This window comes from Stegastes partitus, unplaced genomic scaffold, assembly GCF_000690725.1.
Source record: "Stegastes partitus isolate 25-593 unplaced genomic scaffold, Stegastes_partitus-1.0.2 Scaffold123, whole genome shotgun sequence".
NCBI classification, from domain to species: Eukaryota; Metazoa; Chordata; class Actinopteri; family Pomacentridae; genus Stegastes; species Stegastes partitus.
Window position 1 is genome coordinate 597,636 of NW_007577854.1, and position 138,664 is coordinate 736,299.

At 40.5% G+C, this 138,664-nt stretch overlaps 13 protein-coding genes across 23 annotated transcripts in view; 7 read left to right on the forward strand and 6 right to left on the reverse strand.

Moving 5' to 3' along the window:
* The window catches only part of pax5 (paired box 5), a 63,086-nt gene extending 59,193 nt beyond the window's left edge, over positions 1–3,893 (forward strand). For both annotated transcript variants that reach the window (XM_008278427.1, XM_008278431.1), the window contains exon 11: positions 1–3,893. This exon is cut by the window's left edge and continues 3,342 nt beyond it. The gene's annotated coding sequence lies outside the window, so the exon portion shown is untranslated.
* Positions 3,894–13,837: 9,944 nt separating this feature from the next.
* melk (maternal embryonic leucine zipper kinase) lies at positions 13,838–23,468 on the reverse strand. Its single transcript, XM_008278432.1, has 18 exons — positions 23,388–23,468; positions 23,052–23,164; positions 22,875–22,960; positions 21,146–21,262; positions 20,908–21,051; positions 20,747–20,815; positions 20,349–20,441; positions 20,000–20,098; positions 19,739–19,807; positions 19,391–19,489; positions 19,025–19,111; positions 18,720–18,851; positions 18,415–18,576; positions 17,265–17,532; positions 15,665–15,761; positions 15,288–15,444; positions 14,834–14,937; positions 13,838–14,746 (listed from the first exon to the last, which is right to left on the reverse strand). Exons 2-18 carry the CDS (start codon positions 23,128–23,130, stop codon positions 14,569–14,571), a joined length of 2,040 nt encoding a protein of 679 aa, XP_008276654.1. The 5' UTR covers positions 23,131–23,164; positions 23,388–23,468; the 3' UTR covers positions 13,838–14,568.
* Positions 23,469–32,149: 8,681 nt separating this feature from the next.
* On the forward strand, positions 32,150–42,371 carry adamtsl7 (ADAMTS-like 7). Its single transcript, XM_008278463.1, has 12 exons — positions 32,150–32,266; positions 32,486–32,615; positions 32,718–32,893; positions 33,008–33,113; positions 34,153–34,332; positions 35,579–35,708; positions 36,353–36,575; positions 37,477–37,650; positions 37,875–38,048; positions 38,137–38,316; positions 39,961–40,105; positions 41,620–42,371. Exons 1-12 carry the CDS (start codon positions 32,150–32,152, stop codon positions 41,769–41,771), a joined length of 1,887 nt encoding a protein of 628 aa, XP_008276685.1. The 3' UTR covers positions 41,772–42,371.
* Positions 42,372–43,409: 1,038 nt separating this feature from the next.
* Positions 43,410–55,238, reverse strand: ptpn9b (protein tyrosine phosphatase non-receptor type 9b). Its single transcript, XM_008278433.1, has 13 exons — positions 55,192–55,238; positions 52,919–53,062; positions 52,244–52,333; positions 51,892–52,016; positions 51,117–51,222; positions 50,902–51,012; positions 49,877–50,787; positions 49,660–49,756; positions 49,057–49,126; positions 48,592–48,670; positions 48,303–48,453; positions 47,872–48,079; positions 43,410–46,118 (listed from the first exon to the last, which is right to left on the reverse strand). Exons 1-13 carry the CDS (start codon positions 55,222–55,224, stop codon positions 45,895–45,897), a joined length of 2,349 nt encoding a protein of 782 aa, XP_008276655.1. The 5' UTR covers positions 55,225–55,238; the 3' UTR covers positions 43,410–45,894.
* Positions 55,239–56,701: 1,463 nt separating this feature from the next.
* On the forward strand, positions 56,702–76,529 carry polq (polymerase (DNA directed), theta). Its single transcript, XM_008278435.1, has 35 exons — positions 56,702–56,769; positions 56,932–57,040; positions 57,123–57,628; positions 57,717–57,958; positions 58,810–58,986; positions 59,069–59,199; positions 59,285–59,441; positions 59,779–59,890; positions 59,989–60,190; positions 60,301–60,442; positions 60,634–60,771; positions 60,873–61,085; positions 61,228–61,370; positions 61,566–61,755; positions 62,039–62,181; positions 62,378–62,571; positions 63,422–63,546; positions 64,049–64,292; positions 65,266–66,865; positions 66,971–68,618; positions 68,838–68,972; positions 69,060–69,262; positions 70,736–70,943; positions 71,023–71,216; positions 71,344–71,472; positions 71,987–72,161; positions 72,326–72,449; positions 73,079–73,179; positions 73,285–73,367; positions 73,462–73,563; positions 73,649–73,760; positions 74,778–74,902; positions 75,024–75,159; positions 75,259–75,365; positions 75,521–76,529. Exons 1-35 carry the CDS (start codon positions 56,702–56,704, stop codon positions 75,632–75,634), a joined length of 8,532 nt encoding a protein of 2,843 aa, XP_008276657.1. The 3' UTR covers positions 75,635–76,529.
* On the reverse strand, positions 76,183–89,199 carry uba6 (ubiquitin like modifier activating enzyme 6). Its single transcript, XM_008278434.1, has 32 exons — positions 89,165–89,199; positions 88,562–88,653; positions 88,286–88,380; positions 87,009–87,037; positions 86,779–86,873; positions 86,493–86,604; positions 85,760–85,840; positions 85,514–85,636; positions 85,178–85,301; positions 84,685–84,788; positions 84,493–84,555; positions 84,027–84,103; positions 83,873–83,939; positions 83,567–83,710; positions 83,219–83,365; positions 83,045–83,125; positions 82,853–82,930; positions 82,531–82,712; positions 82,295–82,400; positions 82,089–82,178; positions 81,907–81,987; positions 81,646–81,774; positions 81,493–81,544; positions 81,311–81,374; positions 81,152–81,221; positions 80,999–81,070; positions 80,789–80,912; positions 79,383–79,576; positions 78,718–78,845; positions 78,427–78,514; positions 78,197–78,291; positions 76,183–77,880 (listed from the first exon to the last, which is right to left on the reverse strand). Exons 2-32 carry the CDS (start codon positions 88,600–88,602, stop codon positions 77,739–77,741), a joined length of 3,078 nt encoding a protein of 1,025 aa, XP_008276656.1. The 5' UTR covers positions 88,603–88,653; positions 89,165–89,199; the 3' UTR covers positions 76,183–77,738.
* Positions 89,200–91,034: 1,835 nt separating this feature from the next.
* grhprb (glyoxylate reductase/hydroxypyruvate reductase b) lies at positions 91,035–94,060 on the forward strand. Its single transcript, XM_008278437.1, has 9 exons — positions 91,035–91,207; positions 91,735–91,868; positions 91,953–92,025; positions 92,141–92,257; positions 92,392–92,480; positions 92,794–92,898; positions 93,191–93,326; positions 93,455–93,585; positions 93,705–94,060. Exons 1-9 carry the CDS (start codon positions 91,035–91,037, stop codon positions 93,824–93,826), a joined length of 1,080 nt encoding a protein of 359 aa, XP_008276659.1. The 3' UTR covers positions 93,827–94,060.
* Positions 94,057–101,957, reverse strand: zbtb5 (zinc finger and BTB domain containing 5). The gene is made up of 4 exons (XM_008278436.1): positions 101,902–101,957; positions 100,489–100,702; positions 99,568–100,410; positions 94,057–98,600 (listed from the first exon to the last, which is right to left on the reverse strand). Exons 1-4 carry the CDS (start codon positions 101,925–101,927, stop codon positions 97,431–97,433), a joined length of 2,253 nt encoding a protein of 750 aa, XP_008276658.1. The 5' UTR covers positions 101,928–101,957; the 3' UTR covers positions 94,057–97,430.
* Positions 101,958–103,216: 1,259 nt separating this feature from the next.
* Positions 103,217–106,920, forward strand: polr1e (RNA polymerase I subunit E). Its single transcript, XM_008278439.1, has 12 exons — positions 103,217–103,304; positions 103,603–103,706; positions 103,808–103,884; positions 103,971–104,056; positions 104,744–104,796; positions 104,901–105,045; positions 105,237–105,347; positions 105,472–105,568; positions 105,654–105,784; positions 105,887–105,968; positions 106,286–106,417; positions 106,639–106,920. Exons 1-12 carry the CDS (start codon positions 103,241–103,243, stop codon positions 106,802–106,804), a joined length of 1,248 nt encoding a protein of 415 aa, XP_008276661.1. The 5' UTR covers positions 103,217–103,240; the 3' UTR covers positions 106,805–106,920.
* Positions 106,863–116,207, reverse strand: fbxo10 (F-box protein 10). Its single transcript, XM_008278438.1, has 11 exons — positions 116,171–116,207; positions 115,262–115,879; positions 112,311–113,138; positions 111,991–112,140; positions 111,555–111,691; positions 110,415–110,485; positions 110,102–110,254; positions 109,636–109,986; positions 109,239–109,549; positions 108,944–109,131; positions 106,863–108,028 (listed from the first exon to the last, which is right to left on the reverse strand). Exons 2-11 carry the CDS (start codon positions 115,844–115,846, stop codon positions 107,848–107,850), a joined length of 2,955 nt encoding a protein of 984 aa, XP_008276660.1. The 5' UTR covers positions 115,847–115,879; positions 116,171–116,207; the 3' UTR covers positions 106,863–107,847.
* Positions 116,208–119,687: 3,480 nt separating this feature from the next.
* Positions 119,688–121,623, reverse strand: LOC103354874 (interleukin-8-like). Its single transcript, XM_008278452.1, has 4 exons — positions 121,458–121,623; positions 121,161–121,293; positions 120,931–121,017; positions 119,688–120,330 (listed from the first exon to the last, which is right to left on the reverse strand). Exons 1-4 carry the CDS (start codon positions 121,507–121,509, stop codon positions 120,318–120,320), a joined length of 285 nt encoding a protein of 94 aa, XP_008276674.1. The 5' UTR covers positions 121,510–121,623; the 3' UTR covers positions 119,688–120,317.
* Positions 121,624–126,497: 4,874 nt separating this feature from the next.
* Positions 126,498–127,839, forward strand: cxcl8a (chemokine (C-X-C motif) ligand 8a). Its single transcript, XM_008278451.1, has 4 exons — positions 126,498–126,759; positions 126,904–127,045; positions 127,180–127,266; positions 127,411–127,839. Exons 1-4 carry the CDS (start codon positions 126,693–126,695, stop codon positions 127,424–127,426), a joined length of 312 nt encoding a protein of 103 aa, XP_008276673.1. The 5' UTR covers positions 126,498–126,692; the 3' UTR covers positions 127,427–127,839.
* A 5,943-nt stretch (positions 127,840–133,782) lies between these two features.
* The window catches only part of LOC103354871 (calcium/calmodulin-dependent protein kinase type II delta 2 chain), a 44,366-nt gene continuing 39,484 nt past the window's right edge, over positions 133,783–138,664 (forward strand). For all 10 annotated transcript variants that reach the window (XM_008278441.1, XM_008278443.1, XM_008278446.1 and 7 more), the window contains exons 1-2: positions 133,783–134,211; positions 137,929–138,023. In XM_008278441.1, the coding sequence (XP_008276663.1) occupies positions 134,150–134,211; positions 137,929–138,023 (157 nt within the window). In that variant the 5' untranslated portion in view covers positions 133,783–134,149. The remainder of the gene's footprint in view (positions 134,212–137,928; positions 138,024–138,664) is intronic.

A 138,664-nucleotide genomic window follows, 5' to 3' on the forward strand; every position in this document is an offset into this window, starting at 1 on the left:
GTTTTTACTAGCTAACAGATTGGAGGCACCAAATCTGCAGTGTGAGACATAAAATATAGCTATATAAACATACTATAACTATGAACACTGAACAAAGCTGTTAGTTTCTCAATCTTTGTTGTTTCTGGATTTTTTGAAATAGTAATAGAGTGGATCCTTTTACATTTGTAGACCTTAAAAGTTGTGCATACACAACTCTAAAGAAGATTCTTATGACGGCTCACCTGCTGTGCTGCCAGTGTGCACCGCAGCGGGAGCCCTTCCTTATTTCTGTCTTTTTCTCTTGATCCTTCTGAGGCATTATTGAACCTGAACCACACCAGCTGAAAACAAGGACAGTGCCTTTAGTTTTATATGTCAACATCCCCCTGACTGACCACGAGTCACTAAAACGAGATTCAGCAACCCTCCCTGCAACTCCTTTAATAAAACTCTGATTATATGCCCATGCAAACACAGGGTTGTAGATTATATAAAACCTTTCACAAAAAAGTAACAAACAGTAATTTTAGTACCAATATCAGATTTCCTTCGATGCATCGACAGTAACACTGCAGCTCTGATAACAGAACACCGATCTAACGCCATCATAGTCCTGAAATCTCCCAGAACTTGAATTTTTCGGTCACAGATCTGCCGTAAGAAAAGCAAACACATGAGCAGGTAAAAACATCTTATCAGCAGTCTGCGAGTTTAGCAGATAGCTACAGCAACAAAAACAGAATATATTTCAAGAAAGGTCTGTTTTTATAGAGTTAATATAAGACTTCTTCAGTCGTGATGCCCAGTAGGAGAACACTCAGTACAGCAACTAGTATTGTTATTGTTCTGCTAACTACTATAATCTAAAAATTGCACAGCTGGACCTTTTGGACCAATCATCATTCTGCTATACAGAAAAAAAAAACTTTAAATATTACTCTTGGGCCGTACTAAGCCCAGGATGCAGCAACAGTGCCCTTGCAAAATAGTGTCAAAGGGAGCTCTTCTGTGCAAAATACTTTTTTTCCCCCATAATTGTAGGGCAAGCATGCAAGCACATCCCTGTTAGATGGTAAATGTTGTAAAGACATTGTTTCTAGATCTTCAGAACCATTCACTAAAACAACCAAGAAGGCCTATGTCCAACTTAAAATGGACAGTTCAAGTTAATGGATTAACAATGAAACACAAGATACGTAGTTAGAAAACAGAAACTCAGTATTTCACTGTTTCTTTATTTAACATCTATGTGACATTTTCCAGTTTTAAGACTAAAAAGATCCAACTATCCAACGAGTGCATATTTTCTCCTCATAACAATTGTTAGGAGCACCTCTGTGACTGAAATGTCTAAATTCAGGGAGACATCCATGCATGGTCATAATACATGCATCAGGGTTAAACAGGACCAACCGGCTTGAAAAGGAGTGAACACTGAAAAAAGGCACAAAATACAGAAAAAATAGCCAAGTGAGTGACAGACATCTGTAGAGTCTGTTCATTAATACTGTTTTCTTTTTTTTTCAACAACCAAGCAACTTATTAATGAATCACCCCCTTTGTTCCAGAAACCAACACACACACACACACACACTACTATAAGCATGACAAAATATTGATTGAAAGTCGTTCTCCTTGAGGAGGTAAATCCAGTCGTGCCTCCTGTGTCCACTCACATGAAGCAGCGACATCAAACAGGCCAAACTCGACGCCCGTTACCGGGTGTAGCCAAGAATTCAGTGATACATTAACAAGATTATTTGTTAACTATGCATCACATAGTGACACAGCTTGCCTTGCCATTGCTTTGACCTGACTGGTTCGCATGGGGAGAGAATGAATCTCAATGGCCTGCAGCCGTTTCGATTGGCAGCTGTGACATTGACGGCGGTGATGAGGGGGGGCTTGTCATTGTGGGTGGTACTGTAGAAAGCGACGGCGGGCAGAGGCCACACACATAAATATAAGTACACACACTCACTTCCCTCCCTTTGTCCTTTGCGAAGTGGTGATCGCCCCTCCTCTTATGCCCCTGCGTTCCCCAGGGGAGGCCAAACCTGCTGTGCCATCAGAAGCTCATCCCGTCTCTTCTCTCCCCCTCCCTCGGCCCTAATCTCATCATATCTCATGCACTCGTCTTCCCCCGTCTCTCTTCTCCTTCTCCTCCTGTAGCACTGCCACACGGCCAGGATTAGGAATATTAAAACTATTCTGTTGATTTCAGGCCTGTGACCTTCCTCAAAAAGTCCTCCGTCTTTCTTCAGACGGCCCCATTAATCCTTTTTTTTTCTCTCCTTTCTTACTTTTCTCTCTGACTATTCAGACGTGATGCTCGCTGTCCTGTCAGAAATTCTGCATAGGAATGAAACAGGGTGTTTTGTGCCAAAGCGAGGTCATTTCAATGGCAATATTGCTGTCGGTATCTTCATTTGGTCAAGAACATTCTGTGAGATCGCATCTCATATTCTGTTTTCTTGCATTCTCTTTTTTCAAGTAGCTATAGAGCATTTAAAAACACAAAGAAACACTAGTTTCAGACAAAGACATTTCATTTCCAGCACTTCTGCAGTTTACTGTCCATGAAAATAAATTGCATCCTGAATTTTGATCCCAGCTCCAAGTCAAATAGGAATCTGAAATAAATGCAAATGAGTTTTTTTTTCTTTATTATGATTTCTCACCGAGTGTGCACTGCCTGACTGTATCTCAATATGAATCCATGAAGATGGCTACTGCCTTCCTAAAACCTGAGGGGAATTCAGCATCACATCTTGACAGCAATTAGTGGCACAATCTGTTTCATGCTTGCTGATATAACTAGGCTCTGGACAGATCTCATACTGAAGTGTTACAATGTTCTGTACATCTTAATATTATTCAACTGTGGAAGAGGAGTAATACACACGACTCAGCCTACAAAAATCGACTGTGCTTTTTAAGCAGATGTTTCAATCAAAAAAAACTGAAAAAAATAGATACATGATTTTTCACCTTACTGTGGCCTTTCGTGTAACAATCTGGAGTTTTTTTTGTGTCCATGGCTTCCTATCTGGGGTGTTAAAGAGATATTTATATCTGTGACGTTTTGGTAAAAAAAAAATAATGAAAAAACGAACAGACAAATGACAGAAATACACCAGAATGCAAAGAATAAATTCGATTCAAACAATTCTGCTTGTTCTATTCTTCAAAATCAAAACGCGACGAAAAGAAGACATATCTGTAACATTCACCAAAGCCTGTGATGCCTGTTTTAAATGATAGATTCTTGTACAAAAAAAAAACATATAAAATAGCAGAAAAGACTTACAGATACAAACACAAAATGAAGATAAGAAATGCCTTCAAATATTCTGGAGGGGAGGATTTTAAAAAAAAAAGTAAAAGAAATGCTTCTTTAAGAAAATGTGTATGTTTTTTATTCAATTTTCTAGTAGTTGCAAACAAAACTTGGTGTTTTTTCTCTTTGTGTGTTGTGTGTTGTCTTAATATTTGAATGTATTTTACTGCAGTGCGAATTTGCCAAAGATATCATATCACTTGATTTTTCCTCTTTTATCTTTTTTTTTCTTTGTTCAGTTGTTCCTGAATTGTGATCGGTTTTGTTCAGAAAAACTGGAAATAAATGGTGAATTTGATATTATGCTTATTTTTTATATTTCTATTGTTAATATTATTGTTATTTTATTTCCTGGCTTTGATTTTACTGTGAAATATTAAATTGCAGTTTGCTTGATGCATCTCTTCATACTCAGTCTGTGTACCTGTCCATCTGTCCACCTGAGTGACTGTTGTTGGTGAATTATTCCATTTATGTACCTGTAATGTGAAACTAAGAAGTAATTATTTGTAAATATTTGCCATAATTTTATTGGTCCTTCAGAATAAAAAATAATTTTTTGGAAGTTAAAGCTTCTGTGTGAGTGCCTAGCTGCACATTTACAAGTTTTTCAGGACACACATACACACACACACACTCCTTTCTTGTGCGAATGCCACATTCCTGTAGATCCAGCCTCAGTCTGGACAGTCGGGGTTGTTGCTGACAGAGCTGCTGGTTATTTGTGTCTCTGTGTGACCCCGCAGCGCTGCTTTCATCCCGCGAACACACATCTCATCTCACCCCTCCTCCTTCTTCTCACCCCACCACTCTGAATGGAGAGTCCCAGTGCTGCAGTCTTGGCTGCTGGCCGAGTCCAGGAGGGGGCAGAGGTGTGTGTGTGTGTGTGTGTATGTGTGTGTGTAGGTGTGTAGGTGTGTGTGTGTGTGTGTGGAGGTGGGGAGGAAGAAGGGGGAGAGGGGTGATAATAGGACACAAGCCATGACATGGCGACAACACGCCACACACACAGAAAACAGCACATACCCAGCTTGAGACACAGGCCAGGCTGTCCGCAGATTGGGTGCCTGCCCAGGACACCAGAGCAGCAAACAGCACTTTTGTGTGTGTGTGTGAATGTGTGTATCTGTACTTGTTTTGGGTTCAGGCCAAATAAACGCAGCCCTGTAAGGTTGTGTAAGAATGCATCATATGGTGAAAGCGAACAATCAGTGTTTTATTGCAGCCATCAGGGCTCCACTAACCTGCTGGGGAGCTCCAGGGCAGAAGTGAGCCGTGGACCCAGAGGACAACCAGGATTTATAAAGCACCTGATGGAACAATGTGGGTTTTTCTTTCATATCTGCTTTTAGGTTTCTTTACTTGTTACTTCACATAAACTTTTGTGTTCCCTCACAATATCTTTTGCATCTAAAAACACTTGGTGGCATTGACTTTAAAAGATTTCAGCATTTAGCAAGATGCTAAATTGGAGGATCTGATATTACTGGAGCTTGACTTGTACCAGGGATGAAATATGTCTTGGCCTCCGCTGCTCCAGGTTTTACAATTGTTTACCATAAAACAATGTCTTAAGTATGTGAGGGATTAAAACTATAATTTCATGAAGTAAAGGATAGATGGGCTTTTGCCGTTTTAGTTTCATTGTACTTTATCACTAAAAATGTACATTTAATGAAGTGATCAAAAACTGGTCGCCCTGCATCTACAATAACAATAAATAAACCGAGAGAGAAAAAGTAAATTGAATAGGCACCATTCACATAGCAATATATTTAAGCTGATTTAGTTAGAAATAGGATTCTGAAAGATCTATTTACCTCTTAAATCCAACTTCGATTTACCTGGCAGAGGAGCCCAAGACGTTTTGCCAGACTTCATAAAATAAATTGTCTTCAAAGTAGCAGCAGACTGGTGGATGTGAAGCTTTCATTTTGCATCCCCTGAAAAGCTATGCCGGTGGACTACAAAAAATTTGGCCAAATGTTGACTGTCAACAATGGTAGTCTGACAGATGCAGCGCTGATGTGTGATCTGTCAGATCAACGTCTGCTTGAAAACCAAAGGTTTGACAGTGCTTGGTTAGTTAGAAAGCAGTGCGACACCCTCTGCCCTCTTTACTCTCCTCCTATTGCTTCAGATTACATAACATGACTAACTACTGACATGTTCTACCTCTCTTTCTCCTCCTCTCCTCTGGCTTCCTATACAACGGCAGAAGACAGACAACAGTGGTACTTATGGAGGCCAAGAAGTCATGCAAATTAACGTCAGTCAGCATCCTTACATTTTGGCCCTCCAGAGCCCCTGTTGGGAGGAGGCGTGGGGCCAACTGAGTATAATTGGGCCTCAGATGATTAGTGAAGAGGGGCTCATGCAGGAGAGAGAGAGGAGGGGAGGAGGAGAAGAGATGCTGAAGAGGTATTAGGATTGAGAGAGCAGGGGATTGGAATCAAACAGGAGGAGAAGAAAGAGAGAATCTGACAAAACATACAAAGGAAAAGGATGGAGCAGGGCTGAGCTAGTACACATGCTGCATATTCATGATTTCTGCTGTGTTGGCATCCTCATCTCTGTGCCGTCTTTACTTTCTTTTCTGTTCTTTACTGTTCGTCTTCAAGTGCATTTGTCGTGTACAGATGCAGAAACATTACTGAGGATGGGCAACAGGCTAGTTAATGCCATGCATTACTCCTATGTATACATTCATTTGGAGGATTTGTTGGTTTGTTTCAACTTACTTGTGATAGATGGTGCCATTTCTTCTCTTTCTTCTACAATGGCTTTAAGATGATTGGAATTGGTCAATATTACAAAACAAATGTGAGTAGTCACATGACCATATAGTTTTGATCTATCATCAGCCTGGAAAGTCAGTAATGCAAGATTCTGTAAAATGCTGGATTACATATATTGTGGCTTAACAATACTTTACCCATCGCCCAAGTTGTAAGAAACCACAATTGAAGAGTTCATTTGTAAAAACAGATAACTCAATTTTTGTAGATTTTTAGAAAACATTTTTTGTTGTTGTTGTTTGCTTGAGATAATATCAATCAAACTGAAGTTAAATGGATTTGACTGAGTAGAAATGACAAGACAAAAATAGAGATAACTTAAGCTTGATTGATATTGTCTCAGGTAGACGATGGAAAAGTGGGTTTTCTGAAGGTTTGTGAAGATGGAGTTATCTGTTTTTGCAAATGAACTCTTCAATTGTATTTTAATATCATGGGCCCCTATTAGTAACTGAAGTTTCTCATTGCTTTGAGATCAAATGTAATTGCATCTTAAAGCAGTTTTTCCCAACAAGAGGATGACTTCTGATTCTTTTTTGTTTCTTTTTTTTGCTGTTGTTTGCATCATTAGATCCTGATCGATTGTGTCTCTATGTCAGGGATCATTTGTAAATACAAGTAAAATACTGAGTTTCCCACTGCGCTGCAAGTATTTAACAAACTCAGAGGAAAGACTCCTACAAGCAGCTGGAACCAACAAGTTAAACTTCCACGGCTGTTAAAGCTCTGAGGTCTGTGTGTGCACCTCCATTAAATAAACTGGGACTTTTGTGCTTTCTGTAATGTTTGTGACAACTGAGCATCATGTAGCTGTGCTTTCACTTGAGCTGCAGTTGCATTCATGGAAACTTTATAAGCCACCGTACGTCGCTAAAAATATTGAGAACTGCTGGAGAAAACCAACCTTGAAAGTTTCTATCTCACTTTAGCTTGTTATAGCACAGCAGCCGTTTCCACACACACCTTGAATCATTTAGGTTTTTATCACCGTGCAGCTCAAGCAAATGGAGTCGGTCCTCTGCTGGTCCGACTGTTGGCTCATCATATGAAGACAAACTCTCTGACACATTCACAGTGGGGGAAAAAAATCTGGTTTGACCTTATCACGGAAGACATTTGGACCTCACACAATGAACCTCTACATGCTTCTCATTGGCCTTTACAGCAGTGTCCATTTTCTCTCACACACACACACACTCAGGAGTCACAGAGATGCATTTGCACAGTGACAATGGTATAAATGTACAGACTTGTACAAGGTGCTTATGCGCTGTGTCTCACTCATTAAAGTTCCGGACACCAGACACGTAGTTCCATGTAAAGTTTTTTTCCCCTCACTCGGCCTGTCACTCATGATCACTCTCTCACACAGATACTACATGTAACAAATGTCAGACGTCAGCACAGTGTGTGTGTGTGTGTGTGTGTGTGTGTGTGCTCGGATGTCGGACCATTGACAGGCATGGAAGCAGCTTGTTGAACTAATAGCCTAACTAATGTGTCTACATTCCCTCCCTCCTTACCTCCCTCACCCCCCTTTCTGCAAAACTGACATCCGTGCACCGAGCGGAGAGACGAGGGGAGGGAGGAGAGGAGGAAAAAGAGGGAAAAAAGAGGAGAGAAGTGGGTTGACAAGCGGCAGACCCTATCGCCCTCCCGTCTGACTCCGTCTATCTCCCTCCCATTGCTCCCTGAGGGTTTGTCTCTGAGGATTGTGCTATGATGAATAGGCCTGTCTAAGCTAACCTAGCGGAGACCAATTAGAGAGGGAGAGAGAGAAGTAAAAGAAGAAAGATAGAACCAAAAAAACAATGAGAGAAACTCAAGCAAAAGGAGAGACAGAGAGGGAAAAGAGGGGAAAGAGAGGAAGGGCAGATACATTAAAAAAAAATAGGAGGTGGGAGGACTGGGGTAAAGTGGAAAGTTTAAGACAGTGCATGTTGGGAGTATTGTTGTCTACATGTATGTGTGAGTGTGTGAGCGAGCTGTCAGTGCTGAGGGAGACGCAGTGTGAGAGGCTGGCCTCCCAAGTCTTAACCTCGTCTGCTGCTGCAGGAGAGGCTTTGACAGCAGAGAGGCACAAACAGGACTGACCCTCGCAAAAAACATTTCCTCCTCCTACTCCTTCAGGGAAACCTTTCACCGCTGCCCTCCTTGTTCTACGTGCTTCACCTCCCTCCCTCTTCCGGCTGATTATCTTGTTAGTCCTTAATACTTTGAGCAGCTTAACTATTTTTCCTCATCTTACGCTAACAGATTAAGTTTCACTGACATTTTTATTTGACTGAATGTAACAGTAATGGTATCCCTGATTGCTCTTTTTTATCTGGCTCTCAACTTTTTTTGTTCTTCTTTTTTTTGTGATTCATCTAGACATCTGATGACTGATGAAACCACTTCTTATTTGCTGCTAAGTGCACCACAATTTGCTTTAGGACAAGAATTCTCAGCGAGAAATGTATAAACTGCCGATCATGGTCTTTAAGAAACGCAACAATGAAGGCTACAACATGTGACAAGAGCTAAACACTTTGCACCAGTGTTTTCAAATGGAGGATCCAGTTCAGAAACCTTGCACATACCAAGTTGTAAGGAAACAACATGGCATTTTGGCGTGCTGGATGACAACTGCACATGTGTCTTGCTGGTTGTTTGTGTGGTACAGCCCATCAGTTCAACAGGTTTCTTTAACACTCCCTGCAATGTTCACAACTATCCACGTGTCCACAACTACAGAATACGGGTGATATGGGGAAAAAAAGATTTAGTAAAACCAACCGATAAGTGGTACCATTGACGAGACTCTGCAGCTTCATCTTCAGGACAAGGGGATAGTAATGTTAGACTTAGACTTAGATAAACTTTATTGATCCACAAGGGAAATTGTTTAATTGTTTGTTCACATTCTGGACAGACAAGACAGCTGTTCTGAAGAATGAAGGAAGTCATCTAAGTGAAACTGCAAGTGGCATCTCTAAACCAAGGAGAAAGTCTCCAATGGCACTAATCAGGTACTTATAATGCGGTCTTGAGATGTCGCCTAGAAAGCTTCACAATCACTGACAACCTGAGTCTTCCCCAGCAGTTTCACAACCATTCACATCCCAAGGTACGTGAGTCTTTGGTCATTAATGAACCATTAACAGTGGGCATTGGGAGTGACCACATATGTCTGGAATTCCCCATCAGTTTCTTCTTGAAGAACCAGAAAGTGAAGCCCAGTTGCATTCTAATGAAGCTCTTAGCACACCATGACCTGGATGACTGAGAATCTACGGACATCTAAACTAGTGGATTACACGTTTTTATCTTTCCTGGCCTCCTCCTTAACTTGCTGACATTCCTAATCATCATATTCCTGTCATTTCAGAGTCACTGTATTAGTTTCAGTTAAATAGTGTTCATGCTAGAATATACAATTGTGAGTAGACAGTTGGAGTTTTTTTTTTTTGGAAAGCTTTAATATATCCAACTTGGAAAACCAGCCTGGAAATTAAACAACTCAAACAACAAATGTGTCACTGCAGATTTAATGGATAAAGTGCTACTGATATACTATCCAACCCTCACACGCCCAATTATGCATGAGAAGCATAATTCAAGTCATAAACACTGGAACCTTTGCCATCTTTGTGGTGTAAACACAATATTACACTGGAAAACTCTGCAGCTCCAGTCTGGCCTCAAATCTGACTAACACTTCCTCGCCTGTGTCTGCCAAGCTAATTTTCCTGCTTCAAACAAACATTTGATAAATGGCCTCCCCGCTCTCCTCTTACGAAATAGGACAACTCTCCCCCGTCCTCTTCCTCGCCCTCCTCCAGACGAACTCTGTCGTCCTTTTCCCATCTCTGAGACAATTACAAACATCCTGCTTCCCATTTATCACAAACAATTAAACAGCATGGACGCAGGCTACTTCATAAGCAGAGAGGAGAGGGCGAGGAGACGAATGCGAGTGGAATGAAGTAGAGTCAACAGTGAGAAAGAGAGAGGAAGGCTGACAGCACAATTAAGGTTTTTAATTCTCTGCTTGAGTGGGCCAGTCCAGTCTTTATGCTAATTAGGATGCCACGGCCATGTAATAAATCTCTATGATCCAGCCTCATTTCCCCTCTGTCTCTCTGTCTCTTTCACACACACTTCCAACAGCGCAGAAAGTTCACCCATTACTTTTAACGGCTACACCCTTCGCCTGAAGTGTTAATAGTTTTGATAAAATTGTTGTTTTTTTGTGTGCAATTTTAATGCCTCACTGAGATCAGAGAGCCATAGTTTGTCTGCACATGCTGTTTACTGGTTGGGCAAGCATTCGCCGCCTTGGCTCAACGCCTCCACCACATGTAGTTTCTCTCCCTGTTAACTCCCTTTATTAGTGTTTTTCAGGAATATGGTTTGCATGCGCTGCACTGTTGGACTGCACCGTATAAACACACACACATTAAAAGCACTGACGCAATGAATGTAAAAAATTTTCTCTTATTCCTCTCTCTACTTCTCTTATCCTCTCATCTCCATTTGACAGACATGTCTAATGATAACATCTGCAGATGGGAAGCAAACAGCACAACAATCCGCAGATAATTGGGGGGCCACATTAAAAGACAGCAAGAGAGAAAATGAGAGAGATAGATAAGTGGACGACTGCAGGCTGTTTGTTAAAGCAGCAACTAGCAGATATATTTTCACCCTCATTTAGATCACGAGGACTCACACTCCTCCTCCTCCTCCTCCCTGTCTTCACTTCCTTATAAAGTGTCTCAAAGCCAATTTAAACACAAAATCTGTGGAAAGAAATCAACTACAGTTTCACATTCTTTACATAAATGAAGGTAAAAGCAGGTCCAAATGAACTGAGGTGTATTTTCACTGAAAGAAACACACAATAACATCATCATGCAACAGAAATCAGCCTTGCTGCGCGACTCTGCGGCCAAACATTCTGAGCCTGGTTTTGGTTTGACACTCTTCCACTTTCCTCTGCTGGTATGGCCCTTCCTCACTGGGGGCACTGTCAGCCAGCTTCTGCTGGGTCAAAATGGCCAACACCCCGACCACCAAGGCCAGGTGAAGCAGGTACAGGGCGACATGGAGGCAAGTCAGCAGCATGGAGATGCATAATGTGGCAACGCACCAAGGCAGAGCCAGGAGCAGCAGCAGGGAGTGGTAGGCAGAGCTGAGGACGAGAGCTGGGACGGACAGGACGAACCTGAGCAGCGTGGAGGCCAGCCAGGAGTACAGAGACAAAGGAGATAAGAGGACAGAGACTGCTACCTCGCTCACGGATGCTGCCTGAAAGAGAAAAATGAGGGTGAGTGACGACGTTGATAAATAGTCATTCATGTCTGTCTGTTTTAGCTCCAATTTTGGTCTCCTCCACCCCTTAAATCCTCCACTGTATTCACCAGCTAGTGTTAACTGTGTCTGTCTGCTGTTTGGACTGGGCAGGTAGTGTGCAGTCAGCTGCTGTGTGCTGGATGACAGTGAGATTGAACCAAACCAGTAATATTGTAAGCTCGACACCTCAACAATGAGCTTGAGGACATTGAAATGCTCCATGGAGCTGAGTGGAACTGCAGGGTCAGATTTTAATGATTCATTTCAATCACTATGAGCTTTCACATACAGACTATATTGTCATCTAGTCTTCATAAAAAAACAAAAACAATTAATGATTACAGCCATTTAAAATGAAGTTGTTCTCAATATTTTAGGGAAAATGTTAGATAAGAAAGGGTCCAAAAATGCTCCCATCTGCACTGAGTTGCAGACATTGCAGTTATGTGGCAGACACTGTAACCAGTGTTCTGCAACTTATTTGATGTGATTGGCTTTTTGAGATGTGAAGAAGTGTTAAAAGTTTTTAAAAGCAAGCGGAATTTTGTGTGACAATATCCTTTTTAAACATATCTGATGTTTCATTCCAAACTCCCAGATGTATATCGGAGGAAGTTGCAGCACATTTGATTCCTTATATTTTTATCCACTTACCTCACAAGCACTTCCATGTAAGCTGCCACTAGACGTCTGAGCCTTATGAAGCCCTGAAAAATTATCAATGAATAGTTTTACTGACAGGAGAATAAAAAGAAAAAAACAGATGTGACACAGCCTACAAAAAAATAAAACCAGCAAGCAAAATTGTTGTACCCTTTCAGTATAATAGTAATCTTCAATCAACTTACAGAGGAACAGAACAATGAGAGTGACTGCAAGCAAAAGCCTCATTTTTCTTACAAACTTCCACAAACCTGAAAACAACAAGCAGAAACAATTAAACACAAAGCCGCTCTAATCTTGAAAAGTCTCTGCACATTTTTATTTACCAAAGAATTCTACTCACCCAGAGAATCAGCTCACTCCTGCTCCTTTCACACTGGCCTATAGTCTGCAAAGTTTTTCAGCTTTACTGAAGTAATCCTCTTGTGTTTAAGGGGCAACACGCAGGCTTTCTTGTACCAGTGGTCAAACCAGCATGGACTGAACCACTCTTAGGCATTTCAGCGCCACCTGTTTTTGCGGAGGGACAATGACAAGAGCATTTAATGCACATTTGTCCAAATGAAACAAATTCATCCTACAGATCCAAAACATTTAATAGAAAAATCACAGGAATACATGCGAAAAGATAAGATGAATCTGTCCGATGTAGCTTCTACTGATCACTATCTCGTGAGAGCCAGAATAAAAGAGATGGGTAAAAATGTATTTAAAAAAAAAAAAAGAAGTAGGTGAAAGTGATAAACGTGACAGCAGCTGCAGTCCAGCTGTTGTCCAAACTACACACTAGAACACAACTCTGATCCTCCAACCTCAGCCCAGCAGGAGGCTTTACCAACACTAGAATGATAAGGTTTTTTCTTTCTTTGTTTTTTTTTACTTCTCCAACTCCAACCTTCACCTCTGTCTTAAATGATCATTCCACCCCCCCACCCTCTCGCTCCATTAAGGTTAAACCCCCCTTATCATTAACTCAACCCACCATTACCCTTCTCCTCCCCCGCTGAGACACCAAGGAGAGCCTGCCACAAATAAATACTGATCAGCTGCAACACTGTCAAGACTAAGTGGCGTATTGTTTTGCAATAGGGAAGGAGGAGATTTATTTTTTAATTAAAGCCCCATGTACAATATTTAACTCACTGTTACCGTTTAATGTATGGTACCAAGGTTAGTTTAAAGCCAGATCTTAGACTATTTACTCCGTTCAAATGTTGCAGATAATGATCATCATTATTTAGTCATTCAGTCAGTCATAATGATCATGCTCTGACAGACATTTCAGCCATAACAATGATTATCCACCATTTTGAGCATCGAAGCTAATTCATTATCCTTAATTGGACTTTTTCAGAACAAGATAATCCAAAATTGTGCCACACTTACTATTACTCCATATAAATCCATTACTATGACATAAAAACACCAAAAACACGTCTGTATTTAAGAGTTTCACGATCAAAACCATCAGTCTATTTAACATGCAAGCAACGTGCTTGAAAACTCAAAGTATCTGAGGTGAGAAACACTGTGACACCTTTCACTACTCATTTTATTGGAGGTAAATGCTCAGAAACACTGTCACTAAACTAAACCATCACCATCAATCTCAAAGTGAAGCGATGCCTAGAAGATGAACAGAAGGACGGTGACAGAGTGTAGAACACGCCAATGCTCCATCGACTGCTGAATGAATGAGAAAAGAAAAGTAACTAAATTCATCTCCATCATCTGTCTCCGTAAACAGAATTCATTTATTGTGCTTCTTTTACATCGTCAATAAAAATCTTACGGACACAATGTGACACTGAAAACCAGAAAAAAAAAAAAACACACATAAGAAATACAAAACAGACACTTCATACTGCCATGTAAAACATAATGATGAGAGCACCGTAAACACATGTACATAAAAAAACAATAACAGTAAATTAGTAATGCTCTGTTTCTTTATTTTATTCAATCAAGTTTTGCACCTACAGGGTAGAATAACAACATCAAGACATAAATATGGTAACAAGCAGCTGGAAGGTGTGGTGTAAATAGTTGTGTTACATTTCATCCACTCACACATTCATCTCAAGAGGACTGACGGCAATTATATTTAGCTTAAGAATGATGAAATAGGGAAGTAAAAATTATTCTACATAAAAAACGATACTGTACAGAATCCCAGCACGTAATGCTCATAAATTTAATGTAAGATTCTAAGATCTGTAAGCTGGCCTAAGGACAGTTTAAATATTCTACAGGAATAATGAAAGACCGATCATTAAAGTGCAAAGACTCCTACCTACGTTTAGATTCCTGCATTACTCACTGATCAGTCATTCTTAATTCCTAGATGTGGAAAGAGACATCATGTTGCTGAGAAAAAAGAAAAAAAAAAAAAAGCCAGTTCCTACTGACTTAAGAACAGATAGTGCTACTGCCAAGAAAATGCCTTGTTTAGATACTGGACGTGGAGAGGATGTCCTCCACCAGATGTTTGTAGACCCAAGCGTCTCCTTTCAGCCTCTGCCGTCGCACACCAACAACCTCCGGCCTCTGAAGCAAGCAAACCTCCAGCTCAAACGCCATGGTCACCTTCCCAAAGTCATCCCAGGTCCGACACTTCAGAGAATACCTAAATGAAGAGGAGGGAAACAGCTTAGAAATTTGATCAAAAGGTGAGTCCGGTCCGCCGGTGAGGAGGAAACACGTGTCTTCTTACCCTTTCTGTGTGAAGTCAACGTTTTTCTCTGGGAGGATGGAGAGGATCTGGTTGAGGACCTGGTCTGGGTTGGTCTGACTGGTCAGAGTCACGTTATACTGGACCTGGAGGAAAATACACACACTGATCACAAACTCTGTGATTTTACTTTGACGGTAAATTAAATATATTTGTGTTTTGTATCACTGGTTGGACAAAACCAGCAGCTTAAAGATTTTTTTTGACAAAACAATGAGCCGACCAATTAAAAAAGACTCAAAAGACTGATAAAGGTTTGCTCTGTTGATAAAACATGTGAAGGAACTTTGATATTTTAAACATGGGGAGTCGACAATCATCCAACTGCATTGTATTGTTTGTATTTTTCAGTTTGATGCTGCTGTTGTACTGTAAACACCATTTTGTTTAACTGGGAAAAAAATATTAAATAAATTGGGTCTGTTATGTCTTATACCTTAATCTTGCGTGGGCCGTCGCGCAGGGCCCGTCTCTTACTCGGGGTCAGCATGGTAATCATCTTATCCAGGCCTCTCTCCAGTGAGCCAAACACCTTCCCAGTTCGCTTCTTCTTCCCGCTGTCTCCTGTTACAGCCATGTCCAGAGACCGAGACCTGCAGAGTGAACAGAGTCTCACTTGACCATACTATGAACATTAAAACCCCCTTCAGCCTCAGTAGGCTGTGTGTAACTCTAACTTCTTCAGCACTCTTAGATATTCACAACTTTAGACTTAGCATAGTGTTAGTGTTTAGCCTTCTCAGCTGCCTACACAGCCCCTTCTCCTACTTCTGAATCCCCACAGAGCCTCCATTCATTCTGTCGTTCGCTCACCTTCGCTCTGGACTGAAGGCCAGTATTTCAATGTTTGTAGAGTCCTTGTTTTCTTCTGCTCTCTTCTTATTGTGCTCCTTGGATGCACTGTCACCACCTACCACACGCACACAGCACAACAAAAAAAAGTGAATTATTCCAGCTTTAGTCACAATAAACCACACGGACAATTAGCAAAATTGTTTACACCATCAGAATTTAATTTCAAACACAACTTAAAATCAAAAGTTTCTAAGCGTGCCAAATGTGTTGAGCTGAACAATTACTGGATTAATCACTTTAGTCATTTTCAATCTTGTCAAATCTAAGAAGCTAAAATTATCACATTTTGCTTTTCTTAAAACTTGGGGAGTTTTCTAGTGTTTTAATGTAGCAATAATTTTCTTCAGTTTCCCATATGTCAATGGTGCAGCAAAATTCTGAGTATACACCAGTGTATGAAATGGACACAAGACGTCGACGATGTATTTGTATTTGACGGAATGGTGCAACTGCAGAAAAAAAATAATTTGGCGTTTGAATATTTCTCTTATTGTCGCTCAGCAAACATATAACAACACAAAAACATGTTCTTCAGATAATATGGAGTTACTTTTTTTTCAACCTCAAAGCGGCTCAAAGGAGGAAAACTGCCTGGAATGGGATTAAATGTGAAACAGTTTCAGTAACAGCCCTTTGCTCTTCTGCATTGGAACTGCCTGGCTTTGACATTGGAGTTGTGAACAAAAAAGGCAAAATACACACTGATACATACACACAAAAGCGAGTTAGGCTTTAGCGGCATGAGAACACATGTCACTACAGCCCACGTGGGACGGCGAGCAAAAGAAAGAGACAGCTACACCTGTCACAGCACACGCCTAGGGACAGACACACACAGACCACAGTGTGAGTGTGAGTGTGTCACAGGTAGCATGTCTGCACTGCACAGCAGCTTACAGAGCAGGAGGCTGTAAAAAGGAGCAGGGCCGAGCCAGATTCCGAGGATTTTACATGAACTAGGTCAGCTGCGGCAAGTTAGCCGGCTGGTGGCCAAATTTATAGAGGAAAGCTAATGAGGCTGGACATCTGAGCAGAGAAGTCACTATGACAAATAATTAAGACTTTAATGATTCTCCATTCATATTAGTGTCCTTCATTTATAGATAAGTGAATAGAATTAGCTTCCTGATAATAACCTCACCTTTGAGTTGACAGCGATAAGTGTGTGTGCGAGTGAATCCAAGTGTGTGTCCATTTTCAGAAGCGTAATGACAGCTAAATCATAGAAATATGAGTGGCTTTGGGATAAAAACAGGCCGAATAAATGAGTTTATTACCAGAAGACAATTTACTTGCAAATGTGTGGCATGTGGATGTGGCACTTGTGATTATGAGAGCTGCATGAGACAGACAGAGAGGAATAGATAAATGAAAGGGGGGAATGTGGAGAGGGCCAGTTAGTTAATGCAAATCTAATCTAATGGGGATTGGACTTCAAGCCCTTGTTTGGAATAACAAACAATTACAGTATACAAATAAACTGTATGATGCCCTGAAGGTTTGTAGTCTCTGAACTCCATTACTGCCATTGGTTGAGTAACCAAGAAAATCTTCTTACCTTTCGGCGTGACCACATTGGGTTTGGTTCCATTAGCATTTTGATTGGGTGTGGTCAACACATTCTTGTTGGGGCGTGCGTTCTTCTTGCTGGATACAGGAGTTCGAGGGGGAGGCAATGCGAAAATGTCAGCAGTGTTCTCCTTGTTCTCACTGGCTCGTTCTTGGTCTCGCTCCCTCCTCTCCTGGCGCTGTGGCGTCGCCGTTCGGCCCCTCTCTGGGGTCGTGCTGTGAGCAGATTTTTTTTCCACTGACGGTGACAGCAACCTCTTCAAGAATGCAAGGACATAAAGTGGAATGAGTGCATTTCTCCTAGAGAATCAAGCTTTTTTTTTTAACAGTCTGTCTGAACTTCATGTGAGATGCTCAAAAAGCTTCTCAAACCTTCTCCCTGGAGAATGGACAGAGAGTGCTCATAGCCCCATCAACACTAGCATGATTTCATTTTAAAATGCTGTTTATAACACCATTTTAAAATTACAACATATTAGTGAGGATGTAGCCTCACTACAAGTAATTTTTTTAAAGTTATTTTTTGGGCCTCTTTGTCTTCACTATATAGGACAGTTGAAAGAGAGACAGGAAAGTGGGGGAGAAGAATGGGGGAAGGAATTGCAGCAAAGGGCCATGAGCGGGATTGGAACCCATGGCCGCTGCTTCGGACTGTAGTCCCTGTACATGGGTCGCCAGCTCAAGCAGGTGAGCTATAGCAGTGGCCCATTACAAGTAACTTTAAACAGAGGATGCAACACAAACACCTACTTTCCACTTTGTGGAGGTGATAGAGAAGCCAGCCACTACTTTTTCCATCACTTTTTTTCATTTGTTACTCAACTATTCGTGTACTTTTCAAGTGTACATCCCAAAGAAACACTGTCAGTGTCCCTCTAGGGAGACTGTCTGAAAATCTGCACGTTATCTGCATTTTGAAACAACATCTCCCAACCTTCCTCCTCTTCTTCATGATTACTGGCTTGTCACTCCGCCTTCTTGTCAGGCTGTCCAAAACAACTAAACACATTTGATTTCTGATGTGTTTGGACAGCACGTCTAAAAAGAAAGTGTTTAATCCATTTATCCCATTTTCTGATTCTGCTCCTTTACGCACACGGAAGAAAGGAAAGCCTACTCTTGAACCGCCTTCCACATACCATGTCTTTGTTTGTGGTTCCATCTGGCTGACCTCTGACCCGCTGGGGTGTGTACTGTGGGACTGAAACCCACGGACAATCGTCAATGTAGTCCGAGCAAAAGTCCAGAGAACCCACAATCACAGCGTCTTCATCCTCACTAAAGTGGAGGACTTCCCTTGACTGAAGCAAAAAAAAACGAGACAAAAATATCCATAACAACACTTGGTACATATGTTAGGCACGCAGAATCAGTGCAACAACATCTAGCTGTCGGTAGCCCTAAAAGAGCAGAACATCAAAGAAGTTGTGGTTTTGTGTCTGACCTGTAGTCCCTGGTGCAGAGGAGAACAGGAGTCCTCGCAGACAGCTGGTTCAGGGCGCAGGCGGACAGGCTTTCCCCTCTGCTTCTTTGACAGCAGCAGCAGGTAAGTAGCTGTTGTGTGGTCATACCGCCACTGTGGGAGTTAAGACTCATTTAACTGCGTATTTAATAGAAGTTATATATAATATTGCTTTTACAAATAATGGGGAACTGAAAATGTATATATAAACATATATACAACCAACACGATAAATACGAGACAAAACGAGACATTATGCTGTAATATGTGCATACACAGACACAAACCTTCTTCACCAGCGCTGTGGTGCTCTCTCTTGATCGCTTCATGTTGACTGCCATCTCAGTGATACAGTCTTCATCTATGTGGCCAAGCTACAAAAACAAAATCAAGACTGTTTCACACAAAACCCAAAGACGATACTTCTCTCTTTTTTTTTGTATGTTTGGTTTTATGGTATTGTTTTATGGAAATTCCTTAGCTGACTGGAAAAAAATAGAAAAATCTCACAGAATGGATGAAATTTCCAGTTTGAGGCAGGCTGATTACTACCCATCTATGGTAAAAGCCACTCGTGAGTTTGTCTTTATACGGTTGCTTATATGTGCACTTATAAAAGCTTTATTTTTTTTCTGGGGGGGGGGGGTTCGTACCGGCTGCCTGCTGTACCACTCGACTGGGCTGTTGTAGTCTTTCGTCACCCAGGGATGGTCCAGCAGCTGCTTGACAGTCACACGTCGCTTGGGGTCCACCTGCAGGACACATGCAGAAACTACAGCTCAATACGCAGATGTATATGCTACACACTACATAGTCAAAATATTATGATGCTGTACAATCAGAAACTAGTCAAAACGGCTTTAGCTTTATTATAAGTCAGAAATACATTTTTTGTAGTTCTACTGAACTTCAATGAGAACAGAAGAGAAATAACTACAGTCAGAAAGGGTCAGAATCAGATAAACAAAAATAAAAAGCACACAAAGTAACTGCATACATACCTGCATCATCTGGTTGAGAAGGAGGATGCTACCTGGAGAGAGCCACCGTGGGTTATCATATTTACCTCTCTGAAAATATTAAAGACATGAAATCAACATGAAAGAAAACCAAACATATTAGCAGCCCTTTTTAAAAAAAAAATTTGCCTTAGTGGTGATATTCAAGCAGGGAATCTGACTGTAAATGCACAAACAGCTGTTGGGAGTGGCCACAAAACATGTAGGAGCTGGGAAATGTTACAAGCACAACAATGCACTCACTGCAATCTTCCTGTAGAGAACCATGCAGTTGTCGTCATCAAACGGCAGGTATCCACAGAGCAGAGCGAACAGCAGCACTCCCATACTCCATACATCTGCCTGGAGGTTACACATCACGCAGCAGTATTTCAGCTTCAACAGTTACAGATAGCATTTCACAGCTCAGTTGCACTGAGTCGTGCACCAGTGAATATGATCAGGGCACCGTGAAAAAGCAGATTTGCGGAACAGACAGGTAACAATTAAGCTTTCTGAAAAGCAAATCTACATTTTGTAGGTTTGTGTCATCTTAAAATCAAACCTTAATGTTTCTAAACATTGTAAATATTAAATAGCACACATTTCTTACCTCTGAACCAATATATGCTTTTCCTTGGATGAGTTCAGGAGCAGCATATGCAGGGCTTCCACAACACGTCATCAGCTCATAACCCAAACCTCCCTGGGATGGAAGCAACCACATGATATTCAGACCATGATTATATGCAGTGTTTACTACAATGTGTATACACTTGACTTTGGATGTCACCTTCTGTTTACCCATTAGCTTTATTTTAGGACAAGAAAACATACTGTGAAGACTAGGTGGCCAAATACAGTGTTTGAAAATGCAATATATATTTGTGGGATGAAACAAATAGATCTGTGTCCACCCTAAAAAATGCAAGTAATTTTACACTTGTAATTACATTTCTTTCTTTCATTTCAAATTACTGAGGCAAATAGCCAAAATAAAATGCGATATACCTTAGGTTTGGCACACAAGCCAAAGTCTATCAGCTTCAAGTTATGGTCTCCGTCAATCAATAGATTTTCCTAAAGTTAAGAGAGACAAACATTGCAGTCACAAGATAGATTTTACTATACGCTCGCTTACTCCTACACATGTAAGTAATGGCTGTTTTTACCGGTTTTAAGTCTCTATGCGCGTATCCTTGACTGTGGACGTAGGCCATTGCAGACACAATCTGCCTGAAAAACACCCTGGTCTCCTCCTCTGAGAGGCGATCCTTTGCTATGATATAGTCAAACAACTCCCCACCTGGGCAATACTGACAGAAGTGACAGGAAAGAGAAAGAAACAAAGTGAATACATGTTACATTCCTCTACTGAATCTTACCCATGCTCAATGCATGTTCCCTTACCTCGAGCACAATGAATATCTGGGTGGACGTCTCTATGACCTGGTAGAGTCGACACACATGCTGATGACTCAGATTCTTCATTGCTTCGATCTCCACCTTCACACGCGGCAAGTCATCCTGAGGAGAAAGATGGTAATTTGCTTTTTGTTTATGTATGCATGTAACCATTAGTTTTCACTATACTGGGTGTATCATTTGTTCAATATTTATCTTATTGTGTTCATGTTTTGTCCGTCTATTAGCAAGTGGCCAAACTGTGCCAAAAATCAAGCATACTGAGACATACGTTGGTTTTCAAGGCAACTGTGCTCACAATTAAGTGTTTTGAGAAACTGTTAACTGCTGTGTGAACATTCTAGACATTCCCCAGTTTGCCTATTGAACAAAAAAAGGCTGGTGAGGATGCAACGGCAACTTTACTAAACACAGTCCTGAAATACTTGGAAAGCAGCAAGACACATTTATTGATCATTATCTGCTTTCAATGTCATTCAGCCTCCTATTGTAGCAGAAAAATGAATTACTAACATTCACCCTTATTATATATAATACAAATAAAAGCTTGAGCAAACATTAAACCAGACATTTTTGGAGGTACAGTTTTTTAAAAAATATTGCAGCATGCCACAGATGACTGGTGATCGTAAAAAATGGTGCGATGATGCTATTTTGCAGCTTACTGTGTCTCAAACAAAAGACACATTTAATGACGTTACAATGGACACTCATATCTCCCAGCTCACAACACATTAGGGACCAGACGGGAGTGTGTGTGAGTACTTAGGAGCTACCATTTGTGTGCTTCATTTTTAATGTCCTTTAATGTAAATATGTAACTGCTGCTGTGCAAAATGTGACATCAGTGACGATGCTGTTTAGAAAATTAAGATTGTTTAAAAGACCAAAGTAGGATTTAAGAGAATCTATAAGGAGAAATGGAACATGGTATTAATAATTACAGTTTTATTAGCATATAATCACCAGCAACTATTAATCAGGGAATGTTTCTAGAGTAACCCAGAATGGAAAGTATGGCCACTTGGAAAGGGAGAATTGGTTTCAGGAATTGGTTTCAATGTGCAACCTCACTGCTCGACCCCACAAAATTCTACATACTAGCCCTTTAATGTAGATAATGCTCTGATTGAATTATTTTATAAATCAATAATCAGCTGGTTTGATAACCATAATGCAAAATGAGAAAAGAATGCATTCAAGTCTTGTGAGCAACGGTGGAAAAATCATAGGGGAAGAAAAACAAAGATGCCTAATCTGTTTGAAACTGTTTCCCGTTTTCTGTCTTGTCTTCAGGTTCACACTGAAGCTTAGGAGTAATTGTCACAAATATGAATGTATTTGTTTTATATACTGTTATGTGCTGTTTCCAAAAATTGTTTTTGGAAGAAGGTTATCTGTCTTGCTGTTATGTTATCAAACTGCCAGTAAGGGATTTGAATAAAGACTGAAGTGAACTAAAGTCAAAATAAAATAAAATAAGTGAACTAAAGTCAAAATAATAGCAGATAATCCCAATAATAATAGGCTGACTCACTTTAGGATGTGGTGAACTCTAATGATAATTTTAGACATTTTATACACTACAGACATTGTAATCTTTGACATATAGCAGACGTTTAATGTACTTTAGTGACAAATGTTCATTATAGCTTGATGTTAAAGCTCTTGTGATTTTGCCATAGTGTTTCAGTGTCCTTAGTTTTAGACTCACCCCAAGATCTTTCTTATTCATGATTTTAATAGCAACCTTCTCTCCTGTCAGGATGTGTCGACCCAGCTTGACTTTTGCAAAGCCTCCTGAAAAACACACACACACAGGGTCCATGACACACACCGGTGAAGACATAGCAGACAAATGTGTTTTACTCAGGACTGTCGCTGACATTACCTGAGCCGATCGTCTCATAGACTTCATAATATTTGTGGAGTTCTTCGGCTCCGCGGGGCTCCGTCCTTTCCACAGGCATCCTCCCTGCTCCAGCACAATGACGATAAACCTCCCTGCGGTAAGAGAAAACGTTAGAACTTTACTATTATACGCTTAGTTAAACTTGAAAACCCTCTTTTATTTCAATTTTTACTTCAGCACCCGGTCGCTAACATTTTACTGGCAGCTAGCTTAACGTTAACGAACTAATAGCTGCAGCTAACAGCGGAGTAATAGAAGTAACGTAAGCAAAAGCTAAAGCTATACGAGCGACGCTGCTCGATATTACGAATTTACCTGAAACTGTGCGAAAACAGAAGAAGACGGCGGAGTCAGTTAACAACCATAAGGCAGACGGGAAGTCCTCCAGCAGAGATGTTTTGTTACACAAGTTTGAATTTCGCTCGTCGACGTTGACTTCATTTCCTGCTTCCTGTGAGCGCTTCATCCTCACCTAGAGGCCAGAAACAGAACTGCAGCCACAACACACAACAGCTGAAACTGAACTTTTTTGAATGTTTTAATCATACATTTAAATCAAAATCTCTTTATAGAAATATAAACAAAAAACCTTGATAATCCTGATCAAAGACTTCTTCAATTATAGCCTAAGGTGCCCAAGAAACTAGCTCCTGAGTCTACAGTCACACACAGAGACTGTGACAAATAAAGAGGAAAATGCGATATGATTATCTGTCGAAAAGGCAAATTAGCACAGAAGATGGTGTTTAAAAATCCAAAATAATTTCTGTATGTGTAACATTAAAATTTGAAAGTAGAGTTAATCTACTCTATAATTTACCTAAAGTATATACCTCATTTGCACCTGTGTACATCTGTATTTGCTCTGGTATGTTACTAAGTAAGTCTTTCCTTCTTTTTTTGTTTCATACTATCTTACTTGTCCTACATACATACATACATATATATATATATATGTGTGTGTGTGTGTGTGTGTGTGTGTATATATATATACATAACCGTGGTTGTTTTGAAAGTGCTTTACAAATAAAGTTGGATTGGATTGGATTGGATATATTTTTTTTATTTTTTGTTTGCTTGAGGTAGCATCAATCAAACTGAAGTTGAGTGGATTTGGCTCAGTAGAAATGACTTGACAAAACTAGAGATGACTTAAGATTATTGATATTGTCTCAGGTAGACGATGGAAAAGTGAGTTTTCTGAAAGTTTGTGAAGATGGAGTTACCTGTTTTTGCAAATTAACTCTTCATATATATATTTATGTTACTTAACTTATTTTTTATGTCATTGTTGCACTGCCTGCTCTTCATGCCTTTTTAATTGCCCCCTGGGGACCAATAAAGTTTTCTAAATGTAGTGCATGTGGATCAATACAGTAATATGATTCTTTTATGATGCATTTTATAACTATAGCTTTAATATAGACCTTTTTTGTATTTTCTAAAAAAATTTCAACGGGGGCTGCAGGGTGGCGCAGTTGGTAGCACTGTTGCCTCGCAGCCGGTTCGCGTTGGGGTGCACCGGGATCTTTCTACGTGGAGTTTGCATGTTCACCCCGTGCAGCGTGGGTTCTCTCCGGGTTCTCTGGCTTCCTCCCACACAGTCCAGAAACATGTTGAGGTTAATTGGTGATTCTAAATTGTCTGTAGGTGTGAATGTGAGTGTGCTTGGTTGTCTGTCTCTAAGTGTAGCCCTGTGATAGACTGGTGACCTGTCCAGGTGAACCTGCCTTCACCCTGAGTCAGCTGGGATAGGCTCCAGCCCCATGACCCAAGTGAGGATTAAGCAGTGTATAGATAATGGATGGATGGATTTACAACTGGGGGCACCTGGCAATGTATTTTAGCTACATTTATTACTGAATTTCTACAGCATTAAGTCACTTTCTTCATGCACTTTTTTTTTTGCATGAAGTGATGTCTGGTTCTTTAATGGTACATGTTCTGTCTAAATGATATGTGTATTACGTCTTGTTCTTATTCCCGTCTTGTATAGGTCTTGGGAGGAATGCAGTTTCATTGCGCTGTATAACTTGTGTGTAGAGTTCGGATGACAATATAGTTGACTCAAGAACTTGAGAACTTCAGATTTGCCCCTGGAGGACTTCCTCCCATGGTTGTGGAGGGAATATGCCTCTCTTCAAGATTTTACAATTAATTTTCTATTAAGAGGTTTTATATGTTGCAGCCTGTTATGATTTAATAATCCTCTCAATGTGCTCACTTTGGCGTCCTTCTTGTGTACATAGTATACTGATATTTAGAATATATATGTTAATGTTGTTAAAATATTTATTATTCTTAAGGGGGGTGCTTACTCTCGTTTGCTCTAATGTAGATTATAATATATTATTTGAATATTATATTTGATATCTTAATGTGAAAGGAACATTTTCATTATTGATAGTGATCAACTATTTGGTTTAAGTACTTATGTACAGCTTAGCATCTTTAATTCACTCTAATAGTAAATATATAGCACATTCAGAAAAATATTTTTTCCCATTTTAATGTGTAGTATTTAGTAGTATTTATTGCCAAATAAATGTAACAGAGTAAAATGCACATTTACTCCTGGCATAGAGAAGCAGAAGTTTCAAGTTTAACACAAGTAAAGCACAAGTTGCTCAGAATTAAGTGCAGCAGTTGAGTTAAAAAGATGAGCTAAAAACACAACAGTTAATGATTAAAGAACATGAACAAGAAACCACTGGTGCAGCTCTAATGACAGACACCAAGAAAACAGACAACATGGATGCTGGGCCTTTTACAGTCAGAAGGTTTGGCGACTCTTTTATGCTGTTGGAGCTTTTTCTTTATACAGTGTAGCAAGAGGGATCCATGGTGTCAGGAGTGTGAAACAATGTGCATCAGTCACCAGATCTAAACCCTGTTGAACATCCCTGAGAGATTCTGGACATACTGAACAGTGCTCCTTACCACCAATATGAAACAAACACATGAAGGAATATCTTTTGGAAGGACAGTGATCATCCCTCCAGTAGAGTCGAATTTATGGTGTAGCTGTTTTGGAGGCTTGTGGCAGAAAATATTTTATTTTATGTTGTTTAGCTTTAATACATCTGTACGGGTGAGGAATACTATCTGACAAGTTCCTATCACAGTCATAGAATATACAAACGATACAAACCCGGTGTTTTCCAGTGTAAAGCATTGCTACAACACAGAAGTTCTATAAGACTAAAACTATTAGAAGTTGATTAATGCATGTGGTTAATTTAAATCGGTTACTTTATAGTTGATTTTATTAGCCTTACATTTGAACAGTCATGAAATACAGTTATTCCCCCAAACTCAGAATTTCTATTTCTCCTCTTCTCAGCATTATTTGATTTGGACCAACGAAGTGACTCAAATATGATACTCATTAGAAATTACATGCGCCTGGTTGTCATCGAGAAGGTATTTATCCTTCAGTCAGTTGTTGTTGTTGGTAGTCATGCAAATACCTAAAGTTCCAAACGCTTTAGCTGAGGCTGAGATGTTGCTGTCTAAACCTAGAGTTTAATTCTGGTCTGTTATTTTAAAACAGCAAACAAACCCCTAATTCACATTTGGTCAGGCAAACAATTCGGTTATTGACAGTTAATTCCTATCTCCCAACCAATCGGAACCCACCATTTATGGTATAAATATGCATTTACTTCATGTATCCACCTATTTTCTTTTGCAGGCTCACAAAGGGCTGGAGACTGTCCAGGCTCATAGTAGGCAAAAGGCTGGATCCCCTCTCTATACATCGCCAGTCTAGCACAGAACTGACAACAAAACAAACATTTCCAAACACTAATATATACAATAGATGGTAACACTTTATTGAAAGGTGGTGGTTACCTAAAAAGTGTACCTGTAGACACACTTTCATGTGCATTCATAGGCGGCCTGTTGGATGAAAAGCATCCTTTGGTGTTGCAATGTGTCAACTGTTGTGCTTGACCCGGTAGGTATGTGGTTGCAGTAACTGACCAGAGAGGTGTATTTATGGTGTCAGAAGGTCTGCGTGTCTTCAGCTGCACCAGTCTCTGGCCTGTAATTAGAAAAAGGTGAGAGGTGAGCTGAGGAACTAGTGAATGCATTTTAACAGACCCCTGTCTTCCATTTGCCATCTGTAATACAACCACTCTCACTGGTGGTTAGTTTTCTTGTTGTTCTCTAAATGTCACAGTAACGACACTGTAAAAAATCTAGCAGCAAGGGTGAAATAATGAAAAATTTTACTGGTTAAAATACAAATAAACAATGTAATGTTTTTGGTCACACATTGTAAAGGAACAAATTACTTTTTGTAAAAATGCAGATTTCTGATGTGGCCATTATTTGTTTTGTCCTCTAAGTAATGACGTTTTTATTTATTTTTTAAACTAGATTGTGATGGGGCTGCAAGGTGGCGCAGTTGGTTAGTGCTGTTGTCTCGCAGCAAGAAGGTCGCCGGTTTGCGTCCCGGTGGGGGCACCGGAATCTTTCTGCGTAGTTTGCATGTTCACCCCGTGGGTTCTCTCTGGGTTCTCCGGCTTCCTCCCACACAGTCCAAAAACATGTTGAGGTTGATTGGTGATTCTAAATTGTCCGTAAGTGTGTTTGGTAGCCCTGCGATAGACTGGGGACCTATCCAGGGTGTCCCCTGCCTTCGGTTGGGATAGGCTCCAGCCCCCGCCCCCCCCATGACCCTAGTGAGGATTAAGCGGTGTTTAGATGATGGATAGATTGTGATGATTTGTAATTTGACAAACAGGGAAGATCTGTAAAATAAAACCACAAAAAATATTTTATGCCATTTTTCAATCCCTAATATGGATAATTTCTCTTTCAAATAATGGCTAACAACTGTAAAATGTGTTTTTTAATTCTTATTTTTTGCTGATTTTAATACGGTAGAGACGTGTTATTTTATGGTCACACACTGTAAAAGAATAAATTACTATTTGTAAAAAAATACAGATGTGGACACTATGTTAAGTTTTGGCCAGTTCTCTTTCTTTTACTGCCAACATCTAAATTAATGCTTTTTTTCTGTGATTTTATTAGATTGTACCTGTAATTTCACAAAACAGGGGGAAACTGTAAAATAACAGTGAAAAAATAACCCTGAAATTATTTATTAATTTCCAGTCCCTAGTATACATATTTTTTCTTTCAAATAATGGCAAACATCTGTGAAATAACTATAAATACATATTTTATTGCTGTTTTAAATACAGTAGATATAGTGTAGTTTTATGATCATATGTTTTGTGTCCAGATTTTTGTTGTGGACATTTTTTACAGTTTTGGCTTGTTTTTGTGCGTGTGTGTGTGTGCGCGCGCGTGTGTGTGTGTGTGTGTGTGTGTGTGTGTGTTTTTGTTTTGTTTTGTTTTCTGACTATCATGTAAAATTAATGTGGGTCCAAAAAAAAGTTATTTTAGTAGTTTTTAGTTAGTTATTATCTGTAATTTAACAAAACAAGGACAATCAGGAAAATACTAGTTAATTTTAAAAAAGAAATAAAATAGACAAATTAAAACATACAATTTTTAGAGTGTAGTTCATCTTAATTGCATTGGAAAGAAACAACTTACTACATCTGCCATTGTCAATCTGAGACAGCAGCTCCAAACTTTGGAACATCATATTCGTAGCAGGACAACATGCTTTTAAGGTAACAGTCTGTAAGTAAGACTCATTTATCAGGTGAAAATATATCATCCTGACACTCGGCCAACATGAACAGACAGCTGCAAAGGAATTCCAGTGATTGATCGACGGTCGTCCTGCATTTCTCATGGTTGTTAGGGAAGGAGTTGGTCGTTAGGGAGGTAACCGGTGGTTAAGGGATGTCCAGGTGTCAGCAGGATGACAGAACCCCTCATTTTGTTTCTGAGGCATCTGGCCAGGACAGGACAGAGGGACATCAAACAACCCACAGTTGAAGGATAAAAAAAAGAGGAAAGCAAGTGTGAGGATAATGGAGAATGGCAAAGAGAAGGGAAGGGACATGGATGAGAGAGAAAAATGGAGACTAGTACTGGGTTGCAAAAGAGGAAAATCTTTATTTGATCTTTATTTAAATTTCAGAGTTGAGCTAAACTTCTGTTGACTGAATTATTCATTCTCACTGTCTTTTACCATTTTGTCTTGTGTGTTTCTTTGTTTTTTTTTGCTGTCAACATGGCCAGCAAGGACACACACGCACACACAGACACACGCTGACTTACTGACACTACAGAGGAAAAACGACTAAATTATATTTTAAATAGTTACATATGGTTGATTCTCAGGAAAGCAATAGAAAAAAAATCACTGTTACAGGCCTCACTTTATACAAATCTATTGGTAAGGGCTCCTTCACTCCCAAATCTGCATGAGCTCACAGTTTTCCTGCACATTAAAACATATTTTTAATGTACTGTAACATACTGTAAGGCGCTGGGTGTTTCCCCTTCTGGGTCCTTTTATAAGATGCGACTCAAGAGAATTTTTTTTTTCTCTTCCGAACAAAAACTATAACCGGTTATAATGTGTTTGAGAGCAAACTCTGTTACAGTAAATGGTTTTAGCAGACAACCTTGGCCTTCCATGGTCACGGCCGGCCTGCCTATGCGTGACTGTTTGCCAGTTAGACTTCACATATAATATACAAGCTTTAGTACTGAATCACAGCAGACAGGCATACTAAACGGCATTACCTAAATCCCAGTGCAATGACACCAAAACTTCCAAAAAACAATAATCACATCACCCTGCCTTTACGGCCATATGTCTCAGTGTGATATTGTTTGAGCAGTTTGTTAAGGAGCTGCTGTGATGCCTCCTGCCGCAGGGACTCACTGTTTGTGCATGTATGTAATCAGACATGGCAGCTATTAAGCTGTCACAGTGAAAAACAGACACCATAGCACTAACAGACAGAGTTCCTTGACAGGCTTTTGGAGGCTCCCAGAATGTCTGTGTCATAACTCCGTGGCTACTGGGTATCACTGCATGGGGCCGGCGTCTTAGATATGGCTGGGTGCCAGAGATGAGGGAGAAAGAAACAAAGTGCGTTGATGTACAGCGTATGTGTGTAGGTCTGTTCTTTCACAGTGCTTCGTGTTGCAGGACAGCTGAGTCCTTCTGTGTTTCAGGTCAAAGGCCAAATGCTGAACAGTCTCCACAAAGCTTTAAAGCATCACGTTCGGCTCATTTTTCTCACTCATGCTCTTTTTATGTTGACTCGATTGATTCACCATGTAATACAGATGTTGCATCAGACCACTTTATCCACACATATGTGACCCATATATCTTTAGTCCACACACAAACATATGCACCTACACAGAGGCACATAAAAAAAAAAAATCACAGAGCAAACCGAGTATCTTCGAGAAGTTACGAAATTCTCAGTCCTGGCAATTTCACACCCATGTTGTGAACAGCTGCGATGCGGATCAGTTGGCAGTCTAAGAGAAAAATGCATTATTAGTCGTGAAATGATGTAGTTTCTGCCACTCCAGACGAGAACAAAACAGGTAGGAAAAGCACATTATCTCTGCTTCCTCTCAATAAATGTCTCCGCACTGAGACATTAACTCGCAGTCAAGTAGTTTCTGATATTATACCTCATCTATCTCTTCGCTACCTAACGTAAAACAGTGGAAAGTTTTTTTGTTTTTTTTTAAACTGAGGCAAGCCATGCTGCACTGTGTGTTTACAGGGATAAAACAGGCCTCTTCCCAGAACTACAACATTCAGCCAAGGTAATAAATGGCACCCATATGTGTTTGATCTCCTCCAAATCATTTGTGTCCATGCAAAATATTGCCTTAAACTCTGTAAATAAAGACTTTGGTAATGTGTCATTGTGGGGCTTTGATTCCTTTCCAGTGAATTTACAGTAAATTGTGTTGTGATTGTTCCCCGATATGGTATGGTAGCAAACTGAGTCATTATAAATAGCCGTCTTTTTTAGTGTGAATCACTGATGAGGGGAATTGAATCACCATAGAGAGCAAAAGGTACTGGACATGATTGGACTCATTACTCACACACACAGAAAGTGATAGGTTCTGGATATAATTAACAGATTTTTTCTGTTATCCTCGATCCACTGCACAGTCTTGCAAGTGTTTTTTATTTCGACTTTTCATCATTCATTTTGTTCCATTATCTGTAATGCGAAAAAAAAGGACTAGCTCAGAAAAAGACAAGCCTTATAAAGAGAAAAACAAAGAGTGGGTGGAGAAGCAGGATCAGGGATGTGTGTCCAAAGATTTACAATCTTGCATGAAAATTCACAGAGAGAGATTTTGGTTTTGTGATATACTACAGGAGCCTCACACACTCACCACCAGCTGTCACTACATTCATACTGAAGTGTAAAATGTGTGTGATCTCAACTTGAAAAGCAACTTTTAAGAAATAAAAATGCACCTAAAATTTTTCACTTTCTCTTCAACATTTCTCCTTATATCCCTCCCAAACTTTCCCTCCCACCCCTCAAGCTAACCCCACCTCGAAAATACACACTACCCCGTTAAACATGTGTGTGTATCTGTGTCTGTGTGTGTGTCTGTGTCTGTGTGTGTGTTTGTGTGTGTGGTTGTCCTCCTTCCTTCAGTCTCTCCATGGCTGGATTGTGGCAGCAGCTCTGCTCTCTGTGGCAGGGTCGAGCTCTGGCTCTCCTCCACTTTATCTGCTTTCTCTGCCCGGCCTTAGGTGCTCTTCCTTGGGATACCAAATCCGGCTCATCCCCTCTGGAGGTAAGACATCTACACTGTCATTGGACAAAAAGTATAAATGCAACTCGTATGCAGTTATGTGCAATAGACCTTGCTTGATTGAGTTATACCCTTATTTTGTAATTTGGATAGAATTTGCTGTTCTGCACGTGACAGCTAAGATTCTTTTGAAATCAGGGAAGGAATTACTGCACAGCAACCAGAAGTTTGTTTTAGATTAACCCTGTCTTTGTTACTCCGGTTGAGTAATCACTAACAGATTAAGCTATATCAGACTGTTAATGAAGCATCAAAAGAGAAGAACCAGGGAGGCCTGTTAGGAGAGACATGACATGAACAGAAGAAGTAAACTCATTTGCAAAATGGAGATCTGTGCAGAGGAGGAATGGAGAAGGAACACCAGAAAGGTTCCCCAACTCAAACCAACTGTTGGACTGAGCGAGCTGTGGGATTTCCAGCAAAAGAGGGAAGGAGAGAGAGTCGGAGAGCAGAATGGATGAGTGAAAATGAGAGAAAAAGAGCAGCAATGTAATCCAGCGGAATTTATGATTATACTGTTGAAACACATGCCTGCGATGCTGAAACCAGGGTAAGGAGAGTCAGCAGAGGGTGCCTGTACAAGTACACAAGTGGGCACGTACAGAGCTTGCACTTGTGGCTTTGTGTATATAAAAGTGTGTGGATGTGTGTGTTGGCAGGGGTTGGAGGTGGTGAAGGGGAATTTCTCTCGGACTTTCCTCAGGGTTGGCTACCATAAGATTGCAGAGATTCCTGCTGGAGCAGGCAACATCAGCATTCAGGAGACAATAAAGAGCCGAAATTATTTGGGTATACACATACAGACACACACACCCAACCATATCAAATGGCAGAAATATTTCCAGAATGACACTAATACTAGAGTGATAGACAACCATGGGAATTTTCCAGCTCTGCAAACCCAAAGTGGCGTCTCCATCATCAATGGAAACTGGGTGATCGACAGGCCTGGCGTCTACACTGCTCTGGGAACACAGCTGACATACCGACGACCAAATGAGATCCGTTCTCGCAACGGAGAGTCCATCACCGCACCAGGACCGCTGACTGAGGACCTGCATGTTTATGTTAGATGCAAAGTGACACACCCACTGGCATTTGCATTGATATCACATCCCTCCCATGTGTCAAACAACTTGCCTGGATACCGTTCATCTCTCTTTTTTCTCTTTTTCCCACAGTTGATCTACCAGCAACCAGGACCCGGTGTATACTATGAGTACAGTCTGCCTGTAAAAACACTCCCCACTGCTGAGTCAGATACACCTTCTGATATTCTGCCACTGGGTGTGTGCTCTCACTCATATACATAAACACACAAACTGTTTGCGAGTGACCCTAAATGGCCAGTGTCATCTCCTCATACTGAATATTCTGGTTATGCCCTCAGGGAGCATAACGCATAACAGATGCTCCTGTTTGTGTCTCCAGAACAGCACTTGTGTGTGTGTGTTTTTGGTTCAGATCTCACTGCAGGGTAACAGTAACGCCAATATGTATCATTTTCAGCCTTTTGAAAATTTGATTTGGATTTCGATAATATTTGATACAGGCAGGCAGCCAAACTTTGTTCTGGCATGGAGCAGTTCATCGCACCCTGAGACAATAATCGGTCACTTGGGCAGATTTTATTTCATTACCTAATATTTAACATTCATTAAAGAAACAGCTTGATGTGTGTCTGCAAACACTGGCAAATAATTGTTTAATTTTAGGAGATCTATTGAACTTTGTCCCACCCAAAGTAAAAATATACAAGTACTGTATGTATTACGTTCATTATCATAACAGTAACTATTTTCTCAAGAAAGCTCCATCTTTAACCATTTTTTACAGGCATAACATGAGACAATGCATGTGCCAATGGATGTCGTCGAACTGCCTCTTTTAAATGCCACTGTCAATTAAACTTGACGAACAGACAGTAAAATGTCTTTCCAAAAATGTAGAAGTTATTTTTCGGTCTCTGTGGTGTAGCTGGAGCAGTTTCGCCACCATCCACAACTGATTTTAGATTTTTTCTCTGTGAAAACTATTAAATATTCTTTGTGTACTGCAGAAGCATAGCATACATTTAAAGCACACTTAGGGTTTTTCTAGTATTTAAGCTAACTGAATAATGATTTTGGTAAGTCTCCAGTGCAAACACACTCAAAACCTGCTTGTAAATAGTATATGTAAGCATGTGATCAGCCAGAGTAAGTAAAAGCATCTGTGTGCAGGGCATTCAATTCTAATTACATTTAAAGCTACCTCACTTCTTTCCTTACACCTGAAACCGTTTAGCTCCACCTCACAAACTTCATGTTCCTTGTTGCTGAGACAGCAGGTCCATCCTATGCAGATGAGAGTTTGGACCAAGATGACATCAGCAACAATGACATCATCAAGGACAGCCTCCATCCCAACCAGGTTTCCTCTGATTCCAGTGAGAACTCTGAACCTCAGCCCACCTACACCTGGACAAAGAGTGGACACACAGAGTGCAGCACAACCTGCGGCACTGGTGAGGAGCAGCATGTAGTTCAAATACAGGATGGCCACAAAGTGAATTTATGCTGTCCAAATCTGTATTTAGATCAACAGGATGTGAACCTGAGACCACTGGGATCAGCATTATCTACACTCCAGAAAAAGAAAAGTATATAACTAATCATTAGATGTTATAAAATCAAAAGATGGCACAATGTAACAGAGAGCTGTAACTAGTAACAGTCAGTGGTGGATTCAGAAAACTTTGTCAAAGAGGAGGCAAGAATTTTAGCTTGGTGGCCTGAAAGGCAGAATACGAACGTTCCCACATAAAAATACAATTCTACTTCTCTCCTGATCCCTATTTCCTTTTGTCTTCTACATTTCTATTTGTCTCTATATCTCCCAGTCTGCAGCATTTTCTATGAAAAAAAAAAACTCTAAACATTTCTAAATTCCTTTCATTTTTGGTTTGTCCTGCAGGCCAGTCCTACAGTAATCAAGATGTAAAAGGATGTGGTTAAAATCCATGAATTACATTTAACTGTAAGCAGGGATGTCATACGTTAAATTTAGTTATTTATATTTTTCTTGCATGGACATAGTTTCACAATGACAGGGCATTGTCATAAAAAGCTGATATTTATCAAAGATCAGATTGAACATAGATTAAGTCCAGCATGCAATAATTTGTTCTCTAGTTTAAACCAAATCTGGTATCCTGTTGATCTGCACAGAAGAGACAAAGGCCAGAGATTTACATAGGGTGCATTTCTTGTTGCTATTACATTTAATAGCAACGTAGAAAAATAAAATGTTGGTGTTTCATTTACTATTACTGTTTTTACTTACACTATTTAACACTTGAGGTTTTTTTTTTTTTTTTTGGAAATTAATAACAAATGTGGACAAAAACAAGAACTTTGTTGCTAATAATGGGAAAAGACAACACATAACACTAATGTTAATTACTTGTGAGTTAAAAACTACTGCTTCAGTGATTTTAATAGCTAATGGAAATAGTGGTGATATTTTTGTTTTACAGCTACAGTTTTGTAAACAGAAAACTTGGGGGAGCAAAACCAGCTTCCCTGACCTCGTCCCTTTCTCTCCCTATAAATTCGCCTCTTTTCCCAGTCCTCTTAAACCCATTTATTGACTCCGACAAAACAGACTAAACAGCTTTTTTTCCTATCAAATATCTATAAACACGGTTATATTTCTGCAGATAAACACACGCTCACTTGCTTAGTCTTTTCTTGTGTCTGCACACTCACCAGGTAAGCGTCAGGTGTTCTGGGAGTGTACTGAGCAGGATTCTCAGGCGACTGTTCCTGCTGACCTTTGCGACCCCGCCACTGAACCAACACTCCGGGAAGAGGACTGCAACATCCAGTCCTGCCCTGCATAGTAAGCAACATACATTCACACACACCTGATGTCGCCATGCTGTTAGATGTTGCGCAGAATGACACACACATACATGTTTTACACTGTATGAGTTCCACACAGAAATCATTCATCAGTCACAGCCAATCCCACTGACTGACTTTGGTATATCTTTGTCTTGTTGTCAATACCGCAAGATATTACAGTCCCCGAGATGTAGCAGGACATTCGTGCATTAACTGTATGTTTGGTTGTTGGTCTGTCAGACATATTGCCTGCTGTGTCAATGATTTGTAATCACTGACATCCTGAAATGTATTCTGTATAAGTTCCCACTGGAGATGCAGCAGAGGGTTGCAAAACTAAAACTTTAGTAGTAATACCAGAAAAGACATCTCAGCTTGTGCGGCACAAATTGGCCTACATTGTAAGCCTGTTTTTTGTTTTTTAATGATCTGGCTTTATAATACCCCTTAAGACCTGGGAAAGCTGACCACACACAATAGCTGTGGTCAAAATGAAGACAGAAAGCTAGGACACACTCTGCTTGGGGGAGGTCATTTATGAACTCATGCGTCACCGTGAAACCACATCTGCTGTGACGTACTGCGAACTGTGCTTCACTTCCTCCAACCTTCTCTCTGTCCTCCGTGGTTGGCTGACAGCTGGGACGTGGGGGAGTGGTCCGAGTGCAGCAGGAGGTGTGGGCCTGGCACTCAGCATCGCCAGGCCATCTGCCGCCAGGTCACCCACGTCCATGTCAACGGGACGGAGCCTGCGGTTACCGTGGCACCGGAGCTGTGTGGGTCGACCGGTAGACCGGTGACCAAGTCTACATGCCAGCTGAAGATCTGTAGTCAGTGGGAGATTCGATCTGAGTGGAGCCCTGTGAGAAAAAAAAACACACACATTTCATTATTACGAGTGCACGACTGCATTGTTATACTTTTTTTATTGATAAGAAGTCTTCAGATCTTTCACTAAAGTATGAGCAATACCACAGTTTAGGAATGTTTTGTTGCAAGTAAAAGTCCTGATTTCTACAGAAGCTGTAACTGGAAAATACCTAAAAGTACAATTGCTCATTGTACACATTGCCTCTATTATTATATATTTTACAGGATTATCAAAGTTGTAATAAAATGTTTGGGCACCTGTGAAAGTGAATAATAATAATTAAAAAAATAATTCACTTCCACAGCCTCCAGATGTTTTAGTCTTTTAAATCTTGATTTTGGATTTTTTTTTTTACCCGCTCTTCCATGCAGATCACTGCAAGTTTTTAGATATTTCTAGCTGTCTTGTACAGAAAGAATTTTTAAGATCTGCTCACAGGCTTCAGATTTTCCATCAAGTCAGGGGAATGCAAGGCCTGTTCCAAAATCTTGTGTTTATAGAAGAAGTTAATGGTGAATTTTGATGTATTCTTTATATGATAGTCATGTTGTGAAAGCCAACTTTCACTTGACTTACCACAAGGCATTTGCATCCAGAATTTGATGACATTTAGTGGATCCTAATCTGTGCAATGTTTCTTCTACCAGGGGCTGCCAAACAAACCCAAAGGCAGAATATTTCCATGCCAGTATAGCTAGCTAACATCATTATGAGCAATGTGTACGTCACACATTTTAGAACCAGGCAGATAGAAAGACATGCACACACACATAACAGACAAGTTAGCTCCAGGAAAACATGGTTGCATTGTTTCCAAACCTAAATTACATGAAATATTGCTTTTATTTCTCCCTTCCCATCACCTTCCCGTGTTTCCCCTGTTCCCATCCAGTGCTCGGTACCATGCGGAGTGGGCCAGCGCAGCAGGGAGGTGGTGTGTGTGAGCAACCTGGGTGATATAGACGATGATCAGGAGTGTAACATGAACCTAAGGCCAGACACTCTACAAAACTGTGACATGGGAGCCTGTGCACGAAGCTGGTTCACCTCCCTCTGGAGCCAGCGGGTAACACTGAAACTGTTAGTCTGTGTGTGAAGCCGTGAGAGTGTGTGTTTCTGTGTGTGTGCAGGAGGAGAATGTGACACAAAAGTGGGGATTCAAGTGAAATCATGTTAAAGTCTTGAATTGCCTCCAGTTAAAAGTACATGTGGGTGTATGTGTGTGTGTGTGTGTGTGTGTGTGTGTGTGTGTGTGTGTGTGTGTGTGTGTGTGTGTGTGATATTCCTCAGTGTTCTGCAGCGTGTGGTAAAGGCAATCAAACCAGGATGGTAGTTTGCTTGATGGATCATGTGACTGATCTCCCACTGGACAGTTGTGAGGGGGAACGCCCACCAGAGGTGACATTATGTGACTCAGGCCCCTGCCAAAACCGACTGGAGTGGTATACAGGACCTTGGGGCCAGGTAACTCACATACACACATGCAGTACGAATGCATGCGACTAAAACAACACCCAGTTGAAGCCTCACTTATGTGTGTGGGTAATTTAAGTGTTCGACAGAGTGCGGGAATGGCACACAGACCCGAAGTTTGGCTTGCATTTTCATCAACAATGGTCAAATGGAAGTTGTGGACCAGTTAAAATGTTCCAGTGTGTCTCAGCCAATCACAGCTCAGCCGTGCACACTGAAGCCGTGCGGCGTCCAGTGGTACGTCACAGAGTGGAGTGCGGTAAGTGTTGTACAGACTGGGTCAGTTCACACAAATCACAAGTGGGATGGAACCTTATAGTTGTGGTTTATGAACCTAAGTGCTGAGATGTCAATAGTTGAGATTGTCTTCACCCCAATAATAAATACATATATTCTCCGCTGCAAGACTAGGAACTTTACATTTAAAGGTCCTATATTGTGCCCCTCTTCAGAAAATTCTCCCATGTCTGCGGACAGTGTCTTTCAATTTTTCAACTTAGAATACCAAAAAGACAATTCATTTTATTAGGACTGTATAGCGCCTGGTTTTTCCCTGTTCTGAAAGTGTTGTTTCAGTGATTGTGGCTGGCCACGGCCCTTCCTGAAAAAATCTCTCTTTGCATCTGTGATTAACAGTGAAGAGAAAACCACAGCACCTGACACCAACGTCAACAAGTGTGGAAGACCAGGACTTTGTATCTTGTCTAACTTTCTCTCTAAAAAATCCTTTTACATGAAAATATCCCCAAATTCACACCACAGCTGTTTGTGTGTGTGTTTTTTATTTATTTATTTATTGTAGCTCGTGTACTATGAGTTTGTCAAACACTGCAGTTGTAAGATGCAGAGCAGCAGCTTGGAAATGTGTCTGAAGTGACTGCTGGTTAACATGTTGTTTCAGTCACTGTTTTCTCACTCGTTCTATTGTCTGACAACAGAAACAAACAAATATGTCAATTAGAAGAGTTTTATTGGGAAATCTGCTTTATTAAAATACAGTATTTGTGAGCATAGAGAGCTGGAAAGAAGCAAAAAGATGTAAACACTGGCAGAGTTTAGGGTGTGCTGATGAACAACAGGCAACATACTGTAAATATAAAAATCCACCCAGTCCTTGTGCATTGGTTTCAAATGAGGATTTCAAATAAAAAAGACAAAGGATTTTCCTATTGTTGTGGGGACACTGCCATCAAAAATAAAAGTAATCCACTGAATCAGAAGCTCCTCAGATGCTTGGAGTGCATGTGTTCACTCTTGCAGCCAACAGCAGAACATTTGGTGTATTTGTTCTCATATCCTAACAGCTTTTACTTGACACCAACAACCAGAAAACACAATAAAATGGATTTTCACAATATGGGACCGTTAAAAAAACACTAAAGACACATGTCTTTCAAAAAAACAGCATCCTCTTCGATTTAATATAATATAGGAACACACTATCACCACTTTTCATTCAGACTTTTTCTCATTGAAAGTTGTTCACAACAGGATCTGCAAGGTAACCAAAGGACAATGTTTTTTAAAGAACAAGTTTTCTTTATGTGTCATTTTGCATTGCACTGAACACCAAAATGACATCTTTTGCCTTCATGTAATGAGTTAAAACCTTCAGGTGGACATTTGAAAGTCTCAGGACATAAAACTTAAACTATTTGTATGACCAGGTACATCTACAAGCATGTCAGAATACTGACATGTTTTATAATTTGTAATTTAAATAAACTGAACCTTTAAGAGTGATGTTGGGCAAATCAGTGTAAACTATTTCTGTTATGTTATTTGCAGGATGCTACAACATTTGCATTTTAAAAAACAGAGATATGACAACATGGTGTCAGTCCTCAGATTAGTTTGTGTGTGTACAATCCACCATCTCTGCCTCTGCTCTCTGTCACATCAGTGTTCACGCTCCTGCAGCGGTGGCTACCGTGTGCGTGAGGTACGTTGTCTAACTGACAACATTGTCCCAAGCGACCACTGTGACCCCAATTCGATGCCAGAGAGTCGAGAAGAATGCAACAAACAGCCCTGTCTACCAGAAATAGGTAGGTCTGCCAAGCAGTGTGTAGAACTGCACACCGTGTGGTTAATATAGGAGCAGCTGGGTCGCAGCAAGATCAGACATGACCTGTTAGGACTGAGATTTCTCTGCGATGCTGTCAAGGTGGATAATGTTACGATGGTGAAGATGTTGACCTGGAGCCCCCTGTCTGCACCAGGAGGAACTGTGAGACTGTAAGAAAACAGGAAGAAAATATCACAAGTTGTTGATGATTGAGGTGGAAAAGAAATGTTCTACGGAAATATATATATATATATGTTTATGAATCAGTAATACATATAGAAATAAGTGGCAAGAGGATTTACTTTTATGCTGAAAACACTTCTGAAGTTCATTCTTCTGGGGCAGTTACATGGTCATGAAGAATGAGCTGTGTTTGTATGAAATCACATACTGGCAAATCCTTCCTCACATATGTCAATATTCTTTTGATTCAGGGAAGCGACTGAAAAACTCCTGGAAGTCTGCATTGACATAATCAGCACTATAACAAAAATCACAATACAGACCCATTCTATGTTTAAAGGAGAAACACTGTTGTTTTGCAGACTATTACTAGATTATTGAGATAAAACAGCTTCAATAAATTGACAGATTCAAAAGTTGTGCAGTAAAACTGATTTATTTTACAGATTTAGCCTAAACTATTAAGATCACACTCCTTCAATATTGTGTTAATTAACAATCTTAACAAAAAGGATTGTTAATTAACATATCACATGGAAACACACAATTCTAGATTCCTGTCAATTGATTTAACTCCTAAAAACTCATCTCCAAGTATTGAAATGACATATTTTTAAGTTTATTTTTCAACAATGTACAGATTTGTGAAGTCCCTGCCTCTCTCTCCTCCCACACCTCTAATGCTGCAACTCAAACACACCAGCTCACCTTTCATGTAATTCATTCTAAACTAATTTCTTTGATTTTCACTCTGCCTCAAGTTCTGAGGCTCCATGACTGATTCAGTTTAGTTTATGTAATATGGACTTGTAGGATGCAAGAATTAGCATCAACACTTCCACCATGGGGGCTGCAGAGTGGCGCAGTTGGTTAGCACTGTTGCCTCGCAGCAAGAAGGGGGCACTGGGACGCGAACCGGCAACCAGTTTGCATGTTCTCCCTGTGCAGCGTGGGTTCTCTCCGGGTTCTCCGGCTTCCTCCCACAAGGTCCAAAAACATGTTGAGGTTAATTGGTGATTCTAAATTGTCCGTAGGTGTGAATGTGAGTGTGTGAGGGTGTCTGTCTCTAAGTGTAGCCCTGTGATAGACTGGCGACCTGTCCAGGTGTCCCCTGCCTTCGCCCTAAGTCAACTGGGATAGGCTCCAGCCCCCCCGTGACCCTCGTGAGGATTAAGCGGTGTATAGATAATGGATGGATGGATGGACTTCCACCGTGATGTAATCAGCCTACTATTTACTCCAAGTAGAAGTGTGAGATGAAATGTAAATAATTCAAATTTCTCTTACCTTATGTGTTCTTTCCCCTCACAGACCCATCATGCAGCGACCAGTATCATAACTGTGTGGTGGTGGTTCAAGCCCGACTCTGCATCTACCCCTACTACAGAAGTGTCTGTTGCGCCTCCTGCTCTCGTGCCCAGAAAACATATCCCAACTTTCAGAAAAACTACATCCGCAGGTGATATTGTCCCAGGAAGGTTAAATTCACTTGGGAGGGAAACAACACTGTGATGACAACAGCTAGTGTTGTTTGGAGGTTGCCTCAGTGTGAGAATGTAGACTGTGATTTCTTATTTAGTCACCCAGCCTGCCAATGATAAATGAACCGGGTAATCAGCTATCTGTTTACTGTTATTCAAGTAAGATGTTGGTGTATGTGACACCAAACTGGATAAAAACATGCACCCGCACAAACTTTCATGGGAATTTCACTATGTTCAAATCTGCATTTTCATTAATACTGTACCTTTAAACTGGACTGATCACGCCTGGTGATGTACCTCAATATTTATTCTTAATAATGGCTGTATAACTTCTGGTATTCTGCTGCATTTTGTTGTATTACTACAGAGGTTACAGAAAGCATTTCACTGTTTGATGTTTGCATGTTGCTTATTAAAATCATCATCTAATAAGTTAGATTTTCTATAAATAATGATAATGATTTATCCAAAAACATCTCTTTTCTTTCAAATGTGTTCAAATAAAAAAGTTGTACCTGCTGCAGTCTGCAGTGGAGCAGCTTCACCAGTGATTCTCAATAAATCAGGATCCGATGGTTTCATGATCTGTAATTAAATGAAAAACCACTTTAGTGACAGTCTTACTGGCAAAGTACACGATCAAATAGAACATTATGGTTGTGATTGTGGTATTGTTTAATCATACCATCTTAATCACCTTTAGGCACAGTTTCAAAGAGGAATAAATGTTTGCTTTATAAATGTGTCAAAAGTCTACAACTGCACTTACTACTATACGATGCTGTCACGTCATGTACAGATTTATCCATGTGGCCAGTCTTATTGGTTTAGCAGCTGTAAGTAGGCTTTGGTTAGTATTTGAAGCTCCCAACCACTCTCTCTCCTTTACATTGTTGTCTTTACAAAAAACAACCTGTTTAAAATCTGAATACAACAGGTAGTGATCAAGGAAATATTCAAATCCTTGACTTCAAAGTTATAGAATACTGCAAAATGACTGGGTTACCAAGGGAAATAATAGCACAAGGTATTTAAAAAAAAAAAAAAAAAAAAAAAAGTATTTGATACAAAAAGAAGAAAGTCCCACTGTTAATGTTACACTTTAACAAGTTTGTAATTTGTTATTACTGATGTATTGTTATGTAAGCTAAGTATCTGGAACAATTACATCTGTATATATTGTTTATCAATGTAATGTATAAAAATATTTATGATTTATATGCAAATTTGCAAAATAACAGCTATCTGTACCATTTAATAGCTGGTAAATGAAAAGTATTCTGAAAAGCAGCATCACGAGAAACACTCAAGCAACTGCATCAAATTTGTACTTGAGTAAATAAAATTGTTTATCTTTCTGAACAGGCGCCAAGAACTGACCATCGTCTATAGAAACAGTATCTGCGAGCCTCTGGCTGCTTTCGTTTATTCTCCATAAGTGGAAAAAAAACAGTTAAACCTACTTGTACACCAAAAATCGATTCAACTGATTGTTCAAGAATAGTCATACTCAACCTATGTGTAAAAGGAATCCCATAACTCCCAAAGCACTGAAAGGTTTCTGCACATTTACTCTACACACTACACCAGCCAAGAAGAGATCACACTGGCTTCGTATTCTTTCAAGATAGTAAGACCATTGCTTTAATGGGACAGCTGGGCTGACAGCATGTAAAAGGCCATAATTCAATCACATGAACTTAAAGCACAGAAAGAAACATTAAATGAACACCAATGACAAAAGCACATTGCATTCTGTTTCTTATAAAACAAATCAAAAGTAGCACGGGGACCGAAACTCTCTTACATACACACTCTCCCATTTTGTAGCTATACATATTCATTAGTAATGTTCCCGAGGTGCTCTGGAGTCTTTCTGTGTCCGTGGATGCAAGGCTGCACTGGTAGGTCCATGCTAGTAGGCTGCTGAGGATGTGATAGGACAAAAAAAAAATCTTTAGGGTGAGCCTGGGCCTTTGGCATTGAGGGATGCAGGGTCCACATTCACCAAAAAATATCCATCTACGTCTTGACTAAATCGGTCGGACACCGTTACCCCAAACACATTCAAGGCTCTCTTTCCATGCTGATAAACTTAAACCCATTTTATCTTCATATGTATAGTAACAGAAATGGCAGCAACTTGTATTTTTTGCTTCTTGTTTTTTTTTTTTTTTCACTTGATAGCTCTTTTTTTTTTTTTTGCTTTGTCCTTGGCATAGGGGACTAGACAGTCGGATGTTAATGTCATCGTTACTGAGTTTAACAATAAGCTCTCTAAAAACACAATTGTTAGCTCGGCCCTCCCTTTCCATAACCCCCCCTCCCCTTATTGTCCTAAAATTGAACAATCACCAAGTCAGCTCTGAAAATACTATGGCAAGTGACATTTCTCCACTTCAGTTTCAACAAAAAATATATTCACTCCCCATCCGATTTGTTCAGCTTATTAAATGCAATAACTGGTCTGTTTTCTTTGTAGCATCGTACCAACATTCACTGATTTCAATATTGTAGAAGTTGTACAAAGACATAAATACAGTAGAATACAATACAGTAAAAAATACAAAATAAAGTTGATATAGTTTTTTTTTTTTTTTTCTTAAATGATAATTTACCAGAGGCAAACCCAGAAACGGATCTTTGACACTAGGCAAAAAACACTAGAATTACCCCCTGAGGTCAAATGATAAACGAATAGCCATGTCTCAGACCAGAGCTTACTCCCAGATAACTCACTACTTTCTTGTTATTTGCAAGTAGTGTGCTATGTACAGGACAATAGGCAAAATGTGGGTGTCCTGTGTGACACATAGTTAATGTGTACTATGCAAGTGCACTAGTTTGGGTGTTATTATACTAGTGAGACATTAAGCTACGGAAAACGTGAAGGCACAATTATCAGAGGCAGAATATACCTCAAGAATCTAACACAACAGTTGTGGTACCAAGGGAGTAAGATTCAAAAGGGGGAAGGAACGACAGGGGAAATAAAAGTGTACAGCTTAAGGTATGGTTCAGGTCTGAGAACGACGAGGCAGTGAATTAAGTTAAGGCCAAATAACTTAAGATCGTCCAATCTGAACGCTCCAACAGTAAAGATGATGTTAGACCTGACAAATCAGAGATTTGCAATACAATATCAGTTTAAAACCAGAACTCCTTTTCTATAGTTTGTAATAGCCTGGCTCGCTACATAGGATTTTTTCTCATGGTTAAGTCAATTATATTAAACAAGGCTTTTTTGCTCTTATTTCAGAGGTTGTTATTATGCACAATAATGTATAAATGTATGTTACAAGAATATACATGGGCTTCAGTCTATAATATCTCAGTAAGGAGTACATCCAAGCATTCAGGGTGAGGACTTTGGCTTTGAAAAGTTAGTCTACATATGCACAAGTATGAAACACACATAGAAAATACACCATAGAAAAAAAATTAACATGAAAACTAAAGAAAAAATGGAAATGGACTAAATGGCTCACACACTGATCTATCACTTACAACCATTCTCTCACAGAGAACCATTTCCCCTAAAACAAATAAAAATCACAAAACAAAAAAAGAAATGTTTTCAAGTTTCACCCTTTCATACCCCTCACATTTGATCTGCGATCACAGACTTGTTCAGAGTTGAAAAGAAACGAGAAATACAAAAAGGAACAAAGACTGGGGTTTGGAGGGCTTCAAGGGGTAAAGTTCAAGTTTGTCATTCCTCATGTGCAAGTCAATATAAAAATGCTACAACTCGTACAACGCTTTTGTCAACAAGACCGGTTCGGGGCAGGCCAAGCCCCCCCCACCCCCGTAGTTTGCTAAATAAAAAGGGGCTCGGAAATTGGCAGGCCAGCTTGCTCATCGATGATGCACAGTTTTCGCTGCACTGTATTTTCTTCTGCAGCTCTTTACCTCCTCTGTCTCTTCATTCACGGGAAGGAAGAGCAACTGTGGGAGTCTACCATCTTTTGTCTCTTCTCTCTTGTGGCAGAAGAGTCATCTCCCTCCTCTACTCTGAAACACCACTCCTCACTCTTTCATTCCTATGACTTTTGCTTAGGTTGACCATCCCATTCGTCAGGTTAATCCCTCCTTGTGTCTCTCACTCGCTATCAGTCTCCAGGTCCGAGTCAGACCACTGCACTGGGGTCAGTTTTCCATTCCGCTGGGCATACTCCATGACTGCTGTGTAGCAGAAGTAGTACTGGTCCCAGGTCTGGATGCTGAAAGCCCTCTGCGTACGCATCCGCCGCACCGTCTGACGGACATCTACTGTGCCGATGTCCTCCAGCCGGGACAGGCAGATGTCCAGTGTACAGAATGTGCCTTAAAGAAAAGCAAGACAAAGAAGTTACATGAAAAAGAATGACCAAATTACAAACAGTAGGTCACAGTAAAGAATCAACGAAGGGAAAACCTGAAACTGAATCCAGAAGCTACTCAGTGACCACATGATCAGACATACCTTACTATGCCTTTACTGTGGCCTGAATTCTCAGCCGCATGATTCAAGACTATGTTGAGATTTATTAGTGATTTGGAATATTGCATAAGTTGGCTAATAAGCTGAACTGGAAATCATACTTCCACTTTCTAAAATCAAAATCTTTCTGCTGAAATCTGGCTCCTACATACTTGTTTCAGGATCACACAAGTTTTTGTATTTGGAAGAGGTTCTGATTTAAAATGACAATTTCAGACACTGGGCTATATATTACCCATGTTCGTACGACGACAAGTGCAAAGAGGCCTTGGGCGCATGAACTATGAGGGGGTCTCCAACTGCACCTGCTATTTTGGTGCATGTCAGTGAAGCAGCTTGATGTGCTGAAAGGCTGTGTGAAGTTGAACATAAACCAGAGGGTGTGGTGGACACATCACTGGTCTCATCGCTCTGAAATAGCTGTGCCAGTCATAGTGACGCAGGAGGACAACAGCTCAACAAATAAAAAGAGGTTGCTCAAGGAAATGTTATTACTTTATGGATGGTGCAGACTGACATGACCTGAACACACACCACCTAAAATCTGTAGGCAGGGGAAGAACGTGAGATTTCCTTTATTTTGTACAAGGAAAAAGAAGTGGGGAAAAAAAAATCGAAAATATGAATCATTTTGCTACGCTTAAATCAGAGGCTAAAGATTTATCAAATTGTGTCTTCCTGCCTTCAGATGGCTGCCAGCGACAAAATTAACTCAAAATGAGGCATTTCACGCGGTACAAAGCAGCTGTGGTCGACAGGTACTGTGAATCATTTGTACTTATCTACAGATCAGTGCAAACTGTCTTTATTAATATTCCAGCTTTAAACTAAGTAAATTATAATTTTTTATGGCAAGTTAAAAAGCATCTACTAGTTGGTTTATTTTCATTTTATGCATTATTTTTTCATTGTTACATATTTGTTCTGAGTACTTAGTTTGCTCTTGACTGAAATCACCAAAGGAGCAGCAGACTGACAGTGTGCCAGAAACAGAAGTAATTCTGAGACTTTTCTTAGCCTGAAGTCTAAGACAGATTTTCCATCAAAACACCAACAACTGACTTTGCACTGCTTCAATTCAACCTGTCTGCAGCTCTCCTCCCACCTGTGCACTGGGCACTCTACATTTGGCACCAAAAAAAAAACACCCTCACAGCCGGGTAAAACAAGTTTTAGGGTCAGGAAACTATCAGTCAGAACACTGCTTGCACTACTTGTTGTGCTGGCATTAAAATTGGGCCCTGTATCTAATTTAGGCAAAATTCTTGTACAACTGCTTGTGTTTAAAAAACACTTAACATTTTGGAACATTGTTTTAGTTAAAAGAAAAAAAAAGTTTTGCAGCAAAAAAGTCATGTGCAAAATGTTGGATAAAGCAAGGTCTGTGTTGGTGCAGAAACTCTGCACAGCCCTACTAAAGCTATCATCTTTATTAGGGCCATCTGACTCAACTGTTTAACATCAGCACCAGCTCAGGATTCTGCCTGCGGTGAGCCACACAATTCAGAGAAGTTTTTGCTTGAAGAGGTGTTCCTGATTAAATGGCCAATAAATCACTAGTAAAACTAAATTTAACCCCATAAGGTAAGTGTTTACCTGTGCGGCCAATGCCAGCACTGCAGTGCACGACCACAGGGGGGCCCCCTGGAGACCCCCTCCAGCTGGATCCCAGGTTCTGGACTGCAGCCTCCCTCCTTTGAAGTACATGCTCACGGAAGTCCAACATAGCTGAAGCACTCTTCGGCACCCCAAAGTCTGGCCAGCTGACATAGAGGTAGTGGCACACTTCCCGTCTCTCTCCAGACTAAGAGAAGGTCAGGCAAGTTCATGTTGGAATATAGTGAGATAAATAATATAAGACATTAAGATATTACTCATGAGTAAGCCTGTCACAATATGTCAAATGGTGATATCTTACAAACAGACTATACTGACAAAGGCAACCTGACAATCTCGAGTAATCTGTGTCATATCTCTCATCTTTTCCGAGAATTATAAATAACTTTAAATTCAGAGGTGTGACTTACCTGCGTGTTGTAAAGCTCAAGATGGGAGAGTTTGAAGTCCTGAAACACCTGGATGTGTGTATTCCTGACCAAGAAGTATCCATGCTGTTCAGTTCTGCCCTCCTCAAGAGGCCAGTACTGACCACATTTGACACGCCCACGCTCCACCACCCTGAGACACACAGAGTTTAATATTTTATATCTCATTCTCAGCCCATCAATGATGCTTACTTAGTCTACTTCGTTGTTCAAACAAGTTGCATTAAACTTGGTGACAACGTTTACATAAAAATCTAAAGTGGGGTCTCACCTGGTGGTCATGACAATTATAAGTACCATTTGTTCCCAAACCATCCGCCAGAAGTCACCAAAGGTTTTTGGCAAAGGACCTGGAGAACACAAAAGTCTGTCAGATCATTGTAACACCAGACTGTACCCAACAAATGACTGAGGGTAAAGACTAGGCCTAGAGAAGAAACCAAATGTAAAAATACAGCAATGTGCAAAAGGTTTAAGTACATCAGATGTTTAGACTCCTATCCAACAATGATCATCACAATGATCTGAAATAAAATCCTTGAAAAACTGTGTACAAAAGAGAACTGGTGCCGTTTAAGGGATTGAAGTTGTTTTTTCCCCCCCGTTTAAAGCAAGTTAATTAATAAATACTATTTATGTAAGAAATACAATTCTTAGAAAGTGGAAAACATCTCCAGAATGCAATATACAAGGATAATAAAGAGTAGGGCATGAGTTTATGTGAACAGCTGCTCACCCTGAGTAGCAATGTAGGCGTTGCTCCTCTTGTACCCATCCATGAAACTGGCATTAATGTAATCTGATGTCTGTAAAACACACAGCAGAGGAGGTGTGGGGTTCACAGCTTGGACTTAACATCTACTGCCTCCTATAGAAGAACACACTGTACACATACAACTAATAATAGAATAGAGTACAGAATTTACTTGCAGTAAATGGGAATACATTTGGACTCGAGTCAGGTAGTACATTAATACATGCAACACATGCAGTCAATCTTTAGATTCTCCTTTAGCTGCCAATTCTAACACGTATCTCATCCAAAGCAACTGTTGATAGAACATCAATGTTCCGCATGTTGTATTTGCAAGGAGTCCTTTATTGATCATCTCACAGTGCCAAGCAGACTTTACAGAACTAAATCCAGCCAACGCTATTGTTTCCAAAAAGTAACCAATGTTGTTAAAAGATAAACCATGGTCATAAACTGAAGACGATGTTGACAGCAAAGTCAGTAGCAGGAAACAGTTACAAACTTTCATTCATCCACAAAACAATAACGTGAATGCAATTTATCCAGACGCCACAAAAACAAGGAAATAAATTAATTAATCATTACCTCATCCTCATCATCACAGAGCTGGCAAAGTCGCACTCGTGACTGGTCCAGGCAGAGAACATCGCTGTACCTGTTCTTGATCTGATTGGATAATTTCCTGCAAGGGCAGAAGTGAGTTGTGAATCATGGGCTCGTGACATTTTCTCACAGTTTTCCTCCACCATTGGAGACAGAAGCACACAGAAGCACACAGAACAACGAGCATGAGTCATCTTACTTGGAGTAGTCGAAGGTGCCTGCTGGTGGCTCCTTGCGGATCTCCTCATACTCCTGATAGATCCCCTTCTTCTTCTTCCTCTTCACATGCTCCACCAGCTCATGCACCGTCATACCTCCCTGCTCTGGCATGTGAACAGACACTTCCAAGCAGCGGTTCTCATCCTCAGGATCCCATGATGAGGACAGGGGCGGAGACTGTGAGGAAGGCTGGTGGGGTGGACGAGGCAGAGATTTCTGAGGCAACGGAGGCACCCCTTCCTCCTCCTCTTCACCCTCCTCATCTTCTGCCTTTACACCCTCTCTCTGAGCCCTATTGGCAGAGTCTGTTGCCTTGCCATCCACTGCTTCCCCGTCGCCTTTCTGTGAAAGCGGTGTGTCGGGGGGTGTGTCTGACTGGGGAGGAGCTTGGCAACCACGGCCATTCATGTTAGCATTGGGGCTGGAGCCACCAACAGCCATGTTGGTTCCGCTGACTGCTGAGCCGTTCCAGTGTTGGTGGTTCCCCTGCGGCCTGTCTGCAGCAGAATTTGGGCTCTGTTGGTACTGGCCAAGGCCTCGAGTCCTGCCCTCCATTACTCCGCAGTGGTTGTGTGGGTTGGCATTGCTATCATCGTAACAGTTAGAGTTAGCCATGGCTAGCTCAGTACCTAACTGTGTATTTATGTGGGTGTGGGACAGTGTGGCACCGACGCTTGTGTTGCTGTTCTCTAAGCTGTAAGAGCGCAACAGGCTTCCCACACAGTCGTGAGTGTCGTGCTCTTGTGTGTCACCCTGAACAGTGTTTGTGTGCACGTTAACACACGACTGGATCCAAGCCACGTGGCTGTACTGGGATGTCCCACCCAGATGCTCGGGGAGGGAGGAGACTGGGATGTGACTGGCCAACTCATGAGCTTTCACCGTGCATACCTGGGAAATGGAGCACAGAGAAAACACATTTTAAAAAATAAAAAATAAAAATAAAAAAAAAATAGCATCTTAGACATTAAAATGTAAATGTTCGATATAAATAGACAGTCCTACCCTTTCTCTCAGCTTCTCGCGCACAAAGAGGCGGAGAACCGCGAAAGGTGCTCGAAACCAAAGAGGGGATGACACAATGAAGACACATTTTAGACGAGCTGGAAAGGCCCCCTGCAAAATACAAACATCAGGCAGAAGTTATTAATTTTAAAAAAACACCAAAAAATAAAGGCAAGGCACATGAGAAAGCAACAGAGAATGTTTATTATATTTACCTTGAGCAAATTAAGAATCTTGACACAGAGCTCATAGTCAAAATTTCCATAACTGGAGTTGGTCATGTCGTAAATAAATATGAGTCCGTCTCTTTGAGTTTGCAAACTGGAAAGAAATGAGCAAGACTTTCAGATTAAAATACCTTAACATCACACTTTAAGCATAATTTAACAGATTTCAAAAAAAATGTATGTTTCATTTAATAGTTTATGCATACTTCTTTAACTATGAATTAAAATCAAAGCATAATAAGTGAACTTTTGTCTCTTTGTATGAAAGAGGAATTATTTTTCATTTTATTATCTGGTTCCTTTTGTTTCATTAAACTTACAAAGACTAATGAGATGATTTTCTCATTTTAATCAGTCTGTGCTGTTAAATTCAGGTTTCTGTTGATGTGTTCATGTTTTCAGTTATCAGTTTTAATTTCCTTTGAAAATTAAACTTAATTTACAAAAAAAGATTATTGCAATATCAAATACATACATTTTCACAAAAGACAGCCAAGGAAAATTTAGGAATAAAGCAATGTATTAAGTAAGTGTGAATTTGTTCCATTTTCATTTGGGTAGTTTTAGGAAAATTAAAATAAAAGTGTGAGAATGTTGACAGCACTGTCTATTAGAGAGACAAATTTAAATCTAAACTAGTAGACAGACTAAAGTAAAAACTGGGAACAGGAAAGGGGAAAAAAATCTAATATGACAGAATTAACAAGAAGGTGAAATGTTCGAAGAAAACACGAGCTGCATGTATACATGATTAAAGCTTCACCTCTCTATGGCTTTGTCCAGCTGATAGATGATGGCCTGCAGCACAGCTTTGTGGGTGGTGACGTCTGGCCGATGGAGGCGGGCAGTAAACAGCGCCAGAGCAGCACCCTTTGCATCACGGCCAGGCTAGTGAGAACATCAACAGGTCATCACACACACACCAATATATACCCCACTTGTATTCATAACAAGGCACAATTATAGCATGCACGTGTACAGCGACATGAACACACACACAAAATTTCTTAATGACCACCATGTGCACCATTTTTTCTGTATTTAATATGGTAACAGCAAAATAATACACTGGAGTCCCTTTCTGTTAAGTGGCTCATAATTGCTTCATTACTCACCAGGACTGTAAATTTGCCACTCAGCAGCTCAGAGCGTAGCGGCTCCTCGTCAGGGTTGATATTGATGATGCCCTCTTTGATTCTTGTGTTCTAATTTGGATACAGAATGACACAGAAAGGACAGAAAGGGGACAGTCATTAGCATGCAGGAAAAATTGCACCTAAGCAATTATTTAACAGCATCAGAAAAACTTTAATATCCTGCATTTTTAGTTGCTAGTTGCTTTACTATTAATTTATGAACAATAGCAAGTTCAAGCATTGTACTTTTAATGTTAGTGGCAAGTTCAATGTTTTGTTTAAATCACAGATTATGCCTTTAAGGTTTGTGCCAACAACAAAGAAGGTAAACAAGGGCTGGAACCAAATATCTGACTATTCGTTCGCTGTGCTGGAATCAGGATATCAATTTTAATCCCCCCCCCCCCGGCGCCACTGACGGCGGATACAGTACAGTGAACTCTGATGGCACCATCTCCCATCTTCGCTCACTCCTGCCCCATCGGACCGAATGCTCAGTAGCACAACGAATACCCACCCGCCACCACCGCACGGCACCCCCAAATATTTGGGATATTCGTCATTAATTGGGGCCAAATATCCAGAGAACACAAATTGCTATTCGGACCAGCCCTAGTAAACAGATGTTTTACTTCAGTCAAAACAATGCTGTACCTTGTACGCTTGGAAAAGATCGATGGCTCTGGAGACGTCAAACTTGCGGGCCATAAGAAACTTAACAGCTGTAGGTTGGGAGACGAGCCCAGCACTGTGAGGCTGCTCCCTGCTACGCACCTCACTCAGGAACTCCTCCACAGCCTAGATGGACACGGGAGATTAGATGGAAGGGAAAAGGTGAGCTTGTGGGTGTGTGGTAAGAATATCAGCAGAAAAAGAAAAAACATTAAAGCTTGTCATTTAGGGAGCAGAGCAATACAAAGACAGGCAGACAAGTGATCAGAATGATAACTGACATGAGAAGGAAAATGCACAAATCCATCAACACCCTCAGCTTTACAGCTTCTTCCTTGCCAAAGTTACTAAAACGTGTGATACAGATGGTAGCAGCCGGCTGTGCCACTGGAAGATGCCGTGGATGAGAGCACTCGTATGCCATGAGACAACAGTTTACTTGTTGTACCCCAATCAGGTTGCTTCTGCCCTCCAAACTTGAAACTTTGTGAGTACAAGATTGGGTACAACAGAGTACCTATTCAGCTATTAAAGAAAAAAATATACTCTCTTATATGTAAGGACAAAGACATGGATATCAAATATCAACATTAAAGCAAAATCAAGGTTTCCCTATTAATTTTTTGGCAGATGTGGTAAGCCAAGATTTTGAAGCATTTTTCTTGTGATGCAGTTTATCTGCTCAACGCTTCAACAAGAGACAGACTCATGAAACATGAGGCATTTGATCAGTAAAAATCTGCATTTGCTGCTCCATTTCTTTTCCTGGCTATGTATACTTAGTGCGTAACTGACATGCACTAGCAATGTATTACCCACAATTCATTACTTTTTTTATTGTTATTATAAAATAGCAATACCTGGACTTTAAAAAATCTGTGGCATTGTGACATACCCTGAACTAAACGCTAAGTAATGCTGCGATTGGAGGTACTACATAATGACATACAAAATATACACAGCATTTTAATTGAGACAGAAGAAGCAGGGTATTAAATAAGATCTATGTAATTACAAGAAAGGTACACGGCCTATTTTAGCGCTCTTGATACCCCTCGTGTTGGCCTACAAGTAATAGTACACATATTCATAGGTTAACATTTTATATACCGCAAGGATGCGAGTTGTTTTTTTTCAGATTTGGGGTACAATAACTTTTTAATCGGATATACATATGAGAAACTGACTGTATGTCAGTAACAATAACTGATCATCAACACCAGGATGATCAAAACCGGCAACAAGTCGCTGAATTCAGGAGCGACCTAAAGCTACAAATGTTTCGTACTGCAAGTAGTTAACGGATTGACGTTACTGGACGCGAGAAAGGGATGTTAGCTATCATGATAGAAATATGTAAATCTGGGGAGCAGTCCTGTAATTTAACTCAGTGATCAATTAACCTTGTCAATGTTAGATTAAGATTAAACAAGTAACTGTAAATTAATATTGTCATCACAGTCGCTGAGTGACATTTGTTACGAGCTATCAAAGTCAGGCCCACCCCTTTTACTAGAAAGTGATGGCAACAACAATGCTAGGAACCGGAGGATCACTTCTGTGAATTCTCGATCGTAAATCCGACAGACAGGACGCTGCTAGTTAGTAGGTTCATAGCAAACACTCCCGTTGTACGACGAGAGTCCTGATCTTGCTCTTTATTTACCGTGTCATTGTGTATAAGCACAAGCAATAATTTAGGCAATCACCCGTTGTTCATTTTTAACCTTCACAAGTTGTCCACTACCACTTTTAACGTCTAGCAAGACAGCTGTCGAGGAAATTCCCTGCAAGTCAACAATAGCTATCGGCTAGCGGCTAGGTTACATGTGGTAGCTGGATGGCTAACGATACCGTTAAAGACACAAGAAACCACATGTATGGGGCTAATCATAGGTAATGAAGTGACGCTAGTCAGCATTAGCAATATGAACATTTCTGCGTGTTCCATGTAAATCTGGACTATCAGGGGAGCCAATATTTGAGAAGCACAGCCGGTTAAATGATCCCTTCTACTACTAGCAAACGCCATCATGCTAACACACATGCTAACTACTGTCATTCACACCGGAGTCAGTCGACACCGGAGGGTGCGAACGGGCCAGGGCTGTTTACTACTCCACAGCGCTCCTCGGAACAACCATGTGACGAAATATACGGAAAAAATCGCCGGTGATAGACGAAACTGCAGATGATATGTGTACACACTGAACATGGTGGGAAGATGAGGGAAAAAATCGTCAAGAAACCCTTACCAGCTGCTCCTGAGTTGTCAGGGCTTCCGCCATCTTGAAGCCTCCGCAACGTCGCAGCGGGCGCGCCCACCAGCCGCTCGCTCACGCCATACAGCGCGAGACAGACAGCGAGGCCCTGCCCATCCAGAGCCACTAATGAACTACACACAGGAAGTACCGACGGTCCTGCATGGGTCCATCCAGCCCGCTACTCACTGTTTAAAACTCCACTGACAAAACCCAGTTCATCAAAACAGTCTACCAGAGACAGCATCCTATTTATTAATATTAGTCAACACACTGACAACCTTTTCCACACAGTTCACTTTCCATAGTTCAGAAACTACATTTTGCTGTGGATAGCCTATGAATGTGGAATGCCGTTTTATTCAATAATAATAAATAAATGCACAACACACAATTCTCGCGAGAGAAAAGTCACCTGAAATAAATAAGAAGGAAAAAGGTTATTTCAAAAATGTAAATGCATGCATTTATTTATTTATTACCTCTTTTATGTATTTAATTGTTTATTTAATGCCGACGTTAATGTATATAAGAGGAATATTTCTATTAGTGTGTAAATATGGCATTATGACATGAAGTCCCCTGAAATAAATAAGAGTTGTTCTTTGAAAAAAATCTCATTTTCAGAAGAAAAATGTATGTATGTATGTATGTATGTATGTATGTATGTGTGTATGTATGTATGTATGTATGTATGTATGTATGTATGTATGTATGTATGTATGTATGTATGTATGTATGTGTGTATGTATGTATGTATGTATGTATGTATGTATGTATGGATTTTTTTTCAGGATTTATTTCATGGCTACATTTATGTATTTTAGAGGTATATTTATATTCAATGATGAATATTTCATTATGACATAGAAGTTCCCTGAAATCAATACGAGTAGTCCTTTAAACATTTTCCTTTTTAAATTAAAATTGTATTTCATATTTATCTTTGTATTTGTTTGATTAATAAAATGGCATTTTATACATCAACAGTGGCGCACTTTTTAAAGCTGACTATGTTGTGGTTATAATGGTTATGAACGAAACAGTAGCTTTTTCTTTGACAGTTGGTAAAAACATAACTCATCCAGTAAGGTCTCACACAGTCACGTGTTTATTTTACCAATAACATGTAATCAAAACAATAATAGATAAATAATCACAATTTAGTATTGATAAAACTAGTATGACCATTACTATTAGTGAAAGGGGCAGCAGCAGCAGCAGCAGTGGTGGTACATGGGAACTTTGAAGACGCAGCGCTGATTCCGACGGACTGTTTCAGTGAAACACCGGAGTGGCGCTCCGGCGGCCTTTTTGATTTGTTTCACACTGCCGAACAAAAATATTATATGTAGTAACCAAAATAACCAATTTAACGGCGACGCCCGTTTTCGCTTGTCTTGATAAACATTTCTGAAGACTCGTGTCAACAGTTCATTTTATGTCATGGTAATTTTTATCCTCTGACTCAGACGTTTGTCAAAACCTGTACAACTTCTTCAGCATGAGCACCTCGGGTCCTCTGAAAAAGAAAAGCTACATGGGACAGCACCAGATCAAAAAGAAAATAAGGTAAGATTAGGGAACAGTTCTACTTTGTTTATGTTGCTACCTGATTTAGATGAATTAGGACCTGGTTCTTTCTGTTGCCTGGATACATCTTCCAGTTTTTTTAAAATCAGGTTTCTAAATATGAACGTTAGTCGTAATAAATGTACATATTCCCGAGCACAGTTTCCAGACGAGCGATGCGCCACCAGACGGAGACGGGCTGTTGCACAAACCCTGCGACCTGTCAGACAAAACAAGCAAATCAGACAACTTTTTTAAAGACAGCCGCATGGTGAGTGTGACAACTTTAGAGAGAGCTTTTTCTTTTCTTCTCTCTGGAGAGGACAAATTACACGTGTGATTTTCTGTCTAAGGGTGGAGGAGCTGTGTCTCTACTGGGGGAATCCACTTTCGCTCTTGATGAAGAGATGCTGCAGGTGCTGGACGCTGTCAACCCTGTAAAGCCCGCAATTAACAAGGCTTGTTCAACAGCAGTAAACAGGCTTGCTCGGGAGGAGCCATCAGCATCAGCTGCTTCTGCGGCTTCACGACCTCCTGCATCAATGGTACACAATAAAAAAAAGAGTGACTTGGCGAAGATCAGAGAAGAGGCGCCTGTTCAACCCACAGACCGAGGAACCAGTGGAGCCTCTAGCCCTCAGGAGGGAGTCTGTGAGCAGGGTGAGGATGGTAAGAGACTGGGATGGCGAGCTGACTGCAAAGACCTCGCTAAGAAGCTTCTCTTCAGTGAGGACTCTGAAGAAGTGGAGCATGCTCAGAAGGGTCCAGAAAACAACCTTTCAAAACCTGCTTCTTCCTGTGTCAACAATCTACCTTGTAAAGAAATACAGAAGAGTCAGCAGGCAAGCAGTTCCAGCAAGTAAGTCTAAACTTAAACATTACTGTATAGTTTCATTTTGATTTTCTGTTTAAATGTGAACATTTCCCATTTTCCTGCTTTTTTGAAGGCAGGGGCTTATACCCAGAAGGAAGCACTCTCCTCCCAGCAAAGACAAAAGTGTGTCACGTAGTAATGCTGATCCATCTCTGGATATATCGAGGGACTACATCTTGTTCAGCCCCACTCGTCTGGCAGCAGCAATGAAGAAGGCCAAACTCCAGCGGTCATTACAGAATCAGTCTGCCTCTGTCCTCACAGTCCCCAGTGGCTTAGAGCTCAGCACTCTTAGCGACACGCTACTTCAGCCAGGTGAAGTATTTTAAGCACAGTCGTAAAAACTTCATCTATGTTGACATTTGTGTCTTTGTATTTATTTATTTCTTTTACAGCATGCCAGGCTAGATGAGGGGGTTAATCCTACCCAGACATACAAATACTGTGTGGTATTTTGTTATATACTTATAAAATAAGTGAAAAATAGTGAAAGTCTTGAAATTAGATTTGATATGCAGATCCTCCTCATGACATAGATTCAAGTTCAGAAAATAAAGGGAGACTCATTTTCACGCTCTTATTATTTCCATTCATGCTGTTCTTTAGTGGTGTTTTCAAATTTTAAAAAAAAGAAAATCAATTAAATGAGCCCAAGGAAAGGCGAGTGTATTTGAATAGAGCCCGCCCATAACGACCAGGCAACTCAAAGTGCTTAACATAGACAGAAAAAAAGGCATTATGATTGTATATATGTATAATAAACATAAGACAGATAAAAAGGTTTAGATAAAATAACAAAAACAAAAAAACAAAGCTGTGCAAGATGTAAATGACAAATTTGAAGTTGAAAAAAAAGGGGGCAAAATCCTGTGAACACAGTAAGCCTGGAGTTTTTACGATCCAGGAGCAGTTGCCTATTTGTGCTTACGCTTACAAATGCAGCCTTTTGGTTTGTATGAATGACTTTCTTGTCCAAGTGTCTCCAGACTGTATACTTACACTGAACTACAGTTATATTTCACATTACACTGTGTCTCTGGTAGACACCCTGGAATTAGATTTTCCCTTTTCCATATAAAATCTGCTTTCTCACTTGTGCCTAAGACTCCTGTCAATATTGTGATTTAATACCATGTGTAAAGGGATTACATTGTGCTCCACCGTAGGCATTGCTTTGTGTGCTCCTGCGGAACAAGCTGAAAAGCTGCTGTTATCCAGCTGGGGCTTACCGAAACCTGTCCTGGAGCGCTACCAGAAACACGGAGTGACTCAGATGTTTGAGTGGCAGGCTCAGTGCCTCACTGTTGGACAGGTGCTGCAGGGAGGTAACCTGGTATACTCTGGTAAGAAACTGAGCATCTCTCTACAAATTTGCAGAGCCAGTCACTGTTGGCTCATTTTCACCATTTATCACTGAATTTTCAGCACCCACCAGCGCTGGGAAAACACTCGTGTCAGAGCTGCTGATGTTGAAACGGGTTTTGGAGACCAAAAGAAAAGCTCTCTTTATTTTGCCATTTGTCTCTGTGGCCAAAGAGAAGATGCACTACCTTCAGGTGAGGAAGGGGTGGACAGAAAAGTACATTAATTTAGTTTTTGTCTATGTTGTATTTCAATTTAACTGTATCTCTTACCTTGTAGACAGTATTTGAAGAGGCAGGAGTACGCGTGGAGGGATATATGGGCAGCACATCGGCTGCTGGAGGCTTCACTGCACTGGATGTGGCTGTTTGCACCATAGAAAAAGCCAACTCTCTGATTAATAGACTCATTGAAGAGGATAGAATGGATCTTCTAGGTAATACCTATGTTATAAGAGCTGAAACAACTAATCGATTTTATCAGTTTGTGAATTGACAGAAAATTAATGCCAAACATTTGCTAATTGCAGCTTCTAAAGTGTGAGAATGTTTTTCTTTCTCCATTTGATATCACTGTAAATAATTGCAAAACCAGTAATTTAAAGATTTTACCCTTGGCCTTCTATTTTTTTTTTTTTTTTAACTATTTTCTGTCATTTTAGAGACTAAAGGCCTAGTTAATAAATTGAACAAAGCAATGGATTAAACTGTAATAGAAAAGTTGCAGCACCATTAGTGCGTATTCATGCTCATAGATCATTTATGTGCTGCTAGGTATGGTGGTCGTCGATGAGTTACATATGGTTGGAGATTCTGGAAGAGGATACCTGCTAGAGTTGCTCTTAACCAAAATCCGCTACATTGCACAGCGGCAGAACACCACAGGGTCTGTGTCCATTAGTTCCTCTATATTTTTTCATGATTAACAGTATTTAAAAACAATGTTCCTCCCCCACACCCAATTATTAGTCTATCTTTCTTTAGGTCTCTCTCTGACGGTGTACAGATAATAGGTATGAGCGCCACTTTGCCAAACCTCTCCCTCCTGGCTAAATGGTTAGCTGCAGAGCTTTACCAGACAGACTACAGACCTGTGCCCCTGAAGGAGCATGTCAAGGTGGGCTGCGACATCTATGACAAGAGCCTCACTGTGATCCGGCAGTTCACCCCTGCTCTCCACGTTAAGGTAATTTGAGACTGAGTAGTCCAGAAATGATCCAGTATGTGTGTTATTGTGATGGATGCATACTTTCTCACGAACAGTAATAAGACTGTGTACTCTTTTACTGTTTGAAGGGTGATGATGACCACATAGTGAGCTTGTGCTATGAAACGGTGAGAGAGGGCCACTCTGTGCTGCTGTTCTGCCCTTCAAAGAACTGGTGTGAGAAGCTGGCAGACAGCATTGCTAGAGAGTTCTATAACCTCAGGCATGCTGGTATGTGAAATTGTAATAAATATGTAAATACAGTTCAGATTTAATTGAAGTCAAACTGAAGCTTATTTAAAGGATGATTTGTGTTGCATTTTGTGTTATTTTTCATGTTGATGATTATTACTATTTTTTTTTAAGAGTGCTGCTGCGTATAAAATTTTGGATTCTGGTGTCTTTTTTTGCTGATCGTCCAGGTGAAGCTGAGCCTCAGCCAGTGTGTCTGGACCGAGACGGACTAGTGGATGTAACAGCCCAACTGAGACGCACTCCGGCTGGCTTAGACCCCATCCTGCAGCGCACTGTGCCATGGGGAGTGGCTTTTCATCACGCTGGTAAATGCATTTACCCAGCCCTTGAATCACAAAAACAATTTGCATCTAACTTTTTTTCCTGAGTATGTAAATAAGATTTTCCACAACATTTGACTGTGCAGGTTTGACATTTGATGAGCGTGACGTGTTGGAGGGAGCTTTTCGTCAGGGCACGGTCCGAGTCCTGGCTGCCACGTCCACCCTTTCCTCAGGGGTTAATCTGCCAGCTCGCAGGGTTATCATTAGAACGCCTACTTTCAATGGGCACTTGTTGGACCCGCTCACATACAAACAGATGGCCGGGCGAGCAGGGAGGAAAGGGGTGGACACTACAGGTTAGAGACAAATAAAATGTGAATTGTTATTTTGGTGTCTGTCAGTGTTTTTTTTTTAGAATAATTGAGATTGTCTTGCTTAAAAAGTTGATAAAAACTCATCTTTTCTTCAGAATGACGTCATTTTATTCTTCCCTTCTAGGTGAAAGTGTGCTGGTGTGTAAGCAGGCAGAGCATCAGAAAGGTATCAGCCTCCTTAAAGGTGCTCTTCAGCCAATCAGCAGCTGCCTTGTGAGAAGAGAAGGAGAAGGTGTTACCACCAGCATGCTGAGGGCCATCCTGGAGGTATGATTAGTACCTCCAAGAACTTAAACTGGCAAAAATGAAAATGACTTATGCTGTTAATGGTTTAGATTAATTTGTCTTTATATATAGTTACTGCACCATTTTAGTCAAAGGCACTTTAACTCACAGTCACAAAACAATCAGCTACATAAAGATGCGTGTAATTGTTCTTCTTTACATCATTCTGAATCACAGATCATTGTTGGAGGCGTAGCCTGCACTCCACAGGATGTGAGATTGTATGCTTCGTGCTCACTTCTGGCTGCCAGCATGAAACGTGAAAGCAAAAAAGAATCAAATGAGGAGACCAACAAAGGAGCTATTGAGGCCTGTGTTGAATGGCTGATGGAGAATGAATTCATTAGTATCCAGAAAGAGGGACATGGTAATGCCACAATTGTCACAGTGTTATCTTATGATCTGCCATATTCATCCTTTACTTGATATCACTGCTACATGATGAATAGACCTCCAGTAATGTCATGACTCTCTGGTAACTGAGATTTAGCAAAATTGTTCTCACAGTTAAGCAATAGATTGCTCATAAATTTCATTTATTATTTTTCTTTGATTATTGCTTTTATACAACTTGAGCACAAGTATGAATTGTTCTCACATTTTCCATGACATTTATGGCTGTTTATCCTCTGTTGTCTCTACATGTTCAGATGAGCGCTACTGTCCAACCCAGCTCGGTGCTGCCACCCTTTCTTCCTCCCTCTCACCTCCAGAGGCTCTGGGAATATTTGCTGATCTCCAGCGGGCCATGAAGGGCTTTGTACTTGAAAATGATTTGCACATCCTATATCTGGTACACACATTATAACTTGTTGAAAGAATTTCTGCTGGATATATGCTCCCCCTTAATGTTACTAATAGATGCCTCATTGTACATAAATCCTAATCATCCTGTAAACTAGCAAAAGCATCCTCTCATGAAACTTACAAAATCCACACCAGTTCTCCAAAGCAAAGTATTTAAAATTCTGTGTCTGAATTCTTCTCAGATCACGCCGCTCTACGCCGAGTGGACCACCATAGATTGGTATCAGTTCTTCTGTTTGTGGGAGCAGCTGTCGTCATCGATGAAGAGAGTAGCAGAGCTGGTTGGCGTCCAGGAAGGCTTTCTTGCACGATCTGTCAGCGGCAAACTTGTTGCCAAGACAGAAAAGCAGCATAGACAGATGGCTATTCATAAAAGGTAATGCACTTATTTATTTTAATTACATAAGTTATATGTACATCCATCTATAAACAGTCCTTCTGATTTAGTTTTCTGTGTTTTAACTTTTTAAAAATATGACTGAAAGTAGCAGCAAGCCAAAGTATGTGGATTATAATAATAAAACTTAAAAACAGCATGTGACTTGGAAGCATTTACATTTGTAAAGTTTGTAATGGTCTGTTTTGGATGACATCCTGCCATCATGTCAGAATTAGGCTGCTAGTCATGACAAGAGTTATTGGGTAGGGTGTATGTGCATTGTTATGTAGTGACAAAAAACTGCTTCTCACAAGGCCACATTTTAGGGTTACAGCTGCAGTATGCAGGAATCTGGAAAAGCAGAGCAAAAGCCTCAAATGGGCAAAACTAGTCCAGCTAAAGATTAACATAGTCTTGTGACTTCACATGTGATTTGAAGGTTCTAGGGTTGGTGACAGTTAAGTGTTATGGTCATGGGGCTCGGTGTTGCATTATGTAAATGAGAGTCCATGTAGGTTTGCATTGGGCCTCATAAGAACCACTCACCAGCAAAATTCATTTTTGTAATTAAAATGTCTGTCAGAGTATAGTCTAGCTCTGATTTTGTAATATAGTATAGTGCAGTGCAGTGCCGTGTGTTCATTATGTTCATTATATTCATCATTCAAAAATGTGGCCATTATTTGCACAATGATTTCCAACATTGTGGCTCTTGGACATAAGCTGACACAAAAAACAAACCCATTGAAAGATGTACCTCCTGAAAGTTCTATTCATTTTTTTAATTAGGTGGGATCCTTTGTCATTTGCATCCTCTTTTTTTTTTTTTTTTTTAATCTCTCCTCAGGTTTTTCACTACTCTTGTACTGCAGGATCTGGTGAATGAGGTCCCTTTGGGAACTGTTGCATCTAAATACAACTGCAATCGTGGGCAGTTACAGTCTCTCCAGCAATCTGCATCCACATATGCAGGTACATTCTTAGGACTGTTGGCAAGTTGCTATTGTGAATTTGAATTGATGAAGTACAACATTTTGTGGCTTGTAGCACAGCACATTACAACGTGGCATTCTACTCTGAAGGATATAATGCCTTTGAATTCTAACCAAGACTTTGTATTAAACAGGGAAAGCAGTAACAAGTATAATAACTTAATGCAAAAAGCAGGAAAGCTTTTGAGTGATAGTTATGCAGGGCAGAACCAAATCCATTAGCTGATATTTCTGAATATTTTATTTAGAATCAGGTATCCATCATTTATAAGTGCTCATTCCTTCTTGCATCATGTTACTGTGAGATGGTTTATGAAGTCCCAGTGTTGTTCCATATCAGATGTTGTTTATTTTCCATGATATATGTAAACACACAAAGAAACCTAAGGAAAATACTGAACTAAAAAGCAACACATTGGTGATTCCAAATCACATACATGGCTGTGCAGCTGAAAGAAATTCTTCTGTGCTATTCCCATCAGGTATGGTAACTGTGTTCTGCAAGCGTCTGGGATGGCACAACATGGAGCTGCTGCTGTCTCAGTACCAGACCAGACTCAGCTTTGGAGTCCAGAGGGAGCTGGTCGATCTGGTCAGGGTTTCTCTTCTGAATGCAACACGAGCCAGAGCGCTGTATGCCCAAGGCCTCTGTACTGTTGCAGAACTAGCCCGTGCTACTGTAGCTGACGTGGAGAAAGCCTTGCGGAATGCAGTCCCGTTTAAGAGGTAGGTGTGTATTTGTATATATGTCTTCTATTAAGATATACATTTGTGTTAGGAAAACAAGTATATTAGTCCTTAGGGGACACATAGGCTAATAGCACAGCATTTAGTTGTGCAAAAAGTGAATGTTTCATTTATTGAGCCATTATAACATAATTGAACACAAACAGAATTTAATAAAAGGTAGCAAAACTAGATAAGAATAAAGAAAATATATAAGTAAATAAAATAAAAAAATTACATTTGATTTTAGAACACAACTTAAACCCTAAGTAACAGCACTTTATTTGTGCTTGTACAACATGTAAGAGACAGAAGAGCTGTCATGCAAAATTAATCAACTTAACTGACCCTAACCTTTTAAGTCGATGCAACTGATGATGCCGGATGCACTCAGGTTTGCACTGCTACCACAGCTTGACCACAATTATATGCACATCACACTACAAGGCCATTGGAAATTAGCATTAATTAAAACAGTAGAAACTGCACACTGATTTGAAACCACAAATTTGTTTAAATCAAAAACATTTTGTTTTCAGTCAGCTCTTTGCAAGACTGGAATGTTTGAGTAACGTCTTATATACATACCATAGCCTGACAACTCTGTAAAGTCAGGTGTAGTTAACCATCTGAGTGAAAAACATCTTAAAACAGTTACTAGTTCAAAAAATACACAATGAAAACTCAGTCAAAAGTCAGTAAGTATTAGTGCACTTTGAATTAGGTTTTTATTTAAATAAAGTTGTGCTCAGAAGTGTGCAGGCATATAAAATGCTGCAATCAACATGCATTAACCTCTTTTATTTTTAAAAAGTGAAGGCAATAGAAGCAAGTACAGTCCTTTAAACACTCATTAAATCCTAATCTCATATAGAATGTTTAACTGTAGCACCAGCACTGCACTTCAAGTTACAATCTTCTGAAAACTTGACTACAGATCTAAAGCCAATGTTGTACTGTTTGTTCTCATCAGCTCTAAGCGTGCGGTGGATGAGAGTGAGATGGAGGCAGCTGAGAGACGAAGCCTCCGCTGCGTCTGGGTCATCGGTGGACGAGCTCTGACAGAACAGGAAGCAGCGGAAGAAATAGTTTCTGAGGCAAGGCTCCTTCTTCAAGAAGACCTGGCCCAGTTAGGAGTTCAGTGGGACCCGACAACGCTTCCTGCTGGTGCTCCTGCTGTAAACAGCCCTGATGACGCTCACAGCAGGGACTCGGACACATCATCTGACTCACATCTCAGCTCACATGAGACACAGACAGACAGCGCTGAAGAGGATCAAAAGCGAAAGCAGATCAAGAGGAGAGTTACTGAGAAAAATAGAGAGGAGAGGAAGGAAATTGTTCAAATTGAGAAAAGGTTGGCTGAAGGGACAAGAAAAGGTGGGCAAGAAGGAGAAGCCAGAAGAGAGCAGTGGAACTGCAAACCTGAAGTGAGGGAATTAAAGAGAATATTGGAGGAGCCTAGAAAGAAAGACAGGGCTGCATCAGAAATCAGACAAACAACCAATGAAGTTCCAGTGGAAAGAAGTGAAGAAACAATAAAAACAGGGGCAAATACATTAAAGGCAAATATAACAGAAAATCCAGATAAGGTGAAAAAAAGAAAACAGAAGAACATAGGGTCAGTACAAGAAGGAGAAGAGTGCAAAAAAGCAACACCAAAAGAAAGAGAGACAAGTAAAGGGTCTGTCTCAATCAGACCAGAGAATCATCAAACCATTTGTCTTGTTCCTGAAAGGAGTCTAACACAGGAGTTGTCTGAGATTGTAGCCAGCCCCCTGTCTCAACTGTTGCCACAGCCAGAGCCCTTATGTTCTCCAATGCTGCTCCCACGCTTTAGAGCCCCAATATCCCGGCAAGAACAACAACAAAGTGTTTCAACAAGGACAGCAAAAGGAAACTGCACCACAGGGCTTACTGCCTCACCTGTGCAGTCAGGTATACTGAAGCATTCAAAAGCATTAAGCAAGGTCCTCCAGTCCATACAAACTGACAAAAGCCTACAAGATAATGTAGAGACTGCACAGGCATCACACTCAAAACCCACAATGGATTCTTCAGTCCAAAACTCAGTGCCTTCAGGTACCGCTACAGCTGTTCCTGCTCCTGTTGAAGAAACACTTCCTAGTGTTTCTGCACCTACAAATGCTGATGTGTTAGACTCTCCTTTGTCTGTCTCTCCTGAGGCCAAGCGAAGAAAGATAGATGGCAAAGAAGCAGATAAGTTTTCATCTCCTGAACTCTACGCAGCAGACAAGACAAATGAAGAGGCTGAAGGAGATGTTAAAATGGGAGAGGAGAGTTTTGGTGACAGCTTTGAACTGGACACTCAGACAGAAAGAATCATTGTTCAACAGACAGACCAACACAGAGAAGACAATGGCAGACGTATGGATGAGTTGGTAGAAACTCAAAAGACAAGAGAAGAGGAAATGGTAGAAACAGCAGTCGAGCATGCTGAGAACAAAGATGAGAGAAGAAATGAGCTTGAAGGGCCTAATAAAGCATCTCCCAGATTCAATATTTCTCTCACAGATAGCCAGATGGAACTCATCCTTAACACCAGCCACCAGGTAAGTGACTAGAATCACCTAATATGTAATGATCGCCTATAGGAAACACCGTCTAATCCAATATTCAACCTCTTTAAAAATTAAAAGCTTTGGTGTTGTTTTCAGATTTCCGTTGGTCCAGGTGGTGGCCTTAACGCAGATAACAATGAAGGTGCACGAGATGATCAGAGCCCTGATGCTAATCAGGCTGCTTCTGAGAATTTTAACAAAAGCAGCAGCTTCCTGTTCGACAGCCTGTATGACAGTCCCCTCCTGGCAGGTCTGAGTCCTGACCAATCAGACGAAGACGAATCTATCAGCCAGGAGGTCAGAGACAAGTGTCCTCCTCCATCCACCCAGGACAGACGACGCAGCGAGCTTCTAGCCAACCAGGAGGCAGAAAAGCAGGAGGCAGTCCAATGGGGCGAGTCCTCCTTTAACCTGTCAGAGTGGGGCGACTCGCTGTTGGTCGGTGAACATTTTCTGGAGCGGCAGACTTTGTTGAAACCCACAGAAAGAACTGAAACAGTGCAAGAGACAAGCTACCATCAAGTGAAGCCACCAAACACTGACAATGTTCTGTGTGAAGAACAGCAGTCAAAGCCACAATCTGAACCATGTGGGATACAGCCACAGCATACGACTACAGCTCAAAATGAGTTTAACAAGGAAAAAGCTATTAATAATCATGACCATAGAAATGAAATTAAACAGCATAATAATGCACCAAAAAACGTTAAACAAGGTGGGAGACAGGGACTGATGAATGAAGACAGTGGAACTGGGAATCAGGGAGAGAAGAAAAGAACTGAGGAAAAAGACAAGGAAGAAAAAATGGATGCTTTATTATCAGATAATGCAGTTTTTAAACACCCACCTGTCCAAAACGCACCTTTTTATTGCAGCCCTGGTATACAAGACATCTTTGACCGCTGGCCAAGTATGTCTGACCAGCAAAACAAAACAGGAGGCCTCACAGTCACTCAAACACCCACCACTGCTTCAGTGATACCTCAGACCTTGACAGAAGCTGGCAGAACAAGGGGAAAGTTAAAGCAGGCTGTTTCTGGTGACAGTGACTCTGAAAAAGGACAAACCTCGAAACATGACGGTGAGAATGTAACAGAGCGGCCAGGCTCTGCTGGTGACCTTATTCCCCCAACTCAGGAAACACCACCTGTCACACCAAGAGTAAAACTAACAACCTCATCTGTTCAGTCGCCTCTCACTGCTCAACTACGTAACCAGTCAACTCCCTCAAGCCTTTTCCAAGGAAAATCGGCAAAATGTCTTAAATCTCACTCAGGAAACAGTAATCATCTGTCAGGAGTTGTTTCTTACAATAAACAGCTGAAAACTGTCCCTGAACATCAACACAAATGTCGTAGACTGGAATCAAAGATGCTACCTAAACCTGATCTGGAGTCTGTACCACCCTCAAGTTTGAAAACCAAACCCTCCCCACATACCAACCAGAAACTCTCTCCTCCCAGAGACTCCACTTCTCAAGCCTCCCCTGAGCCAAAGCATCTGTCTGAGACAGAATCGCCTGAAATTCATGAAGGCTTCACTCTTCAGCTCTCTCAGGATGCATCGCTGTCTTCTAGCAACTCTGGGAGCTTCTCCATCATAGATGTGGCAAGTGACAGACACCTCTTTGACACTTTCATTAAAGAGTGGACAACAAAGGAGCGCTACTCTCTGACTTTGGCCTGTGAAAAGAGGGAGCCCAGACAGCAGCCTGACGGGGAAATAGGAGGAAAACATAGGCGAGGTAAATGAAACACTTGAACAAATAGCACATTGACTTCCTGTAAAATATGATAAAATGGTTGCCAAGCACTTAGCGCTAAATTGACATTATCTGATATTTTGTATTTGTGCAGAGATGTCTTTTTTTGTACCTGTCTTTTGCCTTGTCAGCTACAACACAGACAACCAAAGTAGCCTGCCCTGAATGAAATCTCCTCATTCATGCATGTTTTCTGTGCAGTGTCAGCAGCTCATCAGAACACTGCTAATGGTTTCCCAGTAAGGAACAGTGAAGGACTTGTGTTGATTGGACTGTCTGTCTGCTGGGGAGCAAGAGATGCATACTATATATCTCTGCAGCAAGAGCAGAGCAGAGGTATTGACACACAGACATATGCCTTTTGATGCACAAGCTACATCTTAAAAAATGTCTCCTGAGTTCAGGCTGTCTGTCACCCTGCAGGTCTGAGTTCCAGTCTGGCCCCACCTCCACTGGATGATGATTTGCCAGTAAGTGAGCGGCTGCTGCAGGTGAAATCTTGTCTCAGCAGACAATCTGCTGAACATGAAGTGCGAGTGGTCGTCACATATGACATCATCCAGGTGTACAAAACGCTAGTTCTGAGCTGTGGCATCAGTTTGGAGGGAGATTGTGAAGACCCAAAGGTAAGAAAACAGAAATCACATGTGCACCCTTTAAATATGGAAGTTATTAGCTTTTCTTGACATTTAAACACGTATTTGATCCACCTGAACTGGTGTCTACAGAAAAAGGTAAAATACTCAAACATAAAACTTACATATTGTAGTCCTCATTTTAAAAAAAAAAAAGGAAAAACAGATCAGCTACATGGAAAAAGTAAGTGTACATTTATCATGCCATCATCCAGATCAGGTGCCAATGACAAGAACTTCTTTAAGGAGTGACAGGTGGAGCCTTTATTTAACCCTCTGACATCTAGGGCCGAGAGTTCTCTTTGCTTTCAAGGTGTGTGGTGTCAACATGCAAAGATCTACAGAACTATCCAGGGCCTTCAGAAAAAAAGGTTGTGAAGGCATGAGTGTTGGAAGGAGTTTAAAATGTCTCCAAATGATCTGAAATAAATCCTTCCACTGTAATCATCTACAATAGTGTGGATTTCAAACAACTGCCGGTGTGTCCAAAATTGGCTGCCAAAGCTAAATCTGGCCAAGAGCAGACCCCAAAAAATTCATTACAGGATCTGCAGGTAACTCTACAACTGTTGGTGTCAAAGTGCTGCAACTGCAATCAGTCAGATAGTTCACAAATTTGACCTGCATGAGAGACATGCCAAGAAAATGATTTTGCTGTCCCAAATACTACAGTTTGTTAGTGGATGTAAAGGAAAAGACAGGCCATTTGGAATAGTGCGGTCTAGAAAGATGAATCAAAGATGTTGTTTGGCTACAGTAACAGTAGAACCGCATACCACCTGTGAGGAGGAAATGTTATGTTGGTGGTTGCTTCACTGCCTCAAGATCTGCACAGCCTGCAGTAACTCATTCAAGTATAAATTCTTTATCATATCAAAGAGTGCTTGAAGATCACGTGAGACCATCTGTCTGAAAGCTGAAGTTGAATCGGAAGTGACCTTTTAACAGGATAATGTTCAAAAGCACACTTCCACCCCAGAATGGCTTCACAGGAAGAAATGGAGGATTATGGAAGACCTAGTCTAGTCTAGATTTGAAATGTTGTCGAGGAATTTTGAATGGGCAGTATATGAAAAAAAAAAAAAAGCTTAATCATCTTGCAACTGAAAGAGTTTTGCATGGAAGAGAAGTCAGAAATGTCAGCAAGCCAAAGCATTCTCATGCATTCTGTTAATTTTAACTAAATAGGACTTTGTAAAAAGCCCACGATTGATATTCCCACATGGAAAATCTATGAAGTGGTAAACAGCTCTGCTCCAGTGTTAACCAGGATGGTCTCATTTAAGTTGTAAGTTTTTAACGATCTGAATAATTTGAATTAATCTATCATCACATACAGAATCTGTACATTACGGCCTTAAAAACAATATTTAATGTGCACAAATATGGGTAACAATTTTATAAAACATCAGAAACAGTCTTAACAATGCAGCAAAATGACTTTGTTTTGAATGTCCACCAAAGGTTGCATGCTGGCTGTTGGACCCTGGCAGCGAGGAGAGGACTCTACCCAACATGGTGACTGTCTACTGTCCTGAAGAGTTAGCTCTGCTGGATGGACTCGGGAATGCACAATCATACTGTCCTCGAGTCAGAGCGGCAACGAAGAGTGTGCTCATACACGCTGTCATGAACCATCTCACTGCCCTGCTGGAGGGAGACGGCACACTAGGTATAAAAACAAAACACTGTAAGATCTGTTGTGAAAATAAGCTATTTAGACATTGTTTTAACATGTGCGTATATTTCAGATGTATTCAGGAACATAGAGATGCCTTCCCAGGTTTGTTTGGCCCTGTTGGAATTAAATGGAGTTGGCTTTAGCACTGAAGAATGTGAAAGACAAAAACATGTGATGCAAGCCAAACTGTCAGCGCTGGAATCTGAAGCTTACAGCCTCGCTGGACACAGCTTCTCCCTCACTAGTGTTGATGACGTAGCTCAGGTCTGACATTACTTCTCTAACCCAGCCTTGTTTTTGAATCAATCTGCAGTTTGGTCAGCGAAGCACATGTGCAAGCAGTGTTAGATGAATATTTCCAAACTTCTGTATGCTCACGTGCATGCTGTAGGTGTTGTTCTTGGAGCTCCACCTGCCTCCAAATGGTGATGTAAATGCATCAAAAAGTAAGAAGACTCTGGGCTACACTCGGAGAGGCGGTGGCAGAGTGCGACTGGGCAAGCAGTTCAGCACTACCAAGGTGAAAACATTTTGCAGAATACAAAATCATTCCTGCAGTTCCACTGTTGTCATACAACAGCAAAATTATCTTTGAGTAAACACATGCACAGTTTGATGAATTGAAATGATGGTGTCAGTGTTGTGGAAATTCTCTGTGCATGTTTAAGAGCTGCATATTCTCTGAAGAATTTAAAACTTGGTGTGATGAATCAAGTCATAGTTTATGCAGCATGGAGAAAAGGACTCTTGTTTGTTTTCTGAGGGACTTACAGAGTGCCTTTCTTTATGTGCCACACCACAAGTAGACATCCGTTGCTAAACTCATTACAGTTGGTCACACTCAGGTGTTAATGTTGTGTCTTGTTCACAGCCTGCTATGAAGTGCCTTCTGCCTTCCTCAACATAACAGCGCATCCATGTTGACTTGGCTGATTCTCATTCAGCTTCCTCATAACTTAAACTCCCAAAATCCTGAACATTACTAAATCAACAGACTGAGTTCTTAGATCAAAAATGTTTATTTCCCTCATCAGGATGTCCTGGAGAAGCTTCGCCCTCTGCATCCGCTGCCAGGTGTAATTCTGGAGTGGAGGCGGATCACTAATGCCTTGACTAAAGTGGTGTTCCCACTGCAGAGGGAGAAGCAATGTCACCTGACACTGAAGATGGACAGGATATACCCCATCGCCCAGACGCACACAGCCACAGGTAGAACACACACTAACACACAAAGACTTTACGTGCACCCGTCTTTATTGTAAGTAATGTAATGTAGACATACCTCAGTATGACTTAAAACGTGCTCTTGTGCAGTTCATTTGTAGTTGAAGTAAATATAAAGCATACAGTGACCCAGCTCTTTCTGGTTTTAGGTAGAGTGAGCTTCACTGAGCCCAACATACAGAATGTCCCCAAAGACTTTGAGATCTACATGCCCACGGTGGTGGGTGAGAGTCAGACTTCACAAGACGGCTGCCACATGAGCAGCAAAGCGGGGTAGGTCAAGACTTCCTCGGGTCAAAGTTCACAACTTGCATGTCTCCAGTGGAACCTTATTTTTAGCGCTTGTGAATTTTCTTGTGAAATTTGATACATAAAATAAGTTGGCACTCAAACTGCACTGGCAACTCGAGATTTTTGATACATTTTACAGTGTGCCTAATTGTTTTTAGAAAAGTGTGGATATTATTTTCAGAATGCAAAGGTTTATATGTTAAATTCATATTTAATATTTGCAGTGTGTTGATCCACCTGGATAAGGAGGCAACTATACACCTTATTTACCTTTTTTTTTGCTTGTGATGTTGAGCCCAATCTTCCATGCTAATAGCCACCTGTAAGAAATATATACAAACAAGAACAGTAACACTCCCACAGTGTAGCACAAAAACTATCATGTAAATATATCTGTGTTTCACTTTATATTGATTTCAAAATGGATTTAAAATGGAAAAAAAAAGAAGAAAAAAATATACACTGTGGGAAATTTTATAAAATATACTCAGTATTGCCTGATATGTTGAGGTGATGCACTTGATTCCACAAGATTTATCCCAAGTTGAACATGTAAAGAGTGAAAAATATAAGGTGGGCTGCTAGAATAATTTTCTTACTCTGTGTTTCAGAAAGAAGAGACGCTCTGTGGTGCCCTCAGTCACAGCTGAACCTGCAGAACAGGGCCCTGCATTCTCCGTCAGCATGAGACATGCTTTCATTCCTTTTTCAGGTTACTATGATGATACTGTTGTTGTGTATGGGTAATTACCGTTTCTGTCATCAGCTTTTTCCTCAAACTGTCCTGTCAGCTGTGTCTGTCTGTTCTGAACCGTAGGTGGAATGATATTAGCTGCTGATTACTCCCAGCTGGAGTTGAGAGTTTTAGCTCACCTCTCAAAGGACCAGCGCCTCCTGCAGGTCAGCGGCTTTTAGATACAGTGAATAGCAAGAAAACAATGTATCAAACATCAATAAACTAACTGAGATGGCTGACACTCTGTGCATTCACAAGGTGCTGAATGGAGGAGCAGATGTGTTTCGCTGCATCGCTGCTGAGTGGAAAAGCGTTGACCCAGAATCTGTGCAAGACAGCCTCAGACAACAGGCAAAACAGGTACAACCGGGCAGAAAGATAACATGGACACGCATAGATGCTCACCTGTAAGCTCACCAGCGTGTGCATGTATTTGTGTTTGCAGATTTGCTACGGCATTATCTATGGGATGGGAGCCAAATCTTTGGGGGAGCAAATGGGAGTGGAGGAGAATGATGCAGCCTGCTACATCGAGAGTTTCAAAGCCAGATACAAAGGTGTGCACTGGGTCAGACACAACACTCACACCTGCAGCACCAGTGAGAAGTCATGTGCCTACTTTGGTTAAGTATTTGCCACAATCCCTGAGTGTCCTTTAAGACAGCCTGGCTTTGGGGGTTAAAAACAACATCATGTCACTGACAAAGACTGTATATGCACACAGTCCAGCTAACATGATTCAATGGATCAAATACACCTGATCAAGTATTAAGGTTTTGCAGGGTTTGCATTGAGATGACAGTAAAAACACACACTGAGAAGCTGAAAGGACTAATACAGTTAATAGACATTGAATCTGTAGAGGCATCTCCATGTACTTTACATACAATAAGAGGCATAACATGAAATTATTTTGAATGTTTCTGCTAAATGTGACTTTCTTTAAGTATTTGATGAAAGAACAATGTTTTTATTAGTGTTATAAAGAATAGAATTGTACACGTGAAACCTTCTAATATAATATTGCCCCTAAAACCCTGTTTTAGTCACACTAAAGCCAGCAGCTGCGAGAATGTGGTGCAGTAGGTAAATTGTGGGATACACTTGGCTCTAAATCCAGATTTGAGGCAGTGTACGAGAAAAGTACACATCAAGTGCAGGTTAAGTAAATAGGTGAAGCATGTTGGTATTTCTTCAACATGGCATACACTTTTCTACTACCTGGTGGTGCATGAACATGGACCTAAGTGCTCGAGACCTTAAGTGCTGGTTTTGGAAGCCTCTCTGTTTAATACCAGTCATTGCTTGCTGGGCCCAGGTATGAATACACAGTACTGTATGTGAATTATTTGTGTACTTATGTGTTGCTTATAGTCATTCCAATGTCCCTATAATCATACACACATATGCAGTTGTTTGAAATGTATTTGACTCAGATTATTTTCTACTTTGTTGCCTAAGTATACATGTGGAAGAAAAAAAAAAAGCTTGTAATACTGAGAAGGACCATTCTAAACACAACAAAGGTTACCTATGTACAGATATTTACATCTGTGTCTTGTCTTACGTTTCAGGGATCAATGCTTTTCTTAAACAGACTGTTAAGAACTGTATAAAAGATGGCTATGTTCAGACGCTGATGGGCCGTAGGAGATATCTGGCTGGAATCACCAGCACCAATGTGCACATCAAAGCTCATGTAAGCAAGCTTGTACATCCCAATTTATCTGTAAAGTGTAATATGAAACTCGTGTATGTTTTGTTTTAATCCATGTTTAATGCCCTGTCTGCTTCCCTCTCTTCCTCCTTCACTTGTTCAGGCGGAGCGGCAAGCAGTGAACACAACCGTACAGGGTTCAGCAGCTGACATTGTTAAATTGGCCACTGCGAACATCCAGAAACAGCTTCGAAAATCATATCCTGCAGCTCCACTGTCTCACCAGCACACACACTCAGGTGACCTCAACGTGATCTCATCTCATTTTGTATGACTGCAACATGCAGAGACGACCACTGAATCATTAAGTCAATTAATCATGTCTGTAATCATGTCAGCTCGAAATAACCGCAGAGCTGGGACGTCTCTACTCAGAGGAGCCTACTTTGTCCTGCAGTTGCATGATGAACTCATCTACGAAACCACAGAAGAAGACCTCATACAGGTACGAGACTGAGTGTGTGGGTTGTCAATCCATGAGTGATAGTTGATAAATATGTTTGTTTGAAAAATACATTCAAACATTTCATTCAGTGTATTGTCTGCACATTTCGGAGAAAAATTATTTTACCTTCTCGTCCCAACCTCTCTTTCTGTCAGGTTGCACAGATAGTCAAGCGGGAGATGGAGTCAGCAGTGAAACTATATGTGAAGCTAAAGGCCAAAGTTAAAGTGGGACCCAGTTGGGGGAACCTGCAGGACCTTGATATATAAAGTGAATAATTTAATATTTCCAAATCTAACACAATGCACTTTTTTTCCTCAGTGTTATTTAAGATATGTAGATACTATCATATGCACAAACTCATTTTTTAAAATCACAATAATGAAATGCAACTTAAATCCAGTCTATGGTTTTGCTATGAGAACTAAATGAACTACTGAATGTATTTATAATTCTATTCTCTAGTGTACAATATCATAAATGATGCATTTTCCCAATACATGATAGCCGATGGAATAAATGTAAAAAATACTGTCTGCAACAGTCAGGGAGGTTGAGGATTTTAAAACAGAGACTCAGCAGTTTTAATTTTGTAGACATCCTGAAATCTCACATTTTATTGGACCATGGGTTGAGCTGTCGGTCACAAGAACATACATCATTTTCATTGTCACTCATTAACACTGTTTTGTTTTACATGTAAGTTTACTGCACAAGAAGTCTTGTCAATATGGTAGACATTTGCTGTGCAAAGAAAAATGTAACCACCTGTGGTTATGGGCAGAAAAATAAAAGAATGCCAAGGAAGCATTTTGTGTGACTTCAGTTTTGACTGTTTGGCTTCAGTTCAGACGTTTATTCAAGACAGATGACAAATCTTACTTTATCGTCAGATGGATCTCAACAAACTCAATACAAAGCTTGATTTTAATGATTGAATTCAACATTGACATTATTGCCAATATAAGCCAGCGCAGGCTATTTCAAGACCCATTTTACAACCTTCCATGGGAACTAAATGGGAGGGTGGTTTATATGCCTGGATTAACAGGTTTAGGATGACTTGCTCATTATTGATTAACAATTAACCAGTGCACCATGACTCAACAGAGCTCATCAACACAGGCTCAGTTTGACACAAAAAAGGAGTAACAAGTAAATAAATACATGTCACAAACACACATCCATAAACAAATATAACAAATAAATCATGAACAGAAAATATTTCTTTTTTTTTTTTTTTTAAACAAATTATTTTTTAAATGGTAGGAGTGTGATCCCAGATGTTGGTACAGATGTTTCATGTCTGTCAAAATAAGGCTTTTCTGTGTGAAACAGTCATTAAACTCATGCCAGTACTTTATCTAATGATGAATATATTGTTTGCCCAAACATGATAACTGATTTCAGTGCAGTCATTACTGAAGTATTTAACAAGGTAGGTAAGACTAGCAGCAACAGGTGGGTAGTTTTACCCATATTGTTACGTGCACCACACATCGGCTGTGTCATTTCATGCACAGCAACTGACTAGAAGCAATGTGATAAAACTGCTGCCTTTCTGAAGCAGTTGATGTGCATCAACTTGTGATGAAGCATCACAAGATGCTGCCAGTGTGTGTTGCTGGTGAATGTTTGGGTAATATCCATCCCCCATGATATAGAGCAATCATCTGCAGACACAATGATAATCAGTATCTTTGGTGGTTTTTGCCATTGTCCACGGACATGTTATACCTTTAACTTACACAACATATATTGGCGTGGCCAGTTTCTATAAGGGGAGAGGGCCAACAACTGGTAACTTCTGTAGATGGCCAAAGCGAGAGGACTCTGAGGAAGAGGAATTTATTATGTCTACCAACTGCAAATCTTTATTGCGCCAACAACCTACTCACACCCCTTTCAGACACTAGCAGATTTAAAACAAAAATGAAGGGGAAAATAATGGGGCTGTGTGTTGGGACTACGCAGGTTTCTGTAAACATAGTTTTCAGTCAGACTCACTGCCACAAACAGAAAAAGGTTATTAATCAATTAAGGCATCGACACAGGCAGAGCTGTGTATTTCACCAGAGTAGAAAACAGAACAGAGAAAATATATGTACACTGGTACAATTATAAGTGCTACTCAAGCAGCCTTGTGTTCCACTGGCTAGATCTGAGGCAAGAAAAACTGGGACCACGACTGGCCTTTCTTGCTCCGTGATGTACAGGTGGGGGATTGTGCTGGGGCCAGGAGCTTTGCCCTTGTCAGATTACATCCTGAGGGAAAACTCTCGGCCCTGGCCTTGGTTATTGGGGATATAACAATTTACATGAAAGAAGGGAAATAAGGACACAAGAGGTTTGAGGATGACATCTAGGAAGGTGTCACGGCGTCTCACCATCAGGGCTGAAGTAGTACCTGACAGGAGGACCGGGGAGGTCCTCATCTCCATCTGCCTCTGGAGCGAATGATACAGTGAGGTCAACGTAGCGGCGGTCCACTGATGGCTTGATCAGCTTCTGCATCCTGTGGAAGGTCAGAGAATCAAGATGAAATTCATTTGTTCCACTTAGGTAAACGATAAATTATTTCAGTTTAAGTATGAAAGAAAAATACTTTATAAATGATCAAATACATTTTGTAAATTTGGGTGTTATGCTTCACTTTAATCCATTAAAGCACCACATATACAGACACGTATACATGTGTGATGATAAAGAAGACCATTTGTTGACTTAATTGATTTGCCACACACTGACACCTTATTGACTCAAAAGGGCACTTCTTCTTTGTGTCACAAATAAAGACAATAAGGAGAAAGAGTTCAGAGTAAAGAACTTACGTCAGTTTGAGTCTCTTTGAGTGTCCAGGCATCACAGGCACATAGAGCATCTTCACACCGTGGACCACCATAGTGGGCTCAATTCCATACTTTTCCTAAAATGAAACAACAAATCATCAGCAAACTTTAACTTGACAAAAAAAAAATATGGCAAACAATTTAAGCCTATGGGGCAACTGCACCTGATTTACAAAGACAAACACTGAACAATCCAAGTAAATTTTTCTTACCCGCACTGCATTCATGAAGTCAGAGAGAGTGAAGTCCTCATGGCCAAAGATAGTCCAACAGTCCCAAATGGAGAAATAGATGTTGTTCCTGGGAAAAGACGCCATGGAGTTGTTTCTATGTTGCATTATAATAGTAAGGTGAGGTCATGAGGATTAGCAACTTGAAATTTGAAGTGCACAAAAGTTAAAACAATGCTTTTCAGCCAGGTGCCATCCACTCACCACCTGGGTGAGACTGTGTGTGTGTGTGTGTGTGTGTGTGTGATAGAGAAACTGCAAATATGCGCTTACCTGATGGGCGTCCGTTTAACCGGGGCAGGCTCAGTTAGCACAACGACAGGAATGGCCAAATTAAAGAAGCAGTTTTTGAAAGATTCAAACCCGTAGCCTCCAACCACTTTGATCAACTCCAGGGCCACCTGAGTGCATCCAAATAATAACACACGTGAAGAGTCTCTTGAATAGCAAAATGTTAAATTTTCGACAACTGTGTACAATACAGTACAGTTGATTTCCAGATCAACAATAAAAAAAAGTATAAATGAATGGAAAACGAAACACATACACATTGTTAGCCACATGCAATTAAACTGAAAAGTCAAATCTAAGTATCTAAACACTAATATGAAGTTAAACTGGCAATATATCAGAAATTGTAATATAGATATATAATAGATACATATTGTATTGATCCAGAGGGAAATTGAAGTATCAAGTACCTTAAAAATATAAACGTAGTCATACAGAAAAATTTTACTAAAATATGAAAAGACTGCAATGCAGTATAAATATGGTGCTGCATGTACAGCAGAGAGGTAAAGCTGTACTCTGAATAAATATGTATAATGTCAATCATTATATATCACCAACTTTTTGAAATTAAACCGTCTTTACAGGACAAGCAATGCATGAAGACATGAGTAATAATCAAAGTTGTAATAAATGACTGTTCTCACCAGTCCAGCCACAGCAGCTGTTGCCGTGGCAATTGCGGGGATGATCTTGCCGGCAATGCGTTTGGTCTTAAGTCTGTCAGCGGGCTCGATGGAGTACATCCTGGCTCTGAGGGAAGATGCTGATGTGACAAAATCCATGTGGCCGTTGCTGTCGTCGTCCTTTTCGAACTGAAGGGGACTCATCTGTAGCTCCTCTGACAGAGCACATGTGAAAGAATACACGATATTACTAACTAATACAAGCAGTTTTATAGTGTTTGTAATACAGATTTACCCTCCTAACAGGAAGGACTGCACATTCTTCAGCTGTTCACACAGTTGTAATGGATATAACCACTTCAGAGGGGCTTACTACACAGCAAGTTCAACATAGTCAGGCTTTCTTTGCGTTAGCTGCCAGAGATAATCAGAGATAATTGGTTTACAACTGTGATTATCTGTCTGATTAACTGTCTTTGTTGACCCGGGTTTTCTTCATCAGGCTCTGTGCATGTTCCCATAAACGGGGAATTTTGACGCATGATTTGACTCTCGTGCACAAAATGGACCAATCACATGTCCCCTTCGGTCAAGAGGAACGGATTGTTATAGTGGAGAATTCGGGAGACTATTAACTATTTATCACAGCAAAAAGCACTGTTACTAAAAAAGGCAAGCGTGGAATGCTGGTTGTTACGGGCTGTTAAATTGTTAATCGTGTGCTTTAATCTATGTGTTTACCACTTAATGTGCATTTAGATGTTGAAGTTTTAACATACATACAATTAAACATATTACTCAAGAAGTGAATTTAGGTTCAACACTATACCATAATAAATGATACATGAAAATCCCTTTCCCTTAGTTTTTGGCCAAATCAAAGTAATATGAATGTTACTAACTGAATATTCCTTGTGGTGAGTACAAAAAGACTACTCAATTTTCTAATCTGTGTTCTATTAGCTGCAGTACAGCAGTGTAAAACAGACGGGACGGCTAATCAGAATTAAGGATAAAAACATATTTATGCATTTTCTGCATCACTAACTGACTGTATGTAAGCTCCTGTGCCAATGCGACAAATACACGTTGCACCACTGTAACTGTGCGACTTCGTTCAAGGGCATGACTAACGTACGGCTACACAGGTTTGAAAATATAGCTACTGTACTCCTTCAGCTGTGAATCGATATTACTTCTAAAGACTATCATCAGGAATCCAAATCTCTGAACACACGCTCCTCTGCAGCTTCTCAGCCTTGCAGCGTAAGTGACGATGGTGGTTTTGCACGTTAAAGTCACCGTCACGACACTGAAGACTCTGGCTTTAGGCACACCTCACTAACCCATTACTCTTGCTTTGTAGGAAACCACTTTGGTTTCAGATTTAAGCTTCCATGTCTGTTTAAAAATGTTTGTTTGTATACCTGGTGTGACCCTGTCAGCAGCAATGGCCTCCTCCAGCTGTATGATGGCCTCCCTCTCCTCTTCACTGCTTACAGGCAACTTCATCTGATCAGGCTTCTTTGCCGTCTCATCTGTCTCTATACACTGGTAAGGACAGATCCACAACAAGATTAGGATTATTATTTTCAACTCACACAGATATCAAATGCCATATCAGTTGAGAGGCTTACTTTCTCTAAGGGTCTGTACTCAGGAATCTTGACAGCTGAGAGAATCCTGGTCACCTCCTCTTCAGACAGATCCTGATACACAGAGAAGCCCAGTCAGTCAGTGATTAAGAGCTTCTGTTCAGAAGAGCGTACACCTAAGAATATGTGACCTACCTTTTCTGAGTAAGGGATGTTATAAATCCCTGCAAAGAGCCGGGCAGTGCTGACAATGAAAGTGAAGTGCCTGGTGGGAATAGAGGAGAGTTTGGCAAGCTTAGATGGGAAAAATGCAGTCTGAGAAAGGCTTAAACAGTAATACGGGAGTATACTCACAAAGAGTCTTTCAAGTCAAAATCAATAGGTGTTGGAGGTCTTTTTGGGGACTGCCAAAACAAACCTAGGGAAGAAAAGATATTTTGTTTATGGTACCATTTTATACTCTATTTCTGCATAATAAACTAGTAAGAAATCAGTTGATAGCTTTACAGGTTTGCATGTAATTCGCAAAAACTCACTTCCATCTTTTAACCTTGTGTCCAGGGGGAAAGAGTGCAACAGTTGTAGGGCCTACAGAAAAACACCATAAATAACATGTAAACAATGCATAACAAATTGTGAAGTACAATCTGAATAGTGTGAATATGTAACTTTCAGTAGAGACTCATTACCTTTCTCTTGAAATACTTTTCAAATTTCAGACGGGCAATAGTGATGCACTGTTCCCACTGACTCGGCCGTCTGCTCAGCAGCTTAATGACCTGGAAAGACCCTTCCAGACTTTCTCCCGCCTGCATCCTCTACACATCAACACATACAAATTATCTTTAAAAATTGTGCTTTACTGAATGAATTAGTGCATGGATGAAACAGACTTACACAACAAATATGTTGATGAGTAAGAACCAGACTTATGATACACAAAGTCATACCTGTAGCACTACTTCAGCTGAGGAGTGGGTTTGCCAGAACAAGCTGTACATGGAGGGCTTGTGCACAAACGCATTCTCAAACTAGACAACCAAAACAAAAAATTAGAAAGTGGCATACATTCTAAAACGAGAACAGTGATCTCATGAAATGAAGCAAGAGAAAAGGTTTGAATGGCTCAGACCTTATCTCTGGCCCACTGGATGGTGTGCTCTATAACTGAAGGGAAAGACTTGAGAGTGCAGAATGGGATCTCCTCTTCTGGGGGGTCCCTCTGAAAGGTAAGAGGAAAGCTGTTTTAGGATAGTGATGGGACAAAGTTTAGAAAACAACTAAGTTTCGAACAAAAGGCAGCACATAAACATAGGGATAAACTTGTTCCATACTCACATGGCTATTGTAGGACTCTGTCAAGTTTGGCACAATGATTTCTGTGTGTCCTTTAGTTCCCATGGTACCAGAGTCCAGCAGAGGTCTCTGATTGGACACACAGCGGCTGGAAATTACATAATACCTTTAATTTGCAGAATATACTAGATTCATGTAATGAGCACATTTATAATGAGACCATGGACATTGGTTTGTTGTGTGACTTTAGAACAATGAAGTACAATGTATTCACCAACCTGTCAACATATCTCCTTGCCTCCACATTGTCCAGAGCAGTGACCACAAGGTTCAGGCAAGAGAAGAAGGAGTCACTGTAGATGCTCTCAGTAGCTGGACACACCTTGTTGAGGTGAGCATCCACCTGCAGGTCTGGGTTGATGTCACGAGTGGCTTCTGCTGCTGTGGTACTTTTCGGTTTCTGAGAAAGAGAGAAAAGTAAGCAAGAAATGTGTGTAAGCATGAATGCTGGTTGTGGTCAACACGCAAACCATATCTGCAGCGTATTACATAAGGGTGCACAAGTGCAAAAGGAAGAAGAGGAAGTAAGCACCGAATCACCTGTATGTGATGTGGTCTGAAGAGAAACTGCCTGTTGAGGTTAGACTTTTCTATAAGGTCTGGGTCCGTGATGCACACCTGAGAAGTAACATATGCAGCATAGTAAATTCCACTAAACTCACATGAGCCAAGGATGAAAAACACAGAAATACATAAGAAATGCAGTCAGACAGTGGGGGAATAAATTCCCACCTCTCCTGAGCTCTTGGCCAATCCCACCCCAAGCAGGGCAAAGTTTTTTAGCATCTCGCAGCCTATGGCACCACAGCCAACCTAGAGAAGAAAACAAAGTAGGGTTTATTCAGACATAACCTTTAGCATCATTCAATAGATGCCTTTAATATGCAAAGACAATCTAAATCTTACCATGAAGACCCTGAGCTTATGAAGTTCAAGACACATTGATTCACCAATGCAAGCTCGTAATCCGTCATATCGATCACCCCTAGGGAAAAACTCCTCAGCAGAAAGAGACTGAAGTGGCTTGACGACCTCGATGGCATCAAGATACAACTAAACAAGTCAGTGGGAGAATGAGGTAGAATTAATAGTTAGGGTAAGAAAACCAAAAAAAAAAAACGAAACAAATTGATGCAAAAATGCTTTAAAATTTGCAAAAGTATTACAATTAATTACACAGTGTGCTATGTAACTGTCAATAAGCACCACTTCCCCTCTGAAACAGAGATTTACAGTATAAATGTAGTAACTTACCCATTGCTGCAGTGGTGCAAACTTCCCTGTGATGGCCTTAAGAACTTCCTGACTGGCTAGACCTCCTACAGCTGCTGCTAATGGAGGAAGAGTTCCCCTCGCCGTCCTTGACAAGCAGCGCACCAGTTCAGTATTTACAGGAGTCTGGGGGGAAGAAGGAGAGAGGAAAGCAAAATACAGGGTGATGCTTGGACATTTGTGCATGTGTAATCATGGAAGATGCATGTCTGTCTTTGCAGCTTCAAAATAATGAAATCAGAAATAAAAAATAAAATAAAATAAAGAGAGAGAGAGAGAAACACTCACCTTGCTCGTGAGAGTTGCATTCACTTCCTCAGTCAGCTTTACTAAAGCCTCTGCATCCTGTAAACACCTGAAAACACCAAAGCAGAGAGAATAGAAAGTAGAGCAGCAGATTGGACGGGACAGTAAAGAGCAGAGATGCAGAAATTTGATTTACCCAATGTTGGGAAGTCTACTATGCTGTTCTTGGAAGGTGTCCAGTGCCAACATGGCTGCATGGATCTGGAGTGGAGCCTGTTGGGTGGATTTAAAACAACAAAACTGTTTGGTTAAACTCAAACAAAAATTATCTGACATCTTTGAGTTATCTGGTTTAACCTGTTTTACAAGGAACCAAACTCAAGAAAGACAGTGGTTCTAGTGGAAAATGTGAAGGAAGTGTTTTTGAGCCTGTAGGAATTCTGAACAGGCATCTGATTATCTCAAAGGTAGGCAGTTGATGAGTTTTGATCAGTTTTAGACTCCATGTGTCCTTGGCCCCACAAGCCATTTGGGATATTTTACCATGGTAATGTGTGCTAGCCAACCTAATGACACTATACAACCAGTGTTAAGCTCATAGTTAGCTGGCCCACTATTTGCCCTTTGCGACACAAGTTTCACAGCTCTCTTTAAATTCTCACCTCTGGTTTACTGAAGTCTGGAGTCAGAATCTGAGGGTCACACAACTGTCGTTCTATTGTTTCCTGAAATACATAAGTGGATAAATGCAAAGGAACAACCATGAGGACAATGTATTTAAACATTTTTGCATCTACTTTTGTCCACTTGCAATATTTTCTGGATGATACGACAACTAGTTTTTGACAACTTACAAATTTGTATGTCTTAGGAGTTTTCACCAGGACAAAGAAACCTCCATGTGCATATGGTTGTAGTTGGGATGTGTCTCCTATTGCAAAACTGTGAGGGGAAAGAACTAATGCCACACACATTCAAACACACACACACACACACACACACACACACACACACACAAAATATGCACAAACAAACAAGTACAAACATGGCTTGGATTAGATTACTACACCATTATGTGACCTCATAGAGAAAACATCTCAATAAATGTACTCTTGCAAAAGCTGCTGTATTCTTTTTATCAAACATATGACAGAAGTTACAGGCTGAGCATGTTCTGACAAACTCAGTGTGTGTTTTACTTTATATAAACATTCACCACAATCATATTGTAAATGTTGCTTACACCCACTACCTGTAGGGCATGCTGGTTTTATACCACCACAATAACAAACTCAGAGTAAAAGCTCTAATGTACTGAATACGTAATCCACAATGCAGACACAATACCTGAGACCTGTCGTGCAGTGCCGTTGAGCTCCTCCATACCGCTGACTTCTCTAAAGACAACACTCTGGCCTGTCTGCAGGCCGTGGGGTTGGTTGTCCATGCAGGTTACCACCCCAGGATTGTCCTGAAAGGAAAAAAGAGACAAAAAGGTAGAAAAAAGGTTTTTTTTAGTCCAGCTTACACACATGTATCTTATAACTATATTTAATAACTGATAGAAAGAAAGAAATTCTATCCAGATAAGCCTTATTGCACAATGTTTATTATTACAGTATAATTCTTACAGAAAATTGAAAGTGTTATTTTGGTCACAGCTTTTGAAAGCAAGAAGGTTACCTGAGTGATGCTTTGGATGAAAATCTCCTTGGGCTCCTCTCCTGTGGGATCGGACACCTCAAACTCTTCTCCAAAATCACAAAACACCCGCACACAGATGCCATATGCATCACAGCCAATGAACTGGCAAGGACAAAAGTCACAACAGTTGTGTTAATATTTGACCGTTTGTGTGTTCCCCACTGGAAAGACATGATTTAGCTGATGCTCTGTAATGTATAACCACTATAGGAATTGTAGACTCACTCTGATCGGGGGTTGTTGTGAGTGGCAGAACTCATTTACTCTCTTCTGTAGGCTCAGTCTGGCCTCAGTTAAAATCACACACTGCAGGAGAGAGCGCTAAATGTTAGCAGCAGTCTGCAGCAAATTCCACAGTAGAGAACAATACTGTTTTGAACCAAGGTTAAATGCAATCTAAATCCAAATGACAATGAACCAAAATTTTAGATGTTCCATCAATAAACAAGCAAAGAGGCACTGCAGAAAGTCCATGGGCCAGTCAGTCAATAGATACATCAGCCCATAAAGCATCATCAATTATGATCTTTCAAAATGTAACCTTTAAGTATAACATTCCGATGGAATGACGAAGAAGCAGTGTTCACTTAAATATGACTGCTGAGAACATCTGGAGTGACAGCTGTGAAGTGGATCATACTGCAAAAGTGGTTTAATGAGTTTTTAACTTTCCTTTTAAGACTATGACATATATTTTTTATTGGAAACTATAGTAACTGCTGTGAATTCAACTTGACCATAAAAACTGTTCTCCCTAGAAGAATAAACAGCAACTTATGCAGCCATGTTACTAGTCTGCAGGGGTTGGGTGGTTTCATACTTACATGCAACGCACATTTCTAATCACCAGTGGGACTGCTGAACAACTATTTTATTGACAGACAGGGGCAAACCCTTTAAAATGTCCTGTAAACCACAGCTTTGTTTACAACTCAAATTCTGAATAGTGATGACTCACCTGATACTTTCTGAGAAAACTTAGATCAGTGTTGTCGTCCAGAGCAGAGGAACACATGTCAACGTGAACGTAAGGGTTCAACTCTGCGACCCGAGGGCTCACTGCCTCCACCCTGTGGTAGCAACACAAGAGGATGAGTAAGCTCATGAAAGAAATAACGAAGAAAAGGAGACAGTATGTGGGCATAAATAGATGGATCACAGGACAAAAGTGAGTGGGTGCTATTCCAGAGTGCAAGTAAAGTCAGAGGTTAAGTGGAACAGGGCAGTCTTGTGGTGTACATTACCTCCTCCTCTGGCTCAAAACATCCTCTTTGCGGATAAAGAAGTTGGAGCCAAGATCCCACATCTCACACTGCTTTGTATCATGAAGGGTAACTGCCTACACATGCACAGAGCACACATATACACAGATACTGTATGCACAAACATTACAGCAATGAGATATTTGATTCTTCAGATGCTGGAAACAGTCCATTGGAGTTCAAGAATCACATTATGTAGAGAGCGTGCCTACCTTTACACCAGCCAGGACGATATTCTTTGCTGTGAAAACAAAATTGCTTCATGTCAAACTACAATCGGCTGGGCAGATCATATGAGTACTGTAGCATTAAGTTCCTTAAGCCCTTTTCAGGCGTGGGATATAACATTGTTGGTATCATCAGTCTGTTAAACTGATGGCATTCTCTCACTCACAGTTTACTTTTCTGCTTTTGTTGCATATGGCCTCATTCAGACATACTCATCAACAGAGAGCTGTATTTGACATTCAAGACTGGACAGCACATCAAGCAATGCATAATAATGTATCAATAAACAAAAGACTAAATCTAAACTAATAACAATCTCATCAAACTGGCCCAATAACTATTAGCCTAGTTTATTTACGATTTCCCAAATCGTTGAAAATTCTGTCCATGTGTGACGATAATTTAACTCCTATTTAATGAACAGCAAAATAAAAATATCCCGACAGTTGTGAAGAAGCTCAGGACTTAACCTGAGGATGGCTGCAAATAAAAAATGATTCAACTGCAGATTTGTACTGTAATTGAGACAGTTCGCTTGTCTGAGGTGAAGAAAAGTCAACAGTGTGACATACTAATAGAGGCTGACTTGGACAGGGAGCCTATCTCCATGTCGGGAATAAGTTATAAGCATTTAATGAAGTCACTAGTGCTGTTGTTTCATTTACAGAAATGTGCCAACTCCCTTGTTTTGGAGATGCTCTTTTGGATCCTGCTGCTGCTTGAGGTGGTAGGCTTTTTATAAACTCAGAAGAAAAACTCTTTCAAAACAGCGAGAACAACAAACTAAGCTTTAGTTTCCATTAATGCCTTGTGGAGAAAAAATGGTTACATTAATTTCTGGTGAGTATCATTAATCTAAGATGACAGAGTTTATTTTTGTCACATTAAAGTTTTTTTACAATGGAGATTTCAGTTTGTAACATTGACCTTGACTGCGTATTGTGCGCTCTCTGACCAGTATTGGTGATGAAATATGTAAAAAGTCTTCCCTAAATCACTTCAAACAACTCAAAGTGCTGCTACTTGTGTGTGCGCCTATCCTTCAATGTGATGGCATGCAGTTCAGACTTGTGCTGAAGTAAAAGTGATACAGACACTATACTAGATCCCACCTTATATGATTGCCATTGCAACTATAACAGAAAAGTAACCAGAGTTCATGAAGCTCACACATTTAGTTACCATCAGATTAAGAGAATGGAGTGCATGTCAGAAAGGGGTTATACAGTCCTGTGGTGCAACAATGGGCAGTTCTGCCTACCTATCTCTAATCCCAGTCCTCCCATTCCACTGAGAAAGACTGAGGACTGGGCCATCTGGTGCATAGCACTGTCTCCAAGTACATATCGCTGGCGGCTGGAGGAGGAAGAGGAAGGAAGAGAAAGTGTGTGAGAATGTGCTACAGAGATCAAGAATAAAAGTGAGGAGCGCCAACAGAGCGGTGCTTGCCTACCATGTAATGTTATCTGTGGTTTCAAACTAATGAATAAGAAAGTACACCACGAGAATAAATGATGCAGCCAAAAAGTAGACTTGCCTGTAAAGCGAGTCGTCAATCTCCATCAAATCTGCAGCCATGCTGGGAGGGGAAGGGGGGGAGTTCAGCTGTCTCCGAGATAACGACTCCACCTATTGATGATATAAATACACAGACACTGATTACTAAAGTTTAAAACGTTTTTGGATGTTAGCGGTAATGATCCAAAACCAACGCCCTGCTGTAAGTTAGCTACACGGCTAACTAACTGTGAATGCCAGCTAACTCTAATTGTCAGCAGTGTTGTTGAACCCAACAATCGTTAGCGGCGCGACAAGGTGACGTCTTCAAATAATCAAGCGACGTCCTCTAACAGTCAAACAGTATAACGTAGCTACCTGAATACGGCTAGCTGATTTATCAGGCTGAAGACAGCTCAACGTTAGCGGCTACGGCTAGCTAGCACTGAGTGCCACTGCTGCCTGGTGCCGGTGGCGAGGACACATGTCGTTAAAACTCGTTAAAAGTGATGACACACGCGTTAGGTTACAAATAACTCCGCAGAGTAGACAGAGGTTTAAGGTATTATCATTTCTATCAAGCAATATGAAAAAAGTCGTTGTTAATATTGTTAAAATAAACCAAAATATTATACGCAGCTACCTGTGTGCCCAACGAGCTATAGCGAATGAATGGTTGTGACTGGTTAAAAATTAGGAGTGCTTCCGGGTTACCATCATCACATGACCACAGTCATCCAATCACTTCACAGGACTTTTAAGGACAGTGTTTGTGAATAAATTTCACTTATTTTGGTGTTGTTAAAATAGCCCTCTTTTGGAATCAGTGGAACAATACAATGAAAAAATACAATGGAAAATTTTCATTATATAAATCTGAACAAAGTCACTCATCTGTCCTCCATACAAATACCTTTTAAATGAATTGTTGGTGTTTTGGTGCATAACAGTAAACACTGACAAGAAGAACATTTTAAAGAAGGAAAATAAACAGTCAGTGTTACAAAACAAAAAAAAACATTCTACAAGTTATATAAAAAGAAAATTTAGCAAATCACAGCTCTCATAAAAGTAATGAAAAATATTTACAATATTATTTAAGAGACAGCTGTATATGTATATATGTACATATTGCGCATAAATGTGCAAATTTTTTGCCGGTGAATGTGCAAAATCACACAGTATGCAGTGAAAACAACTTCAAAAGTGCGAACGGATTCTAATAGTTATATTTAAAAGCTGGGCTGCAATGTGGCTCTGTGGTTAGCACTGTTAGATTGCTGGTTCGTGTCCCAGTGAGGACACCTGGGATCTTTCTGCGTGGAGTTTACATGTTCTCCCCGTGCAGCGTGGGTTCTCTCCAGGTTCTCCGGCTTCCTCCCACAATGTCCAAAAACATGTTGAGGTTAATTGGGGATTCTAAATTGCCCGTGAATGTCAGTGTGCTTGGTTGTCTGTCTCTAAGTGTAGTCCTGTGATAGACTGGTGACCTGTCCAGGGTGTCCCCTGCCTTTGCCCTAAAACAGCTGGGATAGGCTCCAGGCCCTAGTGAGGATTAAGCGGTGTATGGATGATGGATGGATGGATGTGCGCCAAACATAGATAAAACTTGGCTGACCCAGTGTCATTGTAATGACTTATCATTTAATAATGGATGGATGGATATTTAAAAGCTGTGGTTGTAATGTAAATCATTGAGTCAGTGTCTGTGGTGTCTGTTGTGTTACACGGTATATCAACTGAAAACAAAAGAGAAAAGCGAAAAAATAAAAAAACATAGGTTGGTTGTGTACAATACCTGTCACATTCTACACACTATTTATATTAACAAAGGCCTGTCCAGTTAAAATCAGGACAAAGACTTTAATTCTAAAATTCTTTCCATATTTTTGTATAATTTGTTTTTGTTTAATGTAGTATGTGTGCCTGGGTTGGCTATCATTACTCACTTGTTTGACTGATGTCTAATATCTGAAAAAGCATAATACTGTATAAAGTCCAGTTGGGAAACTTAAATGAGACTGCTAAACCGGTCCCAGCCAGAGATACAGAGTAGAACATACAAAACAACGTTTGAATCCTCCACTGTTTAAAGAAACAAAGGTCAACAGACAAGTGAAACATTTACATCCGTCTGACTCCAATTCTGTGCAACGATGTAAAGAAAACATGAGTCTAGTGCTGCCTTTTAACATTTGTGTGAGAGGTTGTTTGTTTTAGTCAGCTGTGTATGTGTGTTTTGAATTCATCTGGTGTGAAGTACAAAGGGCCTCTTCTTTCATTTAATCCTGGACAAAGTTTTGACTCAGTGATTTTGTGTTTAGTTTGTCTGGTCAAAATATCCCTCACCTTCAGACCTCAGAGACACCCCCCTTTCATCATATTGGTTAAACTCACACAGGAACCTCCCCCTGAACTACAGCCAGAATCATACACAGGCCCACAACAGACTCTAAACTCCAAAAGTACTACACTCATCCAGCAGACACCTGCCCACAGACTTTCTCTTGGCAATGTGGTGCAGTCGTATGGCACTGCGTCGGCTCCAGAGGATCGCCATTGCTCCTTTGAATATCATTGGGGGTCTAACAAGCCAAACGCAAAGGGAGATGTCAACCCTGCCACGGGTGTATGTCACCCGACAGATCCCACCCGAGGGCCTGAAGATCCTCAAGGAATCTGGACAGTGAGTCACAGTGTCTTGTTATGTGACTTAAAATTTTTGATTTTCATATAGTGCATTCTGTATGATTAAATTATTGCCTGCTACAGCTAATTTGACAGTGACACTGTAATGCAGTTTGTCTGCTTTGTAAAGTTCATCATTTACTTTGAGTAAACAGGCCTGCAAATGTTTGCCTTTAGGTTGGTCAGATAAGAATGGTCGCCTAAAGGGTATTCCCCCACGAAACATCTGAACAAATGATGGCTTAAAGACCCAGTATTGCTATGAAGACTCAGCATGTATGTTATATTGTTAGAAAAACTGAATTTGTAGGATATATTTTCTAGGACATCTCTATGTATCAAGAATCCCTGAAGTATTCAAAATGTCCCTTTTCCTTTCATGGGATGTCTATTTTTGATTGATTTGTTTGTATTTTTGTACTGCTTGTGTGTGTTTTTGGAACATTTGACAACTAAATACCTCTGTGGGTTAAGAATGAAATTTAAATTTGATTTAGATATTTCTCGTGGTTTCTGTCTCCTCAGGGTGCAGTTTGAGCTGTGGGACTCAGATGACATCCCAGTGCCCAGGAAGGAGCTGCTTCAGAAGGTCAAAGGCGTCGATGGTCTGCTCTGTGTCCTGACAGAAAAGATTGATGCAGAACTGCTGGATGCTGCAGGTCTGTTCTTAAATCAGTTGAATAACTTCAATAAAACTGAACAGCTTCTCTGTTTATGCACATATTTGTGATGTACTCCTGTAGGTCCAAACCTGAAGGTCCTTAGTACCATGTCAGTGGGTTTTGATCATCTAACTTTAGAGGAGCTAAAGAAAAGGTGAATCCTATCTTTCTATTCGTAATGCTCATTAAAGTCTACAGGGTTCCTATGTGTATAAACTTTGCAGGACCTTGCTTATGTGTGTAAAATTATGTGCAATGTTTCCCTGTAGAGGGATCCGTGTAGGTTACACCCCTGACGTTCTGACGGATGCTGTTGCTGAGCTGACTGTAGCTCTGCTGCTCACAACCTCCAGGAGGCTCGTAGAGGCCACTCATGAAGCCAAGACGTAATATTATAAACACAATCACACACATGGACCCAAAACGTGCATGCAGAAATGCCATTTAAATTTTGCAAACACAACCCCTTTTCTTTTTGTTGTCAAATTGTTAATATCGTTCTGTCTCTCGCTCTTGTCAGTGGTGGATGGGGAACATGGAGAACTCTGTGGCTGTGTGGACACGAGCTGGCCAACAGCACTGTGGGTATTCTTGGTTTGGGGAGGATCGGTAAGTGCAGCATTCACATCAGCGTCTCTCAGTCTACTCCTTTTTCCAACTTTTTCCCATTCATCTAATATTACTATGCATACAGTATATAATAATCTCTTTATATTGCTGTCCACCTTCATTAACACTGTACATACGGTAATATATAGCATCACTAATGCTGTAGTACTTCCTTTTACATAAACTTATCTCCAAATGATATTATACTTTTGTGTTTCTCATTAGATGCTAGCTGCATTTCATTACTGTACTGTACTCTGCACAACAACCATAAAGCTGAATCTAATCTCCATGTTTGCTACTGGGCTCTAAGGCGTGGCTATCGCTGAGCGTCTGGCACCTTTCAAAGTAAAGAAGTTCATCTACACAGACATCGCCCCCAGACCTGAGCTGGCTAGTGCCATTAACGCTGAATATGGTAAGTGATGGATTCATGGTCACTCAGAAGTCTCAGCCAGCATGTTATCCTCTTATGATCAACACACAATGGATTCTCTGTCAACAAGGAGGATAAGAAATATGGGTTTGAGGGGAACTCAAAGCACTGGATTGTGAAAAGCAAATGTCATTTATTCTCTTTTGACCTTTCACATCTCATGTTGAAAGAGCATCTCCTGAAACATTATTGGAGGGAACTAAATTGTTGCAGCCATATAGACAACAATCCAATGTAGTCCTGTAACATCAGTAATCCTTTGTCTTGTTTTTAGTGTCTTTGGATGAGCTGGCAAAGCAGTCAGATTTCCTGGCTGTGTGCTGTGCTTTATCACCAGAGACAAAGGAGATCTGCAACAAGAATCTCTTCTCCAAGATGAAAAATACCTCCATCTTTATCAACACAAGCAGGTATGGTAATGACTGAAGAAGTTATTGCTTTAATCAACTGATCATTTCAGTTTGTTTCTGTGGAAATACACATGTGCATGCCTGTGTTCTTGTTTTTTTTTTTTTTTGTGGTTGTTCTGTTGTGTCAGAGGTGGAGTGGTGAACCAGGAAGACCTATACGAGGCTCTGTCCACTGGGCAGATAGCAGGAGCTGGTTTGGATGTCACTGTGCCTGAGCCCCTGCCCACCAGCCATCCACTGTTTACCCTCAAGAACTGCGGTGAGTCTGTCAGACGTTAGTGCTTCCGCTGCCTTGATGTAGTTGGTAACATAGAGACCGATAAAACCATTCTGCTGTCCTTACCTGCCTTTTGTTTGTCTAATTCTCTTCCCCCACAGTGATTCTTCCGCACATTGCTAGCGCCTCATATACAACCCGTAACGCCATGTCCAGCCTGGCAGCAAACAACCTCCTTCTTGGCCTGCGGGGTCAGCCGATGATCAAAGAGCTGAAGCTTTAAAAAGAAACTGGTTCCACTCTGCAAACTCACTAAATACTGGACATTTAGTCCTTCTTACATGTTTAATTTTTCATCATTGGACTCTGATATATCCAGGACGTTTAGTGTTGTGAGTGATGGCATGTTTCCCCTTGTTGCTTCACTTGTGACTCTTCAGTCAAATATGTACAATAACATTCCCTATTTGTTGTAAAGCCTCTGCCTATTTCATAAAAATGTCACAAGCAAACTGAATTTCATCTTGTTTTTATTCAGTATACAACAACTGAACATACTATACAATCCTTATAGTCTTCAACAGTAAAGAGACAAACACTTAGTCACCTCATGGTTACACTACGTGAGTTATACAGAAAAAACACAGAAATCCTTCAGTTTTGGCATATCAACAAAGCCCGGCTTTTCAAGCTAGAGGGCGTAAGGCAGTGACTTTGATAATAAATTTAGGCCTTTCACATATTTAAAAAAAAACAAAAAACTGGCATATTAATAGAGGGGTAATACAGTCAGTGCATTTTCAGAGATTCACATGAACTGTTAATACAAGTTTTAGCAGACAGCACCATTGTAAATCCTAACAGGCCTTGGTGTGAGACATGGTAGCTATTTTTGAAGACATCTCTTTTGCTTCATCACCTCTACAACTCTGTTTTTCAAAAGGACATCAAAGATACCTATTTTCATGACTAGAGGTGATGGTGATCACATTTGAAATTCAACCATCAGTGGTCATTTTAAACTCTGTAGCCATACTTAAATGACTTTACTATTGATTCCATAATGTCACAAATTCTAGATTAAACAGTAGGTTAGCTTATGTTTATAGGGAGGCCAACCAAGAAGGCAAATTTTCTTAAAAACGTAAAGATTATCTGTTAACGTATGTGTCAAATTAAAATGTAATTTTGTACAGGCTAACAGTGTAATGACTTAACAGTACAATAAGGTGCCAACTAGGAATGAAAGCAATGACCATGTCTCACTGACAGCGTAGGTGTCACAATACATCAAGCAATAAAGTATACAAAAAGGCAAACATGTATTTAAAGTGTTACTTTTTCATCTCAGTTCACTAAAACAGAACTCTACAACACCGTTTTCAATCAACAAATTGTCGACCCATGAAGCTGCTCTTTTTTTTTTTTTTTACAACCTGCATTAAGTCTGGCAGGTTGATGTAAAAATCAATGATATAATCGTATTTTCTATGAGATGCAAATTTCGATTTTCTCTCAGCGTGATATTTTTGAATCTTACACAAATCGCTAACTGAAACACAGTTGTCAAACTTACAGTTTACGACAGCACTTACCAATTTACATGTAGACGTTAAAATACACTTACATACATTTAAAAAAACAGCTAAAACTCCTGAAATTAACAAGAAAACAAAAGACAAAATGTCCCACAAAAACCTTTGCTTTTCTATTATCCTTTTGTGAAATAGTTCTTCATTGATACATTTTTAGACAAGTGGAAGTCCTGCATAATCGACTGCTTGCTGAAGAAAAAAAAAGTTAAACTCTTGGCTTTCATACTTAAAATAATGGTAGCATGACAGAAGGAAGGAACCTCGAGTTCGCAGGATAACTGCAGTACAACAACGTTTTTACATAGTTCAACATTCCAGTAAACATATTAGTTATAAAAAAGACTGATTTGTCTAAGTGCTTTTGTAACAGATGCAACATTATATGTAGAAAGAGACATGTATAAAGCACTCATATCCAATACAGTAGCAAACTTTTACACAATGTTTACTTCTTAATGAGTATTTTTTTTGCCTCGTTTCAAGAGAGAAATTGTGTAACCGACCATAAATGTGCAATATTTACATTTCTAAAGCATTTTTTTCAACACATGCTGAACTCCTGCCCTTCAGCACAACTTCACTGCCCTTTTAATAAACACACAAAAACACCAGCTGCCAGGGAAACTTTGCAATGCGTGGACGGTTGGTAAACTTGTTGGCCACAGCTGAACTTTTCAAAACATTTACAGTCAGCAACCAATAAGTCGGAAAAGTTGTGTAGGGCCAGATCTTTCAAAACTGAAAACCCCAATTGTTTTTCAAATCACAACAAAAAATAAGTTCTATAAGCAGCACATTTTCCTGTCAAGCTGTTTTAAAATGGCACTTTAATGCAGTACTACCTATTAGTTTTCTCAAAAATAGAAAAAGTCGAATAAATGCATACTTTTTGGTGCAAACTGACTCTTTTCCCACCTCCTAATTGCTCAGATTTTTTTTATTTTTTTGCTCCTCTTAACTACGCAACTTAATTCTAAAGTAAACAGCGAAGTCACAAATTGGTGCAAGGTTAGAGTACTTGAGTTTCCCATTTGCCCAAAACTTGTACGTAACAAACAACAACTACAGTTAGACAGCTACTTTTATAGTCATGAGAAGTGTGAAGACCCCATCAGGACAAACTGAATTGTTTACCATCAACCAGAAATATTTTATACCTTAATTAAGTGCAGAAACGTTATCAATGATGGTTATTCAAAGCTGCTTGTACTGAAAGTCAACTGCAAATATCCCAGATCAATTTGAGTAGATTTATATGCATGAAAATGCATAATCAGCTATTGAGGAATGTGGAAACAGTTTTTTTTTGGTTGCTCATTTCCTGGTAAAGAATGCCAACTACCTCTAATGCCACTACTTCAGTAAATAAAAGAAAAAAGGTCATAATATGGAGTTCATTACATTTTCTTTGCATAAAAACAGAATGAAAACTCTAATGCAACACTAGAGTCTCTGCAATCTTCTCTTGGTTAAACTTTCACAAAGCTACAGATTTCACCATTATACTTCAGCCTGAATCACAGACTGGACTCTGACTCTATTCCCCATTTTTGTACAGTATCTCTAAGCTTCATGAGCACACAATCATCAGTTCATCGTACTTTTAGAAATGATATCTGGCATCCAAACTACGAATCAGATGTCCACAGTTTATATGATGGCCCTTGCACAAAACAAGGCACAGTCAATATGCACAGCTGGGATGATTCATGACAGATGCTGCTACATGTTTTACAAATGTGCAGTGAAAAATGTACGTACAAGATTTTACATGATATCAGTTCTTAGGGCTGATTCTGCAGAGCTGCCTCTGATCTGCCAACACTCTGAGTGTTGTAATGATTGAATCAAATTCGCTCCGATACACCACAAACTACAGATCAGCACTGAGGGATCACCTCAACATAACTAAATTCCTTTTAATCAGGTCCCACATGATTGTTATTATTATTGTTGTTTTTTTTTTTTTTAACAAAACACAACATTGTCAACAGTTTTGCAGTTTTAAAAGACAAGACATGGACTTGCCTGGATCATATTATGCAAACTCCATGGACAACTTTTAGCAGCTTGATAGTATTTGTCTGTCTGGAAAAGAAAATGTATAATTACATAATTATCCCTATCTTTGGTCTATGATCAGGACTGGTTGGCTTGGACAGAGCAGATGATCAGGTCCGACTGTTCTGTCTGAGCTTCAGAAACTCTTCAGCATTTTGGGAGGCTTTAACCTCAGCCCATCACTGATTATCAGTGTATTCGTCTTATCGCCCCACACTAGCCACATCTGCCCTACAGCAGGGCATTGGACATGTTGCTGTTCTGCCAGCGCAGACAGGTGGTCTTGGAATGCTTGTATAGATGTGAGGACTGACTGAAGCGTTTCCCACACTTGAGACATGCGTAGGGTTTCTCTCCTGTGTGGACGCGGATGTGTTTCTTGCAGTCAGTCAGGGTGAGGAAGGTTTTGCAGCAGATTTTGCAGGCATATTTTCGTGCTCCTTCAACCACCAAGACATTGTGCTCCGAGAGAGCCTTTTTGCACTTAGAAAGAACATCTGCTGAAGCTCGGGTGAGCTGAGGAGGTAGAGAGGTGGGCCTGCCACTGTTCATCTCATACCCTCCACTCTCGTTTAGAAGCAGGGGACTCGTCAGACTTGAAGAAGAAGAGGCAGCATCCTGAAGAACCCCACCTACTCCTTCTTCTCCTCCCATGCCAGTGGCCATTTTTGGAGCAATACGCCTGTAACCTGGATAACCCAGAGCTGTAGTAGCTGCTCCTCCAGCTCCTCTTGAAGGTCGCCCCAAAGAGTGAAGCCCCAGACTAGAGCGCTGGAAGTCCAAACCAAAGGGATCTACCCCTCCACGTCCTCCACTTGCACTTCCCCCACTTCCTCTGGGGTTTCCCAAACTATCATGCAGGGGGCGAAGGAACAGAGAATCAGCCTGCAGGTTATCTCCAAAGCTGTTTCTACTCTCACCGCTAAGTGGACCTGACTGCAGAAGAGCAGAAGAAGCAGATCCAGATGGCCCAGCAGCTTCCTGTCTCAGCAGAAAGTGATGTGCTACAGCATCCCCAGTTGTTGTATTAGGAAGGTCATCCTCTCCTGTAACCAGCCCCGACGTGCCACTTGCAAAATCCTTGGGGCTGAGAAAGCTGGAAATACTGAAACCTGGTTTGCCACCCAGTGCGCTGTTACATGCGAAGCCTCCTCCAACTCCATTGCCTCCTCCCATGCCGCTCTTGATGAGGAGCTGGGAGTTGGGCTGGAGCAGAGAGTCGGAGCTGGGCTGGGGTTCAGAGGTGAAGCTGCGGTCGCTGCTCTCTGGGCTCAGCTCCACCTTCTCCTCCTCCTCCTGGCACCCAGGCTCAGCCGGGTCACTGCCTTCTGCTTGAGATGTTACATCGCTGACTTCATCAGCTGGCTCAGGCGAACTAAGGGGCTCTCGTTTAACCACCACCTGTGAAAAGCAAAAAACAGAGAGATTTAGATTTTTAAAAAGCCAACTAAAAAATAACTATGCAGTTTAAATATGTTCCCCAAATCAGTTAAAACAAACAATACCTTTTTTAACACAAAATAAATCCTCCGAACCCAGAAATCTGCCAGCAGTTTGGAAAAGCGCGTTATCTTTTTTTTTTTTTTTTTAAATCCCCCCAAAATGCATCCAAATCTAAACTTAAAATGGAAATATATTAATTAAATATTTTTTTCTACATGTCTCACTTGAAAAAACTTCCAAAAACATAGCTTGGACTTGGAAGAGTTTTGGGTGAAACTGGGTTGAACTGCAGGCTGTGTTTACACAGTACAGGAGACAAGTATGGAAACAGTTTAAAAAATAAGCGGTAAAATGTCAACAGCATGCAGAGCCACTATTACTTTTTCAATGTTGGTAACACCCGTGGGCACTTAAAAGATGCTTTACAACTTCTATAAAATATATAATTGAAGAAATTCAACATTTAAAAAAAATTTACGACACTATAACTGTCTTATATTGCACCACAGAGATTTTGGAGTTCTCTCTACTTCTTTTCATGTTGGAGTGTGGGTCAATAATCTGTTCACCACACAATCAACAAGGGGTACCAATTTCCTGGAGTTTGACATAATTTATTTTAAGATTTTATGGCTATGTTGGAATATATAGGTACAGCGATTTACACAGTTCAGTCGCTGTTAGAAAAATTTTCACACTTGCTTCTGTCTTCATGTAAGTGAAAACTCATGTACTGTATAACAACATCTTGATGGCCTCCCATCTAAATGATGGACAGCTTTGCTTTAGAAAAAGGTTTTACCGGCATCTAATTTCATCTAAGGCAATTTCCTCTCTATTTCTGACACAGTACGGTCATGCTTTGTTGACATGTCATTGGCAGCAGATGCTATTTTGTCACAAATAACATGAGTCACAACTTTACCTTCTGTTCCTCCTCTTCGGCCTCCTCCTCTTCTGTTCCAGATTTTATCTTCACCCCTGCTCTGTTGTCCTGGTGATCCTGCTCATCCATGTCTTCTTCCTTGCTCACCCCTCCCTGCATTCTCCCTAAATTGTCCCCCTCACAGCGTCCACTGTCTGACTGACTGGGCATCTGAGGATCATCTTGAGACACCGCTACTAACCCAGTGATTGCAGCATCTAATTTGGATTCATCTCCCATCTTGTGGGAGTCCGGGGACAGAAGTGCTCCCTCCTCTCGCTCTGCATTCACCCCTTCCTCTCCTAACAACCCCAGGTTAGGGGCAGAGGGGCGCTGTCTCTGTCTGGGCCGCTCCTCTGAAAGCCCCAGGGCAAGAGAGGGCTTCCGTTTGTGGAAACGCCGGATTGGAAAAGAGGCTCTCTGTTCGACCGCTCTGCTGCCGACTACATTCCCCACGCCGTCCTCCTCCATCCCACCCAAAGCAGAACTCACCAAGCTAAGCCCCAGCTGCTGCAGCAAGAAGGAGCGCTGCAACTTTGATGTGGCAGCATTTGCTGCAAGGTTAGCATTAGCTGCGAGAGTCGGATTCACTGCTAAATCTGCTACTTGCTGCTGCCTGTGCCTTTGCTGCTCCTGCTGAGGGTGGTGATGGGTGGGTCTGTCAGATGAGGGGGACATAGGTAGCGTGCGCGTGGTCAAGTAGTGTTTGCAGGCCTTGACTACATTGTTGAGGTGCAGATGTGAGGCTGCGAGAAGGATATCCATGACATTGCTCTCCCCCAGCATTAGTGTTGACGTGTACATCATGTCCACCAGAGCAGCGAAAGCTTCCGCTGTCACCACCTGCAAACATAGCATTATTAGAGTCACTATAAACATTATCAATATTAATTATCAATATTTATGGTTTAAGGTTTTAACCTCGCTGTCCAGCTGGATCATGTTCATGCTGGCATCTCCCTCTGCAACAGTGAACAGGGCTCTGAAGTGGGTGCTGCAGGCTGCTAGCACTGAGCGGTGGGCCTTAAAGTGTCGGCTGCCCACTACAATGACACAATCACACAGCTGGCCGTGAACACGCTGATAGTTAAGCTGTTGAAAGATCTGCTCGAAGTGGCCCGGGAAATCCATGGCCCTGCAGGTATGAACAAGCAAAAGATGTGGCAAAATCAAATGACAGTTACAGAGCTGAAATTATTAATCGATCAGCAGAACATTAATCAACACCAAATATTCTAAATTGTGCTGCTCTTCTGTTTTGTTAACACAAGTTGTGGTTCTCTGAGTTTGCTCCGACATAACAAGCAACTCTACAGTATCACCTGGAGCACAGGGAAACTTGATGATTCACTGACAGGTCATTGTTTAGGTGACTAAGCCACAGATTAAGTGCTGCCACTAGTTGCAGCCCAGGAAAGCATGTATGATGATGAGGATGGAATCATAAGCTAGTTTCTTTGAGGGGGCTGATACTGTTGTGTTGATACAGTGCTGTCATCCCTGACTGAAAGGCCGGATGTTGTGTTCCTGGGGTGAAGGCCTACAATAAGTTCAATGGAATTATTTATAGATGTGCACTAGGATCAGTGTCTTCCTGGGTGTTAAATTTCTTGCTATAAAGTCGCTTACTGTGAAATAGTTAGTGCCTAGTTGTGCTTAAGGCAGGTGGTAAACATTACAGGTGCACTGACAACACAGTAGCTTCAGAGTACAGTGTACTCTGCACAAGTCTAGTCTGGCTAACACACGAATAGTTAGCTAATGTTATTAGTTAAAGTGGCACAAAAAAGCATTCTGTCGTTACAACAGTGAGAACAGAGAGCGAGTAGTCTCTAACATTACCTTGAATTTTTCCGAAAATGCAGGTATCAAGAAGCAGAACAGGGCCCTGATCAGAAAAGCTAAAGTTAGCTGGCTGCAGCCCAGAAAATGTCCTGCTAGCTAGAGCACAATCAGCGGCATACGGGTACCGGGATGGCCCCGCTTGTTTATATCCACACACTGTTTTCCCCCACAAAATGTCCCCTCAAATGCCGCTATGTGTAGCTAACATTTCCGCTGCTACGCCTCTTGTTCCCTGCGGTCCACTTAGTTACCGGACGGTTCGACTGTTGGGCCGAAAGCTGCCCGTGTGGATGTGCGGTGTCACGGTGACCGTTGGTCTCGAATAGCCGGACACGTCTGTCCGTCTCACCGCCTCGCCACAGGCACATACAAATACCGGTGCAGATAATAATAAAGACTGGCTATCAGGCATCATCCGGGAGCGACATGCATGTGCTGTAATATCTAATAATTTCCACGCACTCAGACGGTTTTTCCGAGCAGACTCACAGGGTGGCGCTGTGCTTCACTTCCATGTCCCTGACCCCGCCGAGGTGAGGAGCTGCAGCTGCTCGACATCACCACAAGATGGCGCTGCTGCGGCCTCACAGCCTGCTCGGTAAAAATCATAGACGTGCACAGTGTATGAATATATACAGTTATTATTAGGGTCCGAGCACCCAAAAGGGTGCGAAGACCCTATTGGAACTGCTCGGATTATTATTATTATTATTGTTATTACATCTATTCACCCTAAATCTATATTCAATCAGTAAAAAATATATAAATAATCATTTATAAATTTACTGTTATTTAAAAGACTAAATGTGTATTTTAAGGATTTAAAATTCAAAAATAAATACAGTATTAAGAATAAATGCAGTATTAGTAAAAGTGCAAGATGCAATCAGTGCAAAGAATTGTTCAGATTTTACCATGATGATGCTGATGACATAAGTGTGGTTTATGTTAACATCATCCAGTGATACTGATGTTGTACAGTCATACAGCAGATGGTATGAATGGCCTGCGATAGCGCTCCTTCTTGCAGGGTGGATGTCTCAGTCTGCTGCTGAACGAGCTGCTTAAAGCCTCCACAGTCACATGGTGAGAGGGGTTGTCCATGATGGATGTAAGCTTGGGCAACATCCTCTTCTCACCCACCTCCTCTATGGAGTCCAGGAAGCAGCTCAGGACAGAACCGGCCCTCCTGACCAGTCTGTTCAGTCTCTTTCTATCCCTGTCTGTGCTCCCCACTCCCCAGCAGACCACTGCATAGAAAAGAGCAGACACCACCACAGTTTCGTAAAATGTCATAGCTAGTAAAGTCAAAGAAAAAAAGTAGTAATCTACACGTTGACTGTAAAAAATAAAAATAAAAAAATAAAAAAGCAGGCTCAAAGTGTACATATTGTCCACTTCAAAACTCAGTATTTTTGCAAATGATTTTTACAACGTGTAACTGCATGTAAATCAGCTAATGTTGTCACTATTTTATAGATATTTGCTGCAATTCTCACCGTTTTTACAGTTTTTAAACCTTACAGTAGTCTACAGTTTTGTTTTGTTTTTAAAGTGTTTCTTTTTAATGGTGTACACTGCCAGAAATATAATAATAATAATAATAATAATAATAATAATAATAATAATAATAATAATAATTACTACTGTGATAATATAACCGAAAATGGGATGTCCACCAGCATAGATATGTATCTATGTCCACAATTGTGGAAATACCGGAAATGCTGGTCCGCCCTCCACACCTCTTGGTGGCAGTCATGCGCCAGTTTTTCCAACCGACAACAAACGTCAAAGAAGAAGAAGAAGAAGCCGGACGACAACAGTCATGGCTGCGTCCTGCTCGTTCGTGTGCTGCGGAGAGGAGACAGATACCGACAAAGCTGTTATAGGTGACTGTCTTATATTTGTATCATGTCAAAACTTTTTTTGAATTAAAATAAATGTAATAATGGCAGTTAATGTTTAGGTGTGCTTAGCTGGTTGTTTAATACATCCGTGTGCATTACACACGTGGGCGCCAGCTGCAGTGTTTAGTTGCGTGTCCAGGCTTCTTTCCACGTGTATTATCAATGTACTCCGTGTCCCCAAACGTTGCACGATGAGAGTTTTAACGTTGTGAATGTGTTCGTTACTTTTGATCATTTGTGAAACATCATTAATATGTTGACATGTTTGTCTTTCGCACAGTCCGCTTTTCAAATGGCAGCGTCAAAAATGCAAACAGGCTGGATTTCTCCATGTACAAGAACACAGATGAGATTAACCCAAGAAAAAAGAGCAGGCGGATACTGGTGAGAAAGACGACGGACTGTTATGGCTTTACACCTGTTGCAGTTGTGTTGCTCTACTCTCAGTGTTTTCATTGGTGTGTCTCTTGTCTTTTCCTCTCAAGGTTGCTGAATCAGACAGACTGTCCTATGCTGGACACAATTTTGGAACAGGATCACTGAAGTGCAATAATCTTTGCAAGTAAGTGAATTAATCTTGTTTTGACACATTACACATGCTGTCACTGTAAAAAGAATTAATAAGTGTGATGTTTGGTGTCTGTTTAGATATTATGTTGGTGTGTTGAACAAACAGACCATGCAAATGGAAGTGCACAATGCTCAGCTCTTCAACATGCAACCAGTTATACCAGGTAAAAGGAAAACAATCACCAACAATCTACAGTGCCTATAAAAAATCTGTACCTCTCTTTGGAAGTTTTCCACTTTTATTACTTTTTAACATTGAATTGTGTTCAGTTTAATGTGACTTTTTGACAAGAATTTACAAAAAACAAACACATTCATGTCAACGTTAAGACAGAATTTTAAAAAGTAATGGCAGTTAGTTAAATATGTAAAAAATATAAGTGATTGCATGAGTATTTACCTCTTCAAGTTAGTATTTAGTAGCTACACAGTTGGCAGCAATTATAGCTTTGAGCCTGTGTGGATATCAACATCTGAACAACGCAATTTTACTAGATTCATCTTTGCAAAACTGCTCCAGCTCTGTCAGGTTGAGTGCAATCATTTACTTAAATTTTATGTTTGTAATTTATTGACATTACTTTGTAGAAATCTGTATTTATTTGGACATTAAAGAGTCCTTGGGGGGAAAAGGGTAATAAAATAACAAATAAAATAAAACTGACCATGTTGGAAGCAATAGAAGAGGAACACTTTTAGCTACTTTTAAAAAGGTACTGTACCTAGCCACAATCACCGACAGCTCTCTAAAAGACCAGATCATCTTTGGAAAAGGAAACTGTACAAAGCTTTGTGTGGCCTGCGATTTTGTCAGTGTCAATATATCTGACTTTGCAATGTTTCGTTGCCAGGAGAAACAGATACTGCAAAGTCCCAGGACACAACTCAGACCTACAGAGACAAGGTACACCAATTAGTCCTGTTGTTCTTAGAGTGAAAGAACACTGTACTCAAATAAGAGAGAAACTGCTACGAATGTCTCAATCTTATCGGACATTTTCTCTTTAGGTTGACTCATTGATTGAGGCCTTTGGCACCAACAAACAGAAGAGAGCTCTGAGCTCCCGCAGGCTCAATCAGGTGGGCAACGATACTCTGCAACATGCAGTGGCTAAGGCTGCCAACACTGTGATTGACAAGAAGGGTCTGGAAGGTAAGCTACACAGTCACTTTGTCAAAGACGCGTGTGAGTTTGTGTTTTCGGATGCTTCTTGTTGGCAAAATATGGGAGAAGTCAATAAAGGAAAACATAAGCTAACCTTACATATGGCTCCTTGAGTTGTCATCTTTCTCACCATGTTCTTGTTTTGGTGTATGTTTTTTTTCACCTCTCTCTCTCTTTAGCTCTACAACAGGAGGTGGCAGAGACAGAGTCGCAGGGAGAACTGGCTCTCCACCTGCCACCCTGCAATGCAGACGCAGACAAACAAGAGGACGTTTATCCATTTGATGATCGTATCTTTTATTTTCTCTGTGTCTGTGTGTGTGTGCGTCAATAAGAGAATGCCGATAATAGATTTTTGTGTCAAGAGCCAAAGCAGTTTGTTTTTCAATCTCCATCCTTAATCTATATCTTCAGTCCTGAGTCCAGTAGAGTTTGAAGCTTTAGAGCAGGCTGGTTCCAAGATGGCAGCATTGACCCCTGAGGAGCTGCAGAAGATGAGAGATGACGGAGGGTAGGACAACAAGGCGCTTATTGAGACATTTTACTAGTCAAGTGTTTCCATGCATTCTAATTTTGGTTTGCACTTTTCATTTGAGGTGCCTGAGTGTTGTGAGGCACCTAGAAAACCTGCCAACTACAGACAAAGCCAGAGAGAAAACAGCTCGCTGCGCCTTTTATCTTTCTATGCTCCTTAAACTGGTGCGGCAGAGGAGCATCAGCCGCAAATGTAAGTCATGTTTTTAGATTTCATCCTAAATGTATGTAAAGTGCTTTACAAACTTGCTGTTCACACATTGACAAATATAATAATCCATGTTTATGTGTACAGTTGGGCAGGAGGAAGGCTGCCCTCGCATCATTCAGAACAAACTCTTCAAAACGTTCACTGTGGAGACTTTCAACAACGGCAGGTGTGATAATGGTCATGCTGCAAGCTTCTGTTTAGGTGGATTATGAAGTAAAACTTTTGTAGCAGCTCTCATTATGTGGCGATTCATTCATCAACACATGCAGCTTGCAACTTGATATTAAAAATCCGTTTAAAATGCTTTTTACTTTGAATGCCAGGTTTCCATTTCATGAGCAAAGTGGCTCTTTCTCATGTAGAATTTTACACCACTCAAGCTTTATTCACATATTTTTTGTTACACTGATTCACTATGTGGTTATTCAGTCCCCCATAAAAACACACAATTATTTAACTTTTAACTGTACCTTTTCCTTTTAGGCTGCAGAACACAGTGTCTGCATCGATACATGCCAAAATAGCAGCGTACTGCCTGGCTCTGCTGCTGCATTTGGGTCACATGACTGCTGACCTGACATTACTGCACCGTGATCTGAGAATCACGGAGGCCAGGTAAGAAAAAAGGGCCAGAGAAGTGTAACACTGTGTTGTTATACATGGGTATCATTTAAGTGTTTCCATTTAAATAACACAGGCAGACTATTGCTAAGGCCAGTAGTGTCAACTCAGCCCCATTAATTCATGTTTTTTTTCTGTAGTGGTTTTGCCACATTTCAAGCTCTAAAAAGTACAGTTCTTCTTGAATACGAACTGATTCATATATTTCCCAATAGGATGATTGAAGTTGCAAAGTCAATGGGATTGACCCTAATTCGACCAGCTCGTGCCAAGGCTGATGAAGCTGGACTGCAAGATAACCACACGCAGGCCTCTCTTGTTCTCCCTCTGGTCAAATATGATCAGCTCATTGAGAGGCGAAAGCGCAAGAAGATGCACTGAAGGCCATAAGAAATGACAAGAAGTGGACACTGGAAAAAGGAACCGTAACAATTGGAAATACAACAAACCAGACTTATTGTATTTTGTAGACAAATAAAGTGGTGAACTTTGAGTTATACATGATATTGTTACTTAATGCTTACACTTCAATATACAAAAAAAAGCAGACTAACGAGTTGTAAACAAATTCTAGATGACCATACATCTAGCTTTCAAAACGTATAGGCACATTTGTAGACATCACGTATTGCACACTAAACATCTTTTTCCCTCTCTGACTGGCTGTTACCCAGTGGGTCTGTGTGGTTTTGAGAATATTTAGAACTTGTCTTAGTAAATTTGGAAGTCAAAAAAGCTGAGGTGTCACATTTTCAAAACATGGAGGAAATTGTACAAGAACAGAGACTCACCAGGAAACAGAACAGCTCTGTGCAAGAGGCAGAAGCTTAATTTTGGCTTAAGTTTTTTTTTTCTCCTTGCATATACACCTCACACTATGAACGCTCCTTCCCTAGCTACAATCATTGATTGATTTAAAAGTCAAGCAAGGCACAGCTTTACTTTGTACAATGGTTGAAGCTGGCATCTCTATAGCCTTTTGACTCCTGCTAGGATTTATAAATGTGCACTTCCTAACCAGAGAGTCCCAGAAGCAAACTGACAAAACCAACATAATCTACAGTAACTGAAAACATGACTAAGGTAAAGCTTTAGTGGTGAAATGGGTATCAAAGATGCAGGATGATGACAATGCTTGAATGTGTTGTACTCAAGCTTCATTTCAATAGTCCACACTTTTTAAGTTCACTAGAATTTTTTCATAAAATTACAAAAGGCTGATTTACAAAACGTTGTGTGCCACCCTCGTATACTGGTCCCTTGAGTGTTTTTGGTGCAACCTTCTTTTTGGATCATTTTACCCAAGAGGGCATCCTTTTGGAAGGTCTTCACTGTGTCCGTGCTCCACATATACGGTATACACCAGTTAAAAACTGACCACATGCTGACCTCTTGGCATTGGTTTGTCAAGTGCTTGCCAGTATTCACAGGATGGAGCAGAACATGCTGCCATTGTGGCAACCACTTTCCACAGTTGCACTGATCCTGGTGGTCATGGAAATTCCAAGTCGGGAAGGATACTGGGACGAAGAGAGACCAGCAGGAGAGCTTGCCAGTGGGCGAGGGGGAGGGTTTTCAAAAACCCAGGGTGGAGCAGATGTACAGCTGGAAAAAAAAGAGAAAAAATACAAAAAGTAAGTGTACTTTATTATTAGCAGATCCCCTATAAGTGTATTTTCCGTGCTTGTTAGCTGTGGCTAATTGATGTCTACCTGGCAAATCCAGGCTACATCCTGAATGACATACTTTGTTTTTTTATTTTCAGGTAATAGTACAGCTGGCCTTGCAAAGTATGTACTATTCAATGCAGGATGCATACAACTGAGACATACAGTATTGTCAGAATAATGCATCTAAAACTTTCACAGTTGCAGTCTGTAGAGGGAATTGAACAATCACCTGTCTGTGCTTTTACAGCTCTTCAGTTTGTTTATGCTCCAAGACACTATAATGTATGTGAAGTAGTGTGCAGAAGATTGTGGGTCAGGATGGCCAGACAAGCTGCTGGCTTGCATACTGCAAAATCCCACCAGGTGTAGTTAGAGATCCTGGTATTTTTTTGCATATTATATTTGACATACTATATATTTAAACCTACTAAATCTTTTTGTGGCATACTATATAGGAAGGTAGTATTTATAATGGAGAATCTCACTAAATACAATAATCCCTATTTTAAGATGTTTTGGTCTCCAACACCTGAGGGAAAAATTTGATAAGCTGCTGAATGTTCTATGTTCACCAGCTAGTTGCTGTTTGTGTGCTGTTAGGTGCTGAGCAAACAGTAAATGTTAGATTTTTAGAGCTCCCTCTCAAAGTAGCCTACAGCTTTAACAATGAGTAATTAATTAAAATTAACTATAAAATGGAGGATGGGCTGCACGTTTGTGTGACATTTCTACAGGTTCATCAAATAATGATTATAACCAGTGTGTGGACAGAGAGAGGAGAAAAAGTGCAGACTGCAAAAGTACTGATGGTCTCTAAATGTCTGCTACTTTTGGTGGGTTACTTAGTTACCTGGTATTATGCCTTAAAATACTGTTGTTACGCAACACACAGCTCTCATTGCCTGGATCCATATGTAGCAGTGTTTTTTTGTTTCCGGGGTGACCCTGGAACAAGATATTGTCATGGACAACACCTTTTACTGCCCCGAGCACAGCGATGCCACAGCTCTGTGCTGGTTGGACACGGTTGCGCACTACCTAACAACAAAAATCATAAAGAACACAAAGGTACACAAGTAATTGAGTGTATCTGAAATAGGCCTAACAATTAAATCCACCTGTATCCATGCTTCACTGCAGCTCACCTTGATATCAGCACTTCCAGACACCTGGATTCCATATGCACGGTTTCCAACTACATCATTCTCCACAATCTGCCCATTTCCACTGAAACTGACACCATGGCCGCTGTTCTCATAGACACCATTACCACGAAGCTCCACTCTGCAGTCTTTCTCCACCGTAACACCACCTCGACCATTTTCGAGAATGCAGTTTGTAACAAGTCGGGTCTGCTGACTGCTCTGCAGCACAGCAATGCCTGGGCCTCGGTTATTGTTTACGAGGTTAGCAAAAACATTCAGGGCCTCACTGCTCTTCACATACAGGCCAACTGCTACAGATAGAGACAGAAAAATGGACAGCATTAGAGATGGACAGTGAGTGACTATCTGTATTTGATGCAACAGATCAGCTTACTACCTCCATTGTAGCTCATGCAGTTGCTCTCCACCAGGGCCACGCTGATGGAGCGACGAGCAGAGTGGCGCTCATCCTCGCTGTCCAGATCGCTCTCCCAAGCAAACAATTCCCCTTCTTCATTGAAGTTCTCCTGCCCTTCTCTTCCTTCTCCCTCAACTCCCCTCCTCTCCCCATTGCCTCCATCTCCACCAATTCCTTCCTGTCCAGGCCAGTTCCCCTCCCTGGCCTCGATGTTCTCCGGGTCCTTCCTGCAGAACACTGCCAGCCCATACATACAGTTATGGATGATGTAGTTTCCTAGAAGCTGTGGGAGGCTGGATGACATAACCCACACACCACAGCCTTTGTTACCTAAACAGATCAGAGGAAAGGGGAATGAAATGCCTTTGCCATTGCTGTTGAAGAAGAGTTATGTCGAGATATATTCTTTGTATGATACTGTCATTATGAGGCTGAAATTACATACAGTAGACGTGGTTTCCCTCAATAAGTCCACGCCCTCTCTCTCCCACCACCACGCCGTCTGAATAGCCATAACAGATGTAGTTGCTCCTCAAGATTGGGTCGCCTCCTCTGCGGATGTCCACACCCCCCCATTGGTTCTCTCTGATCACATTCTCTGGAATTAAAGAATTTAAATGTAATTACAGGTAGAAAATATGAAAGGATCACAACCCAAATAGTGCTTTAACTTGAAGAAAGAAAATTAAAACGAAGAACCAGTTTTTCAAGCCGATGTGTGATGTAGTTGAGGAGATGTGAATGACCCACATGCATACCTGTTATCATCCCTCTGCCATTCTCATTAATAGCGATCCCTGCTGCCTGACCTTGGTAGATGTGATTCCCACTAGGAGAGAAAGGGAAGGCAGAACATAAGCATGGAGCAAATGCTGACAAGTTCTGACTTTGTCTCTGCTGCCACACTGGACTTGGTTTGCTTGTTTATGTGTGCATCTGCAACTCAAGCATCTTACAACCTGCTTATACCACACATCTGCTGCTCAGTTATGCACATCAATAGCACTTATTAAGCTGCTTGAGCTAAGTTAGCGAGCCATTTAACACCTCAAGTGGTTCATTCAGAGAAAGAAGATTTTCAAGTTTTTTGTTTTTGTTTTTCTAACATGTCCATATAGTGTTTTTATACGCAAGAAGACATGCCATGAGTGAAATAATAAGTCAATGCCACGGCTGTGCATTTCCACCTTCTAACAGTACAAATGACCATTTCAAAAACATGGATTCAGACTTTCAGGATTTCATATGTAGGAAACCTAAAGAATTAATCCTGTCTACATCCAGTGTGAGGTCTACCATATCATTATTCTTATTCAGAGTCAGTTTCTGTTTCAAACGCATGACTGAATAACTTCAATTAATTTAAAGACAAACAGGGATCATTTTCATAGAAGAAAACAAATCTAAATATATAATTCTGATGTATGGAGTTGAGTGTTTAGGAGTTTTTTGATTAACTGTAGAGGCACTTTAAAGCTTGTCTGGAAATCTGTATAAACGGTGCAAACACCCTATGTAAGATAGTGCAGATGCAAATGACAAAGTTAATAAGATGGATTTCCATTTTAGGAATCTGCCATACATGCTGGCGATCACATTGTCATGGCTTACTGGGACACATGAATAGAATGGAAGCATCTTTTAGTAACATCTGTGATTCTGCTATGACACCTCAAGATATTTGCTGTGAAAAAAAGGTGTTTTATAGAGGTGTTTTTTTCCCACTAAACAATACTGCTTTCAATTGATAAGTTGCAAAAAACAAATAGCGATGCTGTAAAACAGTGAGAAAACCCATCTACAATCTGTATGAACAATCTGAGTAATATCCCAATAATGGGAAAAGCAGGGACTGTACATCCCTGGACAAGTTTGGATGTTTCTGGAGTCCAACCTACCTCACCACAGGATTTCCACTGAAGAGAATATACACTCCCGCTTCCTTGTTGTTATAGATTTGGTTGCTCCGAATTGAACCTTTTCCATTGCCAAGGACAACAACCCCAGAACGCAAACCACTGTGTATTCTGTTGCACTGTGCAACAGAAGACGGAGAGAGTAAAAACAGAAGAAAAAAAAACAAGGCTAACATCAGTTAATGTGGATATATACCTACTGATATAACATTTAAAGCAAATGCTAGCTTTAATGCATTATTTTTATTGTGATTGATGAACACAACAAGCCCCAAAGTTGCAGACAAGACACTCGTGCACTTAAGAAAATCATCTTATCCATCACAACTGGCCATGACATGCTGCTGAAAATTTTTGGGACAAGCTAATGTGTCAAGTGTTTGTATCTTTGAAAAGCAGACAACGGTGCAGCAGTTACCAAAATGGTGGGGTTAGCCCCTTTTCGGATGTCCAGCCCTGCCTCCCCATTCGAGTGGATGTTGTTTTCTGCAATGAGGCCCTGAGCGGAGAGGCGCAGAAACACACCTGAAGCACGGCACTCGCAGACCTCGTTTCTCAGCATCACTATCTGAAAAATGGGAAGAGAGAAGAAGGGAGCTCAAGTAACTGTTTTAATAGGAAACTGCTTCTAAATTACTAATGATCTGAGCTACTACCTTTACTTGATATGTGATACATTTTAAATATCTTAACATCTTAACAACTTATCTGAAACAAAGTTATTATGGTGTCATTTACTGTGGAGTTCTGGATGCAGCGGACAGCATAATTCAGCCCACGGAAAACATTCTCCTCCAGGCGAGCTTGTCCATAATTAGACAAATGCACGCCACCCTTCCCGTCTCTGAAAAGACAGCGTCGGAGAATGCAGCCAAGGGTGGATGCTGCCAACATGTGAGCCTCTGGGTCCCTGTCTAATTCCTGCTGAAGGGTGAGGGGTTCAGGGGCCACAGATGGGGGATCAGGGGAAGAGGCAAGTGGCAGAGAGCCATCTGGCCGAGGCTTGAGGAAATGGGATAGGCCATGATGGTCACATGGGATTTTGTAATCCAGTGTAAATTGTTTTTTGGTGTTGTTAATTCCCCCTTCATCGCGATTCTCCTCCTCTCCCTCGCTGCATTCGCCGTCACTCCAGCCATCTTCAATCACTGTGCCCTGACACACGGCATCTACCCCTGTCCTTTTCTTCCAGTCCTCTATGCTCACGTGTTCCTTTCTCACATTAGCAGCTGGTGGTTGAGGTCCACCAGTGGAGCCGGCCTCAGGGCCTTTGAGAGAGCTATTATACCCAGGCATGCCACATGATGGGAACGTCCTGGCCAGGGCAGCCAAGTGTTTACAAGCCCAGTTCCTTTCTGACACTGGGGGACCTTCAACAGTCACTGAAGCTGTGTCACTTCCAGAGAAGTCGCAGCTGTCCAACAAACTGAGTACGACACCCAGCAAATGGGCAGAGCTGCCCTGTGAGAAGGAGCAGAACCGAGCCTGGCAGGTTCCTGGGCCGCGGACTTGCAGCTGAGCTCCCTCAAAGTTGCAGTTGTCTAGTTGGACGTGACCCCATGATGTCTGGAGAAGAGCAGGGAGAGAAAAATCATTGGAGTCAGACAAATTCAGCAAGAAAGAAATATAATTAGATCTTATTTGGTTGATATAGTCGTGAATACAGAATGAGTAAACAAGGTTACTTTATATCTTTAAATCTTAAATCTCTAATGAGGCATTGCTCTCTTAAGCCTCTTATAGACATGCACTCTTTTCTAGTAATCTGACAGCAAGTGAACTTGGTGGCTTCATGTCTGAATAAGCACCCTGCTCACTTTATCATAAAAGTTGTGTTGGCAATCTGACTAGGTCTGACCAAATAACATTTCTATATGACATTCAACAAGGCACAAGTCTGAACTGCATGCCATCACATTAATACATATTTATGCACAAGTGATGATACTTAAAGCTGTGTAAAGTGATTTGAGGAAGGACTTTTTTCTTCCACATTTCAGCACCAATATTGGCCCAAAAACATCACAGAGCGAAAAAGACACAGTTTGTATGCCAAAAATCACAAAACACCCTTTTAATTCACTTTGCTCTACAATGTCATATCTGAGGCTACAAAAGCAAATGCCCATAGATTTGAAACTTTACTGCGATTAAAATAGACACTACAAGCTCAGATAATTGAGACTCACTAATGAGGGATGTACACAAAATGGTAACCAGAGCTGAAGCTTAGCTTGTTGTTCTTTCCTCAGGGTTCATTACATATCTGCAGCATCAGACAGCAGCAGGATCCATACGAGGGTCTCCAAAGTGACACGGTTGAGTGCTTTGAAGCATGTGGAACAATGGAAAAACAGTGGCGGTAACTTCAGTATTTACTTACAATTACAAATTAGATCCGACATAGATGCAGGATTGGCCAGGATCTACCAGCAAGTTACAAAGCGTATTTTTTGTCACCTCAGGCAGGTGAGCTGTCACACACAGTAACAGTTTACAAGCTCCAATCAAATCATTTGCTACCTGGCAGATGTCCTCAGACTCAGTCCTGAACTTCCTCACAGCTGACAGGACTTTTTTCATTATAGGGTTAAAAAAGTAGTCGTTCGATTATCGTCACACATAGACAGAATTTTTTTAGGGATTAAGGAATGCATAAATAGACCAGGTTATTGAATGCTTTGACAGTTTGATAAGTTTGATCTTAGTTTAAATTTAGTCTTTTGTTTGCTATTGCAATTTGATGCATTATAAATCACATATATCTCATGTATATCTCATGTCTGAATGAGGCTGTGAGGAACATTAGCAAAAAACTGACCTATGTTTGAATGCCAGATTAATGACTATGTAAGACTCTTTCTCAGTTTTTATTCCTTCCCTCCCTGTAAAAGGGTTTTATTTGGTTCCTTCCCAAACTGTTTGCTCATTGGGAATCCAAAGACAACTTTGGATTGTTGGGTTTTCTGTTCTTTGTTTAAAATTCATAAGGTCTTCACCTTAATCTGTGAAATACTATGAGATGAAATATGTTGTGAATTTGCACTATATAAATAAAATTGAATTGGACACGGGCTATGTGGCTTGGTGGTTAGCACCGTTGCCTCGCAGCAAGAAGGTAGCCAGTTCGCGTTCCTGTGAGGACACGCAGGATCTTTCTGTGTGAAGTTTGCATGTTCTCCCCGTGCAGCGTGGGTTCTCTCTGGGTTCTCCAGCTTCCTCCCACACAGTCCAAAAACATCCATCCATCCATTATCTATACACCGCTTAATCCTCACTAGGGTCACGGGGGGGCTGGAGCCTATCCCAGCCGACTTTAGGCCGAAGGCAGGGGACACCCTGGACAGGTCGCCAGTCCATCGCAGGGCTACACTTAGAGACAGACAACCAAGCACACTCACATTCACACCTACGGACAATTTAGAATCACCAATTAACCTCAACATGTTTTTGGACTGTGTGGGAGGAAGCCGGAGAACCTGGAGAGAACCCACGCTGCACGGGGAGAACATGCAAACAGTCCAAAAACATGTTGAGGTTAATTGGTGATTCTAAATTGTCTGTAGGTGTGAATGTGAGTGTGCTTGGTTGTCTGTCTCTAGGTGTAACCGTGTGATAGACTGATGACCTGTCCAGGGTGTCTCCTGAAAAGGGTTTAAGGAAACCATAATAACAAGCTGTAAATTCACCTTGTACACAACAGTGGAGAACCAGGGCGGCATGAACACCAGATTGCAGAGCCTGGCAGTAGGGCACTGCTGCTCCATACACACCAGGAGGGCCACCTCGCCCAGTCGGCCCAGCCCAACCAGCTCCACAGGCACCTTCAGCGCCACCTCGGCCTGCTCCTCATACACCCCTGGATGGAGCACCACACGGTCATAGGGCCCCGCCACACCAAGGGCCCCGCGGAGGGTCTCAAACTCACATCCGGGCCCCACATTCCAAACCCTGCGGTCTTTTCTTCGCCGGAAAAAGAGAAGGCAGGCAGAGGACTGCAGCTCTGGTCCGTTTTGAGTCCAGGTGCGGGTGGCCAGGGCGTGCTGCTTCAGGGCCTCTCTCCAGGAGGGGGGCTCCAGGTGGGGCTGACTGGGCCAATTGGGGTGTCTGCACTCTGGGCACCCGAGGCAGAGCTGCCTCCAGCGGGTGTTATCCAGAGAGAGGACGAGCTCCCTCCAGGCACGGCACACCTGGCAGCAGCGGCCCAGGTCAGGGAGAGGAAGGTAGGCCAAGATAACCCTCCACAGCTCCACGGGGAGGCTGCCCACCTCCATGGCAGCGGAGACGCCGGCTGGGGAGCGCCGAGCCTGGAGACAGTCAGTCAGGTAGCTAGCGTGAACCGTTACACAACAATAATAAAGACGTACAACTGTGCGTAGCTTTAATACATTCTGCCAGCGTTTACACCAACTAGCTACAGTTTGTTTGCAGGAGAATAGCACACATTTCTGTTATGTTACTGACGTCGCCACGCAGGTCTGAAATATTTAGCTAAAAGTTTGCTACGATAAATGTTGGTTAGCTAGCAAGGCAGCGCTAGTTACTGGCAAAGCTCTCGTGACTAACGTTAGCTACATCATGAAAAATGAAAGCCTTACCTTTTTTCCTTTTGTTTTTGTTTTTCTACCAGTTTGCCATGCTTCGTCGAATCAACACATGTCGGCTCGATGTCTGGACCTGCTATCTACGGACATGTCTGAGACTTCGTCCTCACAGCCTCCAGAGTTCAAAACAATCCATGGTGCCTGCAGATGTGCCACCGAAATGGAGTTCAGACGGTTGCTTCCAGTTTACGGCAAGAGACCACGAAGAGATCTCCATCTTCCGCTTTTACCAAAGGTGGGCGTTTACCTTATGCGCTCCTCAACGCATCCAGTGCTTTGGGGAGGTGGGCTGATGCTGGTGGGAGCTGTGATGGTAGAGAAGGCTGGTATTACATAAAAAAAAACGAGACAACTATCATTACACCGCCTTTCGCCACATGCAGACATTTCGGTCTAAATTTCTTCCTTATTTTACCGTGTTAGACCCTCAAGCAAGTATTGTGGTCCAGCTCAATGTCTGTGTCGTTAAAGGTTTGCATTATACTCCAGCCCCAAAATAACTTTCCTCCTGGAAAATTACCACCTGGTAGTGGTAAGTTCTAATTTAATTTTTTTGAATGATAGTGGCCTAGCTAATCTTTAAATACAGTGCCTATAAAAGTGTTCACACCCTTGGAAGTTTCCTCTTTTAGTGCTTTTCAACATAACAACAGAGATTATTTCATGTCAAAGTGAAAACAGATTTCTACAAAGCAATGTCAGATTTTAAAACTATAAAAGTTAAATAAGTATTAAAGTTAGTAGATGCAACTTTGGTTGCAATTGCAGCTTTGAGACTGTGTGGATAGATCTCAATCAGTCTTGCATACCTGGACACTGCAAATTTACCCCATTCTACTCTAAAACATTCACCGTCTTGTCTTTAAACCATTGATGTGTAGCTTAGGCTGTGTACCTTAGGTCATTTAGTCGCTGAAAAACAAGTGTTCTCCCAAGTCGCAGTTCTCTTGCAGACTGCTTGAAGTTATAATCTAGGATTTCCCTATATTTTGCTGTATTCCTGTTACCTTTTACCTTTATAAGCCTTCCAGGGCCTGCTGCACTGAAGCATCCCCACATAATGATGCTGCCACCACCGTGCTTCTCAGTGGGGATGGTGTGTTTGTGATGATGTGCAGTGTTTGGTGTCGGCCAAACAGCATCCTGCCTTATGGGAAAAAGCTTTACTTTGGTCTTGTCAAACTAAAGAACCTTAAAGACTCCCGTATGCTTTCTGATAAGCTGTAGTCTAGACTTAAAATAAGATTTCTTCTAAAACACTGGCTTTCTCTTTGCCACCCTCCCATAAAGCTTTAACTAGTGAAACAGCTGTTGTATGCACAGTCTCTCCCAGCTTAGCTGCTCAAGCTTGGAACTCTTTCTAACATTCATGTTACAGTTTAAATATGAACATCACAACACAAGTAATCTTGTGCATAAATAACATTATATACATTTTTAACTTTTGTGTAAAGCAAGCTGACAATGGAATATTTTTATTCACTGGACTGAAAACCATCCTTTAAATGAAAGCACACGAGAAGTTTAGAGGTAAAATTATTAACATGAAACACCACACGGAGCCAAACTGTACACATTTTGTAATTTGGGAACTGCAGGTTGAGTCTTTACCAGAACAGATTATTGTTGATGGCTGGTATTTTAAGCTTATTGTGTGTTTTTTCTAATGTAAAATCTGGGTCTGAAAAGTATTTACAACTGTCAGATAAATGCAATGGAGGAAAAAGTATGCAGCATGTAGTAGAATAGAAGTAGGAATGAAAATACTCATGTAAAGTCAAAAGTGCTTGAGTAAATGCACTTTACTTTTTGATCTTTTTTTCAAGATTGATTTCAACATTTACTTTTTTTTTTTTTTTTACCAAAAAACACAACTCACAGACAGCACTGTAAGATAAAAAGTAAAGTTTACTTGGAGAGTGAATGCATACAAGAGTCGATAACAGCCTTAATAATGCAAAGCAGCAAAGGCACACGGAGAAAAGCCTGCGGTTCAGAACAGACAAACGCTGGCGGGCAGAGAAGGAGACTGAAACCCTATACAGTCTGGCAGGGAATGAAAGAAAATGGGCTGGTGTAAATGCATCTAAGCTGATGACGTAATGGGGAGCAGGTGTGGAGGTGGTTGTGTAAAAGTCAGGCGATAAGGAATTGCGGGAACAAGAGGGTTACTGAAGGACAAGTGGGAGTGGCTCTGAAATGATGGGAGACCTTGTGCCGGGCAACGACAAAAAGCAGAAATAAAACAGAGAACTCATTGTTGTGATACTTCATGGGAGGTTTTCTCTCCTGGAATTTCAAAACATGTTTTCAAACTTTCTGCAAATGCAGCATTCCAGAAAAAAAAATAAAGGTGACTTGTATATGTCCTGAGCAATCTGTCTTTGAAACAATGGTCCAGTATATAGAGGAAGAACATTTTTTCTCTGTAACTTTAATTGCTGCATTTAGGGTTGGATTGCTCTGCAGTTGGCTCAGAAACTGCAGTATCGTGTTGTTATTGGCTTTCATCCTAATCACATGCCTGGCTATAGCTGCACAGCAGCCAAATGCTTTTCTTGAAAATTATACAAAGAAACACAGTTTAATTTGGGGATAATGTTGCACTAAAATAATACAATGTCAGTGATGCCAGCTTCTATTTAAGGAGTGTATTCGTAGTCACATAAACTGAGACAGTCATGACGGTGCATATCTTTGTCCAAGAGGTGGCAATGTTTGTCCACTGACAGATTGATTTGACTCTGCAAGATCCAAGGCCTGAAATGGCACAAACCAAGAATCTCTGCCTAAAATTTTAATGATGTTTTGATTCATTTCATTTGTGTTTCTAAATCACAAACAGCAAAAGTATGATGATGATCTTATTTAACAGAAAAGGTAAAAAATGGTCATTTACACAATGTGTATGTCTCCAACATGAAGGTAATACAAATTATGAAGAGACAGTAATGTTAAGTGGGACATAGTGTTTTTTTCAGAGAAACTTGTTTTTTAAAATGTACTGTTTGAAAACAGAATTTAGTGAATTATTCTGTGCGCCCTTTTCAAAGTCAAAATATGGAGATCTTGTCTGACCTCTGGGGGAGAATAATGAGGTGTCCCATCTGAAAATGTCAGGTTTAATTTTAGAGACAGTATCAAATGAAAAATACTGAGATTTCATGGCTGCTGTTTCAGTCCAGATTTTCATCATTATGGCTGATGTCATTAAATGCATACACTAGAGTCTCATTGTATTTTTGGATATGCATAGAGAAAATGTGACACCCACCAGCAGTTTAAAATACCATTTGTGAAGGTTGATGTGTTTTTAGATTTCTAGAAAGTGTTATTTTTATTGCTCGGTGTTCCACAAACCCACAAAGAATGATCTAAGTCTTATGTTGAAATCAGGGCTAAACCTTTTTCATGACTTGTTGCTATGTCATCCTTCCTCACTTCTGCTTTGTGGAAAAAAATGGAAAGACAAAAAAATAATCTCAAAAAAGTGGATATAGGCACATTTGTGGTTTGTTAGTAAAATCACAATTTATTCACAATCATTGTGTTAATATTTTATGTGAAAATGTATATGTATGTTTGTTATAAACATGGACATGAGGTCAACTTCTTGAAATATCTCTAATCTCTAACACTGAAAAAACAGGAGCAAGGCTGATAGGCAAAGTAAACACAAGACTGGAAACCGCTGAACAGTTTTTACACTCTGTATTAAATTTCATTTTGTCCTGTAGCCTGTATTTATGTTCAGTTCATGTCATTGTTTCAAAGTGTATTACCCAAAGAGGAACAAAACAGGATATGCACAGTTACACGACAGTGTTTTAGAATTTTGTACATCCACCCTGCTTCACATTTGAAATGCATTCATTGTCCTTTCTGATAGGGAAAAACATCCTATAAAGTAATAAGACATATGATGTTTAACATATTGGTAAGAATATAATGTGTCACCATGCCTTCCTGTCTTGCTCAGGAAACAGAAAATTTGAGTACAGATTATCTAAACACCATCTCTGAAATATCAATCATCTAATGAATCCAGCTTTGTGCTCCGTCAGTGTAACCCATACTTCCATTTCATCATCAGTGGTGCTAAAAATCTGTTCCCCCAGCCAAATCTGGGAAGGTTTGTTCTTCAAGTTGTCTGCCTACAGAGAAGGAAATGAATGTATTAATTTATTATTAATATTTATTCATTTCATTGGCTATTGCACTTCACTTACACACACTGAATAGAAAATTGGTGACATGATGTTTACCCACTGTGTGATCACTATAAAATGATTTCAAAGTATGACTTTCTGGATAGAATTAAAATAATGTGACAACTTTGAAATGTAACATCATGACTTGAAAGGAAATGTTTTAAACTGTAATCTATGAACTCTCCTGTAGAAAGTTAGTGACTAACCAGCTTCCTGAATGTTAAGGAGAAGTAATGACTTCAGTTTTCTTCTGCAAACATCCTCATCTTTCTCTGATCTGTGACTAAGACTATAAAGGCAATAAATAACTTCAGTTGCTGCCATAAAGTAGCCAGAATTGCCTTTCAGTTGACGTGAATCTAACAAAATACCCTTATGTAGAAATCTTGCTCAAACTGTGCAGTCATATTGCTGTCAACCGCATCAGTCAGCAATTTCAAATATAAATTCTTCTCATTCATATAAGACTTTATTCTCAAGTTAATCTAGTAACACTTTCCCAAAAAACACAGTAAATTGATAGAATATGATAAATAAACTTACACAGCTGGTCTATTTGCAAGCACTTCTTTGACCCATGGAGCATTAGGGTCCAGACAAATCCTTTTTCCATCCTTTTTAAGAGTGGCACTACAGGATCAGACCCAAGACATCAGACACAGTGTAAGACTTTATAGTATTGCTTCAGACCCATTAAAACACAATCACCTTGGGCATGCTTCAAGTTTTTTATGAGTACAAATGAACAGAGCAAGTTTGACCCTTGGACTTACATGATCTCTATTTCAGGGCAGTGTGAGCTTCCAGGTCTCACTTCCACCTCTCCTATGAAACGGCCAATCTTCCTTTTTTCCTTCTTGATACAGTGACATCGCAGAGGTCCTCCCTGATCCCCAACACTGATACCTGAGGTTTGTAGAGATAATAGAAGGATTTGAGCATCTGGACGGAAACAAGCCACATGACAAGAATCCCAGCTCTGATGCTATCAACAGGTGTTAAAAATGAATTTCTAAGAATCTTTCAACACTTATCTTTATTCATTTTGTTATTTGACAGATTACACTCACCTTCATGGATGATCAGGAAAACCAAGAGTGCCACAGTTGCAATGGTAGACATATTTGCTTTTAATCTGAATTCAGAGATCCCAGGGATACTATTAAAGTTGTCAGTAGCCTGCAAACCTTTATGCGAAGCTCAGCCCTTCCCTGTGCAGCTGCTGCAAACTGTGATGCAAGTCTGCTCTTTTAAGGCTTTTTTTTCTTCATGAAGTGCTCCCTCCTACTTATTCCAAGGAACTGAGTTTTTTTTTTAAAAATTCTTGTAATGGTACTTCTGATAGTAATGACTAATTTAATAATAGTTTTCTGAGAACTTGTTGACTATAAAATATGTATGCAAAACTAGGTGTTGTGTATTCTTCATTTTTGTTCAGTGTCAGCAGTGATTTTGTTTTCTCGTCTCTTTTTGATATCCTGCCATAGGTGCAGCAGAGGTGTATTAGCAGGAACACAACTGAACACTCGTCATTTAGGGGATTTAATTCTTATGGGAAAATCAGTTTCCAGTGAAAATCATTCGGTGTTGTTGCAGCTGAACTCAGTCAGCAGAGAGTTATCTTGAGCCTGGATTTCTGTGCCAACCAACTACAACCATGTATTCTGTCTTCTCAGTTCTGTTACATTTCAACATCTTTGTTTTGATTATAAAGTCGAAAGGCCTTGCAACGTCACCAAACAACTCCAAAAAAAAGAAACAGCAATGTGCAGAAACCAATATGTTCTGTATGTAGACACATGTAGACATGGGGATAATGTCACTGTAAATGCATTTTGTGTACAATAAATAAATAAATAAATAAATAAAGCTGAAGAAAAACTATTGCAGAGCAGGCAAATACGAATTTGGAGGTTTCTGAATATAATCTACAGTTGTCATATATAATTCTACAATTTCATTTCGCAGACGCTTTCGTCCAAAGTGGCATACCTGTGAGAATAGATACAACACAAGCAAGCATCTAGTCACTAGAAAACAACCTGGATAAGTGCCATAAAACAAGATCAAGTCTGATAGAACCTTGATGCCTACAGGCAGTGCAGGAGATAATAGGAATTTTATTTATTATCATTTTTTGGTGCTTTTTTTTTTTTTTGCAGTCTTTCAAGTACAGCAGTGAGTTACGACAAACAAGCGAGCTTGTCCTGGCATGACGCTTATCAGAGGAATGCTACTACAAATCAGTAGTATATAAACTGCAGGACCACCCATCCTCCGACAGCACTCCAGCTCAAAGTTTTGTGGGTTTCAGTCTTCAACCACCTATTTGTAAATCTGAAAATTCCCAGACATTATCCAAATCTCCCAGAGGCCGACTGCATTAGAGTCTCATTTGGAAGGTTCTTACTTCCTTGTATTGTGTATCATTCATCATCGTGTCATTCGACACTGAAACTATTGTTTCCTACTGTACACAAAGGAAATCCTACATGCTTATGCTAAAGTGACACGCTAATGCTCAAGCATACCTATCAGCTTTACACAAAGACTAAAAAACACAAACCAGGAGAACGACTGGATAATGACACGCTCATGATTCATTCCTGGTTTTCCCAGCTTCTGTTTTCATGCTCATTATCTCGGCCGTTTGTAATTGGTATCAGTGTGTGGTGCTTTGTGTGCAAGAGCGCACAGTGAATGTTATCAGGCAGTTTGCTGTCTCAGACGAAACCTCCGTCTAAATGTACAGTGTTGCATACATATGCTATGTAATGGAATACTATTATTCCACTACAAACTTTTCTGCACTGTCCTATGTTATTCAAAGTTACATTAGTGCTGAAGAAGACAGTATGCATCGCAAGCTATTTTTTGTCAGGTGAAAATCTTTTCATTTTTTAAATTTTTGCTCATGATTAGTATTCTTCTAGTTCCATTCCTGCTGGTGTGGTGCAGCTAATTGTTTTATGCATGCTTGTATGGCAGGAATGTAATCTGTTTTACAGGTATCTGGCCATAGCAATAATAATAAAGTATTACACAAACTGACTTTTATTCTGTGTTGGACTTTAATGTACGTGCCATATTTCATGTGAATTCATGCAATCATTGTCGGGACATCTCAATAAACAAAATCAAGTGAACCTGTTGGGGCAAGGTGAAAGATTATGGCATCATCAAAGTTATTAGGCGTAATCCCTTGGGAACAGCTCAACTCTGTACAAAATTTTGTGCAATCGATCTAGCAGATTTTGAGATATTTCACATGCTTGCAAAAAAAATAAATGGACCTCCTGAAAATTTGTTTGAATTCATCCTCCCAAGACCTTGAAAATCTGGACAAAATGTCATGACAATTATTCTTTCTCTTTACTCTATTTACTTAGATTTATATTATGATGCCATTAAATGATAAGTCATTACAATGCCACCAGGTCAGCCAAGTTTTATCTGAGTTTGGCGTACATCCATCCATCCATTATCTGTACACCGCTTAATCCTCACTAGGGTCGTGAGGGGACTGGAGCCTATCCCAGCTGACTTAGGGTGAAGGCAGGGGACACCTGGACAGGTCACCAGTCTATGGCAGGGCCACACTTAGAGACAGACAACCAAGCACACTCACATTCACACCGACGGACAATTTAGAATCACAGTTAACCTCAACATGTTTTTGGACTGTGTGGGAGGAAGCCAGAGACCAGAGAGAACCCACGCTGCATGGAGAGAACATGCAAACTCCACGCAGAAAGAACCCAGGCATCCACACCAGGATGCGAACTGGCGACCTTCTTGCTGCGAGGCAACAGTGCTAGCCACCTTGAAGCCCAGTTTGGCCCACATATTTATCTGATTTAAGTGCTTTTCTTCTCTGCACTAATGAAAGTTCAGTGGAAAGTTTTGTAATAACCAAACATCTATGTATCATGCTGTCACAGAAAAAATGATCATACTTCTTATGGGATCTCCTGTGGCTACAGAGCCTTTTTCCTCTATTGTCTGTGTGAAGTTGATCCTATACTTACAAAATCAAATCTTGCATATCATTTACAATAATTAAAAAGTTCACAATTTGAAATTGGCTCTGTTAAAAACAATAAACGACATAAATGCACAACAGTTTCCTTTTTCACTTTGATTGATCTGTTGTGAAAAATCTGCCCACAGCAACAAATAGAATTTTGGGGGAAGACCAATGAATGAAGTGGTCATTTGGTTCCAAAAGTATGATTGTCACATGCCGCGTGTCATCCTATTTTTGTCTATCTCACAACATGTATTGGCTTTAACAGCAGCAGCAAAATGTTAAATTAGAAAATTTCCATTGAAGTTCATCACATGCTTTACACAGAGTTGACCATACAAGTACGAGCATGATTTTAGACATGACCTGGTCAAAGCTTCCGGTCCACCTGAGATTTATTTTAGTTGTTGTTCAACCATGAAGCAACTACAAGTATATCAAATATGGTTGTATTGCTAACAGACAGAATTTTGGCATCTGTCCAAAAGGGTTCAGTCAGTTTAACATGATTTATGTGAGGCAACAACTGAAAAATATGTGTCAAAACCACAACATTTGGCCCGTTTAAAAGTTTCTCAAGACTTCATTCTGCTTTGTGAGCTGTAGTGTCTGTAGTGACGTGGTAAATGCCAAAAGATCTGTCAGAGCTTGTTGAGATTACATCAGGTATTTGTCCCATGAAAGTTTTTTGGCATGTGGCCTGACGTTGCTTCAGGAATGTCAAACGCATGAACTACCAATGTATGCACTTCATAATGACTGTCATAATTGCCTGGAAATGACATGCTCATATTATAGGGTGCATAAATGTCAAAAGTTCAAGATTCAAGATTTATATATTCATCACATACACAGCTATATAACTACAAGACTATAAGAGTCTGCAAATAGAATAGAAAACTTAGAACAATGTAAAAAAAAAAGTACAGAGGCACTCACCTAGTTTAGGGGGCGACCCATGAACAGGGGACATAGTTCGAGGGTCCTGGGTTCGACTCCCGCTCACAACCCTTTGCTGCGGGTCTCTCTCTGTTCTTCTCTTCCCTTTCCTGTTTATCGCTACTGCTGTAAAACGAAGGCAAAAAGCTATTTAAAAAAAAAAAAAGTACAGTGAGGGAAAATAAAAGCTACACAGTGTATAAATGTTACATACAATGGAATGTGCAGACATGATGCACGGAAATACAAATACTATTAAAAAGTGTTGTATGCAAGTATTATTCATTAACAGCCACATCAGTAAAATCCTTGATTGATGTGTACAAGAAGAAGAAGAGGATCTATCTATCTATCTATCTATCTATCTATCTATCTATCTATCTATCTATCTATCTATCTATCTATCTATCTAGATATGTGTGTGTGTGTGTGTGTGTGTGTTTCAGGTGTTGAACTGCATATACACAGTCTTAATATCCAGCACTTGTGTAGCTTTTGTTCCTGACAGCTACAGGTGTATGACCCTGATTTGCCTTTATTAAATAAGCAATAAATCTGGCAGTGCATTCGGAGTTTGGACACTGTCTTAATGAGTAGATGTCTGAGTATGTGAGAGATCTGCCAACAGCAAGTTCACAAATGCCTCTTTTCACAATAGACGTCCTGAAGGTGAAATTTTAGATGACAAAACCGGAGGGTAACATTCATCAGTCACTCATTCTGATATTGCATTGAACTGTTCGTTTTATTACATGTCACCAGTGAATCAGTTGTCGCTTGATCAATTTTGCATCCGTGAGCCTGGCATGAGCCACGGTGCCTACTCTTTCAACAGGAGTACAGATATATAAAAAATTACAAAACACTTTCTCTCAAGCATTCCTGCCACATCTGTCAATTTATTACAGAGCTTTAGTCACAGTGATTTTCCAAATGATAACCCCGTATGAGTGACAAATGCTGAACCATGAACAGCCTTGATAAATCAGAGACAAGGAAAAAAAAAAGGAAGTAGCAGAAACCTGTCACTGTAAATTCCCGCTCAGCTGCAGATAGTCCCAGCTTGCGCAACCAGCCTGAGCCAGGAATTGACTCATTTCCGGGAGACGGCTTTAAAAGGACGGCCTCTTCAGCGCTAGATTCAAACAACGAACAGCAGAGAGCGAGAAAGCAGCTGAACTCAGAAGAGGAAAAGTAGTGGAGAAAGGGAACTGAAGGAAATAAAAATACTGCAGAATAAAATATACCTTCTCTACTTTGAATAGTATTCAAGCTTCATCTGACAACATCTGAAGAACATTCTTTCATCATTAGTTGTTGCAGAATTTTTAAAATCTAAATGGCAAGCAGCAGAGTCATCGTCACCTCCATTGTTGTGTTCTTGGCCTTCCTGGCCGTCAGTGAAGGTAAGCTTTTTTTGTTATTTAATAATTGAATGCAACAGCAATTACTTGTTCAATTTCTGCTGTCCCCTTTTCCTCAATGCATTAAGAGTTATCAGCTCATACTCTTGCACTTTGTGACCATATGCAACTCCTGCCTCTTCACAGGGATCAGTCTGAGGGGTCTGAAAAGTCTGGGAGTGGAGCTGCACTGTCGCTGCATCCAGACAGAGAGCAAACCCATCGGCCGCCACATTGAGAAGGTGGAGCTGATTCCTGCCAACTCCCACTGTGAGGAGACTGAGATCATGTAAGAGCCAAAGCCCTCATCCCATCTCAAGAGTGATGATGTTGGCATTTTGAGATGATGTCATTGTCGCTTCTTGTCTCTGGCATCAAGCCTTCGTCAAAACTTACATCTCTTTTTATTGCTTTGTTCTGCAGTGCCACTCTGAAAAAGACAGGCAAAGAGGTTTGTCTCGACCCCGAGGCTCCCTGGGTGAAGAAAGTGATCCAGAGGATCATGTCCAGGTAAGAGTCACTCACAAATACACTTAGAAACATTAGTGTATTGAACAGTCTGTGATTCTAGTGATGGATCTAATCATGGATAATCATACAATGTTCAAGTCCACTTTTGACACACAAAATAATTTTTTGTTTTTCTTTTCTCAGCAGCTCAAGACGCTAAAGAGATGTGAGAGACGGTACTTCATGAGCAAGCTGTTTATCATCAAATGAAAAGTACCAAACAGTGTTTTTTGACCAAATGATCAAGTTTTTACATTCATTTTGTTTTAATAGCAAAGAAACACTGTCCTGATCAACTCCTGAAAATGACAACAGCATTTATTTATCTGATCAAGTTGTTTGTATCAAACATGCTATTTATTTACGTCCTTTCTTATTTCTATGTCACATATGTATGTTGCAGCCAAGCAACTCTTTGCTGCTTGTGGACTTTTACAAACCGTACCACTCTTGTCTTATTTAAAATATTTATTTATGTATTTATGAACATTGTGTGTATCTTAGTATACATAGTTGTGTTTTGGTGATATCCTGTTAACTGATTAAAATATTATCTTTAAACTGAAAATGAAATTGCTTTGTTTTGTCTTTCCTGTATATTATTCAGGAGCTCTACATGCTGTATGTCCCTTACAAGGTTGTAGTCATGGGATTTCCAATATCAATCAAAAATGTTAACACCTTTTAACTGGTATATCTTACGAGTGGTGGAATAATAATAGTATTTTCTTGAATAAAGTACCAAAATTAAGTGTACTTCAAATTAAACGTCCTCATTCTGCATAAAAATTACCCCATGACTGATTTATAGTCCTATATATGATTATTAAAATGTTGGAATTATTACTAAAATTGACTAACTTTAGAGAGCCACTACTGATGCATCAGTGTGTATGTATTGTTGTACTCCTTTGTAGAACAGCCAATATAAACACTGTCACCCAAGAGAAATGCAGAAGTCTGGTTTCCTCTTCGACCACTTGAATTACAACAAGCTGCCAAATGTTGCTGAGGAATTTTTGCTCAATGACACGAAATAGTTATGAGAAAATAGGAGAAAACTGTATCTTTAACTATGCATTGCATGTTATGAGCTTATCATATGTTTTCTTTTTAACATAAAATGTCTAAACTAAAGCTTTCAAATAAATGTAGTGAGAAGAAGATGTGTAAAGTAGCTGTGAAAGTAAAAAGTAATCTGCCAATACAATGTTTCTGTTAACGCTCCGTTAACTCTCACTACGCAATGTTTGAGCAGAGTTTGACTGCTGTTTGAAGATTTGTTTTGTGAAGGGGGGATGTGTCCTAGAGCAAGTACCAGCATGAGTTTGTGGCACGAATGCTACGTGGAAACCTGACACCTCTGGTGCACATGAACTGAGGGTAAAAAGACGGAGACATTTTCAGTAGACAAACAAATGAACACTTTATGCATGTTTATAGACAATGCATTTTTTAAAGAAAAAAATAGAGTGGGTGTACTTAAGAAAAAAAAAAAAGTTAGTAAACCTTTAATTGACCTCTTTGTTGGAAGATGTATATCACATTATGCATAATCTTTAATTTTACACACAATGAGAATCATATTTAGTAAGTTACATGCACAGTAAGTGAAAAACAAATCAAAACAACCCTGTCCAGTCCAGAGAAACAAAATGATAGCACAAAAATACCTAATGCAATATCCAAAGTGTTCAACTGCACAAACCTTCCTCTTCACTCGGGTCAGAGTTTTAGAGCATGCATTCAAATGCAGTTGAACTCCTTGGTTTCCTGTTTAAACATTTTGTATTGTTTTGTATATTTATACTTTTGAACATTTGTTTTTCTACTTGTGGCCTTTTTTTGTTTAGTTTTTTACATTTTTGATTCTGTGCCTCTGACTGCAAGACAATTTCCCCATCTGGAGTAGCTTTTATTGCACAACTTCTTGGGTTGTGTCCTGGATCATCTGTGTTCCAATTTCTCTTGTCACTTACTTACTCAGTCGCTGCAGTCAACTTTACAGAGCGGCACCACATGATGCTACTGTCCTCACTGCAGGGCCTAACTCTCAGTTTATTTCAACATGGATAAATAAACCTACGCTGTATTGTTTTACACTGGGTCAACTTAAAAAACTTGAGTCCCTCTGTTGCCATTAAAAAACAAACAAACAAAAAATGAGTTAAATAAACATATTGTAACTAATTAGTTTGAAGTTGTTGTGTGAGCTTGGAAAATGGAAAAAGAGCTTGGGTAACTGAACTGGGGAAAAAAACAAAACTTAATAAAACCCAACATTTATTTAAGATTTATTACGTTAGAAATGTTTAGACACACTGATGACTGTTCCTGTCACATTTGTTTTCTCTTACTTTTTCTCAGTTCTTCATTTTACATGAGGACAACACAGCTGCAGTTACTCCTGTTGAAGATGACAGGTATATCTGCCCTGAGGGACTTATTTTTAAATTATAGGAGTTAGAGGAGTAAGGAATCTGACATTAACCTTCATCAGGGTTATTTTTTCATATGTTATTAAAAGAGGCAGCCATGACTTGTCTTGACATGACATGTAAGGTATTGAGGACGCACAGCAAGATCTCATTTTATGGTGGATTTTTTTCTTTAGGGTACAAAAGAGAAGAGTTTCTGGAGTGTTTAAACTTAAGGCCCAATGCATGCAGGGAAGTCTGCTAATGTGCTGATATGTTTTTTCTTTTTCTTTTTCTTTTAAAAAAAAATCTCAATCTTATGACTTTAGTGAACTCAGCAGCACATTCATTTAACTCATATTTTCAGTTTTCATGCTTCTAAGTTCTTAAATGATTTAAAAATAAAAAATAGAAAATGTATCTTTAAATGTTAAGTTGATGTTTAGTATAGATAAACCAGAACAGATCTGTTGATTCCACTAATTTCCTGTAGGATGCTTTATAGTGTGACAGTAGAGATTTGGTCTGTCTGCATCATGAATCACGTACGCTTACTACTTAATTTGCATTACCTTTCACACCCCTGCTGATGAATATTATCAGCTGTGATAATGTGACTCATATTGTGCTCACGTTTTGAGTTTGTATGTCTAGTGGAAACACCTACTATTGCAGGAACTACCACAAGGTGTTTTGAATACTTTGACAGGTACTTAATGTGCCTGTCTTTCTGTCTGTGCACAGGTGTTGTCACAACCCTGCAAGATGCCATCATGGAACTTTACAGGTGAGATCAAAATGAAATCAAAGTTCAAATATGGGTGTACTCTAACCCATCGAATTTAATCTCATCTAATCTAATCTATTATTGATGTAGCAATGGCTACTCTGTACTCAGGGTTGAATCCCAAGCCTAAAAAAAATGCATTCAGTCAATTGGAGCCTATCCCAGCTGACTTAGGGCGAAGGCAGGGGACCCCCTGGACAGGTCATCAGTCTATCACAGGGCTATGCTTGGAGACAGACAACCAAGCACACTCACATTCACACCTATGGACAATTTAGAATCACCAATTAACCTCAACATGAACCAGCAACCTTCTTGCTGCGAGGCAATGATGCTAACCACCGATCCACCTTGCAGCCCTTTAGTCAATTCAGTCACATTATTTTTACCTCATGTGTCTGTGTGTATGTGTGTGTCATCACGGCAAAATGAGTAGACACTTAGTGTAGACAGAACCACCACAAAATCAGTTTTTGATACTGTGTATTAATGCTGTGGCAGACATTAATGCACTGAACAGCCACTTAACCTCAGCTGACTGGTGAATAACACTAATTATCAATGCAATATTCTGCTGGAAGACCTTGATTGCTGCATTCATATGAATGTAACTTTGATATGTGTCACCCACTCAAACATCAAGCACACACCCCTCCATTTCAACAGCACAGCAGCAGTCTGCCCCAGCAGGAAAATGTACTTCCCCACAACACTAAAACTTCTCAGGAACAGCTAAAGTAACACAACAAAGCGTCCAAAGTGTTGACTTGGCCAGACTTCTGAGATCTCAGCAGAACAATCCCAGTCCACAAAGGCCCCACCCCACGATCCCCAGGACCCAGATAATCCACTGCCAACATACTGCTTTCAGATGCCACAGGACATCTGAAGAAGTCCCATGTCCTGATGGGTCAGAGCTGTTCTGGAAGCACCAGTGGGTCTTATACAATATGAGGCAGGGGGTTTTATTGTTTTTTTATCAACACATAGTGTCACACCCGTGCAAGATGCACTCACCAGATCACACAGTTGTGGGCTGATTTCAAAGACAGGTGTGGTGTGACTCACGAGTAGCTGCTGAGTAGTCATGTAATATGTAGTAAACCAAAAGTGAGGTTTTTTTTTTTCTTTTACAATTTACTGTTATTTAACACACTTTCCCCAGTTTGTTAAATTACAGGTGATAACTAGTTAAGTCACAGAACAAAGTGTAAAACAACCAAAAAATAGGGCAAAACTGTAAATAATGTTCACATTAAAAATCTGTATTTTTGTAAATAATAACTCTGTAACTGTAAAATCCCACAGTTTCACTCTAATTCTAAAAATGTATTTTTTAAAAGGCATTTAACAATTTTATACTTACTTTATTTTTATACTTTAAAAAAAAAAAATTTTGAACGTTACACTATTTCAACATTTTTTTATTTTTATTTTTTTTACAAATTTTTTTCTGGCACCCTTTCTGATGGATTTTCTCCAGTATATTTATACAGATTTTTCTTTTTACATTGTACTTCTGAGTCAAAATGTTAGCGTATTAGCTGAATTGGCACATTGACTGGTGTGATCCCATCCCAGGGCATTCTCTTGTTGTCACCATGATGCTACAACAGCAAGAAAATGAATTTTATTGGGGTTTTTTTGTTTGGTTTTGTTTTTTCATTATTGTATTTTGCATTGAGAGATTTATTATACCAAAAATAAGACCTGACCTGAGCCCCAACAATTTAGAGTTGCAGCTCTGTAAATTCGGAGCACTAATAAGAGACGTTTTCTGCTGTGTACACCTGTTCGAACTTTAACCCAGTTAGCAGGGAACATTCCCACAACACTGGCAAACATCACCAACAAATTTGAATAATGTTTTAAAGTTTTAATCTCATTTGCAAAGAACGCTTTAAGGACAATAAACTTTTCAAATAATGTTCCTAGAAAGTTAAAATGAAACTAAGATGCCATGCTTTACCTGCAACAATCAGAGGATGTTTGGAGGTTGTTGTCAGGGCCACAGACTATGTTACACGTGAACAAAGGAAGAAGGTTTTCAAACCAACATTCAAAAAATGTTTTCAAGATGTTACTGAGGCCTTAGATGATAACTGTTTTTTTTGTTGTTTTTTTTTTTTTTTACATTTTATTTTAAATACAACAAACGTGAAAAAAAGCACGATGGGACCTATAAACTAATATTTTGCTGAACAACCCTTTGAGCCAATCACTGCAATCAAGTGTTTTCTGTAACTCTCAATCAGACTTCTGCACCTGTTGACAGGTATTTTGACTTCGGCCCACTGCTCATCAGCAACATGCTCTAATTTGTCTGGGACAGTTATTTTTTTCATCATTCTTTTCAACCACAATTCAAAAGCAATGCCTTATTTCACTAAATTATAATTCAGAAATTTTTTTTGTTTATTTCTTATTACTTTTTTCAGTTTCCAGTTATTTGAGTGACTATTGTGCCTTTTCTTTAATAAAAAGGTATGAAGACATTTGAGGACAACTGCAGAGCATAATAACAAAGGTAGAACATTATCCCTGCAATATTCTGAGAACACAATGTTCTGCTAAAAAAAACATCCACAAAAAGTTCCACAATGTTATAGGATGACAAACAAAGAACATTCTCAATGCAACATTCAGAAAGCGTTTAAAGAATGGTTGGGCCTAATGGTCGAACAAGCTTTTTCAGAAAGTGTTTCATTATCCCACTATTAAGGAGAATATTCTGGGATCTAACAGAGAACTTTGCATAAAAAAAAAAAACATTACTGAAACTTCGCAGAACTTTCTGAAAAGAACAAATAAATTCTAGCTGGGAAACCACCAGTCTAAAATGATCAGTAAAGAGATAAGCTGGGAAACAAGCAGCTACTAGAATAATCGGCGTAGGTAACATTTCAGTAAAATTAGAATTTGTGTTTTTTATTGATGTACTAAACCTTGTGTATGATAACCAAGCATCAGCTTCATGTTGCCATGGTTTTTCAGACATTCACCAAACTATGAACTTGCACTTTCCGGCCCACGGTTTCAGAGTCTAGTGCGACTGTGTGTCACATTTCATTCTAAATCAACAAATTGGTTCTTTTTCCTTCCAGGATGGTAGCTGCATTAAAGCTGACTTAACGCGCACCTGTAGTGGTGCCATTGTTAACGTTAACCACAACACATGTAATATAATTATTGTTATTCTTTGCTATTGGCTTGTGTGAGGATGCAGGCAAAGGGGCGGGATTCAGGGCACAGCCGGGGGTAGGTGCGGTAGTCTGATGCGCGCAGAAAGACAACATTTCAGAGCGCCGGACGGACACGCACCGGAGACACCGAAACGCACACAAAATGCTGCGTCCACGAGCTGTGACAAGCCGCAGGATGTGAAGAAACATCGAGCAACAGCTGACGACAAAACCCACGAAGCTCTTCCAGTCCAGATCGAAGCAAACCCGCTCAGCCAGTATAGCGTGTGTGTGCGCGCGCGTGTGTGTCTTTTTCTTTTGCCGCAGAAATCATTCCACCGGAGCTCCCCGCCGAAGCGCTGTAGCTGTGCATGAGTCCCTCCGTTTGGTTTGCAGGTTCAGGACAAAACCGGGCGGTGTTGACGACCGTGTGTGGTGGATACAGTTTGTGAGTGCACCTTATCTCCGCACAGCCCCCCCTTGGCGACTCCTTCAGGATGGCGTTAACGATCTGCACGAGATTTACCGACGAATATCAGCTGTTCGAGGAGCTGGGGAAGTAAGGAAGCATGTTTTTTTTTGTTGTTTGTTTGTTTTGTTTAGCTTTAAAAAAAAAATCATCTGGCATCATCCCTCTATGAAATGTCAGCTTGTTATGTAATAGGCCGCCTTGGTTTACGGACGCGGATTTCTGGCTCTTGAGTATTATTCTGTGTGTAAGTGTGCGCTCTGCTGGTTCTGTAGCCATGAAACCTGTGATGGGTAAATAATATCATGTATATCACGCAGGCTCGTGCAGTGGCATCCTATTTGTTTTCGTCATTTTTTTTTAATCCCACAATTGTAGCCCTGCTTGTAAAAGAAGATGTCGTACCCAACGTGTCGTCATTTGCCTCCATCCATCCTGTGCGTCCGCCTGATTTCGACCTCAGACGCGCCAAAGCGCACTGTGGTTGAAAAGCTCCGCTGGGGTAAAAATGCATCGGGGGTGGGGGGGTGAAAAGGGGTGAGATTCGGTAACCCACCCCCCCCCCCCCCCCCTCTCTCCCTCCTAATTCCCCCCCCCCCAAATCCTCCTCCCGCGTGACAGAAATACACACTCGGTAATGCGACAGCAGACCATGTAGTTGAAGATGACACACTCCCTCCATTGGAGCACCGAGCTGCGGTCAATTATGAGACCCGGACAGGGACTTCCTCAGTCCCTGAGAGGGGAAAAAGATCCGTGCACCTGCATGTTTGTGCACGCTTTTGCATATCTGTTCTCTTGGTTATGCAAATCTATGTATGTTTATATGTGTGTGTGTGTGTGTGTGTGTGTGTGTGTGCATGAAGGCATTTTCCTGACCTGCAGTCTGCCCAGCACCCCGTGGTCACAGTGTACACAGTCCCAGATGTCTGCAGCCTGTGTTGACTTTCAGCCAAAGCAGAAAGAGATATAAGAATACACTCCCAGTTACTCTGTCCTCCAGTTCTAAACTGGAGGAATTCATCTCCTTTCGCCCACCTGATGGAGGCCTGTGTTTTATCTAAAGCCTAAGCCCCCTTGACTTTATGATCCTATGCAGCGTTCATCTTACACCATCTCTCATTAATAATGCATCCATATTGCTTTTATAGTACCTTTTAACTCACCTGATCCCTTGAGCACAGCACCATTTCCCCCACATGGACATACAGTAGACTAGCTGGTAGTGGGTAAATAGACATACCGCTATTTTTTCCCAAAATAATAATAAAAATAATGTGGAAAAAAATCTGATTATTATGTGCAGCATAATGTTGGAAAAGTTAGTGAAGGGAATATTGAAAAAAACAAACTGTTAAATTCAGATTAAGCTATTGGAGAGGACTGTATCGCCATAAACACATCAGTGTATGAATGCATGTGGAAGAAATGTAACCATTAAATAGAATAAGAAATCCAAGTTCGGGCACTCAGAAGGTGCTTGGAAAGTATAGGCCCTTATGTGAATGGTATAGAAACATTAAAAAAGATGTTTCGAGTGCCTGGATGTGAATTTTTTTGGTAATTTCTTTTTTTCTGATTCTTCTGCCCCTTAATATCGTTATTCCCTTCCATGACCACCATGGTTTTACCAGCACCAGCAGCACTCCTTTCACTTTTCTCCCATATCAATATAATTTACATTTTTGAAGGTTTTTGGAGGTGCATTACCTACCAGTCTAGGTAGCTGTTGGTTTCGCTATAAAAATCAACAGACCCTTGAAATCTGTTTTATAACCCACCACTGAAATGATTAAGTCTACCTGATGTTGAATGGTTGTGCAGTATGTGCAGAGGTTGATTTTTAAAAAATTGCACTGTGTTACCCTATAATATTACTGAAACTGACAAAAGAATACATTTATAGATCTAATATTGTACAGAAATGATTGGGATTTCCAGTGATATTCAGTTAAAGGAGAAAGTCATTCTAATTAAACTTGACAGCATGGTTTGCAAAAAAGTGACCTCTGATTTATGTGACTACTTATACATGTAAAAATCAGTATAAGGAAAGGAAAATTAAGTATTGGAACTATATCAGAATGTTAAAACTGCTCTCTGGAAGATCATGATGTATGTCTTATACCAGTTTGTGTGCTTATGTGACCTTGGTTACTGAGAAACACATTCTCTGCATCTCTAAACACAGATGTATTCTTTTTTGTGAATAATTTTTATGAATTACACAATCAGATGGTCCTGGCTGATCATCTACAGTTATTCCATTTAATTTTGGAACCAAATGTGCTAAAGAACATGAATAAACTGAGGGCTTAGTCGCTAACCTGGAACCATGTTTCAGCTTTTGTCCTCAATTTACTTTTAATTCAAGAGCAAAGGCATTTTTACTGCGTATGTTCTGTGCTGTAGGATTGTACTGACACACTTACCATATGCGCTTCACCGTGCCATGCTGCCCAACTCGACAGTCAACTAAAATTCTTATGTAACATGTTATGCTATGATCATTTCCTTTAACAAATCCCCTATAAATTAGAGGTAAGCTTTAGTGGCAAGCTGCTCACTCCAGAGGATGTTAGATAACATGTTCATGGTACACATCTCTATATGCTCAGCAGCAAGCCTCTAAAAGCATCAGCTATTTCTCCTGTTGTTATACTGATTTTATGAAATAACACAATGTACAGCAACCACAACTGTCATACATTAGAGGTACATGGAGTGAAATACCAGGGTTCATTTGAGGTAAAGAACATGCTCAGCTTTGTTTTACTCATTTACGCTTCTAACTGTTCCTGAAGTTGCTGCTGTTGTCCTGAAAAAAAGAAGCTTTTCTGGGGTGGAGGACTGATTTTATTTGAAAGAAAAGCCGAGGCACGTAGAGAGAAGGAGGTTGAATAGCAAAGCCGCCTGCGTGGCTGCAGAGCTGAGCAGAGCTGAGGCAGGTGGACCACTCCATGGCTGCATTTAGAGATGCAGCACTCTGTTCCTCTCCTCCCATCAAATATAGCTGACCTAGTTTTTTGATATTCATACATGTGCCTGAAACACCAGAACAGCACATGGCTGAAACAATAGAAGGCTGGTTGGCATGTTTGTGGGTGTTAATGGTGGCGTGTAGTGATTTGGACATTGTGTACTGTAGGTGTGGTGGCGCTGCGCAGCTACTGCATCTAAACTTCCGTGTTTTTTTTTGTGATGAAATTGCACTGTAGATGATGAATTTAGCTCCTGTAATATCGGATGGGGTGTTAAGACAGGTCTATTTCAGCAAATAAGAAAAACCTTTTATGCAGTCTAAATAAGGCTCGCACAGTCAGACTCGTGCTCAGGTTTAACTTGAGCTTAGGCTTAGCCGCTGTTGCAAGTTTCTATCAGTCAAATGGAAACACAGTCAGAATCAAATTGTGCTGAATGTCCAATTTAAAATAATCTGACACTTTTTGCCAGTATCACCAAATTAAAAAGAGGAGCCCAGACATTTTTCACTTTAAAGTATCTGGTTCTCTATTCCCTGCCTTCGCCCTGAGTCAGCTGAGATAGGCTCCAGCCCCCCCCCCCGCGACCCTAGTGACGATTAAGCGGTGTATAGATGATGGATGGATGGATGGATGGATGGATGAATGAATGGTTCACTGTCATAGGCTTATTCAAGTCAAGCTTTTCGAACTGAGCCCAGCTTTACTGAGCCTGTTACAAAACAACCCCCTGATTGTGCATTGAATGGTATACATTCTAAATTCTATTGCTGCTTTGACCTTTTCCAAATACATCAATGAATATTTCTGTCTATGTTTTTGTCAGGGGCGCATTCTCTGTGGTCAGGAGATGCGTGAAGATCTCCTCTGGACAGGAGTACGCTGCCAAAATCATCAACACCAAGAAGCTTTCTGCCAGAGGTGGGAAACACACAAGCACACACATAAAACATACCACACAAGAGCACATACAAAAGAACACGTGAGCAGAAAATCCTTCCCAAAGTGTCACCGAGTTACATGTGGATAAGTTGTGAACGTTGATGCCCCTGAAACAGGCTTCGGGGCTCTGAGAGAACAAGTTTTTATGTGTTTGTGTGTGAGTGTGAGAGACTTAAAGCTTTTAAGTCAGAGACAGGCATACACATTAGAGACTCATCTGGATTTTGAATGATTAGGTTTTCTGTGTGCAGAAGAAAACAGTGAATACATCAAGTGATATGTCACACTGTATTTGTTCATTTGCACTTTTTGTGCTGTGTGGTTCTCCCTCCTTTTTGTGATATTCATATTCGTCCTTTGGTTTCTATGTAAATGTCCGTCACATACAACCTTGTGTGTATGTGTGTGTGTGTGCTTCAGTGTGTGTGTGTGCATGTGTTCCGTATTGATTCAGGGCTCTGGCTGGTCTTGTCGTCCCAGGGGCAGATCTCTTGCGAAGCCGACCCAGTTCTTTCACATCCGTCACTGTAATTGTAGCTGCTGGCCTGGTTGCCTCAGGCCTGAGACGCACACGCACACGCACACACACACACACACACACACACACACACACACACACA

Coding starts and splice junctions, on each gene's coding strand:
- polr1e (XM_008278439.1), top strand. CDS start 103,241: ATGGCTGCGTCCTGCTCGTTCGTGTGCTGCGGAGAGGAGACAGATACC. Junction 105,569..105,653: donor AAGATGAGAGATGACGGAGG/GTAGGACAACAA, acceptor TTTTCATTTGAG/GTGCCTGAGTGTTGTGAGGC. Junction 105,785..105,886: donor GAGGAGCATCAGCCGCAAAT/GTAAGTCATGTT, acceptor TTATGTGTACAG/TTGGGCAGGAGGAAGGCTGC.
- fbxo10 (XM_008278438.1), bottom strand. CDS start 115,846: ATGGAGGTGGGCAGCCTCCCCGTGGAGCTGTGGAGGGTTATCTTGGCC. Junction 111,692..111,990: donor GGGCTAACCCCACCATTTTG/GTAACTGCTGCA, acceptor TCTGTTGCACAG/TGCAACAGAATACACAGTGG. Junction 109,132..109,238: donor CTGGAAGTGCTGATATCAAG/GTGAGCTGCAGT, acceptor TTTTGTTGTTAG/GTAGTGCGCAACCGTGTCCA.
- polq (XM_008278435.1), top strand. CDS start 56,702: ATGAGCACCTCGGGTCCTCTGAAAAAGAAAAGCTACATGGGACAGCAC. Junction 70,944..71,022: donor GGAGGGAGACGGCACACTAG/GTATAAAAACAA, acceptor CGTATATTTCAG/ATGTATTCAGGAACATAGAG. Junction 71,217..71,343: donor GTGTTGATGACGTAGCTCAG/GTCTGACATTAC, acceptor TGCATGCTGTAG/GTGTTGTTCTTGGAGCTCCA.
- grhprb (XM_008278437.1), top strand. CDS start 91,035: ATGTGGTGCAGTCGTATGGCACTGCGTCGGCTCCAGAGGATCGCCATT. Junction 91,208..91,734: donor ATCCTCAAGGAATCTGGACA/GTGAGTCACAGT, acceptor CTGTCTCCTCAG/GGTGCAGTTTGAGCTGTGGG. Junction 92,258..92,391: donor GCCACTCATGAAGCCAAGAC/GTAATATTATAA, acceptor CGCTCTTGTCAG/TGGTGGATGGGGAACATGGA.
- adamtsl7 (XM_008278463.1), top strand. CDS start 32,150: ATGGAGATCTGTGCAGAGGAGGAATGGAGAAGGAACACCAGAAAGGTT. Junction 33,114..34,152: donor TTCTGATATTCTGCCACTGG/GTGTGTGCTCTC, acceptor TTGCTGAGACAG/CAGGTCCATCCTATGCAGAT. Junction 38,317..39,960: donor ACGTCACAGAGTGGAGTGCG/GTAAGTGTTGTA, acceptor CTGTCACATCAG/TGTTCACGCTCCTGCAGCGG.
- melk (XM_008278432.1), bottom strand. CDS start 23,130: ATGCCTGTGGAAAGGACGGAGCCCCGCGGAGCCGAAGAACTCCACAAA. Junction 21,052..21,145: donor AGATATTCATTGTGCTCGAG/GTAAGGGAACAT, acceptor CACTTCTGTCAG/TATTGCCCAGGTGGGGAGTT. Junction 19,490..19,738: donor TTCTCAACCAGATGATGCAG/GTATGTATGCAG, acceptor TGTGTCCTGCAG/GTGGACCCCAAGCGACGTGT.
- zbtb5 (XM_008278436.1), bottom strand. CDS start 101,927: ATGGAAGTGAAGCACAGCGCCACCCT. Junction 100,703..101,901: donor GTGAAGCACAGCGCCACCCT/GTGAGTCTGCTC, acceptor TCATACCTGCAG/GGCCATGGATTTCCCGGGCC. Junction 98,601..99,567: donor CCGAAGAGGAGGAACAGAAG/GTAAAGTTGTGA, acceptor TGCTTTTCACAG/GTGGTGGTTAAACGAGAGCC.
- cxcl8a (XM_008278451.1), top strand. CDS start 126,693: ATGGCAAGCAGCAGAGTCATCGTCACCTCCATTGTTGTGTTCTTGGCC. Junction 126,760..126,903: donor CTTCCTGGCCGTCAGTGAAG/GTAAGCTTTTTT, acceptor GCCTCTTCACAG/GGATCAGTCTGAGGGGTCTG. Junction 127,046..127,179: donor TGTGAGGAGACTGAGATCAT/GTAAGAGCCAAA, acceptor TTTGTTCTGCAG/TGCCACTCTGAAAAAGACAG.
- ptpn9b (XM_008278433.1), bottom strand. CDS start 55,224: ATGGCGGAAGCCCTGACAACTCAGGAGCAGCTG. Junction 53,063..55,191: donor TGACAACTCAGGAGCAGCTG/GTAAGGGTTTCT, acceptor GTGTCCATCTAG/GCTGTGGAGGAGTTCCTGAG. Junction 48,454..48,591: donor ATAATTGTCATGACCACCAG/GTGAGACCCCAC, acceptor TGTGTGTCTCAG/GGTGGTGGAGCGTGGGCGTG.
- LOC103354874 (XM_008278452.1), bottom strand. CDS start 121,509: ATGTCTACCATTGCAACTGTGGCACTCTTGGTTTTCCTGATCATCCAT. Junction 121,294..121,457: donor TTTCCTGATCATCCATGAAG/GTGAGTGTAATC, acceptor TACAAACCTCAG/GTATCAGTGTTGGGGATCAG. Junction 121,018..121,160: donor TGCCCTGAAATAGAGATCAT/GTAAGTCCAAGG, acceptor CTGATCCTGTAG/TGCCACTCTTAAAAAGGATG.
- uba6 (XM_008278434.1), bottom strand. CDS start 88,602: ATGGCTGCAGATTTGATGGAGATTGACGACTCGCTTTACAG. Junction 83,366..83,566: donor TTGCACCACTGCAGCAATGG/GTAAGTTACTAC, acceptor TGACTTGTTTAG/TTGTATCTTGATGCCATCGA. Junction 81,071..81,151: donor ACATCCCTTACTCAGAAAAG/GTAGGTCACATA, acceptor TCTGTGTATCAG/GATCTGTCTGAAGAGGAGGT.